General features: G+C 37.9%; 3 protein-coding genes across 16 annotated transcripts; all 3 read left to right on the forward strand.

The window, feature by feature from the left end:
• Positions 1 to 7700: 7700 nt before the first annotated feature.
• tuft1b (tuftelin 1b) lies at positions 7701 to 41161 on the forward strand. 4 transcript variants are annotated; one of them, XM_066674607.1, is made up of 10 exons: positions 7701 to 7788; positions 19388 to 19460; positions 25703 to 25768; positions 27733 to 27822; positions 32325 to 32536; positions 33401 to 33506; positions 35387 to 35470; positions 35844 to 35897; positions 37168 to 37259; positions 38600 to 41161. In XM_066674607.1, the coding sequence occupies exons 2-10, from the start codon at positions 19428 to 19430 to the stop codon at positions 38670 to 38672; spliced, it is 810 nt and encodes a 269-aa protein (XP_066530704.1). In that variant the 5' UTR covers positions 7701 to 7788; positions 19388 to 19427; the 3' UTR covers positions 38673 to 41161. The 4 variants fall into 4 exon arrangements, with proteins under 4 accessions (XP_066530704.1, XP_066530705.1, XP_066530703.1 ...); XM_066674608.1 differs by lacking the exon at positions 7701 to 7788 and adding an exon at positions 18266 to 18370; XM_066674606.1 differs by lacking the exon at positions 7701 to 7788 and adding an exon at positions 18710 to 18803.
• A 3732-nt stretch (positions 41162 to 44893) lies between these two features.
• Positions 44894 to 87520, forward strand: ubap2l (ubiquitin associated protein 2-like). Of its 11 annotated transcripts, none has more exons than XM_066675674.1 (30): positions 44894 to 44998; positions 47491 to 47628; positions 52844 to 52921; positions 53356 to 53466; positions 56242 to 56413; positions 60009 to 60104; positions 60303 to 60348; positions 62065 to 62109; positions 62461 to 62567; positions 65024 to 65083; positions 65299 to 65351; positions 65451 to 65536; positions 70224 to 70404; positions 70529 to 70730; positions 71858 to 72180; positions 72412 to 72587; positions 72696 to 72816; positions 72948 to 72987; positions 73276 to 73459; positions 73544 to 73610; positions 73825 to 74167; positions 74767 to 74855; positions 75235 to 75288; positions 75383 to 75464; positions 75715 to 75935; positions 77973 to 78078; positions 79585 to 79730; positions 81422 to 81505; positions 81637 to 81831; positions 84574 to 87520. In XM_066675674.1, exons 2-30 carry the CDS (start codon positions 47533 to 47535, stop codon positions 84667 to 84669), a joined length of 3660 nt encoding a protein of 1219 aa, XP_066531771.1. In that variant the 5' UTR covers positions 44894 to 44998; positions 47491 to 47532; the 3' UTR covers positions 84670 to 87520. The 11 variants fall into 11 exon arrangements, with proteins under 11 accessions (XP_066531771.1, XP_066531775.1, XP_066531770.1 ...); XM_066675678.1 differs by lacking the exon at positions 44894 to 44998 and adding an exon at positions 45009 to 45382 and having other exon boundaries at positions 79585 to 79734; positions 81438 to 81505; XM_066675673.1 differs by lacking the exon at positions 44894 to 44998 and adding an exon at positions 45009 to 45382.
• A 6767-nt stretch (positions 87521 to 94287) lies between these two features.
• hax1 (HCLS1 associated protein X-1) lies at positions 94288 to 111074 on the forward strand. The gene is made up of 7 exons (XM_066675060.1): positions 94288 to 94421; positions 105958 to 106196; positions 109142 to 109362; positions 109568 to 109625; positions 109727 to 109848; positions 110164 to 110284; positions 110813 to 111074. Exons 1-7 carry the CDS (start codon positions 94351 to 94353, stop codon positions 110887 to 110889), a joined length of 909 nt encoding a protein of 302 aa, XP_066531157.1. The 5' UTR covers positions 94288 to 94350; the 3' UTR covers positions 110890 to 111074.
• The last annotated feature ends 13394 nt before the right edge of the window (positions 111075 to 124468 follow it).

A 124468-nucleotide genomic window follows, 5' to 3' on the forward strand; every position in this document is an offset into this window, starting at 1 on the left:
AATAAATCATGTCATCTGATCCTCACACCTACGGACACTTTTGAGTCGCCAATCCACCTACCAATGTGTGTTTTTGGACCGTGGGAGGAAACCGGAGCACCCGGAGGAAAGTGGAGCACCTGGAGGAAACCCACACGGACACGGGGAGAACACACCAAACTCCTCACAGACAGTCACCCGGAGCGGGAATCAACCCCACAACCTCCAGGTCCCTGGAGCTGTGTGACTGCGACACTACCTGCTGCACCACCGTGCCGCCCTCATTCAAATATATGTGTGTTTACATTTCTAAGCAGAATGCCTATAACTTGTGGTCATATTAAATATTAGGTTTGATGTGAGTAGTAAGGATGGTGGATAGCAGATGGTGTTACAACATTAATTATTATTTTATATAGAAGATTATGGTTGATCTCTTACTAGCCCTTCAGGCATCATTTTGGCATGCTCATGAAAATGTTACATTTTGAAAAATATAATATTCCAGTTTATTTAAATTACACAGACCAAAGAAATAAGGTCTAGAAATGAAAGTTAGTCAGCTGTTGGTACATTCTACTGTTACTAAGCCCAATGGGCCTCAACTTAGTGAAGGCTAATGTTGCTGAACTGATCCTGTGACATGTCAAATAGACTATGTATGTGGATATGTGAAAACAATTTGAGATAAAACTCAAGCAAATTATATCATATTAATATTTATATATATATATATATATATATATATATATATATATATATTAGTACTCGGAAGGAGCCTGTCCAATTTTAAGACCACTTCTCACACATTACTAACATCACACACAGACCCTCTGACATTACACACATCACACAAAAACTGACACACCTGTCAGACAAACATCACAACCACTGCACAGACCTACTCGGCTACATTGCAGTTTATTTTACCAATATTTTGCCGCCATAAAATAAATTAAACAGACCAAATAAGTAAGGTCTTAAGAAATGAAAAATTGTCAACTATTGGTACTTTCTACTGTTGGTACTTTCTACTGTTACTAAGCCCAATGGGCTTCAAGTGATGCTCCAGTAAAGGCCAATGTTGCTGAATTGTTCCTGCTATCAGTCTACATAAGTGGACCTGTATAAACTATAGGTACTAAAACTCAAGCAAATTAAGTTGCATATAGATCATATATTACTACTCTGAATAAGCCTGTCCAATTTTTAGAGCACTGCTCAGACATTATACACCTCACACACAGACCCTCTGACATAACAAACGTCACACAGAAACTGACACACCTCATAGACTGTCAGGCACATCACATAGAATTTGACATTGCACAGACCTGCTCGGCTCAGTATCTAATAGTTTTGCCATAGCAACTACTGTCAGTACATCCCACAGGAGTTCACTTTGTTGCCATAATAAGCCAGTTCATGCTTGAAACCTCAGAGAGCCACTAGAGATAGCATCTAATTAATTTCCCTTGTTCTTTAATTGTAACAATACATAGTTTGGTCAGCAGGGGTTGCAGTGTACTTACCTGAAACTCTGCGCACAGTCAAAGACACAGGTTTCCACTTTTCATTGACTCACTGTCTAAATATCTACAAGAATCAAGGTGTGCACTAAGCAAATGAGACACTGCTGGGCTGGAGGATAATTTCATACACATGATTCATTAGCTGCATTTCTGCTTGTTTCTACATGAAACAAAAGTTTCCTGAATCAGACAATGAATAGTTTGTATGTCATGCAGCACAGTCAAATCTGTACTCATTTTATGCCACTTTGATGAATAAGGGCCAGTATGTCTATGTCCAGTATGTTGGCTTTACTAGACACATAAATGCAGAGGAGTCACCATGCTTGACTGAAAAGTAATGGATGCTACCGATATTCATTTTATGGCACTATGCACTATACAATTTTCAAAGATAACTGATTCATTGTACAGACATGTTTACCTATTTTTTAATCTCAGATGAATAGCAAGTCTCACACAGACCTTTGGATACAGTGTTATCCCCAAGAACAGAACAAATTGATGCACAAGCTTTTGCATTTTCCTTGATGGAGCTAATATCAAATGCATTAACGAAAAAAATTCTCACTTGCCATTTTCAAACAAGTTAATTTTTCAGTTATTTTGAATAACAGCTCCAGGGACCTGGAGGTTGTGGGTTCAATTCCCGCTCCGGGTGACTGTCTGTGGAGGGTGGTGTGCTCTGGTTTCCTCCCATGGTCCAAAAACACACATTGTTAGGTTAACTGGCTACTCAAAAGTGTCCATTGGTGAGTGTTGAGTGTATGTGAGTGAGTGACACCCTGTGAACGACTACAGTGTGTGCTCCCACCTTGCACCCAGTGATTCTGTTTAGGCACCCGACCCACCCTGACCCTGAACTGGATAAGCAGTTACAGACGAATTAATTAATTAATTAATTAATTAATGTGTTGATTAAAATGACAGTTGTCATTTTCAGTACTACCCAACAATTACTATAAATGTCAAAATATCGGAAGAATGTTCGAATTTCGGATTACCATTATGTGCTACACTAAAACGCTTTAGAAACGTATTTGTACATCTAATGGTAAACTGCAATGAGGAGCATTCTCATAAGACAAGGAAACTTCATCAGAATTGTCCCCATTTGTTTATTGTCTCACAGCCATAACAAAATGCCCACCTCTCTTTTTTATTGTTTCACAATAAGACAGGTGTGCCTAATGAATTCACTTCTATTAGTGGTGCACTCATTTCTTGCATAGTATTTAGTGGAGTAACATTCAATTTGGGGTGCAACCTCTGTCTACACTTTGGTGGTCAAGCTCTGAAACAAAATAGATGTCAAAATTTTGGATATCACCTGGCCGAATGAAAAGCCAATAGTAAACATACTTAAGATGCATTGTGATCAGGTATTCAACCACATTTGGAGCTTGTCTATGTATACAAGCTCCAACTGTAATTCATAAGTTGTATGCAAAATGTTGAGGTATTATTCATTTGTGAAACTACCCACTTCAGCCCTGATTTCTCTCTCATGTCTTAAGATTCTACTGTCTAAGAGAATATTTATTTCATGATGGTTTCTACCCATACTTGATAGAGCCTACACCACTAATAGTGTGTTGGATACCATTTTACAGTAGGTTTAAGGACAAAAAACAAAATGTGTATGTTTGTATGCTTTTTATGCAGGAAACTAAGATCTTGTCTGGGAAATCCAGGTACACATTTTAAAGAAAAACCTAAATATAATCTGGCTTATATGTATGCCAGATATTTATAAGTATATACAGTATAAGTATGCTGAAGTGCAATCCAGATATTAAACGCATGTTAACACATTATATTAACAGGCTGCTATTTACCCATTAAGTTTCATGTTGCCACAGTGATCTTTGTTCTGTTGTCATGAATCTGAATAAAAACCTGGAGGCTGTGAGTTTGAAACTGGGGTTTCAATAAGTGCACTTATCAAAAAGCTTGGAAAAAATTTGGAACGTGAATGGAGTTGATAGCTCGTAAATTGTGGGAATTATTAATCAAGGTTTGGCAGAAAAATAAAATGAATAATAATAATATAAGTCGGATAACAATATAATTGCGCATTGCATAAACAAGTATAACTCTTGCATGTTTCCTTTACCACTACACAAATCCTGTCCAAGCATCTGTTAGAACACAATTCTGCTGCCAAACTGTGATATACCAAGGCTTGAGATTAAAATAGTCTCATAAAAACATTAATCACAATTTAGTGTGTGATGGACCTTTTTCTGTTGCCATAAAAACGAATTAATTAACAGCTCTAAAATCACTAAACTTAAAAAAATAAAAAGTGAGGGCTTTGTATATATGCAACTTGAGTTGCCTTGATGACGGTGTTAAAAATAGGTTCGAGAAAAATAAAAAGATGGACCATTTTTCTGTTTCTTATTCTTTATGAATTAATGTTTTGATTTCAATGAAAAAAAATAAAAGAAATATTCATTCATTCGTTCATTATCTGTCCTTCATAGGCCAGTCCTTCATAGGGCAACACAGACACACACACATTCTAAAAGAAATATTGTTCGTTTTAAATTATATGGATTTGGAGTATGAAATAGAATATCAAATAATCATCCATTTTTCATTTTTTAATATCTGTTTTGTAATATGAAATAGAATGACCAAAAGTACACAGACCAGTGTCCCATTTAAATTAGTAACCATGCACAACCCTATTCTAGCATTTTTTCCTTTTCTGTACTTCCATTCATCCATCATCTGTAACTGCTTATCCAATTCAGGGTCACGGTGGGTCCAGAGCCTACCTAGAATCATTGGGTGCAAGGCAGGAATACACCCTGGAGGGGGTGCCAGTCCTTCACAGGGCAACACAGACACACTCACACCTACGGACACTTTTGAGTCGCCAATCCACCTACCAACGTGTTTTTTGGACTGTCGGAGGAAACTGCAGCACCCAGAAAAAACCCACGCAGGCATGGGGAGAACACATCAACTCCTCACAGGAAACTGCAGCACCCAGAGAAAACCCACGCAGGCATGGGGAGAACACATCAACTCCTCACAGACAGTCACCCGGAGTGGGAATCAAACCCACAACCTCCTGGTCCCTGGAGCTGTGTGACGCTACCTGCTGCGCCACCGTGCTGCCCCTTTTCTGTACTTTTGTTTTTATTTTAAAATTACCTCAAAGTTGCTTATAAGACTTTGGAGTGTTAAACAAGTTTGTGTGGATTGTAAATTTAGAATAAGTGTGTGTTTATAATTGTCTTTGATTCACTTAGTCTGGACTAAATATTTTTACATGTTCTAATCCTTATATATCTATATATATCTAATTCATATATATTTATTTGTCATTAAAATTGAAAAATGTAAATAAAAGCCATTGGTTATAACATCATGTCATTTTTTTAATTTGCTTGATATATTATAATAAGTCTGTAAAAAAATATATAACTCATATTCAGTTCAATTCAAGCGAGCTTTTAATAATTGGTGTCACAAAGCACGATATAGAATACTGTGATCGAGCCCCAAGTGAGCAAGCTGAGGCAATAGTGGTAAGTAAATGACTTCCTCAGAATAAGATGAAGAAATCCTGAGATTCTCAAAATGGGCACCTCTTGCTTTTGCGCTGGAGCAAAACAAGAAACAAAGAGCAGATGAAATTATAAAGGATAAACAGACATATATCCTGCACCCAATCATTGGGGTTGTGCTAAGTCTAGTTTGGCTTGCCTAGTGACTAAAGCACCTAGGCCCAATGGCACAGTTAATGCATTCTCAGTTAACTACATGCATCAACAATTGAAAATCCACATTGGTGTCCTTTTATGATGTATTTGCACCTATCTATTCTATTTTATATCCTCTATTTTAGAAAAAGATTTTTTTCTGTTTTCATGTGTAGTTAAGGGGCGGCATGGTGGTGCAGCAGGTAGCGTCGCAGTCACACAGCTCTAGGGACCTGGAGGTTGTGTGTTCAGTTCCTGCTCCGGGTGACTGTCTGTGAGGAGTTGGTGTGTTCTCCCCGTGGGTTTCCTCCGGGTGCTCCAGTTTCCTCCCACAGTCCAAAAACACATGTAGGTAGGTGGATTGGCGACTCAAAAGTGTGTGTGTGAGTGAATGTGTGTCTTTGTTGCCCTGTGAAGGACTGGCGCCCCCTCCAGGGTGTATTCCCGCCTTGCGCCCAATGATTCCAGGTAGGCTCTTGACCCACCGCGACCCTGAATTGGATAAGCGGTTACAGATAATGAATGAATTAATGTGTAGTTAAATATTGTACAAATACACCTGCCAAACTGTTTTTCTCAAATTGGCTCCATATAGCTAACATACACTCAATGATTACTGGGTTTGTATTGTGTTCATTGTTCATTTTATCAGCTCCACTGACCATACAGGAACACTTTGTATATTTCTACAATTGCAGAATTTAGTCCATCTGTTTCTCTGCACACTTTCTTATTCCCAAGATCTGCTCTTGTTCTTTCACAGGACAAACACAGAGCAGGTATGATTTGGGTGGTTGATCAGTCTCAGATCTGCAGTGGCACTGATATGTTGGTGGTGTGTTCATGTGTGTTATGCTGGTTGGATTGGACCAGACGAAGCAGTGCTGCTCGACTTTTGGGCATAAGAAAGTTTGCAGAGAAACAGGTGCACCACAGTCTGTAATTGTAGCACTACAAAGTGCTCCTGTATGGTCAGTGGAACTGATAAAATGGACAATGAATGTAGATACAAGATATGTGTTCCTAGTCTAGTCACCGTTCAGTGTAATACATCAAGGTAAACAAATAGAGAAATGATTTTTTACATGGACTTGATGCTTTCTTCCTAGCAACACAGGTCAGCATCTATAAACAATCCACTCATCATGGATTTCTAGGGCTGGATAATGGTGTTTGTCTTTAACTGCAAGAGGTTTCAGATTTTAAGTGTAACAGACTGCTGCTTACTGACGTGGGCATATCCAAATGGTGTACATCCAAAGTGTGCAACCATTTGTTTTATGCCTTGTGATTATATTTTCCAAAACAAAAGACATTCTCAAGAATATCCTGTGTTTGGTTTGGGTCTTCAGGGACCTTAATGTCTTTTATAATTAATAAATATAATTAATATAAATATCTTGTTAATATCTACTACCATGTTGTTGCTAACCACCCTCTACTCCCTGTAGTTTATTTTCAGTATTGTGAAGAAGATGCTGAAATAGACTTCTACGCCAACACCATCCTTTCGTTGCAAATAATCAGGTTTATTACAATGAAAAGAACAGCATCTTAACAAGCCCCAATGGACTGCTTGTTGAGAAGTTAGCCAATGCCTTCTGACTTCAGTCCAAAGCACCTTTGTTTATATAGGTTGGTTGTTTTTGTGAAACTAAGGTAAACATGTTTACTAAGGTAAGCATCTTATTCGCTTAATCTTATCTGTCTTGGACTGAGAGAGACCTATCTCTAGTGAGTCCTGGACCTTTAGACCAGGAAACCCTCATCTAATTATTACAATCCATTAAAGAAATCATGTGGGATTTTAGACACATTTGCACATGTGGCAAATCTCTATGTACAATAAATTATATTATTAATAACTTATGCATATCTGGACATTAAATTATATGTCATTTGTAAAATATGCATCACCCCATTTTACCCAAACAAAGCAGGTGTCCAAAACAGGTGTGCTTGAGTTTGATTATCTGAGTTTTGACTGAGAGGTCTGTGTGTGTGGCCCAGATTTGGTTTGAAAAATGTTGCCATCAAAGATTTTATTTTAGAAAATTAAGATAAATTCTACATTTAAGCACTAATCCTCTTGTGATTTAGAAGTGGTTAGTTAATAGTGTGATGCTGATGAATATTTGAAATTATCCTAATGCTGATGTTATTTGTAATTTTATGTATTTTATTTATCCTGATTTTATGACAAAGATTGTAAAGATTATGCATTGTTCAGTTAAATAAATTTTAACAACAACAACAACAACAACAACAAAAGAACCCTCGGTTGGCTCAGTTTCTAGTAAGAATATCCTAAAATGCTTAATGTTATCCACAGTCTGATTTTAAATATGTGATCATGGAGGTCTTTAGTTTCTCTTTGGATTTGCTGGTGTTCTTACTCTTTGAGTCCTGTAGGTGGGGCAGTGGAGGGAACAGAGGGAGGGACTGATATTGGACCGCACTTGCCATGTAAGGCATTTCAGCATTCCTTTCTCATTCTGACTCAAACGAAAACACGCAGCACATGATTTGTAAGCAGTGTTTTGTGTGTCTACTCTAAGGTAAGGAGGAATTTCTCGGTGTGTGTGTATATGAGACGTGTTATTTTATTTGTATTTATTTTATTTTATTTCATACTGGCTTGTTTTTGCATCACTAAATAGGCATGTGTTGTATATTTGGCAAAGACGTTTTGTCTAGAAGCTTTGGAACAGTGGGAACATCAGTGAAAGAGACTAACATTATTGTTGCAAATCAAAATATATTATTGCCACATATTCCAAATGGTGTAACTTAAAAAGCTTACGGGTTTTGCTTTTTCGTTGATATTTAATCATGATATGCCCATCAGAGAAATAAAAAGTATTAACGATTATGATTCATTGGCTGTATGTTTTGTTGCGTTATTATCTGCATTAAATATTCTTGCTTTGCTTTGAGGTTATTTTAAAACAAATGTTGCTAGATGCTTTGCTAAAATGTATATATGGCCTTAAGTTGTTTAATGTGTTCATTACAATAGCAAAATGAACTCAGTAATCACACAGATTACAGAATAATTGTTTTATTAAAATACCACCACCAAGGAACAGGAAATGGATTCTGTATTGACATGTTTTGTCTCTGCTTTTTCAAGTTGCTGACTCACTTGATGCTTTTAGTTGTATTAATCTATTGATCCTTTACTGGTGAGAAACATTTGCAGAGATGACTAGGGTAAAATGCAATTAAAGGTTGTGATGTCAGCGCTGGGATATCCACAGAGGAAAATGGTATGGAATGTTTGCGCATTTGCATCTAGTGTCTACAGGGCTTGAGAAGCAGTAGTTTTGCTGCTTAGAATGGAGTTAAATTTTTTAGTAATTCCAAACCGAATTCCGCTGATTTATTATAACTCCTTTATCATTTTCATGGTACCTATGGGTCTGGAGCCTACCCAAAATCATTGGGTTCTATGCAGGAAGACACCCTGAACCTGGAGCGAAAATTTAAATTTTTATTCTACGTTCAAATGTGGAATATGGAATAAACAAAGAGGTTTGTTGTGAAATGTGCAGTTACAGAGACATAACAAGAGTTTATAGCTGTTGTGGTAGGCAGAAAGTGTCCAGGCAATTTTATGCTACATCACAAAATGTTATTATACAAAAATGATTGCACATGTGTTGCCTGATGCATGAGGCAGTGTTTTAGAATAGTTTTGAGATAACCAATTTGTCTAAATGTATGGAGGTGGAGAAGAAGTCACAGAGCATTCTACGGCACAGTTTGTTTTTCAGATTTAACATTGTTTACCATAAGACACATTACATTTAAATCTGAATATGTTTGGGCTTATTGGCAATGTTGTATAATAATTTAAATATATTTAATCACAAATTGAACTTCTTTTTGCTCTTTTTGTCTATATGCATATGTGTACGCAATTAACTCAAGTCATTCGTTGCCTTTTTTTTTAAATGGAAATTTACTCACCGTAAATATATCAGATATTTGGAGTAAAATGTAGCATTAACTTATATATCTGGCTTGTCAGTTGCATTCGTTTCAGGATCTCTTCATTGGGGATTTTTTTTGTTTTGCCTAACATTGTTGAAACATCCAAATTGTTTTTCTTCACTTGTTAGAACAAGTCTTCTTTTTTTTTATGAATAAGATGTGCTGAATGAATGGGCTAACCACATGGCATGATGGCTGCTTTGCAGGTATTAAGGTGCCAGTAGATTTTCCATAACTAGTGAGCATTAAGCGCGTCTATAATGTCTAATTAATGATTGATAACTGCTGTTTGAGGATAGAATTGAATTAAATACGTGCTCTACTGTGACACTATGTTTGCAGATCAAAGACTTCAACATTCAGTGTGTGTTCTGAAATGTTCTGTAAATTGTTATACATTGGTAAAGCGTAATATAAAAACTATTAGTAAAAAAAGTAACTAATAAATAACTAGTTAACTATAAATAACTATGTGTTATTATTATTATTATTATTATTATTATTATTATTATTATTATTATTATTAATTAACTAATAATTTTGTTTTTGTACTTTTGCTTATGCTGGTGATTATTGTGCTAATCAACCTAAATGTCAACAAATGTTATGTTTTGTCATTTTTCAAGCATTTTGGCCAGTTGGAGGGAAACGTGTAGTCTGTGAGGGACACAATCTGAGCTGAATTTCAGACCAGTCAGTGTATATCAAATATGACTTTGGATTACTAGATTACGTCCATATTTGTGTATAAATAAATGTCTAGTGATTACTGGTCACTGACTCATGTTTGAATAGGTATTGTCAACAGCAAATGAATATTGAAAAACCTTGCTAGATTATGCATGTTATGTTCACTTTAGCAGCAGGTTGAAGTTGTGCAGTGTTCTATCCCCAAGCGTTTAGTATGTGATAGACCATTTTCTGTTGCCATAAAACATAGCAATAATAATTTACAAAGTGTGAGACACCCAGGCTATTTGTAATCTGCTGCAAGTTTAAAAGCCATTTTGTGTAACCAAGACTTTGGTAAAGAGAAACCACCAGGTCATAAATTCAGAGAATAAAACAGGAAAAATTTTTACTTATTACAATTACAATTTACTTATTACAGTCGCATTTAAATTGGCATACTGTACTGTTTTTCTGATTCCATTATAAGGATTTTGTGTGATACTGGCACCTAGTGTCTGGCACTGTGTAAAGCTTCAGTAACCATGCACTGAGCATAACTGTGTCCTAGCCCCAAGTGAGCAAGCTGAGGCAACAGTTGTAATTAAAACACTTCCTCAGAATAAGATGAAGAAATTTTGAGATTATCAAAAGGGGCATCTCTCACTCTTGCACTGGAGCAAAACAAGAAACAAAGAGCAGATGAAACTACATTGGAGTTACAATAAAAGCATACTCTGCTTTTATTTCTGAATTGCTTTCCATTGCTATTTTGTCAATGTTTTCAATGCTATTTTGTCAGTGTGCTGACAATCTTTGATAAACAAAAGGTTTCATAGTGCTAATACATCATCATCATCATCATCATCATCTTTGCCGCTTAATCCATTTCAGGGTCGCAGTGAGTGCTAATACATGCCAATTTAATGTCATAAACCTCATGATGTTCAGACAACTCATTCAGTACAATAATAAAGCCTCTAGTATAGATTTTTCTAACATAATATTCCAGGCCTTAACATGACCCTTGGCCCTGAGGGGGCTTATGGGAGTGCTGGCTGAAGTTTCTTTGCTCTGAAGTGACTAGTGCTCTGAAGTGACTAGTTGAAGTAGGTTATGTTTCTCCCAGGCCTGGAGATATAGTAAAAGGAGGCTATTGTACAGACAGGTAGAGAAATGAAGCCAGAAGTATATTCTCTCTGCTAACCCCTTTTAAACATATATTATATTTTTGTGTACTGTGTGACTGTACATGTTCTTGGCTGTTTCAGTGAGTTCTATTAATCATATAGACTGTTGTCATTAGGGTTGTTGACCTTAAATTACAAACCAAAAATCTAAACCAAGGAAATTCCTTAGAAGAAGAAATACTTTTAAAATGTACATCTATACACTTCTTATATAATAATTTAATTATGTTTTAAGGTTTGTCACCTCTGCCACCTTATCCTCCAATCATTTTTGGAGTAATGTCCTGACCCCAGTTTTCCTTGAAAGCCTATCAGCATTTAAAATTGTGGTAGGTTCAGTATTAAACATGATACTGTTTATACAAATATAAATATAAATTTAATGGTATCCATCCCTCTCTGTAACTAAACTAAGATTTATGCCAATGTAAACACATTATTCCGAGTCATTTTGTATTTCAATTCACACTTGGATCATCTTCAAGCATTTCTGAGTAACCAAAGCAGTTCGTCCTCAAGCAAGATTTGATTGCATCACTGTTGAAAGGGAATAATGACAAGTGCATGAGAGCTAGAAAAAGCAGGAGGCGAAAAGGGTGTGTCATGCAGTGGAATGGAACATTGTGTCTGTGTGAAGGCTTTGGGTGTGGCCACACTATTATTGAGGGTTTATGTGTGAATGTGTTCACTCGCATGCTCACTCATTTTTAACAAAATTATTCATAAGGGGTTCTCTGCAGTGCTTTTTTTGTACACTTTTTTATTTTTGTATTAAACATTTACACGAAATGATCACTGGATTAGGAACAACTCCTTAGTATCTACAATCATTGTCCATTTTATGGATAATGACACATGTCAAACTCAAATAAACACACGGAATTAACTACTGCCCTCCAGTGTGATGTAGCACAAGTCAGAAGTTATATATTTTCTTTGAATAAGTCAGCAAAAGCTGATAGTTAGTCAGTACTACACACAACATTAATTCATACCACCAAATAAAAAATTTATTTTACTTGACTAACCTTTAATTATCCAATATCTTGTTTGTGTGAGAGAGAGTGCGGATGTGTGAAAACATCCCAGGGCTGTTATTTTTTTTTACTTTAGATCTGAGAGAACTAAAGTAAATCTACATTCTAATTGTCACATGATAGCTTTGATGTTTTTTCTTGACCTCATAATATACCAGCAATTACACACACATGCACCCACATGTCCTGATATGGCGGCATATCTGAATAAAGGTACGTGCAAGCATATGCTTGCGCAGCAAATAATTATGTGTCTTTGTACAGTATCAATGCTTTGTAATCAAGAAAATAACCAACTGAAATTCCAAACACTATTTCCTATAATCTTAAATGCATTTATCATATATATTTGAATAATGTGGTAAGAGTGTTTCCAGGATGGTGGATTCTCTAGTGATTAATTTGTTGTACCAACATTCTGCTACACTTACACGTCAGTACACACCTGTTTAGCTTGGTTACTCATGCCACAGCCTGCTTCTTTATTGGTTTTCTGTGTCTGGATTATTCATTGGATTCAACTGGATGTTTCATTCATGACCCTTTCTGGATATGACAAATGATTGAATAGAGATATGTACACTATAACTCTTTACAAAGTTGAATTGCATATATTTGACATTGCATATGTTTTTTCTATTGATAATTTTTGATAATTGTATTTATATATGTTGTCTTTACGTAATGCGAATGATTGCTGTTGCATATGTGTAGACCTATAAGAAGAGTCACAACACATTTAAGATATTTATGATTTATTTATTGGGAGGATGGTTTGGCATTCCAAAGATTATATGTCTGTCATTTACATATGCAGCTTAAAGGTTGACATACATATTTGAATCTGTACAATGGTGGGCACTGGAATGTTACAATATACATATACTACATAATTAAGTATTTAAAAAGAACATTTATGATTGTGGGGAAATACTGTTCTGTGGTTTGTTTATGTTCAAAAGCTCTACATCATCTAAAGTGGAAACATATGTTTGAGGGAAAAAATGACTGTTGTTGTATATGGCTGAAATTTAAGTTTTTATTCACTGTTTGAAATACCACAGAAACTCATTTGTAACTTGAGTGGTTTAGTTTTGCAGCACTTTGTGTCTGTGTTTACTTTCATGCAGTTAGCACTGCACTGAATTTAGAGTCAGCTCCATTTACAGCAAATATAAGTCAATATTACCCACCTATGGAGCAGTAATAGAGCAATATCCTCATCTTAGTTCATGCTTTTCAACATTTGGAGGTCTAGTCATTGTCTAAAATCTTACAAAGCCATTTTCTGTTGTGGGTACAGAGGGTAAGCCTAACATAGAGGTTATATGTACAGTAAGAAATTGTGCAAAGTATGAGTGGTGCAAATCACATGTTCAGGTTAAAATATGGTATACAGTGCATTAATGTGTGAAATGGTACTAATAGGATGGAGGTTTGGAGTTCAGTTGTTGCAGAATCTCAGGGAAGAAACTCTTCCTGAGCCTACTGTTGCAGAAACGCATGTGAATTATTAGGATAGGAAACAATTCATTATGTTTTTGCACTGTCAAAGTGTTTGTGAAAAATGCTCTCAGTGGAGCTTAGCTGGGTATCGTGATTTCTGTCGATGTGGGTGTGTGGATGGCTCATATTTTCCCTGAATTCCACAAAGATTTCCTTGGTTTTCTGGGTGGTAAGCACTGGTGCTGAACTCAATCTCTGTATGCCATTTCTTTGTCATCTCTGGCCAGGCCCTGACTGTATGGAATGACATGAACTAAACTGAGTCAGTGAACAGCATTCTGACATATGAGTTGTGATTGTTTAGGTGGGTCAAGACAAAATGAATCGTGGTAGAATTGGCACACACTGCTGAACTATGGTGCCAGTAGGCACATTGATATGGGTCCAATGTAGTAGGCAGAATTTAATTTTTATGAACGAACCTTGATATTAAATCACTTAGCAGTGAGCACTTGGTGAGTGCAACAGGACAAAAGATTCAGGGCTGTTGTGGTAGAATGTTTCTCAAGGGCACAGTAGTTGTTTGCAAATATCTGTGAAAACATATATCAGCTGCTTTTTGAGAGTTGACCTTGCTCAAGTTGGAGCAAACACCTGTGGTGAAAAGTGTCAGTGGCTTCTCTTCCAGTGGTAGTTCTGCCTTAAGTATGGCCATATTATTTTCCCAGTCAAAGAGAGCATAGGTGTAGCTAAATTCACTGAGCTTTTAAGCCTCCCAGTGTCTTGACCTGAAGGCTGTATTAATTGCCTTGTGCATCCAGGGCTTCTTATTAGATTTTTTTTATTAGTTTGTATGTTGTCACTTTATTATACACATGTTGATGTGATCCAAATGAGAGATTATATAAATGTAAATTTTAAATCGAGAGTCAGGGCAGCAAATACACTCTAGTTTGTGAGCTGAAACTGGTTGTGTCGGTGGCATCCAACCAGATTTTAACAATCCTTGTTTTTGGTTTCACACATCTGATGACAGAAGTTGGAAACAATGGGAGATGGCCAGACTGTCCTACTAAAGACATTTATCTCACATCTTACAGCTACAAAAACGGTTTGGTGTGCAAGATATCTGTTATAGATAACATCCATCCATCCATCCATCTATTATCTGTAACCGCTTATCCAATTTAGGGTCGCGGGGGGTCCAGAGCCTACCTGGAATCATCGGGCGCAAGGCAGGAATACACCCTGAAGGGGACGCCAGTCCTTCTATAGATAACATGCTTAAATTAAAAATAAATCACCAAAACAACCACAATCATACAATCAGTGTGTAACAGCATTAACTGTGGTTTTTCACATGTTGGTAAGTGTGGGCGTTGGACAGAGGTAAGCCTTATCTCTACTTGTGTTTGAGACATTCATGGATGTGGTGTCAAGACATACATTGGTAAAAGAAGGCTTCTGTAAGGTGACTCAGGAGGTGGCATCTGTGCTTTTTGTGGATGATGCTGTCATTCTATCTTCTTTGTACATATTCCTCTAGCATGCAGTTGAGTGGTTTGCAGCTCAGTGTGATGCATTTGAATATGTACTGGCATGTTTATCTCCTGGAAAAAGAAGGCATCCTCAGGGTGTGAGAACCTACCCTATAGTGGAGCCGGTCAAGTATTTTGCAGTCTTGTTTACAATGCCTGGACCTCTTCTACTTTTGCTGCAACCCTGAAAAATACAAAGTGGAATAAAAGTTGAGATGCAGTGCGATAAAATAAGTGACCATAATTTAAATTATTCAAACATTTGTGCCAGCTTTGAAGGCATCAGGCATGCCCCAATATAAAAATAGAATATTGCAAGTATACATTTATATGAATATGTGTTAAAAAAAGAAAATAATACATTTATAAGATATTATGTTTACATATGTAGTATTCTAAGCATCAATTCTTTAAAAAAAGCTATTATGTATTTTCCATCTATATAGATGGACCTTTCTTTGAAACCATAGTTGTCTACATATTTAATTTTCTTAACCAACCTATGCTGCATCATAGCTTGGGCTTCCCCTGGATTAATTTAAAAGTTGTTTAAAAGTTGTAGATGTTTGGTATTCAAATAGCACATCAAATACAGTGTTTAGTGAAGGTGCTCAGACAAAACCCACACTTAAACAAAATAATGTCATTGTGACAAATAGTACTGGGTTATATGACTACAAATTAATATCATGATTGATTAAACATTTCCTCAGTTATAATTAATGAACAATTATTTTATGGTGTCATATTTTACTTACAAGGCTTGTAGATAGATAGATAGATAGATAGATAGATAGATAGATCTTTATTGTCACATACAAAGTTATACAAGTACAACATTGCAGCGAAATTAGCTTCCCTCCAGCAGGAGCTGTAGCCGAGATGTTACTGTGCTGTACCCTTTTGTCCCGTCACAGTAATACCGGAAGTATGTCACAGCGGCTACTGTGCCGGTACACACAGCAGAACAGCGGCTCCTGTGCCGGTACACAGTGTTTGTGTGTTAAAGTGTTGTGATTTTTCTTGTACATGGCGTGACCAATTACCACGAAAATCATCCATGGTCCAAATTATCCAATGTTCAACACTTTATATTCCTGTAGACATGAAAAGTGCATTTTCTATAAAAAATGTACTAGGTAACATTTTTCTATTTTATAATTTCAATATTTTGTCTTCTCTTTTTTACTTATTGGAATAGCCTACACATCAGAGAAAATATTTTGGCAGGTAAATTTCAAAATATTGATTACAGCAAAAATAGCAAGCCTAGACACAAAAAAAAAAAAAAACTTCCAGTCTCCTCTCAGTCCTGAAAGAGAAGGGTTTGAGAGGCTTAATCAGTGATGAAGAAATCCAGGTAATTCTTCTGTTTTCTAATAAATAAAATTTATTTTTCTTCTTTTTAATTTACTGCTGTGCCTTTTATGTACAGTTCTGTTCAGTTATGCTTGAGGAATATCTGAGTGCATAAAGAGCAAAAGTCCAGGAGCAAAAATACCTAATCATACCCAGTGTTCCTTTAATTCAGTTAATTAAACATGCACCCAGGTGTTCAGTTGTGTGCAGACAGTTTGTAAAATCTCCATAGAAGAGTGGATAGTATAGATTCAAGAAATGCATGCACATCAGTCTTTTGCTAATCATACAATTATACTTTCAATAGGAGTTACACAGACAACTATTCAGTGGCAAAAAGAAGTCAGGGCGAATGTTCCTGTGGAGCCATCCCAACAAATGTATGAAGCTCCGGACCATACTTAGACCTAGACTATCTAAATTTAGTACAGAACGGGTGAGACATTTTAGGTTTTCTTACTTTTGCTCTTCTCCATATTTCCACAATAAATCTTGTACAATTTAAAGTACTGTTTGTACATATTTATTTGTATATTTTTTCCAGATTGATGAGATGTATAAAATAATCCACACTGCTTTAGGCTTGGACAAGAAGGACCTTAGAAGTGTTGACTTTATTCTAGATGTTATGCTGCCAGAGGTAGGGAATTCAATAAGACTACAGTATGATTCATTACAATAGAATTGGTAGATTAACAACAATGGGATAAAATACTGCTAAATTTTATTATTAACCGCTATTAATTTTATATTTACTACCACTGCAGGTGACTCTTGAAATATTGAACAAGCATGAAGGCTTCCATCAATACCAAGGAGAGGTGTCTCTTGCTACTCCAGGTGTCATTATTTGAATAAGAATGACAAAGGCTGCTTGATACATAAGCTTTATTGTAAAAGGTTATTCAAGTTTTGTTACTTTTTGTAATATGTATATTTATTCCTTATTTCTTAGATTGGCTTATAAATATGTTATATAAACAATTTAACAATGTTAAATAAATAGCTTGTAGTTCTAAAATTTTCTGATGTTTTATTATGTTTTAATCTGATGATTATTAACACACATTAATCATAAGTCAGAATTACATTTTAACAGCCAAAATTAATGTCACTAATTTTACATAACTCCAAGCCCTGTGGGTATTTAACAAAACAGGATTACTCATTTAGCCAGATAACTTTAACATTGTCCATGAGGAATATTCAGCTGTTCTTCAACTGTATAATCTTAATTTTAGGCTTAAATTATATGTTTAAACAGAGAAATCCATACTGCTCTAGTTTGGTTTTCCCACCTGAGCTAAATGTATATTGTTAGTTAATAATCTTGAGATAAAAAGTGAGTAGAGCAGGAAAACACAAGGATACAGTGCAGAAAGTCAGCTGCATGGTAGTGTCTGTCTATTATAAATGTCACCATAAACAACTCCAATTTACATTGCATAAAAAAATATAATTTGTATAATATTGACATTCGCCGTGCAAAGGACTGGCGCCCCTCCAGGGTGTGCTCCTGCCTTGGGCCCATTGATTACGAGTAGACTCCGGACCAACCACGACCCTGAACTGGACAAGCGGTTACAGACAACAAATGAATGAATAAACATAAGACGCTATATGCACAGCAGTTTCTGTTCTGCCGTGTGTACCAGGACAGGAGACGCTGTTCTGCAGTGTGTACAGGCACAGGAGCAGCTGTGCCGCTGGGTGTACCGGAACAGTAGCCGCTGTTCTGCTGGGTGTACCGGAACAATAGCCGCTGTGCCGCTGGGTGTACCGGCACAGTAGCCGCTGTGACATACTTCCGGTATTACTGTGACGGGACAAAAGGGGACAGCACAGTAACATCTCGGCTACAGCTGGCTCTCCTTCCGTCTGTACACTCACATAAACAGGGGTTAGGTGAGTGCAACAGACGCGACCGCAGCAGGTTACCCGCGCCATCGTACAGTTAGAAGAAACAGCTAGATTAACATTGGGGAAGTGGTGGTAAAAAAATGAAGGTCCCAGACTGTGCCTAAGAAGCACAGTGTGTGATCTTGAAAAAAACAACACCTTTAGCACACAAAGCAGTACACACAAATAGTTTCAGTGACGTAGACAAAAAGCAGTAGGAGGCGTGTTCAACGGGGAAAGGGGGGGACCAGGTTCAGTTCGTGAAAATGTCCAGATGTAGTAGTGGTCACGTGTCCTTGAGCCCCAGCTCAGACAGGGGAGGTGCAGCAGATCTCCATGACGACCGTTCCTTCTGGAGGAGTTGAGACTATCAGCAGCCAAGGCCACTGATAGCAGGGGCAGCCAAACAGATAAAGTTCAGCTTGTTAGAATCAGAGATGTGAGCTGAATTTTTTGCTATAGTCCCTCTGATTCAAAGTTCCAATTTTTCATTTTTCATTTGTACTGTAAATATGCTCAAGTACTTTTTTCTAATGTTGGTGAGATATGCCCTGTTCATATTTGGTGATGTGATTGTGCTTCAAGTGTTGAAATATACTGGTGGTGTTAATTTTGGCTGGTGAAACAATTTTTGGTTTACGTTTGACATTTATTTTCAGTGTCATGTTCACAAGGTAGGCCTGCAATATAGCCAGTCAAATATGGTGAAACTAATCTTACAGTAATGTAATATATGAAAAATACATTCCAGTAAATTCTGTTAGCGGTATTTTGGTTTTGCAATATATTCAGTATGGTCAAAGTACAATATACACTATTGTGTATTGTATATTCTCCATCTTTGCTCTTCTTAGCTAATTATAATGGGGGGTGCCCTGCAAAATTATTGGCACATTTTGTATTATAAGGAAAAAGTCTATGAAATAGATTGGTGAACAAAATCAGTTTTAACAGGAACTTATTTGTTTGTTTGAAGTTGAATCATGTACATATGTGTGATTTACTTTGTTTTCTTTGCTGTAGGTGTGTCAAGGCAGGCTATCAGGAGCAACAAAGTGTGGAAATGTTGACAGATGAGGTGTCACAAATACAGGAGGTCAATATGACTTACATTTATTTTCATAAGGGAGATTATGGACCTGCTTGAATGTTTTAACAAGCCCTTACCAGTTCTGGAAATGCGTCACATCTACTAAGCTAGTTGCAGTAACCGAGTCCTGTTATTGGCGTAAACATGTGAGATAACCGCAGTAAAGAGTTAAATCAATACAGTATGGTTTCAGGACCCATACATCATTCATTATCTGTAACCGCTTATCCAGTTCTGGGTCGCGGTGGGTCCAGAGCCTACCTGGAATCATTGGGCGCAAGGCGGGAATACACCCTGGAGGGGGCAACACAGACACACACATACATTCACTCACACACACGGACACTTTTGAGTCGCCAATCCACCCAGCAACGTGTGTTTTTGGACCATGGGAGGAAACCGGAGGACCCGGAGGAAAACCCACGCGGACAACACACCAACTCCTTACAGACAGTCACCCGGAGCGAGAATCGAACCAACAACCTCCAGGCCCCTGGAGCTGTGTGACACTACCTGCTGCGCCACCATGCCGCCCAGGAACCACACAAAAATACATCAGAAGGCAATCTACAGAAATGGGAAAAATAGGACTAAATCAAAATAACTAGGCCAAGGCAGGAAAAGAGCATGAACAGAGACAGAGACTAACCAAAGACATAAATGTTAAAACTAAAACAAAGATTAACCAAGAGACAAACACTGGACTCTAACCAAATAAGCCCTAGAGACAAACAGACAGACCAATGCAGAAACAGTTACAGATAAAGACCAAGAAACTCTGGAACAAAGGCTAAAACAAACATAGACTTTGAGAAGACAGGAGCATAAAGTCACAAATCCTGAAAAACTAACAAACAAGGACATTTAGCAATAACTGGATAAACAAACAGACTAAAAAAGGAAAATCAAAAGCTAACAAAAGGAATCAATAAACCTGAATATGACAGTCATACAAACTGGAGACAAGACACTGGACTGGAATAGGGACTGGAAAGGACTAGACAGGATGGGAGCAAAGACATGAGACAAAACAAAAGTCGCAGCAGGAGAGGAAACGGGATCAGATACGGGACTGGAATGGAGCTGGGACTGGACTGGGCAAAGCCACAGGGACCATAACATTAACTGGGATAGCAGGGGCTGGTGTTGCAATCACTGGAGCAGTAGCTGTGGGCTTTGTTGCCGGCACAGGAACAGAAGCACCAAGGGTCACCGCCAGCACTATAACAGGAGCAGTGGAGGTCCCTGCCGGCACAGGAACAGAAGTGGACGAAAGCGCTGCGATCACTGGAGTGAGAGGAGCGGGAGCCGTTGGCATGGGAACAGGGGGATTTATGGCAACAGCCTCAGAATCAGGGGGCCCTGCGATGACATCCACAGGAAGAGAGGGATCTGAGGCGACTTTCTGAGGACCAGAGGAATCAGAGGTGACGTCCATTAAAGCAGGAACTAAGGGCAGAGCTGCTCAACGCAGTGATTCTTGGGACAAGCTTGGCTTGGAGGTGATGTTTGGAATGCTGAGGGTACTGCAGGTAGTGATGTGCAGATTGATTCTGAAATATTGATACCTCCAATATCAGATGTTTATGCCCTGAAATTGATTCTGAAATCAAAATACTTTTTCTTCCGCCTGGGTAAGTGCCCAATGCGCTGCTCAGTCAGTCAGTCAATCAGTCTGTAGACAGATATGAAGCGCCGTTTATACAAAAGCTGTGTGAAGACGCGAGAGAATGAAACAAAATAAAAAACAAAGTAACACTAAATCTTTGGAAATGTATGGTATACGTTGAACACATTGTTTCATATGAGGTGTATCATTAGATTTACAATATTTAAATATTGCTTAGTACTGCATTTAATCTTTTCCACTCAAATCACAAACAAGCAGGCATATTTCTTAACTCTTTGTTAGCATGTCATGTAGGTGATGGATTTTTTCATTCTGCATGGCCAGCTCTTTCACTAGTTTCTCATTCCTAGAAAACACACAAACATAAACACACACACACACACACAGAGAGGGGGGGGGTTCAGAATGTGTTTACCAGCTGTAGCATTGCTAGTATACGCATAAACGTTTGAGCACCATATAATTTAGTAATTTATCAAGCCTCTGTCCAAGTATCATCATCTGGACAAAAACAAAGGCCATGTCATCATAAAACTTTGAAGGATGCATATATGCATCATAGACATGCATATTCTAGTAATGGGACTGGTGCTCTTGTGCTTAATCAAGTAGCTTAGATCTGTATTTAATTTTTAAGTAATATTTCCAGAATATTTAAAATACTCCAAACGAATCACAGGGTGACGCTACCCGGCTCATTGTTCCTTTCCAAGTGGCCCATTGTTCCTCGTCGCGCCACACTTGTTCACTGGGATGCGCTGCGTTGTCCAGCTGGTGGCGTGTCTGGTTGATCCACACTGCACAGTTAAACTGAGTACGTCGATTTTGACCAACTTTTGAGGTGTTCAGCTGCCCGTACCTTCGGAGCTGCAGGCAGGCACTATCCAGGTACAGAGGGAGAAAACATGGAGCTTAAAACGGAGCTAAACACTGTTGCTGTTGTTCAAATGAATAAATAAGGTTATGATACAGTTAACAAAAAATACACATGCTTTAACAAATAGCTACATGATAACAAGTTGGAGTAATATATATCACTGAGATAATCTCACATAGGCAAAAAAGCCTACCCAGAATCATTGGGCACAAGGCAGGACAACACCCTGGAGGGGGCACCAGTTCCCTCACACCTATACTTTGAGTCGCCAATCCACCTACCAACATGGTTTTGGACCTTGGGAGGAATCCCACGTGGACACAGAGAACACACCAAGCTCCACACAGACATGTCCCTGGAGCTGTGACTGCGACACCATGCCCCACTTATTTACAATCAGTGTAATTTGCTTTAACTGTCAAATGAATATTTTAAAATGTACGTATTGACAAACCTGTGCAATTATTGTGACAATTTGAGCATTATACCAGCATTATAACAGCAAATGTTTGTATTCCCTTATTGTAGGTTATTTGGAGAGACTACATACAAACTGGATTCCAAAAAAGTTGGGACACTAAACAAATTGTGAATAAAAACTTAATGCAATGTGGAGGTGCCAACATCTAATATTTTATTCGGAATAGAACAAATCACAGAAGTTTTAAAAGTTTAAACTGAGAGAATGTATCATTTTAAGGGAAAAATATGTTGTTTCAAAATTTCATAGAATCAACAAATCCCCAAAAAGTTGGGACAAGGCCATTTTTTACCACTGTGTGGCATCCCCCCTTCTTCTTACAACAATCAACAGACGTCTGGGGACAGAGGAGATCAGTTTCTCAAGTTTAGAAATAGGAATGCTCTCCCATTCATGTCTAATACCAGCCTCTAACTGTTCAATAGTCTTGGGCCTTCTTTGTCGCACCTTTCTCTTTATGATGCCCCAAATGTTCTCTATAGGTGAAAGATCTGGACTTCAGGCTGGCCATTTCAGTACCCGGATCCTTCTCTTACATAGCCATGATGTTGTGATTGCTGGAGAATATGGTCTGGCATTATCTTGTTGAAAAATGCAGGGTCTTCCTTGAAAGAGATGACGTCTAGATGGGAGCATATGTTGTTCTAGAGCCTGTGATGGTAATTTCGGCTCTTTTTGGGGAGCCGGCTCTGGCTCTTTCGGCTCCTCAATGACTCTTTGTTTTACCACTTATTTCCACTGGTACAGAACAATATTATCTACATTTTACATGACTATATGGACAAAATATTTTTGTTCAATATTAAAAATAATAAATAGTGTTGCAATGGCCAATTGTTTTTGTGTCTTGTAATAACTCACTGATTGCGCTCACACATTCAATTGTATAAATAACTGGATTTTTATTTAAACACCTTAATAAAAAATCACTTGTAAATTCTGAAATATAGCCAATGGAACCCAAAAGTTAGGTATTACAATAGCTTATTAAATTAAATAATCATCCATTTATGGGTAATAAAATAAACAAATACTCTGCAAAGTGCAAAACAGCAGCATTCAACGGTAGTGATTAAAACAACCACAACTATCAACAAACATTTAACTGATTTAACATTTTCTTCAACTATTTTTTGGAAGGCAGATTGGCATTCAGGAAAACCAAATGTCTCAGCTTGGAGGGTTGGAGCTTGCTAGTTGTTCTCTGATTGGTTGAATGACAAGCCTTAGAAAAAAATGGCTCGGTCTTAGACTGGAACCGGCTCTCATCGTTCACTTACAAGAGCCGGCCCTTTGAACCGGTTCGTTCGCGACCGACACATCACTAGAACATAGTTCTCTGCATTAATGGTGCCTTTCCAGACATGCAAGCTGCCCATGCCACAAGCACTCATGCAACCCCATCCCATCAGTGATGCAGGCTTCTGAACGGAGTGTTGATAACAACTTGGGTTATCCCTGTCCTCTCTGGTCCGGATGACATGGCATCCCAGTGTTCCATAAATAACTTCAAATCGTGCCTCATCTGACCACAGAAGAGTCTTCTATTTTGCCACACTCCATTTTAAAAGACCCCTGGCCCAGTGCAAACATCTGAGCTTGTGGAGATCGCTTAGAAATGGCTTCCTCTTTGCACTACAGAGTTTCAGCTGGCAACGGCGGATGGCACAGTGGATTGTGTTCACTGACAATGCTTTCTGGAAGTATTCCTGAGCCCATTCTGTTATTTCCTTGACAGTGGCATTCCTGTTTGAGGTTCAGTGACGTTTAAGGGCCCGGAGATCATGAGCATCCAGTAGAGTTTTACGGCCTTGACCCTTACGCACAGCAATTGTTCCAGATTCTCTGAATCTTTTGATGATGTTATGCATGGTTGATGATGATAACTTAAAAGTCTTTTTTTATTTTACGCTGGGTAACACCATTCTGGTATTGCTGCACTATCTTTCTGCACAACAATGGTGGAATTGGTGATCTTCTTACCATCTCGGCTTCAGAGAGACACTGACACTCTGAGAAGCTCTTTTTATACCCAATCATTTTGTCAGTTGACCTGATTAGTTTTAATTGGTCTTCCAGCTGTTTGTTATATGCTCAATTTCCTTTTTCCAGCCACTTATTGCTACTTGTCCCAACTTTTTTCCCCAACATATTTTTCCTTTAAAATGTTACATTTACTCAGATTAAACTTTTGATCTGTCATCTATGTTCTATTACGAATAAAATATTGACATTTACCATCTCCACATCATTGCATTCAGTTTTTATTCACAATTTGTTTAGTGTCCCAACTTTTTTGGAATCCGGTTTGTACATAGTTGAATCTAAATAAGATTAAGCACTCCGAATGCAGAATAGCTCCATCATTTGTATTGCCATGTGATTTTATATCATTTGAAGATAATTCCCCAAAGAGCAACAATATAATGAGATGCTATCTCAATATACTTCAGAGTAAAAATAAATAAAAAATACTTTGATGTCTTGTATTTTTATGAAGCTATGATATGAAATACAATACTTTTTAGATTTACCAGAGACATTCGTTGTATTTGCACAATGTATTGGTATTGGATCAGTATTGCAGATACCAGACTGAATTTTACTCCATATCCGATTGAAAAGGAAATCAGTGGTATCAAACATCACTAGCTGCAGGAACCAGCGTGGGACACCTGGTGGAGTTCAACACTGTGGCACACAGGGCGGAGCTGCACGTTGTCTCATCACTCGGGGCAGAGATTCTCAGCGCTTGGGGACCTTGGCATTCACAGGACTGGGGACCCAGGGATTTGCAAGACAGGGGTCCTGGGACAACCAGCACTTCTTCAAACAAGCTGACATTACGGTCTATTTAAAAATAAAAGTTATTTGATTCTCTTCTTGGCAGGCATGCCCAGAGCAAGAATACAAGTGTGTTATGTGAGAGGAAGGGGCATGGCTAGGGAGACATGATCATGAGGAAAGGGTAATTCCTCATGGGTAAGAGAAAAACATGACATGACGAGACAAAGGATCAAAAACAGAGTAGGAACACACAAAATGGAAACAGCGTGACAACACCCATGCCTGTTTTGGAGTTAGGGACCATTTCAAAATGATCAGAAGTAAAAATTGTTTTAATATCTCTGTCCGTACACCTGATTTAAGAGAACATTGCTGATAATTTGTAAAGAAGCATTAAAAATAGGTATTTACAGAGTCAGAAAAAGTGGCAGCTAAGCTGATGAGAGAAAATTTTAATTGTTTTTGTCTTTTAGGTGAGGTATTGTCTGAAGACTCTCAGGGAACAAATGGCAGCCAGAAATAACAACAACAATAATAAGGTACAATATTTATTCTGATTATTTTGCAATTAAAATGTTTTTTTTTCTGCAAATTCTCCATTCCCAGAAATCAAGTATTAAAATATTCATTAAATGTTAATTCCCCCGAACGTTTATTGAACTGACAAAATAAAAGAAAAAAGATTTCCAGTGTTTTCACTGACACTTTTTTTTATACATTTATACATATTGGTGCCAGCAAAAACATTTAGATACATTTGGGACAGACACGTTTACCACAGTTATATCACAAGGAACTGAGGATAAATTATCTTTGCAATCATTTGCAAGTTACTATATTGCTACTGTCTGACTTTCCTTTTCATAATTTACCATACATCTTCACTGGCAGATAGATGTGTATTGTAGGCATTGTTGTTTCTACAAAGCCATACAGTTGACGTACATGCATCATGAGGCCTTGAATGGTTTTGCTGAAATAACAGTGGACTTGATGGCAGCATAATCTCCAGAATCCAATTATAATACTCTGCATCAATGTTACCCTCATAAACATACAATTCATTTATGCTGTGGGCACTGATGAACCCACACACCATGACAGATATGGCTTTGCACCTGTCACTGATTTTGTATTTGGTACAGAGGACTACTATATGTCCATTTGTCCAGAGAACAAGGTGAAACATGGACTGAGCCACATGACCAAGACCCATTTCTCCTGTCTTTTTGGCCTTTGAGCTCAAGCTCAAAGAAAGCAGCAATATTTCTGCATAGTACCAGTGAATGTTTATCTCCTTTTATAATTATGTTTCAGGTTGTATTTCTTGATGCAACTGAGGGTTATGTTAATAACACTGGTTTTCCGAATTACTCTGAAGCCCAAAAGGCTACATTTATTGTGGTAACATGATGGTTTCTCATTCAGTGCCATCTGAGGATTCAAAGGACACATGTATTCAACTTAGTCTGAGATATTTTTGGATTCCCACAATTTGTTCAAAGTAGCATGCATGATAAATTGTGAAAAAAACTAAAATGCATTGCAATTTTGCATTGAGAAATTTTCTTTTGAGAGTTTTACAATATTTTGTGTGATGTTGTGCAAAGTGCTGAGATTGATGTTTGATACAAAAACTGATCCACTGGTACATGCTTCTTTAAAATGCAATTATGAAACAGTCACTTGTTAACAATTTGCCTGTTTATTATGGAATGTTCAATGAAACGTTAATACTAAATGAACATTTACTCTAATTTTGCCGGCAACACAATCTAAATTTGCTAATCTAAAATCTAAAAGAAGAGTCAAGTTGGTCAACTGAAATTAGAAATATTTATTTGTAATATACATATTCCTGACACTTGGTTCTGAGGCAGCCATATCAGATATTATGTAAGCCAACTATAATACAAAAGAAGATCACTGCTGAAAAATGTATTCAAAAATATCTCTCAAAAAACAAAATACGTTCTCTCTGTGCCAATTCAGATCATATTTCTCATGTACAGTTAGCATGTATACAGTGGACAGATAGTGATGCTTTTCCGTTTGGAATTGGTCAATATTCGGTTGTAGCTTGATTTTTTAATTAATGCAAATGGTGCAAGCTATAATACATGTATATTATATGTAAATTTTAGTGGGCATTCTGGGTATGTCTTAATATTTATTTTTTTTTTGCTATTTTTCCCACAACCCTGAAATGTATAAGCAGTTACATACATAATACAAATAATTTATGAATTAAATAGTTTGTAATTTTATTTAACTGAAATCAGAATTGCCCAAAAATCAATAAAAGAGCTCCGTTACAGTCCCTTGAAATAGTACACTCTAAATGCCAAGACGTTTGTTGACACTTGAAGTCTAAAGTGCATTCCAAATTCAAGGGTATTTAATTGTGTCAGCAGTTTGTGAAATTTTAAGTAGCTGAAGTCACTAATCACCTAGGCTCTTTACAAATGTTAAATGATTACTTCAAGCAAATGTGTTTCTGTAGTTTCCAGGCAATGGCATCAACATCAGCGTACCCATTAGTGAATTACCTGTCTCTAACACCAATGTGGATGTGTCTGTCTCTGAAAACCAGGTAAAGTATATGTTACTTTCAGCATCCTTATTCTAAACCTTGCAGCTGAAACAACGAAAACATGTTAGATGTTAAATGTGGCACAAAATACTATGAATACGTTTAGGTACTTTAAAATTTAATTCCATTATAATGTTTACATTTAGTATTTAATAATGTCCTTCTCAGCAAAACACTTGCAGCACAGAAAATGTATTTGGCCACACCTCTCCTGTCCACAGAAAATATTTAACCCAAAATATCATGTGTCATCAATGTTAGAGTGGAACGAATGCTTCAGAGAGGTCTCACCTCTCCATTATAATCCAGTTGTTTCTCAGCCACAGCTTACCTGAGTCAGGGTAAAAGTTTGGATTTGTTTCACATTATTTTCCATGTGACAGGCCACTAGAGTAATATCCAGTGATTGTAATGGGCAATATATGCTCCTTTTGTCTTGTTTTTTTTCAGGGTCCACATTTGACAATTGCTTTGGTTTATGCAAATAAAGATTTTACATGGTGGTTTTTACTTGGCACATTTTCAGCTGGTCTTTTTCCCTTAAACAAGCAATTTTATTTGTATTTTTTAAAAGTCAAATTCGGTAAAATAGTTATATCTCAGTCCCTGATTACATGGCCATAGTGATCTGCCATTTCAAAAGGTTCAAAAGTTTATATCTTGTGTTACTGATGCCCTCACAGATTGCAAGCTACCTATTTTATGTCCACAAATACATTCCCTACTCTGGCTTTGGAACTATATGCTGGTCACAGTCTGGATAGGTTATTTTCTCCTTTGGTTTAGAGAACCTGTAGCCCCTTAAATCCATATATCAATTTTAGAGAAGCCCAAACCCAGAGAATTTCACTGTGTTTCTGGATAGTTGTGACAAAAGATTTCTATTGCGCATAGCACAATATTGCTTTTGACAATAGAGTAACAAGCTGTTTTCATTGACCAGTGTTCTATAATGTGCTATTTGGACAGGATTACTTTACATGAGGTGCTGAGGGAATGTTATTTTACCACAGGACAGCAGTAGTGATTTTGGTGGATTCGGAATGGATAAGAAATCTTTTTACTTGTAAATTTTGTAAATAATAGAGATGCTATTGGCTATGTGATTTACGAATTGACATCACAGCAAATAACTGGACTACTACTGGAATTTTTAAACAGTAGTTCTGACAGTAGTTCTAAACAACTGTTCTGAGAACTCAGACCAAGCAGAAATATTCAGACCTTATCTTCTTGTTCTTCATAACAAATTATGGGCAAGATGTTCACAAAAAAACTTCACTCACTCATTTTTATTCACACAATAATATATTGTGATATACATATAATATTATATCTATTATACATTTTTTAATGTCTGTGAGGAGTTGGTGTGTTCTCCCCGTGTCCGCGTGGGTTTCCTCCGGATGCTCCGGTTTCCTCCCACAGTCCAAAAACACACGTTGGTAGGTGGATTGGCGACTCAAAAGTGTCCGTAGGTGTGAGTGTGTGAGTGAATGTGTGACTGTCTGTGTTGCCCTGTGAAGGACTGGCGCCCCCTCCAGTGTGTATTCCCGCCTTACGCCCAATGATTCCAGGTAGGCTCTGGACCCACCGTGACCCTGGACTGGATAAGCGGTTACAGATAATGAATGAATGAATGTATTTTTTAATGTGTAGGATACAGGTTCATATGACATTTCACTCTTCTTGTGGTCTTAAGTGGTCTTGTGGGTATGTGTGGGATATCATTCAACACCTGATGTTCACACATACTTGAATAACTTATCTAATTTGTGCTTTATGTTACGCCACAAATTGCTTCCTCCATTGCCTCCATCCTTGAAACTGTGAAAAACTCCTTGACCAGCCTTGACCACCTACTTACCTTCTTTATACTGATTTCATTTACCTTAATGTCACAGTGCTTTTACAATTTATGATTTTCTGTTTTTTATTTGTATTTTGTGGGCTGCACAGTGGTGCAGCAGGAAGTGTTGCTGTCACACAGCTCCAGAGTCTTGGAGTTTTGTGTTTGAGCCCCTCTTTGGGTAACTGTCAGTGAGGAGTTTGGTGGGTTCTCCATGTGTCTGTGTGGGTTTCCTCTGAGTGTCGGGTCCGGAGCCTACCCGGAATCACTGGGCGCAAGGCAGGAACACACCCTAGACATTCACTCACACACTTACACCTAGGGACATTTTGAGTCGCCAATCCACCTACCAATGTGTGTTTTTGGACCCAGATGGACACGGGGAGAACACACCAAACTCCTCACAGACATTCACCTTGAGTGGGACTTGAACCCACGACCTCCACCTGGCTGTGTGACAGTGACACTACCTGCTGCGCCACCGGGCCGCCCTTGGGCATATTCAAACAAAGGATATTTTTTAACCAACAAGGAAATTCTCTTTTTGAAAAACAAAAGCACACAATTGGTTACACTTTCCTGAACGGCAATGTTCATAAGCCTCTGTGACATCTACCTAAAGTTTTGACAACTGATATAAACTGATGTTGTTATTTATATGGACACTGTTCACACAAAATCCAGGTGTCAGTTGTCAACACTTGCTGGAGTCATGTGACATCAAAATCAACAAAACCAGCCTTTCTGACAATATACTATGAATATTTTATGAACGATATTCTCTCTGTGCTTGTCTTTCTTACACATAAACTTCTGTACAAATCAGCGTGTGAGTGAAGAGACATAACGACATAACCTCACTCACATACTTCTTGCTCTTCTGTGAAAAGTCACACCCATTATATTTCTGTGAAACAGCTCTGGTCAAAGTTGTATTTAGCTCAGCACACAAAATGCAGTCTGCTCCACAACTTGTTTTCTCATTTTATCTCTTAAAATTACTAATGGTGTCAATCAATTAAAAAAAGTTGTGTTAATCAAAACAAAATTGTGATTAATCATGATTTATCACAAGTTAAAATGCTAAGATTCTTTTTTTAGGGGATAAAACAAACAATTTATTTAAAATAACATTTCAGAGTAGTTTTTAGATATTTGAATTAGAATCTCAAAATTTGCTGTGTAAAAGTTTCATGGAGAGAGTTAACACCAAACACAACAGAGCTCTGACATAAACTTTAATTGAGAAAATTACAGCATGCAGCTCACAGCTTAGACATGAAAATATCTTTATATTCCAGCTTCAACAATGTTATAAGAGAAACACAAAAAAAAAAAAAAAAGTATGCCAAATTTCACTCAGCAGTTGTTGTGTGTGTGTGTGTGTGTGTGTGTGTGAGAGAGAGAGAGAGAGAGAGAGAGAGAGAGAGAGACAGTAAGAGTGAGGTTTAGTTATGAGATTTAATCCAGATTTCAGCATAAATATAATGCAATGTACCTTCTGAACTTAACAGTAGCATCCCCTATTAGGCTCTGTAAAAATTAGTGAATTATATGGGAGGAAGTTGGGGCTAAATTTGGTCAAATGATTCATTTGTGTTACAAAACAAACAAACAAAATAATCTCTTAAAGTTTCCAGATTATTCACATGCATTTATGAATTAACATTGACAACACTAAAAAATACCCAAACACATAACCTGTGCCCTGTGCACTTATTACCTATATGCCCTGCACTGCCTGGAATGTTTATAGACATTTGTATCACTTTTCCATACTGTCTAAGTGACGAGTCATAATTCCATTGAGGCTGCAGGCACATGGTGATGTTACCAGTTCACATAAGCAGGTAAAGCCAGTTTTATTATATGTAATCTAATGATTGGTGGTTAAAGTGGACAAAGAGCTGAATGGTATCTGTGGCAGCTCTGCGAAATATTCCCATGATGATCAGTGCCCATTCATTCATTCATTTATTCATTATCTGTAACCACTTATGCAGTTCAGGGTCGCGGTGGGTCTGGACCCTTTCCAAAATCATTGGGCACAAGGCAGGAACACAACCTGGAGGGGGCACCAGTCCTTCACAGGGCGACACACACACACACATTCACTCACTCACACAATCATTTACCAACGTGTGTTTTGGGACTGTGGGAGGAAACACGAGCACCCGAAGGAAACCCACGTGGACATGGGGTGAACACACCAAACTCCTCACAGACAGTCACCTGGAGCGGGACTTGAACCCACAACCTCCAGGTCCCTGGAGCTGTGTGAATGTGACAATACCTGCTGCGCCACCGTACCTCACCAGTGCCCATTCAGTACAGTAAAAATATATTGGTATGAGATGTGGAAATATAGATATTGTTATTACAGTAATAAAATATGAAAAATATGAAATATGCTTGATTCTATCATTATTAACTTATAGTACCTATAGTATGTATATTCTCCGTGTCTGGTAGGAACAGGAGTGTGCTCGACTGAGTGAATTAAAAAAATGAATATATCTGTATATTCTATGATAGAATTCAAAATGTAGGGATAAAAGGAAAATAAACATGAAAAAAGAATTTTAAGAAATTATAACAATGCATAGCATTTACCAGACTTGACCTAATTCTAAGTCCTGTTTATACTCTGCAGGCAGAGAACAGAGTGTGTCAGCAGTGTTTCCATGGGCAAAGGGAGCATATGCAGAGTACAAAGAAGGAACTGGAAAGGCAGGGCCAGCAAATTGAGGTGCTACAAAGACTTCTAGGAGATTTGGAGTTGGAGAACACTACCCTTCGTGACAAAATGGCCACTGGCGAAGCTGAACTTCAGGAACTGAGAACACTAAAGAATGTGGAAAAGGAGTGAGAGCACTGAATTGATTAATTGATTACTTTGCCAGGAACTGGAAATTGAGTGCTTACAAGGCACTTAATCTCAAAGAGTACTATACATACAATCATTAAATTATTTAGGAGACAGTTTGGCCTCCACAGGCAAAGAAGCAGTTCAGAAGGAGCTGTTGTTACTTGCCTTCACTTAATATGTTTAGAAACAAATTCCAATCAATAATCACTGTAGCACAGTGGAAATGCTACTTTAGACTTTAAAAATAAAACCTCTAACCATCCTAACTATTGTAGGTGTAGGTGACGAAATGAGCCATAATATAATAATCTCTGGATATATGTGTTAGTAAACAGCTGTGCAGGCACTGTAGTATATTTACCATGGCAAGATTTTAAGTTTAGGAGTTGAGTTGAATTGAGTTGAGTATGAAAAAATATTAGTACAGTGTGAGACCAGGCTGGTGCAGTAATGTAGATAGAAGTTATTATCTTAACTACAGTCAGGTTGGACACTAGAAATATTGAAGCATATTTTTTAAATTGATTGCAAAGGTTTCTCATTGTTCCCAGGGAATGCCTGTGAAACATATCAGATCTAAGCTACTTGATTAAGCATAAGAGCACCAGTCCCATTACTAGAATATGCATGTCTATGATGCATATATGCATCCTTCAAAGTTTTATGATTACATGGCTTTTGTTTTAGTCCAGATGATGATACTTGGACAGAGGCTTGATAAATTACTAAATTATATGGTGCTTAACCGTTTATGCGTATACTAGCAATGCTACAGCTGGTAAACACATTCTGAATTTCTTCCACCCCCCCCCTCTCTCTCTGTGTGTGTGTGTGTGTGTTTATGTTTGTGTGTTTTCTAGGAATGAGAAACTGGTGAAACAGCTGGCCATGCAGAATGAAAAAATCCATCACCTACATGACATGCTTAACAGCCATCAGAGGAAAGTCAGGCACATGATTGAACAGGTAACATACAGTGTTTTACAAAATTACACAATCAATTACAATCAAAACAATTTAAAATAATCTGATTTGTTATAGTGCTCCTAATTCCTTTTTCAAAGTACATTTTTAACTGAAAATAATAGAATATACTGACGTAGCCTGAAGTGCTATGGCAAGCTGTTTTAACAATAAATTGCTTTCGTCTGACTATTTTTAATTAAATACTGGATATCTACAACAGAGTTTTAACTAGTAACAATTATTTTTTGACTACTCAAAATGTCTTTTAAGATATCTAACAATGTCAGCAAATCCGTCATCTAATGAGTCATACATTCTGAATTAGTGTTAAAGATATCTCAAATTAGAATTTGACTTGTCAAAATGACATTTTCTGATATCTGAACTCCAGTCATTGCGTGTGTGCCAACCACGATTGCCAGGTGTGCTCATTTGAACAGATTTTTTTGAACAGGCTTATTTTATGTTTACAAATATTAATTGCAGGTTGCGTTTTCCCTCCTACCCTTCCCCACATACATCAAAACTTATCGTAATAAAAGCGACCAGCCGATGCTCCATCAATGAGAAATGTTCATAAGTTTATTTACATGTCAGGGACTGGGGGAACAACTGAAAAATCTACAACGCTGAAGTTGGCTTCTTATTCACCAGCTTCTAATTCGGCTTTTCTGTTCCACCTTAAATGTTGCAGTTATTGTATTCTGTCACAAGTATATGGCAACATATGAACATCCATGACGGAAATATTGGAACATATCAAAATTCTTAAGGGCCAGTCTCTTGCTGATCCAGAGTTATGAAGGGGGTCCGTTAACCGTTGTCCAATGTCCTCTATCCAAAATCCTCTATAATATGCAGACCTGGCAACACTGTACATGGCACACAAATGTGCTATGTAAGTCAGGTACGTTTTGACTAGTCAGAATAGTAATTCAAGATAACTACAATCACATTCTGACTAGTTAGAATTATCATTTAAGATATCAGAAATACAAAAGGCAAATTAGTTCAAGATATCTGTAATTTATTTGAAGATATCTTAAAAGGAATTCGGACTAGTCAAAAATACAATTTGGATATCTCTAACTTAGTTTTGACTAGTCATTCTAACAGAGAAAATCTCTCTGTGCTCCATGTGTGAAAGGACCACTCCAGGAAAATCTCCAGACCTGATTTTCTGGAGTTTCTCTGGAGATTATACATGAAATCAGCTTATGATTGACAGTGAATTTGTATAATAACTTTCACATAGAATAGACAGACAGGTTAATCAAGCAAAAAGTAAATACATGATCAATGGCGACAAAAATATTTCAGTTTTATTTATAGAGAACTGGTTTTGTCATGAAGCAGTTTAACTGAATTTGAGGTCCCAGACCAGAGAGAGCAAGACGATGCAATCGTGGTAAAGAAAACTCTCAAAACCCTCAGAAGATGTAGAAGAAACCTAGTGAGGAACCAAGATTTAAAAGGGGAACACCATGTTATGAGTGTGTTAATATATAGTATGTGATATGTTAGTATATAGTAATGTATATTGAGAGGGAAATTAATGGTTCAAATTAAAGGCCAGTCTCACCAGTCAGTCGGTTGTCCTGAAGATGAGACATTCTGGCACATGAAGGGCTTCATGACAGATAAGCAGGAAAGGGTTCTAAATGGCAGCAAAATTATTTTTGTAATGTTATGAGGTTGACATAGTAAAAATACAAGAATCCCTTTTTAAAAGGTGCTATATGAGAACCCTTGTAGACGCATCACTTTTAGTAGTGTATATAAAGACAATTTTAGCCACATTGTTGAAAAACTAGTTTTTAATTATGTGGTGCTAAAGTTTTTATTAATTATTTTCATTATTTATTTTTTTGCACTAACAGCTGCAGAACTCAAGGACCATGATTGCAGAGAGGGATCGTGTGATTGGTGACCTGGAGGAAAAGGTGGCTTTTCTGGAGGCAGAGGTCTGTGTCAATATTGATTATGGTTGAAAATCACAGTGCTGATTCTATCATCAGCATATGTGTTTATCATCGCAGATTGGATCCTCTGTGGCGCTTCTGTTTCTTGCATGTGTCAGTTACCTGAAGTAACAGAATGGGCTGTTAGTGTTTTCCTCCAAGTGTGCTGAGCAGTTTGAAAAAATGTGGTAGCTAGCTTCATAAATTCCGGGAGGACATGTTTACCTTGGTGTTGGATTAATTTTCCTTTTAAGTAAACTATTTAATCAATTTGGGAACTGAGGAGACTAATTACTAAAGTTTGCATGTGGAATTTATGCTCATTTTGACACGTGTATTCAGTGTCAATGAAGCCATGTCGTTTTTGCACATACAGAATGAAACCAGGAATAGTCTTGCCGAAATAATCGATGTTATTCAGGTATCCAAGGTAAATGAAGGTTCAAGAGAATTTTTAAAAATCACAGATTCTTGTTTTTAATGCATTTTACAAAATGTCCCAACTTTTCTGGAAATGGGATTTGTATATACACTGTATTGTCAAAAGTATTCACTCCGCTATCCAAATAATTTAATATCGGTGTTACACTCACTTCCATGGCCACAGCTGCATAAAACCAAGCCCCTGGGCATGCAGACTGCTTCTACAAATATATGTGAAAGAATGGGTCATTCTCAGGGCCTCAGTGAATTCCAATTTGGTACAGTGATAGGATGTCACCTGTGCAATAATTCCAGTCGTGAAATGTCCTCGCTTCTAAATATTCCACAGTCAACTGTCAATGGTATTATAACAAAGTGGAAATTATTGGAAATGACAGCAACTCAGCCACAAAGTGTTAGGCCATGTAAAATGACAGAGCAGGGTCAGCAGATGTTGAGAGGCATAATGTGCAGAGGTCACCAATTTTCTGGAGACATGACTGTGCACCAGTGCACAAAGCAAGGTCCGTAAATATATGTATGAGTGAGTTTGATGTGGAAAATCTTGACTGGCCTGCACAGAACCCTGACCTCCACCCGATAGAACACCTGTGGTATGAAATAGAATGGAGACAAGCAAGGCCTTCTCATCCAACATCAGTGTCGGACCTCACAAATGCGCTTCTGGAAGAATAGCCAGAAGTTCCCATAAACATACACCTAGACCTTGTGGAAAAAATTCCCAGAATAGCTGCAAAGTGTGGGTTGATATTATATTCAATCATATGGATTTTTTAACAGTGGGATATGCATGCAGAGGCAGTCGAGTGAATACTAAAGGCAATATAGTTTACAATAGAGATGCACTATGTAGTTGTACACTTACAGGCTCTTGCTCTACATACTTTGTTAGCCCACTTTCCACAATTTTCTTTTATTTGTCAGGACCCCACAGAGCAGGTAATATTTGGGTGGATTATTGCCAGCAAAGCAGTGCTACTATAGCTTTAAACATTGTGCCCACTCACTGGCCACTGTATTAAACATACCTACATTGCTGACCACCTTGTAGGTCAGAGAAATTAGCTTATCTATTCATGAATGACCTGTGCAAACCAGTGTTTGGTTAGAGGTTTGTTTGTTTATTGCACAGTTTTATGATATCAGCATTGCAAAAAGTAATGTCGCAATAAGAGTGAAGAAGAAGAATATTTTTCAGCCCTAGTATAAATCTGTGCTCCTTTCCACTACTAACGTGCCTCTTTTCTCTTCTGTAGAACAGAGAAATGCGTGATCAGGTGGAGTTCTGTCTGGGCAGTCAGACCACCAGCTCTTGCAAGTCAGAGCCTGGACCTCAGATTGTATACAGGTAATATTACAACATACAGAACAATTATAAAATGTCTCTAAAAGATGCCAAAACATATATATATATATATATATATATATATATATATATATATATATATATATATATAAAATAAAAAAAGAACATTTGTTCACACAAACATATACATTCACTGTTCATTTTATCAGCTCTGTATACTGTATACAGTACCAGTCAGATGTTTGGACACACCCATTCAAGGAGGGTTTCCTTTGTTTTGGGCCATTTTCCACATGTGAATGTACAGCAGTACATCTTCTCATTCAATGTTTTTTCTTTGTTTTTTTTTATTATTATTATTTTCTACATTGTAAATGAATATAGAAGACCTTAAAACTATGAAGAAACACAAAAAGGTTAAACAAATCAGAATATGTTGTATATACTTTAGATTCTTCAAAGTAGCCACCTTTTTGATGACAGCTTTGAGCACTTGGCGTTCTCTCAACCAGCCTCATGAGGTCATCACCTGGAATTGTTTTCAGTGAACAGCTGTGGCCTCATCAAGAGTTAATTTGTAGAACTGTTCACCGTTTTTAAAGTGTCTGAGAACATAACTTAGGCTGTGCAGAGGTAGGGGCTGGTACACAGTTCTATACAGTGAATATCCCTATTCCACCAATGACTAATGAGAAAGTGTGTCCAAACTTTTGACTGGTACAGTAGGTGCACATGGTGATTCTCCTATCACAGGTTATAATCCAAGTTTGTTCTATTTGTTAAATTATTGAAACACAGAATTAATTTCTGTTTCTTAGGCTTTTTTGTAGCTGTTAGCCATCTAATATTAGCCTAAACACCAAAAAAAATTAAAGGCTGTTTATTATTAGGTACTTATAAGGGCTACTTTTAGGATGTTAGGATGTGTTTCTCTTTATCATTAATATATCACTGAAGGTAAAGGTAAATCTCTCTCTCTGAAAGTATGTTCTTCAGCTTTTTAATGGAGTTCCTACAGTGACAGCCAAGTGCCTGCTTTATTTCAATTAATTTTTCTCAGTGTTCTGTTATACCTTATATAAAGTAACTCAGAACCAACAAGCTTTGATTATTCTCATTATAGGAAATGATTTGTGTCATATCAGAATTTTGTATTTCTTTGAATTTTGAATTTTGTATTTGTATATCTGAATTTTGTCATTTCTGTTGCACAATGGTTTCTCATTTCAAAGTATTCTGAACTTAGCTTACTATGGTTCTAAGGGCTTTGTGTAGTAAACAGCATATATGTGCATTTGTTCATTTCCCACGTTCTTCAGATGTTGTTCTTTCAGTGTAGCTTACTAATGTAGATACTAATGAAATGCTGTTCTCTTTTACAGCAAACCTCTGACACCAACAAGTCCTGGAAACAAGTCTCTGCCCTTCATCAAAGTGATAGAGATCAAGTCATGAGAGGAATGTCATGGAGAAAAATTAAGATGCAATATGCATTTCTGTAGATATACGCATATATACCATATAAGATACCATTCGGTATGGCACGGCTATTTGTTTATACTTAATATACATTTCCTCCTGTTCATCTCTTAAAAAGGTTTACAAAATGGTTTCCTTCATGAAAAGAAGATACTGGAAACATTTCTCATAACACTTTTTTTAACATTATTTCTTGAACATAAATTTGTGACAACAGAATTGTTTTAATCATTTTTTTGAGCGGTTTTGTCTGTGTCCACTGTGTACGCTCACAATGCAAACTCCACAACTTGCGAAGGGGCCATAGCCCCTGGTTTATACTACCTGATAATATTACAATATCCAGTTTTGTTCATGTATGATATGCAAGCTAGATAGTAGCTTCAGTGCAAAGGTACAAACTGACCACATTTAAAGTTGTTGAAGCCTTAAGATCCTAATATTATTTCATATCCTTTTAGTACCTGAATTGAGTGTCATATTTTAGATGGCCTTTATTAGGCTTCAAATTTGACAGTTTTGTTTCAGAATGAATACCTTATATTTCAACATTAATCTGTGCAAACTGACAAATGCCATCCACCCTAACTGACACAGTGCTCATTTAAGCCACATATGTGATTTACCAAAGTTTGCTATGAAATGTCTTCTGAATAAGTAATTACTCACCGGCTTGGGGTATAATCTCTGGCTATCTATTTATTATTTACAAACTCATACTCCAAAAATTTGGGATGCTGTGCAAATAAAAACAAATAAAAACAAACTGCATGTGCAAATCATTTCAACCCTGTAGTTAATTAAACAAACTTCAAAGATTTATAGGCTGAAACTGAGACAGGTTGTTGTTTTTTGGAAAATATTTGTAAATGTCATGCCAGCAACACTTTCCAAAAAGCTGGGACTGAGTTTTGTGTACTACTGTGTTGCATCATCTCTATTTTTAACACTGTGTACATGTTTCAAAACTGAGAACAGTTGCTGTAGTTTTGAAAATTAAATGTTTTCCAATTTTTGTTACAAGATTTCAGCTTCTCAATGTTTTGGGTCTCCATTAGAGTTATTTTTTATATTTTATAATACACCAGGAGGGTGGCACGGTGGCACATCAGGTAGTGTCGCTATCACACAGTTCCAGGGTCCTGGGGTTGTGGGTTCGAGCCCCATTCTATCTGTGAGGAGTTTGGTGTGTTCTCCCCGTGTTCGTGTGGGTTTCCTCCAGGTGCTCTGGTTTCCTCCCTCTGTCCAAAAACACACTGGTGGGTGGGTTGGCTACTCAAAAGTATCCATAGGTGTGAGTGAATGTGTGAGTGCGTGTTGCCCAGTGAAGGACTGGTGCCCTCTCCAGGGTGTGTTCCTGACCTGCACTCAATGATTCCGGGTAGGCTCTGGACCCACAGTGACCCTGAACTGGATAAACTGTTACAGGCAAGTCACCTATGCCATTATGGTTGAACTCTGTGCTTATAAAAAGCCAAATAGTCCCTCTTTTCTTTAGCCCGAAGGATGCAGCATCCATGATTTCCAATAAGAATGGCAAATTTTGATTTGTCATAACACAGCACAGTTTTCCACTTCATCTCTGTTCATCTTAATTTGCGTGTTCACACAAAAAATTGTTTTGGGATGTGTTTCTGAGCCCATGCTATTCCATAACAGAAAATAATTTGTTTTAATACAGTGCCACCTGAGTGTCTGAAGATCACAGCCAGCTGATACTGGTTTTGGGCCTGGTCCCTTTCACATAGTTTCCTGAGGGTGCGCCAGTGTTCTCCCAAAGTCCAAAAACACACGTTGGTAGGTGGACTGGCTACTCGAAAGTATCGATGGGTGTGTGTGTGTGTGTGTGTGTGTCATTACAGACAATGAATTAATGAATTTTCCTGCGTAGCCTTTCACAGACTGTTGAACCTCTCCCCATCTTTATTTCTGAAAGACTCTTAGAAAGATACTTAGTCCAATTAACCTAATTAGAATTTTACAATAAGTCTTTTGTTGACCCTGTCGAAATTTTGTGGAATGTGTTGCTAGCATCAAATTAAAAATTAGCAAATATTTTTCAAAATAGCAATAAACCTCCATTTCAACGTTTCAAAACTTTTCTTTGTACTATTTTCAATTAAATGTAGGGTATAAATAATTTGCAAATCATTGCATTCTGTATTAATTTCCATTTTGTACAGCATCCTAAACCTTTTGGAAATGGATATGTGTGTGTGTGTGTGTGTGTGTGTGTGTGTGTGTGTGGTTAGTGTAGTTGCTCAGTTGTACACTTGAATATGCAGTACTTTTCCAGAACTGACCTCCTCCTGGCTTTTAAAAACTAAACATCTGTAAACATGGGATCATGCTGTTGCTCTAACTGTTAATATCCTATATGAAATGTGTATCATGTTCTTTTGTTCACATAAACTGTAAATATGTAGTGTTAAAGTTTTTATCAGTTTATCAGTTTTTATGTTGTGAGTCGGGTGATACAAATAAAATAAAAATAATAATAATAAAAAAAGACTACTCAGGCGCTTCTACAAACACATGCCTTGGAAAGGTGCAATTTATTCATTTAAATACATGTCCTGTGGCATCCACCTATTTTTCCAAAGCCTTTTACAAGTTACAAATTTTGTTTATGTTTTTATTCTAGTTTGGAGATTATGGAGACTCATTCCAGTGAGGAAGAAGCACAATTATTTAAAAAATGATTAGCATTATTTTTAAATTCCACTTTAGTGTTAACAGTTAATGTTTAAGTTAGTTCCTGTAAATCAGTGTTTTCCAGAGTGGGGGATCTACTGGGGCGTGGGGATCACTGCTCTGAATAAATATAATTTTCTCAAAATGTTAACTTATATAAAAATTTTGAATTAAGACAAATTCTACATTACAGTGCAAAAAAAAAAATAAATTTTGATGCCAGCAACATACTTAAACAAGTTGGGACAGGACAAAATCAAAGTATATGATCTATAGAATTTAAGTTACATTGTTCTGAAACATTTCACTAAAAGCTAGTGAATTTAAAATATATAAAAACAGCATCCAGTTAGACTTTGCAAGCAGATGTGTCCAACAGTTAAAAAACAACATTTCTCAGAGCAAGATTGCAAAGTATTTAGGTGTTTGACCATCTACCGTACTTAATATTGTGAAAATATTCAGGAAATTCAGAGAACACTTAGGGTAGCGATATATTCTGTTTTGCCATGGGGTCGCGTAGACAACCGTCTGTGTATGGAGTCAAAAAAGGGTCAAAAAGATTTTGTGTTTGTAAAACAATACTCACAAATGTAACGGACTTTGTAACTGCATTTGAGCAACTACATACATGTAACACGAAATCTGTAACTGCGAGCAACTACAAACACGTAAAAATAAAATCTACAAATGTACTGGAATGCACAAATTTAAAACAACAATTACAATAATAATAATTTAAATTCACAAATGTGTAAAAAAGATTTGCATTTGTAAATCAAGTGTTGTGAATGTGTGAATCAGTACCATCTCAAAAGGCTTAAAATGTGCAAGAGCAGACCTTTTTAAGGTTCCAAATGTGACTGTGGGAGTTTTTGAATGAGGTGGAAAAAATCGACACTTTCACCTTCTCTGCTGCATATGCGAATCTCTTTTAGCAGTTGAGGATTTATGACCTTGTTTTGACGGCCAATTGATGGACCAATAGGAAAGCTTTAGCTGGACCAATCACATCGTGACGTTTGTTTAACCAATCGGAACATTGATTTGTTGCTGTCCTCCATAGTGCTTTCCCACCAAATGAACTTCGGTTCTTGAACCAATTACGTTGTTTGCGTGCTTAAAACTTATCTAATACGTTTACAAATCCCCATGTAAATGAATGAAAAAACATACGATATGCTATAGTCTCTTTCTTTCTTTCTTTCTTTCTTTCTTTCTTTCTCTCGCTCTCTCTTAAACCCTAAGTTCTCGCATAAACCCTATGTTCTCTGGGCTAGAGCTCATCTCAGATGGACAATTTAAATGTGTGCTGTGGTGAGATTAATCTGCATTTTAGCTTGTTTCAAGGAAAACAAACAGAAATGAAAAGAAAACTCCAGATTTGTTATCAGCAAGTGGTTGTAACAGTGCCCACAGCATGGTTGACTTGTATATTTGTGAAATGACCATTGATATAGAGGTTCATATTGGGATTTTAGTGAAAAATATTCATTCATTGTTCATTCATTGTCTGCAACCATTTATTCAATTCACGGTTGTGATGGGTCCTTATTGGGCGCAAGGCAGGAACACACCCTGCAGGGGGGCAACAGTCCTTCACAGGTTGACACTCACTCACACATTCACACCTGTGGACATTTTTGAGTCACCAATCCACCTGCCAATGTGTTTTTGGACTGAGGAAGGAAACCGGAGCACCCGGAGGAAGAGAGGGAGAACGCACCAAACACCTCAAAGACAGTCACCTGGACCATATTTCAAAGTTCCTCTAGCTGTGTGACTGCAACACTACCTGCTTGTGCCACCCCAATGGAAAACATGCATAACTTTACAGGAGAAGAAACAAGCTTCTTAAGTTTCAATGGATGTCATTTTTATTTTCCATGAATTTTGAAGAATTTCTATTGGTCCATTCATGATGAAACTTTTACACAATGTGAAGGAAAGCTGTTGTGTTCAAATTATGTAGTAAACTAAAAAGTGACAAAAATGGAGATACATGCTTTTCATTGGAATGCAATGATATGTTTATTCTTTCTTTCGTTCATTGTCTGTAACTGCTGATGGCTCTGGAGTCCATCCGGAATCACTAGCTGCAAGGCAGGAACACACCCTGGATGGGACGCCAGTCCATCAAAAGGCATCACACACTCTCACATACTAAATATATTTGAAATTAACTACAAATACCTGAAAACATTGGAAATGTACACACTCCATCAGCCAATTAGAGCCTGAGAATTGCATATTGTGAACGACGGTATGACACACAATCACCATAGTCCCTAGCATTTACAGTCTTCTCCTTAACTTCTTGGCATGTCTGGAATGTCTCAAATTCATGCCCAGTTAATGACTGATGAGGCATTAATTAGAATTCTCATTCAGAATACCTCATTGTTCCCCTCCTTCTCACTTCTTCATACTATTCTGTTTATGCACTGCTCTTTGATTTATTTCCCTTGTCAACTAGAGGAGGATGGGCTTCTTTTCCTGAGCCGTGTTTTTCCTTGCCAATTTTGCATTGGCTTACTAACTTGGCTGAATTATAAGCCACTATGGTGAGCCAGAGGTGTTGATGCCCGTCATTGTGGGGCAGCATATAGGATATGTGTATCGTCATTACTGGCAGTAATTATTAAAAAAAAGAAAAACACAGTTACAGTCATTATTTTCACCACAGGAATCACCCATGAACAGGCACGTGCACAAAGAGACCCCTAGTGGTGCTCAAGCGCCTGCCCTTTTGCCCTGCATGAGAAAGTGCCCTTTTTGCCGGAGCCCACTTTTTTTCATTCATCAATATTTACAAATAAATATGACCCCCTCTGTCATCAATTCCCTCTAAACGTGTTTTGATATCTGACGGGCATTTATTTGAGTTCTTGTGAGAAATCTGCCCCGATCTGATCCGCGGAGCGTACAAGCTCCCGCCTTGCCCCTCCCTCCTCCTCCTCTGGTTAGCACTCATGCAGTGCTGAGCGCCAGGCCAAACCACTGCTGCACACTTCTCCTTTGACCCGCAGCACCAGACAGACTTGTAATGACAGTTTTTGTGCAATCCCTGACGTTGTTTTGTGCAATACTGACCACAACACGTAACATTATAGCGCCGCTGAAAACATTACATGGCTACTGGCAAAACGTTTCCTTTTTTTTTTTTTAAAGGGGGCATTTAGTCGTTACACCCGCTGAAAATACTTGCCTTTTCATACAAAATGCGTCCATGCATAACACATAGCCTATACTTTTGTACTCATGAGCCATGAAATATGGTGAAATATGTGATTCCAAAGCCTTGTCCAGCTGTTTACTGACTTTTGTCATGTTTAATGCAGTGGGAAGGGCACAAACTGCAGCAGACAGACAGGGAATTAAAGACCGTTTTAATGGTTTGCAAACTGTGCAATGTAACGAATAATTAATTATTGGTGGATGTATCCAGTTATATGGTTTGAATAAAGACGTCATTATTTTATGGTCGGTCTAGTGGCCTACGTGGGGCACAAGGAGCCGTTTGAGACGGAGCCGCTGACTCTGAAACTGTAGCGACTGTGACTGCAGTGCCTGAGCTCGCTTTGGGCGGCAGTGTGGAACACAAACAGGTAACGACATAAACTCTGGTTGCCGTTCTGGCTTTATTGTCTTCGCGAGAATCTCTGCCCTCGCTCTCGGCATTCTTTTTTCCACTCGGGGCTCGTTTAAGACCATTCATGGTCGATTTCGATGCCCATGTTAAGCAGCAGAGTTCGAGGCGCACAGACGGGTCGGTGGTCAGTGTCTCGCTTGTTTGTTTCTGGTTTTGCTGCTCGAGGCCTTCAGGGCCTCGGTGAAGAGTGTCGGCGGCGCACCGAGAGTGTTGACTGCTCCGTCAAGGCTCAACTGACAACGGCGGGGCTGAGAAACCGAACTGATATCAGTTCAAGTTAACAAAGCCGAAGTACACTTCAACGAATTTTGCCACTCACCTTAATTTTTTCAGCAGTTAGGTACTGTTTTTATTAATCAGATTCCTATTCAAATATTCAATTCCACCTTAAATGGTAAAGCAGTTAGGTTCCGGTTCGTTCTCCACGGGGAGCAAAGCTATCGGTGCGGCACCATTTAAGGTGGAAAGGGAAGTTCGGATAGGAGGCTAACTTTGGTCTCGATAAAACGTAGCTATTCGCGATCATGAAATACATCTAAAGGTTAATTGGTATTGGGGGCTTGTATCTGTCCACAATGACGATTCAGTGGAGAGTGTGCGGTGTTTACGCCTCTGGGCCATGAGGCTGAAGCGGCGGAGAAACAGGACTTAACCGTCAGGGTCTTCCTCGAGGGACTTTCCGCAGTTAACATAGTGCAGTGAGAACCACAAAGAAACAAAAAGAGGTGGATTAACTCAATGCATTAAAAAAACCGCTTTGGGAAGTAAGCAGCTAACTTTCAGGAGTTAAGAGTTAACGCTAGCTGGCGAAATATAAACATGTTTAACACCGCTTTGTGCTTAACAATAACTCGACAGTCCAATGTTATATGAGCTTTTAGTTAATCTCATTTGCAAATAATTAAAAATAACACTTGTATGATGTAAGTCTTAATCAGGTGCCCCGGTTTCTGATCCTCACCACTAACGTTAGCGAGTGAAGCGGCTAATGTAAGCCACCGTTAGCTCACAATTGGCTCGTGTTTTGCAGCTAACGTTAACCAGCTGCATGGGCACGGATTCGTAGTTTTGTCGCCAATTAAACGCAGGGCCGTGGTCAGCCAGGGATTTTCGAAGGAGAAACTATCCATCTGGCTTGAATAGTAGGAAAGAATTAGAGCCGAAGCTAAATGTAATGGTGGTCGGATTTAAATCCGGATTGCTAGCTCGATTAACCGTCCTTCCTGTTGTTGTGCATCTTTCAATATGTATAAAGTTGTTTGCGCGTGTTTGTGTAACCCGTTCTTTACACGCTTTAAACTGTATATCACGCATTTACAGTTGACCTACTGCTTTGAGCTCCGTCGGTTTGTTTTGATTCCGTCCCCGTTGCGTACCGTCACCTCATGTTACTTTTCGTAGTTGGGTTGCTCTTTGGTTTGCATCACTATTTACGTTTCTTCCTATGTTTCTCTCTGTTGTGTTTTAACTTTAGTTGACGGAAGGTTAACAACAACACCCTTCTTCAAACCTGGTTACGCTTTAATATCCCGGCGAGGAGCAACAGTTCTCCGACAATAAGCTGATGAACCGTACTAGCTACAGTTTTTGTAGATATGCATCACTAAAATATAATAGTGCGCAGTGTTAGCTCCTTGCTACCATACCATTTTCCTCGTGGTTTGTTGTTGTACACGGTCGAGCTCTGCAGCCTTTAACGGGACGTTACATAGATTAAAAACGCAGTCTCTAATAATGTTTTTACAGAGTTTTTCGAGTGGGTTGATAGGAATGATTAATTGCAGAAAATGTACGGATTTTTTCGAAAGTGTTGGTGATAAGGAGAAGGAAAATCCCCAACAGCCAAGTTTTAATTTGAGTACCAAAAAAAAAAAAAAAAAAACACTAGTCCAGTTCACATACATGTTACTTCTAAGTTATTTAATGTCTTGAATGAAGATGGGCATTAAAGCAGAACAGAACTTTTCCTTCTACTCTTTCGTCTTTCAGCTTCTTGCATGTAATGGATTTGAAAAACGTTGTGGAATAATATTTGCTGAGGTGGTTTATAGATGCATTAAGCAAATGTCTGCTTTCTGTTAACACCACTAAACTGTTCTGACCCTTACATTTCTTTAGAATGTTACGTTCCTAATCACTTGGAATTAATTTGCTGACATCTTAATTATTGATTTCTGGAGACATTTGAAAAATTAATGGATTTACCAGTTGAATTTTGTTGAAATATTTGCTTTTTAATGTTTTTGCTGTAGTGGTGACTTGAAGTAAAGTTTTCATGCATTTATGTTTTATTAAAGCACTAAGTATAAACCATGCTTTTTAAATTTATTTATTTTTTCTGCATTGAGCAAGTGGCTTCCTTAACATGTGTACTATAAAATATTTGCAAAATTTTTATAATTTCTGATTTCTATTTGCATGACTCAGTCTTTCTTTGTGTTTTAATAGGTATTATTGCTTTGTAAATACTGTTATTTGTATATACTGTAAATGATGACATCGGTGGGCGGCAGCCGAAACCGGGGAAACTGGGAGCAGACACAGGGTCAGACACAGAGCCAGTCACAGCACAAGCAGAGGCCTCAGGTAAGTGTACACACACAACAAAAATCTGGAAGCGTCTTTTGACATACTTTGACACGAGAACAGTGGCAGGTCTTCATATCAATATGATAGAGTTGTCCTAGATCAAGGGTTCCCGACATTTTGTAACTCACGACCCACATAATCCACCACATAATATTCCATTGCCCACACTAAATATGCAGTTATGGATAAAAAGTACCCCATGTATTTGAGTAAAAGTACAGATACTCAAGGTAAAATATTACTCCAATAAAAGTTAAAGTCCTCATTGTAGATCTCTACATGAGTAAAAGTACAAAAGTATTTACCTCCAAATGTACTAAAGTATTAAAGTAAAAGTACCATGACGTATTATGGCTCTAATATCTTGTCATTTTTGCAACAAGACTCATGTTTAACACATTGTAGGTGAAAGACTCGTGTCACTCTTGGTTCCTCAGTCTTTTAATAGAATATCATTAATAGATCTGACACTGAGCACGGCAGAAATGGCCAAAGATTAAATACAATGAATTATGTTATATCAGCTATTATATACACCCAAGGTCACTGTCACATGAACGTTAAATCCAATTTATGCTTCTGTGTTGAACCTATGCAGTAGGCAGCGTGGCCTGATGTGCGCCCCTCCAGAAAAGTAACTCACCAAGTCTGCGCAGACCACAACGACTGTGCTTCAAGTTGCTCAAATCAAGTCCAGAAATATTATCTCCTCTACACTACACTCCCTTACTAGTGCACTTTAAACATTTGTAAAATTAATACTGGGCAGCACCGTTGTGCAGCAGGTAGTGTTGCAGTCACACAGCTCCAGGGACCTGGAGGTTGTGGGTTTGATTCCTGCTCCGGGTGACTGTCCCACGGTCCAAAAACAAACATTGGTAGGTGGGTTGGCGACTCAAGTGTCTGTGTGTGTGTCCGTGTGTGTTGTCCTGTGAAGGACTGGCGACCCCTCCAGGGTGTATTCCTGCCTTGCCCCCAATGATTCCAGGTAGGCTCTGGACCCACCTCGACCCTGAACTGGATAAGCGGTTAGAGATAATGAATGAATGAAAACTAATACCACTACATAGGGTTGAACATGATGTTTGAAATTCAGCCTTAGTTGTTGGTGGTGTAATTGCAGTGACACAGATGCTAACACACAAGTATAAACTTTCACAATGACATGGGACACGTGTGTAACCGTTTTTTTTACTCATTTAGGAACACTAGGCAAGATTTTTATTGATTTTGTATTTATTTTTTCCTGTTCCTGGTGCTCCTCCTTGTGCAATTAACGTTTACAGCACTGTGCTGAAATTAGTATTGAAGGGAAGAAAAGGGGCGGTTTCCTACCCTCCTTCAAATGTTATTTAGTGCAGTTTCTGCAGTGCTGACCTGAGAGTAACAATGACAGAGGCTCTATTCTCCCTATTATAGCTCAGTGAAGCATCACAATAATTTTGAAGCTGTAATTTTAAGGTAAAAATATTAGTGTGTTCCTTTAAGCTTTTTGTTTTGACTACATAGTTGCAGAGTATAGTTTGAGTGATTTCTACAATACTGAAACATCTGTTTTTAAACAGGCTGTGGTTTTGTTTTCCTGACTTCTTGTCTGATACTCGTTTTTGTCTTTTGAACTGGTTTATTTTGTTAATTTATGACTGTTCTAAGAATAAGTGTAAGTGATTGCTTACAGTGTCAGATTAGCTCAACACTTGATAAAAACAATGTCTGCCTTTGGTATTATTGGTTTTATGTGGAGCAATATTTTCACTAGTTTTAGTGCAGTGACTGTGTTTGTTCATCTCCTAGCAACAATGCCGCTGTGTGTTCAGACACGTTACGGTTTTATTTACACATAAACCAAAAAGTAATGGCAGATTTTCATAATGTAGTGGAGTAAAAGTAAAAAATCACCAAAAATGGAAATACTTGAGTACAGATACACGAAAAAAGTACTTTAGTACAGTAACGTAATACATTTTACTTTTTTTATTGTCCACCACTAGAAATATGTAATCAACCATTTATATCTAAACAAGAATGGAACAACAGTCAACGTAGCCTACTGACTTTCTCTTTATTGCATAATAACACCACAAACTAAACACTAAAAATATATACTGTATGTCTCTCAGACTCCACTAAGTGATGGATATTAGGTTGAATTGTGGAAAGTTGCAAATGGAGATAAAGCTAATTCCTGTATTTAGTTTTGAGTGCCACCAACATAGAAAATCCAATTTTACAGAGATAAGTTGTGGGACATGACATCAGAAATTTTATTGCTTTGTCTGAAGCCAAAAATGTGGCAGATTTTGTGAAGAAATACATCTATTACAAGAAAGTACAGACTAAATACTCAGACATTCAGACTTGCGAAGATTTATTGGCACATGTCAATGGTATCAACAAAGGTATTTTTCTATCCAGCTGAAATAAACTTCTAGTACAGGGAAGTAATTGTGTAACTGATTTTTTTTACTTGTCAGGCAGGTGTTTTCTTTTGTCAGAAAATTTGACAGATTAACAAAGGTCTTAAACTGACTGCATGTTCTGTTCTGCATGGCTGGTCAACATGTCCAGATTCTTTGTTGTAGCTTTGATCTGATTTGCCTTGAAAATTAACGTAGAGTCCTTTCAAGTTCCAAAAAATGTTTGAGTGGTAGGCCAGTCTGGCCACTCTCATTCGATGATGCAGTCTGAAAGTCTAAAGTTTGAGTCAGATTAAAAAGAATGTAAAGAAAACACTTTACATCTTCCCTCTATTAAAAAACTCAACTGGGCACATTGCTGCAAGAAGGCCATCTTGTTTCAGTGTATAAAAGAAAAATATCAAGTTAAATTTCACACAGCAATTTTTAATGTTTGAGCGGCATGGTTGCACAGCAGGTAGTGCTGTCACCCGCCGTGACCCTGAACTGGATAAGCGGTTAGACAATGAATGAATGTTTAATGTAGTAAAATATAAATAATCTCACTGCATTCACTTAAGGCATTAAGTATATGGCTAGGTAGAAAAATTGTGAACAATTGAAAGTGTTGCTTTTTGAGCTCCTTTTTTGCCTGGTTCTTATGCACAGATCAGTTAGCCACTATGATCTCTATACATCTGCTGCAAAATCTGACATACTCTGCTTCCTCATGTAAAACTAATTCCATTCAGATCATTCTTTAGGTTGGCAGATTTCACAGATAGCACATTGTTACACACACTACATTTGATCATATTTGGTATTTTTATGGGGTCTCAGATTTTGATTGTGGAGAATGTGTGAATGATGATACTTTTACCCTTATATTTACTCAGCACTACTGTTGTGATAGTTTTATCTACTTATTAAATATTTAAATGTACTTTAATCGATCTACTACAGAGAAATCAGACTTCTTTAAAGAAATGGTCACCACCTTTGTCTTGGAATGCATTATCAGTGAAATGTTATCCTTTGTATTGTGAGTGGAAAAAGGCATACAAGTTTACAAAACAAAACTAGGGGATGCAATTGCTACCTGAATTTTGCTATTCTTGTAATCAGGCAATTTCTTAAATGTCATTTTCTCAGGTGCCTAAAAACATTTTCACAGTATTATGTAACTCAGCTTTTAGACGGCATAACCCATATAATGCCACGCTATACTTTCCCATAAGTGAGCAAAAAAAAATACAGAGAACAAATCTAAAAAAGTGTAGATTTGTATGAACTTCACTAAAGTTTATTTCGGCTAAGAACATTTGTTGCCTTTGCCCTTCTGTAGAGATTTTTAAGGCTTGTTGCTGTGGCTCCTCAGTTTGAGCACTTCCTTATATGTCGGTTATTTGGTATTGTGGTAATGGAATGTTAATAGCAAAGAAACGACCGTGCCCACCCAATTTGCGAACATGTGGTATTCACTAACATGCACACGTTCTGCTAAAATATCTGGTGTTTACACAGCGTTCATGAATCTGGTGTAAAGTTTTTGGGAGTGTACATTTCTTCGTACATTACACAGTTTGCTTGTGGGTTTTTTTTTTTTTTTCTTTTTTTTTCTTTTTTTTAATAAATGAAGGTTTCATGAGTGAGGCCCCAGATGGACACACAGTTTGCTTTACCACAGTGCCTGGGTAGCTTTTGTTGTAAACAAGCTTGTAAACCTTATTAATAAAGTTTATATAAAGTGATGCAGAGGGTGCAGAAGTCTAGTATATTCATTATACAACTTATACAATTATTCAACAAATATTCTGAGTTTTGCGTAAATGACATGTGACCTGGGTGACACTGTGATTTAACTGGGTATTGTTGACTGACACACAACCTGATGCTAGTGTTTGACATGTGATAACCACCTAATGCCTTGTGGGAGAAAAGTGTATCATAGCTACTGTTAATGTTTTAACTTTCAAGGGTGCTTAATTTTGTCTGTAGAGAATTTTATTTAGCAACATTTACAAAGTATTTCAAAGTATATTATCCCCTCCACAATCTACTCACATTTGTAATGAAATACCCATTCATTTTCTCTTATGAATATTCAAATACCAAAAATAAGCCAAATATAAGATAATGATCCTTCAAAGAATTGGAACAATTTTGTTTTTTGTATTTATCCCAGATGTCTTACTCTTGCATGGTAATTGGGTTTAATTCCTTCAGTTTATGGTTTGCTTTTTATTTTAATAATTGGTCTTGATGATTATTTTCTATTTTTGGCAATTGTGCATCTTGTGGTGTTTGTTTGCATTTTGAGTGGTTTTACACAGACATGTGGTGAGCTAATTGCTAAAATCTAATAGTTCAGTAACTCACTTGCAATATCACTCCAGTTATTTGAATGATTAATTGAGTCTGATAACCTGTCAGTTAAGGTCTAAGTTAAATCTAATGTCTTTGAGTATGAAGTCTGAAGCCCCTGTAGAACTTTCTTTTTGACTTTAAGCAATGTTGTAGCAGAGTTAGTTACTGTTTTTTCCATTATGGTTTCTGATTTAATCCTTTAAAAAATTCAGTATGAACTCAACATTAAACTGACATTGTGCCTAAACCCACTGCAGCCCCATAACACTGTCATTGAGAAACTGGGACATAAAATTGAACTTGTCCCAATAATATCTTACAAACAGTATCTGACCTTGTTATGTATGAATAGTCATGCTTAGGCAAGCCTTACTGAGCGGCACAAGTGTTCCTCTCTTGGATACGCTGACTCTTGGTTCAGGGTTAATTTTACTTTCTTTTCCATCCAGGCCACTGCTGAGCAGATCCGGCTCGCACAGATGATCTCGGACCACAACGATGCTGATTTTGAGGAGAAGGTCAAGCAAGTAAGGGATGATTCACACAATTGCACACAGCATTTAATTCCCAAATCTGAAATGCTGATTGTATAATTTACACCTCCTAACTTTATTAGCAATTTCAAATATTTTTGCCAGAAATTTAATCCTGCACAACTACTAATATCAATATGTTTGCTTTAAATTAGATTTACATGCCTGGTCGAACTGTTGTGCATAAGGTAGTGTCAATGACACGCAGCGCCAGGGTTCTGGGTTTGTGGGTTCAAACCCATCCTTTGGTTACAGACTGTGAATGTTTTTATGTAATAATTATAATAGCATAATATAACATTTAATTATTACAGCCCTAGAATAGATTAAGCCTTTTCTGAACTGTGGATTATTCTGATTGTACATATTTTTCTAACTCTACTAACAACCAATCCCCCCACCATTTTTTATTATTATTATTTTGGCAGCTGGTTGACATTACAGGTAAGGACCAAGATGAGTCTATGATTGCTCTGCATGATTGCAACGGAGATGTCAATAGAGCCATCAACGTCCTACTAGAAGGAAGCCCTGACACGGTGAGTTAGGTTTTTGGTGTTCTTAGTGCAATAGTTCTGGAAATTCTTTCCTAGTGTTTTCACTTTCAACCCTGAAACTGCACTCACTATTCATTTTTGAAGATATTAAATAGACCATGTGCAGTTAATTTAAAGTGAGTGTAAAATTTTGGGCAACAGTTTAAAGCAAACAATGTGGTATATGACTAATTATTACAAAATTGATTATATTAAAAAAAAAAAAAAACAAAGCCTTAGATTAAACATATGGACATGTATCAAACAGGATTAGTGTGTATACTGTTATTGATTCCTATTATTGATATTAATATTCAATTTATTGTACACCCATATTTGATATTGGGAATGATTCTAATGCCTCAGTAATGGTTTTTAAATCAACATTGATCAGATATAAAGATATGTAGAGAATAGTGTTGGATTGGAACACTGAAAAATTATCTTGTTCAGTGCATTTGTTCATTAATTTGGAGACCTGGAGTACTTACCAACGTGAAAACGGTTTCTTGTGGTCTAGCTATGGTCAAAAAACATGGGATAAAACAAGTTATCATAGGGATGGGGATGCGTTTAAGTAAGTGAAAGGATGTGTTTAGAGTCAAAACAAACATAAGCAAAGAGAAATAATTTCACTGAGCAAATATGGCAAAAAAATGTGAATAAAGGAGAGTGCATGCAAAACTGAATAAACCCAGTGCTTCAGCTCCTCTTGACTCATTCCTGTGTACCTAATGCTGAAATGAGTTGTAGCTTGTTCATATTTAAAGGAATAGGTGCTGAAACGGGCTGTTCTGAACGGGGCCCTTTTACAAAGGGCAAGGACAGTTCTCTATGGTTTGATTCTTGTGACGTTTTGACAAAATCATCAGGTTTCCTCTTGCAGTCTAAAAACACATGTTAATGTATTGACTAACACTGTGTTGGTATGTGTCAGTGTGTGCCTCATACTCAAACTTGCAACCCTAGTTTGCACATGCCTGCTTAAGTGTGCAAGGCTGTAGGGTGTCCTGTTTCCTTAATTTTACTCAGCAAGCGTGCTCACCCCTGTCGTGAGTCTTTATCAGACGACACTTTCTTGAAGGGAATTACCCATGTTCGACTGCGAGCCTGTGACATTCTTCTTGTAAACCAATAAAAATCAATGGAGAAACATTAAACCTTTAAGTGTAATTACAATATTTAGATTTGTTTTAACTTGCTATAGTTGTATAAATGTGTATAAACCGGGCAGTTCAGGACAGTTTATGATAATGGAAAAACTCTTTTCTGTACAAACAAGCCTGTAAATCTGAAGAACATTGAAATGACTTTCAAGCGACTCTGGTACCTTTTTGAAAACTTGATTGATCATGAGAGGAACTGACAATAATGCCTTACAACAGTTAGTTTCAAAATATTTATGATTTGTAGACCTGATGTTTAGAGTAATAAGGATTTGCTGGGAACCTGTCATTTATGTATAAATACTTGTGTATGATGAGGGCTGCCAGGTAATCCAAGTCCAGTCACAACCTTGTTTAATATACTGAGCACACCACTCGAGGAGGTCCAGGGAAATCACATCTAAACAGCAGTGCAGATGTACTCACCAGAAAGGCATTCACAAGCAGATTTTCCAGTGACCCCTGGTTGCTGCCTGGGAGCTGGGGATGATTGACTGCGTGTGCACACTGCCAGGGTTGAGTTAAATGCAGAAAACACAGAGAAATAATTGAACACACATTCAATTTTTATACAGTGTTTGAATAAGAGATTGGTTTGATTGTTATTCAACTTAAATCTTACTACTTTAAAGCAGCTGTCCAGTCATGTTCATAATCTTCGTCTGTCATTATCTCTGTTTTATGATGATTGTGCTCTGGAGTAGCGCACAGAGAATTATGCAAAATTTTATCTTCAGGTAATAAATCCAACATAGTTGTCTTTTGTTGAATTTGAGCTGGGTGAATGAAAATTTCCTGACATGATTTGGTCATGCCACAGAAAACCTAGCCAGGACTCTTAAACAGTGAGGTGCATCTGTGTAAATGGAGCCATACAGAAGCTCACTTTTAACACTGTTGTCTTCCTTCTCGCCTCAGTTGTCTCTTATCCACTGATTTTTGCCAGTTTTCTCATATTGTTCTTTTTTTTTTTTTATTGTGTTCCCCTGTCTTCGCTCTGTTCAGGTCTGTTTAACATGGTTTAACCCTACCTGTGCTCAAGGGTCTAGTGCTGTGATGTTCATATCCTGCAATCTATGTTTATTCAAAAAGTCTTGCTTTATCCCTTGTTTACCACCAAATAAAACCTGCCTGGGTTCTCTTATTTCAGTTTGTAAATTGGTAGGTGCTCCAGATCTTTGAATAAATCTGCACATACACTGAGAGAGTTTTTCTTATGTCCCATTTAACATGGTCAGAAGTTGTCAAAATAGAATGGACTGTTTGACACTCATAGCCTGGAGTGTTTGGAGCACACTATAAATCCCTCCATAGCTTCCTCTGTAGTGTTGGAGGGGAGAGTGTGTGCTAGAGCAAAGTCAGAGCTAATACCGGATGCTCTCTCTCGGTCTCTGTCTAAGAGAGCAACATAAAGCTCAGATAAATAAAGTAGATGCCTGAGGTTTATTTTATGCATGCTATAAAATTTCGATGAAATGAGTGTACTGCGCTTGCTTGTGTAATCCTAAGTAAGGTGTTTTCTGTGTAGCTCACGTCTGCATATTCTTCACGTATATTACAGATGTAATATTATAGTAAGATGATATTTTGAAGTTTCCCTTTTGGTATTCAGGATTCATGGGAGATGGTTGGAAAGAAGAAAGGTGTGTCAGGCCCAAAAGAAAGTGTACAGACAGATGGGGGAGAAGAAGGGAAGGAAAACCGAGAGAGAGGAGAGAGGGACATAGCACGTCGCAGGGGAGGGCCACCAAGAAGAGGTCGCGGAGCAAGTCGTGGTCGAGAGTGTGAGTGGGAAAACGTTTTTTTTTTCTCTATTTAGCAACATTTTATTTACTAATAAAAGCAGTAAGAGTTGCTCATTTCTGAAGTGTTTCTTATTTTAAAAAGGAATGTATTGAAGCATATACACCATGTCCAGAACATTGTGGTTCTGTTAGAAAATGCACCACATAGTTACAAATTTTCATCATTTAATTCTTTAGGTTGTACTGGCACAACTTAAAGAAATTGAGAAAATAAATATCAAATCTTGTACCATTCCACACAGAACTCTTTATCACATTCAGGGTTGCGTTGGCTCCTACCAGTAATCACTGGTTGCAGGACAGGTACACGCCCTAGACTGCGCATTAGTCTGTCATACCCACTCACACATTATGGATAACAGTTGAACATCTAACTATCAACATGTGCTTTTGAACTGTAACTGAAGCACCTGAAGGAAGTATTGAGACATGCATAGAACACACCAAACTCCTCACAGTGACCTGAGGCATGTTTCAAACACACAAACCCAGAACTCTGGGGCTGTGTGACAGTGACATTACATGTGTAGCACCCTATGAGGGATAACATCAGAAACAATTGCTTTCCTGTTTACATCTGAGATTTCCTCACATCATCAAATCAAATTTATTTATATAGCGCTTTTCACAACTGATGTTGTCACAAAGCAGCTTCACAGAATTCCAGTAAGACAAAGATTTGACATGAAATGTAAAAACAAATGTAAAACCCTCAAGTGAGCAAGCCAGGGGCAACAGTGGCAAGGAAAAACTCCCCCAGCTGAGGAAGAAACCTTGGGAGGAACCAAGGCTCACAAGGGGTGACCCATCCTCCTCTGGTCAATCTACTGGTGATGATAGTTAGTAGTCCATGAGAACTTCAGTGTAGGGACAGCTTCAAGGCACTTGGTGGTTGCTGGAGCGTGGGCAGCTGGTCTGAAGCGTGGAGGAGGGTCTCGACAGTCATCCATCAGTGTCCAGACAGACAGGTGGGCAGTTGTTTACTCGGAAAGATGTAAAGGGATGGAATTAGTTTTGAACTGTTTTGTGTTTGTAAAGTAGAAAATATGAAAATTTCCAGTGTGGCTAATGACTCCGGCAGATCTGACTATGACAGCTTTAACTAAAAGGAGAGAACCAGGAGGACACACAGACACGGGAGCATCCTGAAACACTGGCATCCCTCCGCTCCACCGTCAACAAACCTGAGTGATCGCGAGAAGCGGCGGGACGACAGCACCAGCGTCTCAGTTTACTATAATTCCCTGTGTCCATGGACCCCCCGGATCTGCCGCCTTTATCTATGGGGGAGTATTAGCTACCAAAAAATAAACTAAACAAGTGTGTTTTTAGCCTAGATTTGAAGATTGCGACTGTGTCCGAGTCCCGAACATTTTCTGGAAGATCATTCCAGAGTCTGGGGCCTTTATAAGAAAAGGCTCTTCCCCCAGCTGAGGCCTTCTGAATTCTGGGAACAATTAAAAATCCAGTATTCTGTGATCTGAGTGTACGTGGAGGCTCATAATAGGAAATTGTATCTTGAAGATATTCAGGAGCAAGCCCATGTAGAGCTTTATATGTTAATAACAAAATTTTGTAGTCAATGAAGTGATGATAAAACTGGGCTGATATGTTCAAATTTTCTAGTTTTAGTGAGGACCCTAGCTGCAGCATTTTGAACTAGTTGAAGTTTTCTTAAATTGCTGCTGGTGAATCCTGACAGTAGTGCGTTACAGTAGTCAAGCCTTGAAGTAATAAAGGCATGTACTAATGTTTCTGCGTCCTGGAGGGATAAGGCATTTCTAATCTTAGCAATATTGTTTAGATGTAAAAAAGCTGTCCTAGTGATACTACCTATGTGTTGATCAAATGATAAATCCGGGTCAATTATGACACCAAGATTTTTTGCTGCTGAACCAGGTTTAACTGGAAAGTCAGCTAGATTTAAAATTAAATCTGATCATTTATTTCTTGCCACTTTTGGACCCAAAAGCAGGACCTCTGTTTTGTTGCTGTTTAGAAGGAGGAAGTTACGCAACATCCAGCCTTTCACGTCTTTTACACAGTCCTCTATTTTCTTTAATCTGTGTTTGTCATCGGGCTTGGCTGAAATATACAATTGTGTGTCGTCTGCGTAACAGTGAAAGTTAATGTCATGGTTTCTTATAACTGTGCCTAGCGGTAACATGTATAATGTAAATAATAATGGTCCTAAAATAGAGCCTTGTGGAATTCCAAATCTTACTTTAGAATAATTTGAATTTAGATTGTTTACTTTTACGAATTGATAACGTTCCGTTAAGTAAGATTTGAACCATAATAGGGCTGTCCCTGTGATTCCAACCATGTTTTCTAACCTTTCTATGAGAATATTGTGGTCTATTGTATCGAAGGCTGCGCTTAGGTCAAGAAGCACCAACAGGGATACGTGGCCTTGATCAGAGGCAAGAAGAAGATCATTTGTTATCTTGACTAGAGCTGTCTCTGTACTATGATGTTGCCTGAATCCAGATTGGAATTTTTCATATATATGATTCTTATGTAGATATGAACTAAGTTGTTGGGCCACAGCTCTTTCTAAGATCTTGGACAGAAATGGCAGATTAGAAATAGGCCTGTAATTAGACAGTGTACTAGCATCAAGATTTGGTTTCTTGATCATAGGTTTAATAACTGCTAGTTTAAAAGCTTTGGGTACATGGCCCAGACTAAGCGATGAGTTTACTATAGTTAAAAGAGGATCAATAATAGCTGGTAGTATTTCTTTGAGCAACTTTGTGGGAATTGCATCAAGTGTGCAAGTTGTACAGTTACATCATGCTAGTAGTGCTGTTGGCATTAGCACTTATGCTACTTACATCAAGTGTGCATGAATGTGTTTTTTTTTTTTTTTTTTTTTTTTTTTTTTTTTTTTTTTTTTTTTTTTTTTTATTTTAAATGTTCCACAAACGAGGGATCCAAATCACTCGAGGTGAGTAGTCTGCAATAATCCGTTATCATGGCCAACTAACAGTCACCGCAACAGCCACAACAGATGGTTTTCCAGCGAACTGATGCTCAAAACACACATTTAGAGAATAAAGCCTCATACATGTGAGTGTAAAGTCTTCTGAGTATTTTATCTAATTTTAGCTTCCTTTCTCTGTTTTAAACCAATCTCTGAGCTAAACTCAGAACTGTGGTGTGCTACTGGGCTTGTGTTCTCTCCAGTTGTTTTCAGAGCATGACTAGTCAGTGAGCTCACACAGCGCCCTAATCCTGTGGCTCTCTTAAATTCAAATAAATTAATTCTGCTCTTGTAATGAGACACAGAACAGAGATTTGACACACCACAAACAAGATATCAACCTATGACCTCAGAGGCTGGTCTGCCCAATCATACCTCTGATTGTTGGAATTTCCTGTTTTAGTTTTCGTTTTTAATCCAGCATTAGGAAGATGGTAGTGTGACCAGCCTTACCGAAAGCCAGAAGAGATATTACTTTAAGAGTTCCTAAATGTTTTTATTTTTTGCCCTTTGTTGAAGCATACCCAGAACCACTGACCCCAAGATTTTTATTTTGTTTGTTTGTTTATTTTTGCCGTTTTTTTGCAGTTCGTGGGCAGGAGAATGGTTTGGATGGAGCAAAGGCAGGCGGAGTGTTGGGTAGAGGGTCGGAGCGTGCTCGACGAGGCAGAGGGAGAGGGAGAGGTGAGATCTTTGACAGCAGAAGGGGGTTTTGATTTCATTCATAATAATCAGATATTGTAGTGTGTAAGAATACAATTTTCTTAGTGCTGACTGTGACACAACTTGATTGTTGTGAAAGCACTAATGAGTTTTGACTGTGGGTATTGTAATTCAGAATCATGTTCATAAATCTAATAAGCATGCCTCTGAATCCTGCAGGTGGTGCGGGTAGAAGAGGTGGAAGGTTTTCAGCTCAGGGCATGGGGTAAGTATACACATCCATTTATTCGGTACCCTCTTCCATATGGCCAAAGACCATTACCAACCTCACCAAAGTAGACTGACACCTTAAAGGGAGGTTTTTATTTATTTATTTATTTTTTAAAGATTTTTCTAGGCTTTACAAGTTTGCCATTTTCCTTAGAAAGATGGATTGCGGTTAATACTTAATATTAACAATTGTTTGAAATTTAATTCCTTTACCGGAGTGTGTTGTGTGGGGTTTTTTTTTTTTTAATTGGAAATTTTAATTTTAATTTCAATGAATATTTCATAGTTTAGTAATGAACATAATGCTGTGGACACACATTGGCTGTTTGTGAACATCTGTGCTCAAAAAATATAGTTGTTCCCCCATTTAAAATTTGGAGAGTCTCCATATTAAATTTTTACATTTTGGTATCACAGTGAGATAGTAATTGTCAAACAACTAGGGGTTTGTTTCCATGTTGATCTGTGATCTGCTGAGGTTTATGGTCTGAGGTGGATTCTCTTTCTAGCATGTTCAAATATTTGACCAGTTTATTTCTGAAATGAAGGGGATTTTGCTCCTTGTTGAAACAAGAATCATCCCCCCCCCCCCCCCCCCCCTAAAATCTCTTTATATTTGAGCTTGAAACATTGCTCTGAGGATGTGGTTGCATTCACTCATGAGCATTTATCATGTCAGGTACTAATGTTGGATGATTCGTTTTGGATCACAGGAAAGGCAAAATTGACTAAAAAAAAATTGAAATAGTGCAAACGACTTTAGTTCACCACAAAATTTTTAGAATGAGCACTGCACAGCCATGTGCTGGTGGGGTTAATATTCAAGTTGATATTTTACATTGAGTTTGATGACCTAAATCATCAGGTGTGGTTGCTTGAGAACATCACATTCTATTGAAAACGTATTCTATTTTCTTTGAAGGTTATATGAACTGTGTGCGGATAAATATTTTTTGTCAGCACTGAGTGTCTGACTACTTTTGGAAATGGTGTCTTTTTAACACCATTTGAAAGGGGTGAGTGAATGGTTAAGAAACTGTGAGGGCCTCTGTACCTTTTTAGCGTATTATGGGCCAAGGTCTTATGGTCTTGACATGTTTGAAAAGGAAAATTGTCTGTTGTTTGAAGGAAACAACAGAAAAGGAAAAGGAAAATTGTTTGATAATGTTTATACCTACAAGATTTAGTTTGAGGGTTTTTCATGGAACAAAATCTAATATCCATTTTCCACCATTTGCCTGATGTTGAGAAGCAGGAATCGTATGTTATATTTTGAAAACCAGTAATCATGATATTTCTAGATTGTAATATACTTTGATCGGGTTATAATCCCTTGCGTGCTTTGTCTGCTTGCTTATTTTACTGCTGATGTCTGGCTACTTAGAAATCTGAATATTAGCTTTTTGGAGTATGTGTTTGGGCTTTCTTTGCATGTTCTTTGTGGTTTGAAATGAAATCTCATTTTTGATGATTGCAGACTCTGGAACAAGTTATGACACATTTGTATTTGTTTTGAACTATTTAAGCTAAATTTGCAGTAGGTCATTACACATGATGTAGAATATAGGTGTCTCGCTAAGGAAAATTGGTATACGTATGCGTAAAATTACTTTGGCTTGACAGCACCCCGTTAACTGCCACTCACCCAGTCCCTTCAATTCAGTCCTGTGTTGTGCTGCTTGTAACTGTCCCATGTTGTTTCTTCCTAAAGCCAGATTGATAAGGCCCCCAGATTCGATATGTCAGGGGATGAGAGGTGAGTTAAATGTCATTGGTTTGTCAGTATGCCAGTTAAAATGTGTGGAACCAAAAGTAGCGTGCTTGGTGGGGGGAACAGATAAGGCAATAAAGATGGCAGTGCTTGACAAAGTTGTTGCCTCACCGTTTTCTTGGTCTTGCGTCTTATGCAGCAGTAATTAGCTGGTTGCCTGTGTTCAAAGTATTGAAGGAAGTTTTCTGTACTTTGTTTATATGTAGATCAGACTGTGTGTGTGTGTTTTTTGAGTGTACATGTATTTAAAGGGTTTTGCTTCCCTTCTGTGTATGTGTCAGTCATTATAAAATTTAATGTCTTTCTCTACCACCCCGTCTGTATTTCTCTTTGCAGTACGTTTAACCCAGCGGACTATGCTGAGCCAGCCCAGACTGAGGAAAATTATGCAGGGGGAAGCAGTTGGAGCAACACTGGCAACCTTGGACCAGAGGATGGTGCAAGTGTGTAACCCTTCTAATATATTCCCTGTTGTCTGCAGCTAAGATATTTAAAATATATTTGTATGGCATTTGATAAACTTAAAATTTAGGGGGTGAAATATTCAGATTTGAAAAATTCAGGTTGTAAACAATTCAGATTGCAAAAGTACGAATCTAGGCCAGAAGTCAACCAATGTGGTTCTGGGGAAATGTAAACTTCCACAGAAATGGATCGCAATATTTTAACCGGACAAATGTTGACTGAACTTCCTTCTAGCAAGTTTGTTGACACAGCGTCCCTGCTCTTTGCTTTTAGTTGCATTAAAAATATCGCAGGTTGTATTCATGAAATGTATTCATGATCATTTCTGTGCAGTGTATTTAAAAAAAAAAATTAAAATATGCTGAAGTTCAGGGAAAACTTTGTTTTACTTGCTGTAGTTGTGTAATGTAAACATGCAGTTCAGGACAGTGTAGGATCATGGAAAGCCTGTCTGTTCATAACAAACTACATAACTGAAGACATTGACACTCAATCCTTTTACACAAGCAAACTTGAGATCATAGCAGGTGCTGAAAAGAGAACATTTTAATGATGTGTCATTAAACACAAACACCTATGCATTTAATTAACCAGAATAATACTGGGTAATGGGACAGGGCATGTGTTTAGATTTCTATAAATGTCTTAATGACAGTGTTGTTTGTAATGGGGATCCACAGTTTCTGGTTTTATAATAGATCAAATTTGTATTGAAATAATGATCAAACAGCTTGCTCTCTGGTGGCTTTAATAATTTGGAGATCCCACCTGTTTTGTGTAAAGTTAAAGAGTAGTGAACTTGTCAGAAAGCAGTAACAGTCTGTTCAGTGTTGGTGTGTGTTATGGACAGAGTAAAAGTGAAATTCCTGTCACAGAAATGCCTCCACATATGAATAAGAGATTGATAAAATTTCAACCGCTTTCAACACATTTGTGTCTGAGTGTCCAGTAAAATATTAATGTTGAGCGGAGGTTGGCTAAACGTGGTTAATGTGTTTAAGCTGCAGTCATGGACACAAAGGGACAAGAAGTGTGGCCCAGTTCTATTCTCAAACCACTTGATCACTTGAACTTTTGCTCACGCTTACACTATCATTAAAGAGCCCACTTCAAGGAAGTACAGGGTTGGCCATTTATATGGATACACCTTAATAAAATGGGAATGGTTGGTGATATTAACTTCCTGTTTGTGGCACATTAGTATATGGGAGGGGTGGACTTTTCAAAATGGGTGGTGACCATTTTGAAGTCGACCATTTTGGATCCAACTTTTGTTTTTTTCAATGGGAAGAGGGTCATGTGACACATCAAACTAATTGGGAATTTCACAAGAAAAACAAAGGTGGTTTTAACGTAACTTTATTCTTTCATGAGTTATTTACAAGTTTCTGACCACTTATAAAAAGTGCTGCCCATTGTTTTGGATTGTCAATGCAACCCTCTTCTCCCACTTTTCACACACCGATAGCAACACCGCAGCAGAAATGCGGAGAAATGCTAGCACAGGCTTCCCGTATCCATAGTTTCAGGTGCTGCACTTCTTGATCTTATGGTGTGGTATATGGGGTACAAAGATAGTGGGGCCATTGTTCATCAGTGGAAACCTCAAAGCCACTGGATATGCGAAATTGCTACATGATGATGCGTTTCCCTCTTTATGCACTGAAGCTGGCACGTTTCCTGAGGTTTTTCCAGCAAGATGGGGCACCACCACATTATGGGTGTCAGGTCCGAGCATTCCTAGATGAACAGTTTCCTGGAAAGTGGATTGGTCATCGTGGGCCAGTTGAATGGCCCCCAAGGTCTCCCAGTCTGACCCCCTTAGTCAATTGCCTTCAGATGACCCCAAAGATAAAAGTCTATGTGAAGATAGGAGATGTGCAGCACCTGAAACTACGGATACTGTACTTAAGGCTCAGGGCAGGAATTAGGACTGTGTGAGTCTGCTCTGTGATTGGTGACTTTCAGAAGAGGGCACTGTGACTTGTTTAATGCTGTGTTCAATGTCTCTGTGTAAGTTTACTTCTGAAAAACCTGCTGGTTGACCTGGCCTAGATTTGTATTTTTGTGATCAGAATTTTTATAATCTAAATTGTATTTTAATTTGAATTTTGGAATATTTGAATATTTCAACACCTCAAAATTTCAAGTTAATAAAATGCCATACAAATTCAAATATGAAATATTCAGACAAAATAATACAAACATTCAAAATTCAGACAAGTAATTAAAATATTCAGAATTTAGGTTTAAAAAGCTCCTTTTGTGATTCAGTCTATTAAAAACCTACTTTAGATCACTGGAATAGACAATGTATCAAATGCATTAACAAATTGGTTTAGCTGATGTCCACTTGAAAACATGATTATTGACAATGTTCTTTTTCTATGAAACTTGGATGATCATATATAATATTTTTTTAATAAACCTGCAGGGCTTGAGTTTACTGCTGGTGAAGGAACAAATTACTCCCAAAAGTTTGACTCAGCTCCTGGTGAGTTTAAAATTAAATTTTATTTTGTCATACACATCACCATACACAGTATAGCGTGCAGTGAAATACTTAAACAAGTCCCTGTTATTGGCGCCATTTTATTCATTAAGTGTATGAATTATATATTTTGTGTGTCCTTTGAAAAGCATCCCCAGAAGTTTCTTCCTACTATAGTAATGTTGCAACTTTCCTTTACACTCGTTTGTCTTTCTCAGGTGCTTGGAGAACTGCTACAGAAGAGTGGGGGACTGAAGACTGGAATGAGGATGTAAGTGTAAAACCTTATTTAAAAAAAAAAAGTTATTGTTAAGGTAATATTTTATAATGCAATGGCAACAAATGTTTTTCTGTTCTGATTTAACTGAAGTTGTCAGAGACCAAGATATTCACTGCCTCCAGTGTGGCTTCCATGCCTATACCACAGGAGAATGTCACCATAACAGCTGGACAGAGGTATTTTATCTCCAACTGTTCAATGTGAAATCAGCTGTGTAAATGCCAAAACACATCTGCTGTGATATCAATATCATACTGTGGTTAAATGGCAAGTTATATTAATTATTCCGTAGTGAAAATATGGGCAATATATAGGAAAAATAGTATTTTAAGAGTGATTCTAGTTGCATTTAGTTGTGTGCTTAGCAGTTTTCACATTCACCAGATGCTTTTTATAGCTGTCAACAAACTGGCAGAATTCTGGTTGTATATTTGACTTATATTTCACATTGACATGCCAAAAGACATGCATACAGATAGCAGTATGTAAATTGTTTGATTCTGTGACACCTGATGGCTTGGCAATGTCCACATCAGTATAAGTTGTGATGTTGAACACTACACAGCATCTGAATGAGGCATGATAGTGGATGTCAGAAAGATAAATAATTTAATTTCCAAATGATGTGCATGCATTTAACATTTCTCTGTTTTTAGTGTCACATATATGGGAAATAGATCATAGAAAGTGTTACCACTTATAGCAGACATCAGTGTCCACCCAAGGGTGCTTAAGCACTGTGAGCAACAGTGTTTGGCTATTGTCTATGAGAAAAGGTAAGGGACTCTGGCAGAAATCCCATAGTAGTGGGATTGAGAAGGCTCAATAGTAGTGTTTCATAACACTATGGCACAGGACACAGCCTCTTACCTGGACTCATGAAGTGCCTAATTGGACTCTAGAGGAGTGACATGGGGTGTGGTCCTATGAGTCAAGTTTCCAGTTGATTTGCACTGATTTAAAGGTTTGTATATGGCTCAGCCTCCAAAAAACACGTCATGATCTTTATGTACCCCAGAATAATGGGATATTAAAGGCAGGATTATTCATCGTGCTATTGGGTCCATATGGTCCTGAATTACTTTGAGGAAGATTCTGGAGAGTTTCGAAGAATGGTGTGGCCTGAATATTTGCTTGACATGAACCCAAGTGAGCATTTATGGCATGTGGTGAAGGTCTTGCAAATACATATACCACTGAGCTGTGGGTGGCTATTCATGCATTATGGCTCAACATCCCTCCATATGTCTTCCATCTACTTGTGGAATCTAGGCCATGTTGCTGCACTTTACCAGGCTAGAGGGTGTCCTACACAATACTTGTTACTGTCCCATGAATTTTAGTAACTGTAGGTGGTAATACCTGATAAGGCATATTCCTAGTGCACATGTGACATTGTGGATAAATCAAATCAAATCAAATTTATTTATATAGCGCTTTTCACAACTAATGTTGTCACAAAGCAGCTTCACAGAATTCCAGTAAGACAAAGATTTGACATGAAATGTAAAAACAAATGTAAAACCCTCAAGTGAGCAAGCCAGGGGCGACAGTGGCAAGGAAAAACTCCCCCAGCTGAGGAAGAAACCTTGGGAGGAACCAAGGCTCACAAGGGGTGACCCATCCTCCTCTGGTCAATCTACTGGTGATGATAGTGAGTAGTCCATGAGAACTTCAGTGTAGGGACAGCTTCAAGGCACTTGATGGGTGCTGGAGTGTGGGCAGCTGGTCTGAAGCGTGGAGGAGGGTCTCGACAGTCATCCATCAGTGTCCAGACAGACAGGTGGGCAGTTGTTTACTCGGAAAGATGTAAAGGGATGGAATTAGTTTTGAACTGTTTTGTGTTTGTAAAGTAGAAAATATGAAAATTTCCAGAGTGTGGCTAATGACTCCGGGAGATCTGACTATGACAACTTTAACTAAAAGGAGAGAACCAGGAGGACACACAGACACGGGAGCATCCTGAAACACTGGCATCCCTCTGCTCCACCGTCAACAAACCTGAGTGATCGCGAGAAGCGTCTCAGTTTACTATAATTCCCTGTGTCCATGGACCCCCCGGATCTGCCGCCTTTATCTATGGGGGAGCATTAGCTACCAAAAGATAAACTAAACAAATGTGTTTTTAGCCTAGATTTGAAGATTGCGACTGTGTCTGAGTCCCGAACATTTTCTGGAAGATCATTCCAGAGCCTGGGGGCTTTATAAGAAAAGGCTCTTCCCCCAGCCGAGGCCTTCTGAATTCTGGGAACAATTAAAAATCCAGTATTCTGTGATCTGAGTGTACGTGGAGGCTCATAATAGGAAATTGTATCTTGAAGATATTCAGGAGCAAGCCCATGTAGAGCTTTATATGTTAATAACAAAATTTTGTAGTCAATGCAGAATTTAACAGGCAGCCAATGAAGTGATGATAAAACTGGGCTGATATGTTCAAATTTTCTAGTTTTAGTGAGGACCCTAGCTGCAGCATTTTGAATTAGTTGAAGTTTTCTTAAATTGCTGCTGGTGCATCCTGACAGTAGTGCGTTACAGTAGTCAAGCCTTGAAGTAATAAAGGCATGTACTAATGTTTCTGCGTCCTGGAGGGATAAGGCATTTCTAATCTTAGCAATATTGCGAAGATGTAAAAAAGCTGTCCTAGTGATACTACCTATGTGTTGATCAAATGATAAATCCGGGTCAATTATGACACCAAGATTTTTTGCTGCTGAACCAGGTTTAACTGGAAAGTCAGCTAGATTAAAATTAAATCTGATCATTTATTTCTTGCCACTTTTGGACCCAAAAGCAGGACCTCTGTTTTGTTGCTGTTTAGAAGGAGGAAGTTACGCAACATCCAGCCTTTCACGTCTTTTACACAGTCCTCTATTTTCTTTAATCTGTGTTTGTCATCGGGCTTGGCTGAAATATACAATTGTGTGTCGTCTGCGTAACAGTGAAAGTTAATGTCATGGTTTCTTATAACTGTGCCTAGCGGTAACATGTATAATGTAAATAATAATGGTCCTAAAATAGAGCCTTGTGGAATTCCAAATCTTACTTTAGAATAATTTGAATTTAGATTGTTTACTTTTACGAATTGATAACGTTCCGTTAAGTAAGATTTGAACCATAATAGGGCTGTCCCTGTGATTCCAACCATGTTTTCTAACCTTTCTATGAGAATATTGTGGTCTATTGTATCGAAGGCTGCGCTTAGGTCAAGAAGCACCAACAGGGATACGTGGCCTTGATCAGAGGCAAGAAGAAGATCATTTGTTATCTTGACTAGAGCTGTCTCTGTACTATGATGTTGCCTGAACCCAGATTGGAATTTTTCATATATATGATTCTTATGTAGATATGAACTAAGTTGTTGGGCCACAGCTCTTTCTAAGATCTTGGACAGAAATGGCAAATTAGAAATAGGCCTGTAATTAGACAGTGTACTAGCATCAAGATTTGGTTTCTTGATCATAGGTTTAATAACTGCTAGTTTAAAAGCTTTGGGTACATGGCCCAGACTAAGCGATGAGTTTACTATAGTTAAAAGAGGATCAATAATAGCTGGTAGTACTTCTTTGAGAAATTTTGTGGGAATTGCATCAAGTGTGCAAGTTGTACAATTTGCGGAGGTGATAATCTTCTCTACTTCTAATTGTGGGAGTGGGTAAAAGGTTTCAAGTCTTTCTTTTACAGTTACATTATGTTTTATATCATTCACATCGGGTGGCAGCCAGGATGGATTTGATCCTGTGGCTTGAGTTTGTTGTCTAATATTCTCAATTTTATTATTAAAAAAGTCCATAAAATCTTTACTGGTGAGAGTTGCTGGAATTAGTTGTTCAGAACCTGCTTGATTTTTTGTAATTCTAGAAAACACACTAAACAGTGCTCTCGGATTATTTTTATTATGGGAGATCAGCGAGGCCAGATATGCTGAGCGAGCTTTAGTGAGGGCATTTCTATACTCTATAAGGCTGTCCTTCCAGGCAGAATAGAACACTTCAAGCTTGGTTGATCGCCATTTCCGCTCTAGTTTTCGTAATGTTTGTTTTAAAGTACGGGTCTTATCATTATACCATGGTGCGAGCTTTTTCTGTCTTATACTTTTATGTTTAAGTGGTGCTACCTTTTCTAAAGTAGATCGACAGGTATTTTCTAGGTAATCAGTTAGTACATCTAGGTCCATTGGGTCTGATGGAGTTGGAACTGGGGTCGATAGTTCTGGTAGGTTTTCTATAAATTGTAGGGCGGTAGATGGTTTTATTATACGCTTTGTAGAATAGCGAGGGTTCTTACATATATTATGGCTAAAACGTAGCTCATATGAAATTAAGTAATGATCGGAGATTGCTGAGGATTGCGGTAAGATATTAATTTTATCAATGTTAAGACCTAGTGTCAGAACTAAGTCTAAAGTGTGGCTGCAGTAGTGTGTAGGCCCTGTTAAATTTTTTTTTTGTAATACCAATAGAGTCTAAGATTGAGGTAAAGGCCTTTTTTAGTGGGTCACTTTCCTTCTCAAAATGGATATTGAAAGGAATGTTAAATGCCCGCACAATTTCAGAAATTGAATGTTTCATCTGTCTGGCAACAACTACCATGCCTTGTTCATACTCATTTATGTCATCTTGCAATGAGCACGCTAGCCAGTGTTCATTATCACTCTCAACATAACATTTCAAAACTTATACGGGTGTGGGCATTCCCAAGCCATCCCCAGAGGCAAAGCCGCTTTATAATAAATTTACATACTGGTATGATTTATAAAAACTCATGAACTCGTCCTATAGTTGGCATGCCTGTACCACATGACATGAGTCATCTGAATGATTAACTTTGAAGTGTGTTAAGTTTGTTTTACCAACTCCAACATAGGATAGATTTGGCAGTGTTGCTGGGCAAGACACCCCCATCGTCCTCTTCCGAGATAGAAACAGCTCCTCTGGAGGCCCCACAGCCCCCATCGCTGTCCCAATCTCTGGTCTTCAGCAACTCCAAACAGCCTGTTTCACTCTCCCAACCTTCTTCTAACACCTCATACAGTCAGCACAGTATGGTGAGGGAATTATTAAACTGGAAAAAAAAAACTGTACCGGGTTTATTTCAATAAACTGAAATGTAAAATATATGTATATTCATATGTTTGAGTGTCTATATAATTTTTTTTTTTTTTTTCATAGGTGAGCATGCTCAGTAAGGGTTTTGGTGAGGTGGGAGACACAAAAGGCAACAGTGGAAGCACGACCAGTGGTTCCCAGTTTCTGGAACAGTTTAAGACTGCCCAGGCTTTGGCTCAGCTTGCTGCTCAGCATTCTCAAAGTGGACCCTCCAACACCGGTCCATCTACCTGGGACACCAGCCCTGCTACTCTAGGACAATATGGTAGGTTTGTATGTAAAAGAATATATTGTGGCCAAAACTATGTTATCAGTATTATTGTGGTATCTTTAATGTGCTGAAAGTAGTGATATACAAACTGAAATGATTTCACCAATTTTATTTTGAACACTGCAACTACATTAGCAGTGGCACGGTGGCGCAGCAGGCAGTGTCGCTGTCTCGTAGCTCCAAGGTCCTGGGGCTGGGGTTGTGGGTTCGAGCCCTACTCCGAGTGACTGTCTGCGAGGAGTTCAGTGTGTTCTCACTGTGTACATGTGGGTTTTCTCAGGGTGCTCCGGTTTCCTCTCATGGTCCAAAAACACATGTTGGTGAGAGTCTGCCCAGTGACTCTGGGTTGGCTTCAGACCCACTGCAACCCTGAACTGGTTAAGTGGTTACTGATAATCAATGAATGAACTACATTAGCAAGGGTAACCTGTTGGCTTACTTTTTAGTGAGTCTATAGAAGCTTCAATGTTGTGCTCATCTTGTCCCACCTCACCATACTGATTTCACTTCCCCTGGGTTTGAGGGTCTTTAGGGGGTAAAATAAGGAAAGGGAGGTGATATTGAGGTCCTGTAGTAAAGCAGCAGTGTCTCTTCAAAATGAAGAGAGGAGACCAGTCTGGATGAAATTTTTATTGACTAAGGTCCAGAATGTGATCTGTTCTGAAATATGGTCTGATCTGAGAGGCACACACCTCCTATACCCCATTTTGTAACCTTACACATAGGTTAATCATCATCCACTAGAACAGAAAACAGTATCTGAAACAGGTTGAGCTGTCGTAAACTGTCATAAACCTGAACACGTTTGTAGTTTATCATATGCAGTCAGGGAGTATGTGACCTTACAGATTGGTTTAAATATTAATGGGAGTGGCTGGAATCATCTTAAACTGAGAAATGGATGTAGTATTGGCCTATGATATTGTCTTAGAATGAGACAGTTAAGTAATAGATAATCTCTCTCTCTGTATTTCTGTTTCCAAGACTATAAGGGGAATAGTGTATAGCATTCAAGTTAGAGGTGCTTTTGATGAAACGTAATGTTTTTTGTGTCATCTTTTTAATATACTGGATTGTTTGGGTCTCCCCCTTGAATAAATTATTAATTCTTCTCTTTCCAGATATGAAACCTCAGACAGATACTATGGTGCACAGCCCCTTTACTAATCGGCAGCCCTACCAGCCAACCTCCACTGCTTCATCTATGATAGAAGCCTTCTTGCAGGACAAAGCCCCTCCTCCATCCACTTCCTCTTCCCTTCCCTCTCAGTCCACCCCCTCTGCTTCACTGGCACAGACTGTCTCCACCCCACTCCCAAAGTCTTCAGGCCCTTCCTCTAATCAAGTGTCTCCAGGACCATCTGAGACCCAGGCCTCTAGTCCCCTACCCCTACAGCAGCATAAGCTCAAACAGCAGAAGAAGAGAACCTCTATTGCCACAAAGGTTAGCATTTTGATTGGTGATGCTTAAGTGCTTACCCTTATACTATATTCTTAACCTTGAGTAAACTGTAAGCTGAGTACACTTAAATGTTTATATTTTTCTTGTGGTAAAACTTGATAATTGGTAACCCAATGAAAACGTCTTTGAAACATTGTTTTCTTGTGTGGGTGGTGAATGATTTAAGAAGCTATTTTGTTTGCATCATGCAAAAAAAAATTTTTGTAATTAAAGATTCCAGCTTTAGCTGTGGAGATGCCAGGTTCAGCAGATATATCTGGACTCAATCTGCAGTTTGGAGCATTACAATTTGGCTCAGAACCTGTCCTCCCTGACTATGACACCACAGCAACAGCTGCTGCCACTACCGTACCTGGAAACCCCGCTCAGAACACCCTCTGTTCTAGCAGGTCTCTCAATTTCTTGCAATTTCTACACGCATCCATTTTTAATTAATTATTGAGTTTAAAAATAATAATTTGTAATCTGCAGCACATACCAATCATATTCTCTCTTAGTGAGCAGGCCTCAGCCCTGTCAAACCCCACCCAGTTGGAGCTGTATGAACAGAGAACAAACCAGACACGGCGATACCCTCCCTCTGTCTCATCGTCCCCACAGAAAGACATGCAGCCCAAAGTATTGTATTAAGATACTGTTTAGTTTAAGTTAAATCTAGCAAAAGTAATTATAATTTAGTTTAATGGTGCTTATTATTTTGACCATTGGGTAGAAGCTCATTTACCAATTTTATTTGTTTTTATTTGCAGAATGGATTTAGTTCAATGCAAACAACACAGTCTCTGGAAGGTAAGTATCTATTAAACAGATTAAATTTAGGAATTTGGCCCCTTGTGCAACATTCTGGTTGAGGTAGACATACTATCCTTTTCACTTTGCAACCCCAGTAGAAAACATTTTTTTAACTTTTTCCATCCTTCCTCTTCCCTTCACTAAGCCACTGTGTAAATGAATTAAATGGAATTCTTATTAGGTTTTGTGAACCTGAAATCATACATAATATACAAACATACATACAATGAAACAGTCTGAAATCATGTCTAAGGTGAACTTGTCCCTGCACGCTTTCTTGTTCAGCTTCAGCAGGCACTACCAAACCGACATCTGACCCTGTCACACCTTCCACTGTGCCAAATATGGCCTCATTGTCAGACCAGTCATCAGGTCCTACTTCTCTGCTGACCACAACTCATCAGACACCTCTTGCTGCTCTTGGACATGAGGACCCCTCCTCTAATTCAGTTGCCTCTCCACAACACAAGTAAGAAATATATAACATTTGATTTTACTGTCTATTCAAGTGAAAGAAGAAATTTTAATTTTCTACTCTCTACCCATCTCCCAGTACCCTCCCTACACAGCAGAACAGCTTGGCTCCTCCTTCAGGCCGTACATCGAACACAAGTCTGCTGGCAAGTCTTTCTTTTTGCAGCGTTAATTTCCTGTGACAATAGGTCAGCTCAATTAATATTTCCATATTCAAACTTGAACAGTCTGGCTAAATTATGTTTCTCTTGTCTCCTCATCCTCTTTTATTTTTTTATTTTTCCCCCACTTTCATTTATATCCCCTTTTCCTCTTGTTATGTATTCTTCTAAAATGTACTCTTTCTAATACATTCTTTAGCATCCAAATGTGGATGGAGACTCCAGTCTGCACTCTTCTTCTTTCTCTTCTGTTTCCGTTGTGGCGCCTTCCTCTGTTGCTTCTTCCTCAGCTTCATCCTCTTCCTCCGCTGCCCCAGTTTCTCACAATGCACCTGTTGCTCCTTCCTCTTCCTCTGTCAGTGCTGCCTCTGTCCAGTCTAGTCTGGGTTCAGTCAGCAGTCTAACTATGGGCCTCAACAGCACTGGTGGAGTGACCTCCATCGTACCCCCCACAGCTGTTGCTGCTGTCTCCTCCTCATTAGCAGCTTCGGCTAGTGCTGCACCTTCTTCAGCATCCTCATCACGAAGCACGGCTGCTTCAGGTAGGAGTAGAGCTTTGTAGGATATTAAGTGAGAATGTTGTTGTGTAGAAGAATTTGTTTGTTATTTAAACAAAGATTATTTATTATTTGCATCATACAGAAGGGTAAACTTTTATCAGCCTGTTTAGAAGTCCAGTTTTATTTTTATAACCCATAAAATTGTACTCGTTAATGAGAGAGAACAGACTAAATAAGCAGAGTAGTGGAATGCAAACAAACAAAAACATTAAAAACGTTAAGTCATGTTTTAAACAACACCAGTGTGCACTTGTGAATATATGTTGGTCTTTTCACTGTCATGAGATGTAGAGTTTGAGAATTAAAACAGATCGAAAGATGTGTAAGCTTGTCACAAGGAGGTGAATACATGTGTTTTTTAAAATGTGTACATGTTACAAAGTACTTTTGTTTCCCCTCGGTCACCCCCATATGGGAATGTTGCAATGATTGAATATGCAAATTTTGCTTACATCTTAAGCCTACTTTTGGTTGTCAGTATGAAATAAAGATTACTGTGCACCCTGTAGATTGATTTCCAGTTGTATTTTCCTCACCTTCCACATAGCCACATTTAATAAGAATTATCTTGAATCCTGTAGGGAAAGCACCTCCAAATCTGCCACCTGGAGTGCCTCCCCTGTTGCCTAATCCATATATTATGGCTCCTGGCTTGCTTCACGCATACCCGGTGAGATTTACATTTTTCCTGAATTTGTGTAACTTATGAAGCTACGTTTGTGTTTGTATTGAAACCTGAGGGTTTATTGCTATCTAATTTTTGTGGTCAATGTCTGTCATCCAAATCACCTGGTGATATGATAGCCAGTGGTCAAAACTCTAATTATTGCAAACAGTACAATTTCATTAATTGTCTTTAACCGCTCGTCTGTTTACTAGAAATTGTCTAAGTACTAATATTTGCGCTCACACATAAAGCTTCTCCAGGTAAACTCCAGTACATTTCTGGGATACTGTGCAAGTGTGAAAGGGGGTTTGGAGAGAGAGAGAAAAAACACTTGAAATCCTGTTAAAATGCATCTTGTTTTAACATTCTTTCTTTGCTTTAGCCCCAGGTTTATGGCTATGATGACCTGCAAATGCTCCAGACCAGGATACCACTGGTAAGATTTCTGCTGTGATTATATATTCATTTTATTCAGATAATTGCAAGTGTACTTCCTGACTTCTAAATATCAAATGTGAATCTGTTTATAGGATTACTACAGTATCCCATTTGCAACCCCAACAACAGCACTGACAGGCAGAGAAGGAAGTTTAACCAGCAATCCATATTCTGGTAAGACACTTGCTACCTCTAATATGTAGAAGACTACTGGGGGTTTGGGCCAGGTGCCAGAGCACATGTGCTGTTCATGAAAACGAATCCGACTTGCAACATTATACTTGACTGGGGCTATTGATGCTTAATACACTGTGTACAAGCTGATTTTTCTCTTTCTCTCACACTTTTCTTTGCTGTGTTCATCTTATTCCATTTTTTTTTCTGCCAATCATTCAACCTCTTTATTCTCTGCTGAATCTTTTAGCTGGTGACCTGACAAAATTTGGCCGTGGAGATACGTCATCTCCAGCCCCAGCCACCACGCTAGCTCAGCCTCAACAGAGCCAGACCCAGACACACCATACAACACAGCAGCCCTTCCTCAACCCTGCGCTGCCCCCTGGCTACAGCTACACCAGTTTGCCCTACTATACTGGTGTGCCAGGTCTGCCCAACACCTTCCAGTATGGTCCAGCAATGTTCCCGGTGAGGCTTTTTGAATAACCTCATGTTGGAATGCTTAACTGAAATTGAGTTATACATCACTCTTTTTACTCTCATTATGACTCTTGTTTGCCTTTTTTTTTTACCCCCAGCTATTCAAATTTCTGTATTTGAGCATGTACCAAGATCATATCAAGCCCAGAAACTCTGGGTTTGTAGCCTTTGCTGTAAAGTCATTCATTTGCTGTCAATTTAATATCCATTGTTACTTCTCTGATTTTACACAGCTGAGGAATTAGTGCCTAGATGCTAATGACCTTATTTGAGTTGGCTAAAAAAAATGCTTCCACATTTTCAGGAAAAGCTGTTTATACCTCCTGTCTCAGGTCATCTGCATCATTATCTGATTTAGTGTTAATATGATTATTTTATTTATTTTTGTTGAATTAATTCTTTGCAGCCCTAGAACACACTCATATATCCATTTAAAAAAATTCAAATTGCTCGTTTTGTGTAGGCGAATGCTAGTAATTGCATAACTGTTATCGCATTTTGTCACAAGGCCTTTATTATATATAAAACACAAGCATTATACCAAATTTTTTTCAGCTGCAGTCCACTATGCAAACTTCTTGAAACTTCACTTAAAATGGGTGTGTATGCTGTTGGAGGACAGAGTGGCATGAAACATCAGAAACAGGACAACGAACAAAACCGCAGCCAGTATAGACAGCTGTATTGATTATTATGGAACTTTTTTTAACAATGTTGCTTGGTTGTGTTGCTCGCAGTTGCAAAGACACCCTTCCTCTAACTAAAACCATGTAGTTTTACTGGCATGATTTTTAGTCTTGTGCTAAATGAATACCCTGATATATCAAAATACAGAGCACAAACCTAAAGCAGAAACTTATTTTTGTCTCTGAAACACTTCCTCCTGATCCATCATAATCGTAGAGAATCTGACAGGCCACACACATTCAGGGGTGCATGTCATATGGAGATGGGTTAAAGGGGATGCATACGATACTGTACCCTCTGGTTTGTTTATGTTAAGAAGCTCCACATCTTTAAAGCTGGAATGAGATTTTTGAGGGAAATAAAAACTCAGTTTTTATGTGGCTTAACATATCTGTAAGCTTTTGTTCACTGTTTAAATTACCTCAGAAACTCATTTGTAATTCCAGGTCAGTTTTGTAGCACTTTTGCTAATGCTGCTGGCCGTCTCCTGAATTTGGAGACATTTCTGCCTTAAGTAACCCAAGACAGCAAAAATAAGCCATTCTTAACCACCTATGGAGCAGGACTAGATCAATATTCTTATCTTGGTTTTTGGTTGTCTAAACTCCAGATGACATGAGCCGATAGTGAGAAAGCCTAGCAAAGCGGACAGAGATGGGTGTTTTGGGTTTTTTTTTTTTTTTTCTCCAAGTACCTAGTAAATGGTGAGGAAACATCATCTGTGGAAATTTATAATAAAGTGTTTTTTGATTATAATGTGAACGTTGCCTGACTGTTGTATAATCAATAGATCACTGCTTCTTGTACTTGCAGCTTACAACTTGTTATCATTGGAATTCCAGTTGTACCTATTGTACCATTATTAATGACATAATTTTATTGACCCTTGCAGACTGGGTTCAATTTCACCAAATTATGTGCATAAAAAAGGCATTGATATAGACGTTCTTGTGTGAAATGCAAAAGGCAGATATTCCACATAAGGAGGAAAATCCTGGATTTGTTTTTTTTTTTTTTTTTTTTTTTTGGATTCATGCTCCAAAGACGTGCATGTAGCATATGTGATTTTAACCAGTTGTGAAATGGAGATTTGTGAAAGTTTACTGCCAGATTGTTTTTGTTACTTTTGCCTCTTTTGTTAACTTGTCACCTTTGTTGATCTTTATAAAGATTTTTCTTATATAAATTAAACATTTAAAAACTAGTAATTATTATTTTCATTTCTGTGAATTGCTTAAAGTTATTGAATCGGATAATTTTGACGGATTGTACTACATGGGGGGGGGGGGGGAGCATTTTATTTATGAGGTTTTTCACTCTGGCTTGGTATGTCTTCAGGTTGCTCCTACATCATCTAAACAACATGGCGTGAATGTTGGTGTCAGTGCTTCAGGCACACCTTTCCAACAGGCTAGTGGTTACGGATCACATGGATACAGCACTGGTAAGATAGTTGCACTTACTTAGGATTTCTTTGTTTTTAACTTATTTTAGAGGAGTTTATGGATGCTGAATCAAAGTATTTTTTTTTTGGATTTATGTTACTGTTGGGAAACAATGTGACTGTTTTCTGGTTTATTTACATTCATAGCTCTGCCTCCTTTTAAGGTGGAATAGTATGTTTTGGGGGATTGAATGTGACTAAAGTTTAACTTGTCTGTAAGTTTTTATTCACTGTTTGAATTACCACAGAAACTCATTTGTAACTCAAGATGTGTAGATTTGTAGTACTTTCAGTAATGCAGTTAGCAGTGTTCAGAATTTGAGACGTTCCACCCTACGTAATCAGAAAAAACTAAAATAAGTCAATATTACCCACCTACAGAGCAGGAATAAAGCAATGTCCTCATGAAAGTTCTCTCCATAGTCTAAAAAAATCTGTGACTTTGCTCTGCCATGAGCGGAAAGGGAACGAAGGCCTAGCATACCAGATGGAGACCTTTACATCTCAGTTCTTGAAAGATATTCAAAAAAAGATATTCACATTAATATTCATCTCTATTTATAGAAAAATAGATGTGATTAGAATAGACCACAAAATAGCGAAAGGCAAATGGAAGACTTACATCACTTGGAGTCCAAACCACGAATCAAATAAATATTTGCTTTCTGCGTATGGTGTGCTTCACTTGCCTTGTTGTGGCTGCTTCTGCCTAATTTTGTTGATTGGCAACAGTCATAGAGTTTGTTTAAATCTTCTTTTTAAGACAGAGGCACCTGCTGGAGTAATTTGAATTTTTCCCCCCATTGGACATTCCACACGAGCTTGATTAAGTCAGCTGAGGGTGTGTAATGGAAACCAAAGGACCAGAATCCAACTTCAAGAAGAGGGTGGACAGTCCTGTATTTTGTTTTGTAGCTATCTCTTATAGTGAGGTTAATAACAGGGATAGAGGTGGTTCAGGGGTGGACTTAGTTTCGGGTGGTGGGTCTAGAGATGCTTATCCACGCGCTGCCTGCTTTCACCCATTCAATCACGTTCACCATATATAGACAGTGTTAATTTCACTTCCTTCTCATGTTTCTTTCTCAATTCATATCATCACTGATTATAAAAGTCATTCTCACCTCATGTTCTATTTATTTACTTCAAAGTATTTATATATTTTTTTATCTATCCACAGTGGGCTTTTTTCCATACACTTTTTTTAATCAGTTTACTCTGTCTTTAACATTTCTCTTCTTGCTCTTTCCTATTTCCATATTTTTATTTCAATTTGTAACGTCCACTGGAACTAACCCCAAGACATGACCACCCAACCCCCCCCCCCCCACCACACACACACACACACACCCCTACACTTATGCTCATACATAAACAAGTACATTGCTTGCTGCTTTACTGCCTATCCTCCTCAGAACTTTCACCTTTCCCCCCTCCCTCCTCCTGGCCCTGCCTGGTGTGTGTCTAATGCTGTGGGGCTGTGGCTGTGTGTCTGACCGTTTGCAGGCTATGAGGATTTGGGACAGGCTTCAGCAGGGAGTGGGGATTTCTGTAAGGGTGGCTACAGCACTGCTGTGGCTGCTGCTGCTGCTGCCGCTGCCGCTGCTGCCTCTGCACAAAGCAAGCCCGCCAGCTCAGTCACCGCGCCGGGAGTTGGTGAGTGTAGCCTCATGCCAGACCCTTTTTTTTCCCTCCCCTGTGTTTTTGGATGGTTGGGGTTTTTCCCCCCTTTACCTTCTCCCCATACCCTTCGCTGCCTTTCCCTTCCACCTCCTTGTCACTGCCACTAACCTCACCAGGGGAGCTTGAAGAAGCCACAGCTTGTCACCCCAGCACTATAGATAGTCCATGGCTATGGTAGCAGCTAGCATTATAAAGAAATAAATGGAGTGATGCAGGTAAACATGAGGCTTTGGATCTGTTACAGTGAGGTAGAGAATGTCTTTGATGATCTGGATTTCTGTTTATAAGTTGCAGCACACCATATTGTACAAACTTAAAGTACAGTGATATTCAAATATATTTAATTCTTCAATATATTATTTTAACTCATTGTACTGCAAATATTTGTATGGTTACAAATTTTTTCACAAATTCTATAACACTTCTAGATTATAGTAATATTTTCAGGAGGTCTTTAAAAAGCCATTTGGGTGAGTGATGCTGGCGAAAGTACTTCTATGCAGATTCCTGATTATATAGTAAATTGAAGGACATGCCATTCATAATAATGATACACAACAGGTATTAGTATCTGTGGCATGATGCTCAAAGATTCTTTTTCCCTGGGGCATTTTAGTTGCCAGGAAATCTGCTCAGTTACACAAAATGATTGGGATATTTAAGAAGTATGATTGTCCCATAATTCTTCAGAATAACCCTAAATGATCAGCTAAAACACTGAAAATTGGACACAGTTGGGTGCTCCAACAGGACAGTCGGTAAATCAGGCTAAAATTAAGCATTAATTATTGCCTTAACCCTACCAAATGTTCATTAGATATCGGATATGTTGTTTTAGGGAAACCCATTGTAATTTCAAATAAATGTGTAAGAGGTGTCAATTATTCTGTCACAGTTAAAGAAAAGTTGCAGAAATCATTGAAAGAAGTGCAATGAGATGAATATATTTAAACAATATATACATTATTGGCCAAAAGTTTGTATGCAGTTAGAGGGGCAAAAATGCAGAAGTAATAAAGGTTATTGTGATTGTCTGTTGATTTAAGTGTATGTATTTAACATATCACTAGAAATTGTGATTAACAAATAAAAGAAAGAATACATATAGCATTCAACATTTCATCTGGTATGTGTTAGTGATAGTTACAATGGATGGAAGAGGTGGATATGGCTTTACTGCTTAGTAAAAACATTCTCAGTTTAAGCAAGAAATGGGTATATCCAACTGCACACTGTGTGATAACAGCGGCCCAAATTCTGATATGGTGAGAGATATGTTATAAGCTGACTTTGAACATGAAATACATCCTGTTCCATGACAGAAGATTGCAACCCAAACACCAAAAACCATCAGCCATAACTTTTAATCAAATCGTTTGCTAATGTTTGCATTTTCTGTCTGTGAGCATTGTCTTGACAATTACATAGTGTAAATTTGCAGTATGCTAAGCTCACAGTGACTAATTTTTTTTTCTTCATTCCCCAAGTTTTCTCTACATAATACTGATTTTTTTTCTGGTCATAGCTGTGGTTCTGAATGTTGAATTTCTCATGAAATGTTTGTATGACAAATACTTCTCAGCTGAACTGTTTCCATTTTCCACTTTTGTGTTTGGAATGTTTTTGTCTTTGATGAATAACACTTTGTATGTCTGTGTGTGTTGGCTTTCCATCAGGAGTCTCTGTGACATCCAGCAACACTGGAGTTCCTGACATTTCAGGGTCTGTTTACACAAAGACACAGGTGAATAATCTTGAGTTCTTAGTACATTTTAATTGTAAATATGTCTGTTGATTAATTCAATATCAATGTTCTTGATGTTTACATTTTTGTGTTGTTTTAACCCTTGGTCATCCTTTTATCCCCCCACCCAGTCATTTGATAAACAGGGTTTCCACACTGGGGCACCTGGTGCCTCTTTCAGCCTGCCATCAGCACTGGGAACTGGTGGGCCGATCAACCCTCCAGCTGCAGCTGGCTACGCCCCCGCCCCTTTCATGCACATTTTGGCTCCTCATCAGCAGCCACATTCCCAGATGCTGCACCATCACCTGCAGCAGGATGGACAGGTGAGGAAACAACTTTAATAAATTATTTAAAATTAGCATTTTGAGATAATGCTTAGTTAATTTCATTCACAAACAGGCCCTGTGATCACCCTGTGACCTATTATGTACAGTGGTTCATAATAAACTCACTCAAAGTTGTGAAGCTTGAGGCTATTTAGAGCTTTGTATGTTAGTAGTAGAATTTTGGTATCAAGATTTGAATGGCAGCCAGTATAGTGCTGATATAATTTGATTTGTGTGGTCATACTCCCTTGTACATGTAAGAAATCTGGTTGCTGCTTTCTGGACAAATTGAAGATAAATTGAGCTTTTACTGGAACACATGGAAAGAAGGACATTGCAGTAGTCCAACCTGAAAGTAATAATGACATAAACAAATTTTTCAGCATGTTGTATTGATAGTTCAATTCTTGGCAATATATTGAAGATTGGGGGGGGGAAAGCTGTTCTGTTTGCATTAAATCAAAGAAAAGATCAGAATCATGTCAACGTGACACCAGGGTTTTTCACAGATGTGCCTGATAAAACAGAAAATATTCTAATTTAGCATCCAATCAGACAGTTTACTAGCACCATCTTGTCCATCTCTAAAATGTCTTCTGAGTTTTGATGTACATTACTTTATATCAGTGAAGATTGGTAAGTAATATTAACCTATAATAGTTTAATTTAATTCTTTCATGTATAATTGAACATAATGATGCAAGCTGTGTTTTGCAAGTTATACGTTTAAAAATATAAAGTTTCCATTTCTTAAAGAAGTGGACAAATTTGTTGGTAATCATAGGAAGCAACGCAAGACCAAGTTTAAGGACCACTGATTTAAATGTATAATTGTAGTCAATCTGCTGTCTGAGAAGATAGAAATGTCTAGACAAGCATGTTAAATGTAAAGTCTATAAGACCATTACCAATCAGCATGATGATCCTGTAACTACAGTTGCAGATTATGCAGAGGATTTTTTGCCAAATTGAAAAGCAATCACTGCAGTAGGACAATGTGAAATGCAATCCACACACACCATTGCTTTCCCACGCTAAATTACAGAGTACATTACAGAAAGAAAAGCAAAACTGCCATTACGTTGTTTTCACATTGCTGGACCTCTTAACTAAAAAACAATACTCAGATATATGCATTTTAAAAATGAAATGCTGAGTTAGTGTCAGAATTGAATCCACCTAAAATGTAATCAGTGCACAACTGTGTTGCTTTACATTGTGAGGTACAAAAAAAAAAAAATCCTCATTGATATAAAGTTGAGCTGATTGAGCATTTTCTATGTGGTTTGTGTACAATTAAGACATAAATTCAGCATTTTATTATTGAAACGGAAATCGACACATTGTTCCTGTTAAGAAAGAGTGTGACATTAAATCAATGTAATGAATACTTGCTTTTGGTACGTTTTCCGCACGTCAGTGTTTAAAACGTGTATGGCATTCTCAATAAGATGTTTATTTTAGAAGTACCTCACAGTGTTAAGCAATACGGTGTAGTGATGTCCCATCCATAAATCAGTATCGATGCACCAACCCAAACAGCAAATGATCTGATGCATTGATGAGACGCATAAACATTTAGTCATCAGCATGACTCTTCTCTGTAAGCTGTGCTCCTCCTGAGCTGTAGGTGGCAGCATTTTTCAGTCTGCCAAATAAATGTGTTCAGTGAATAACAATGTAGGCACCGTTCAATGTAGTGGAAAATGAAGGCTTTTGAGAGCTACTGTACATACAGGAGCTGAAATACATCATTCCCTCTCAACATCACTTCAGTGAAACTTGCATACCTAAGCTGTATAAAGTGCAGGAGGGCATTAAGCGTGAGATCATGGGTGCATGGTGAGTTGCAGTTACAACAGATGGCTGGACATCATGTAAAACTGAAGCGTATGTAACCATGACGTGTAATTGCATCAACGTTGTTTCGCAAATGAAGAATTATGTTCTTCAAACACGTATTTTGAATGACACACAGAAGTAAATATTGGGGCAGTGTGGAGAGAAGCATGTAAGGAGTGGAATATACAACATAAATAAAATTTGAAAAATAATATTTTGTTTCTACTTGTGACTTCATATAAATGTAACATTGTCTGGAATTGAGTCTTATCAAAATAATACGGTATCCAACCTGTTTTGTGGGCATTTTTGGTGTACAGAAAATAATCGTATTGTCATGTATCTTGTGATTTTCTCCCCAATACTGGATAATGCCCCAAATGACACAGATAAATGCATTCAGGAAGGACAAAATAGAGGATTATTCTGAAGTGGCCTTCTCTGTGTCTTGATCTAAAACCCTACTGAACATCTATGGAAAGATCTAAATCATGCAGTCTGGAGAAGACACTCTTCAAACCTGAGAGCTGCAGTAGTTTGCTCAGGAAGAATAGGACAAACTATCTGTTGTCATTTACAGAAGTCTAATTCAGAGTTACAGAAATTTTCAGTGATTTCCTCTAAAAGATATGTTAGTTTTAAAAATATTTGCTTCAATGATCAATTATTTTGATCAATGGTATTTTTTATTTTTTGTATTATCGAAATTATTCTGTTGAATTATTAAAGTCAAATGTTTATTGACTACGGATAAAAGTTGCACAATTTAATTTTGAGAAAAAATTGTGGGTACTTTTTCAATGCCATTTATTTATTTATTTATTTATTTATTTATTTTAAACTTTACACTGAAATCTTGGCTGTAGACTTCTAACACTATCTCTTTGTTTATTTCAGAGTGGATCTGGACAACGCAGCCAGAATGCTTCCATTCAACAGAAGTCCCAGATCAATAAATCTGCTTACAACAGCTATAATTGGGGAGGCAATTAAGATGTTTAATTATGGCGTGGTGTGCAAATGGCTACAATTATGGGACACCTTTTTCCCCTCACAGAAAATCTCCTCCTCATGCCATTCTTTCACCACACCTCTTTCTTGCTGGTTTCCCTGTAGTATCACCTTGTACCAGTGGGGGTGCTGTACTAAGAGGTAGATCTGTGGGGGTTGGCTAGAGGAGGAGTCTTAAAGAGGAGGGAGTTTTGGAGGTTATGTGGTTCCTAGTAACTTAGGCCTTTGAGAGCCAAGTATTGAGTGTTTGGAGTTTGTATTGTGTTAAAATATCCCACAACCTTTTCTCTAATTCTGTCATATGTAACATAGAGCAGTTTTCTAAAGAATTTTTTTTTTTTGTGGGGTGAGTGAAAGACAGGTTTTTGTTTGAAAATTCCACTGTCTGCACCCCCCCCCCCCTTTTTTTTTTTTTTTTTGTCTACCCGCAGCCTGTTTGATCTCAGTTTTGAAACCCAAAAAAACCAAGCCTTGTGGATTTGCTTGGCGCTAACACCCCCAATCCCCCTTTCTTTTTCTTTTCTTTCCCCTCTTCTTCTCCTGGTGAATTTTTACCAAATTTGATTTTTGAGGGTAGAAAAAAGTTTCTTTGTAGATGAGGTAATGCAGTTGTGAAGTTTATTTTTTACCAAATATATAGATATATTAAACAAAATGTTTAAGAGGGCACAAGACGTGAGATGTTCCAAATGTGGCATGAGGAATTTTTGTTTGTTTGTTTTATTTCCTCCCCTCCCTCCTATCATTCCTGCATACATAGTCTGTCAAAGTTGGGCAATGGTGTGAATGTTGGACTCATTAAATAAACCATTCTATGAGCCCTTAATTATTGTACAGGTTTTGCAAAGGACTGAAGTCATATGCATATTTAAGCTCCTGGTGTAATTATTTTCCCGTTGCGTTTCTTAAAGCATTGTGCATTTTTGGAGATTTTTTCCCCCTCCTTCTTAATTGTAGGGAGAGTTTAGGGCAGGTTATGGTGACCTGGTATGATTTTAACCTCAGATGTTCCACTGTCTCTGCTGTTGGACAGATGCTGTGAAATGTTTTTTTTTTGTTTGTTTGTTTGTTTTTGTTTTTTTCCCCCTCCCCCAACGTTACTGCAATATTTTCTCCCCTCTCCTCTTTATGGAAAGATAACATCACCCTTTCCCCATTATTATTTTATTACTATTATGATTTTTAGGAAAGTACTGATGGACAGAATTGTACTATGGATTTTCTTTTTTGTCAGTGACTTTTCTTTTTGTACTGTGCGTATATATAAAAAAAAACAAACAAAAAAAAAAACTAATGGATAAACTTGTCGTGTGTGTGTGTGTGTGTGTGAGAGAGAGAGATACTAATATATATATATATATATATATATATATATATATCACACAAAAACATACAAGCACTGTAGTCCATGTATTTTCCATATTCCCCCTTTACACATTTTTCTTAAACACAGACATTTCTTTTTGTTTAAAAAAATGAAAAATACATTTTCATTATTTTGGATGTGAATTTTTTTTTTTCCCTCTATTTATTTTATTATTTTTTTAATTTTATATATATATTTTTAAGTCTGATTTCTGGATGTCACATGCTTCTTAAAATCTCCCTTGTGAGCTGGCTTACCTGAAAATATGTGCATCATTTTAAAGGTATTACTTAATAGAGGTGGGCAATATGAATTTATTTATCATTGATTCTAATAAATTACACCACAGTGTACTTTCCTGGACGTATCACGGGAGTCAATACTGACCAACTATTTATTTGCAGAGACCACTATGTCTTGTTTAATTGGCTCAAGTGTAGTGTGTAAAAATGTTAAAAATGGGTACTACTGGAAGCTTCTAAAGTATGTTGTTTTGTTTTTAAGTATGGCTCTGTTTGTACCATATCAGGACCTAAATACTGTGTTTTATATCGTATCATGAATCAGTCAAGAAATATGACTACATTTTGGCATATTGCCACTCCTACTTCCAATCTAGAATGTATTTTATTTCATAAACAGGCCTTTCATATAGCTAATCATTTAATGGAAAACAATTTTAATTTAATTTTTACTATGGCTTTTTTTCTTCGCATAAAAACGATGCATGTAAATGCATCTAGATTTAGTTCTGCAGTGTCTGCATAATGCAACAGCTGCAAATAATAAACCAAACTTTGTATGAATTGTTTGGAGTCCCAACAGCATTTATTTACACTAAATGTGCAATCTGTAAATCTGTGGAGCCCAAAAGCCTTAAGGTGTAAAAATACTTAGTTTAATTAATTTGTTAATTTAGTCATTTGTTTCCTCAATTTCTTTCTGTTCCCTCAATTTAGTAATTTGTTCCCCCAATTTAATAATCTGTTGCTTCAATGTAAAAGTCCTTTTCAGGAAGACATGACAGAGGCTATGCTTTAGGACACGTGTTTGATCACTTGTGTTCGTTACACTCACGTTTTCATAGACCAAAACTTAGATGTCCAGGTAGAGGAGGGAATGGCATAAGTTTTTCAACATATCCAATGTAACTCCATGGGGTTTTTAGCTGAGCACGTTTGGCGCTGTGCACATTCAGTTGGAGGTGGGACAGTGGGCTCCTCTCATTCTCAAGCTAATTACTCAATAAAATCCAATTGATTTGCTATTGTTTTTTTTTTTTACATGAATGAATGTTTAATAAAATGAACAAGCCCATAAAATAATAAGCATGGTGATTAGGCCTGTACTGTAAGGCTGCTTCTTTGTTAGTAATTATCTGATTAATTTAGCATTGTGCCTGTTGGTGTATGTTCATACCTATTTGTTCTATGTTGTCTGCAGTAAAACCTCGCCTATGAAATAAAGGTACAGTATTTTAATGCTTATTATTTAAACCTTCACTCTTGGTGGGGGGGGACGAGATGAAACAGATTATTAACTTGTGGGAACAAATTACTTAAATATGGGAACAAATTAAGTACTTAAATATTTTTCCACCATAAGGCTTTAGGTGCTCTGAAGTAATGTGTTCAAATGACATATGGCCATTTGTATGCAGTGAAACCTTGGTACACAGGTTAATATCCTGTTGTCTAAAATTTGCCCCTGAATATTTTCTATAGATCTTTGAAAAAATGTTGGCATGTTTGGGAGCGTTTCATTTCAACAGTATGTTGGAATATAAGCTTGTTTACAGGTGAGGGTTTTACTTTGGAGTTTTCAAAAAAGGAGCAAATGGAAGATGGGCTAGTAATTAAAACTACTGCCATGAACATGGAAATGAAAAACCAAATGAAAAATGCTCCCATGTTAAAGCAATAGAAATAGGTGAGACATTTTGAATAGGTGAAAATAGAATTTGGAGTTAGTGACTCTGGTTATGTGCCTGGCAAAGTACACTGGACAACGAAGTAAACTCCACGAACATTTACAGTGAACCCATTTTATACACAGCTTGTTGGATTAGATTTGCAGTCATTTATCTCACCTCTGCCTCTGATATTTCAATTGTAGGACTATGTAGTCACGTCAAATGTATTTGAATAGTGCTTTTACAAACAGTTTAAAAGACATTGAGAATTAAAACAAAATGTAATTGTTATATCCCCAGGTGCTACCCAAGCCAAAGGCAACAGTGGCAATGGAAAACTCCCTCAAAGATGGAGGAAACTGCAGGAGTGGGACTCATACGCCTCTGGTCAAAAATGATAAACAATAGAGTTTTTATTTAAAGCTACATTGGAGTCTGATTGTGCTACACCACTCTTGCTTTGGTCCCATTTTCAGAATATACATTTAATTTCTCTGCTAATGATTTATCCACACCAGCCTAAAGTGACATGGTCACTTGCCCTTGCTTGTGAAGAACCCAAGACCCTGCCACAACTGCCTACAACCATGATTAAACTGCTTTTGTTGCTTTAGCTTTCTGCATTACAATTGGCTTTATCGGTACCACTTTAGAATAAGTCTACCCTTATAAATGTTTATAAATTATTTTAAATATATTTATTAACATTTATGTTCTTAATACATTAATAGTCATTAATAATCAGTTATATAGAAAGGGCAACGGTGACCTGTTTGCCAGATAGTGAACCCACATCCATCTACACTGTTAAATCTCAGATCTTGTTGGATGTTGACCATGCTACTTCTCCTTCAGTCTACTTTAATCCTGTCAGATTCAGCACATATTTAACCATTTAATGTATGAATTAAATGTAAATATATTACTTATTAATCTTTTCAAAATAGGTAAAAATTTCTAGGCCAGATAATAGTTACAAAGCTGGGTCTTATCAAGAGCTTAGAAGCAATCAGTGTATTTGACAATGTAGGTATTTTTTTTTTTTTAAATGATCCAGTGAAAAGAAAAGTTTCAAATGTCTTTCATTTGGAATCATTACAGCCCCAGAATAATTACAACAAAAGATGTATGAGCTGCAGTGTAGGCATGCCAGCAAATTGCCTATCTGGATAACATTTGATATTTGATGGAAAAGCAGCAAACGCATGTCAGTAATTAACAATGATGGTGGTGTTAATGATAATATAAATATAATAATAATATAAATATATATAATATTATAAATAGTGGTGTTAATTATAAATTATTAATACCACTAATTATTCTAGTGCAGGTAGTGAAGGAAGGCAATACAAATAATGGAACTGCTCAAGAAGATTAGTAATTGAGATCATTTCTAAGAATGGTGAATAATATTGGACAATACCAAAATTATTCTGTGTAAGGCAGCCCTTATTTTAATTTTTTTTTTTTGTTACTGCTGGAGCATACTCTGAATAATTGGGTGAAAGGCAGGCACACGTATCAACAAAGTAGTAACTTCATCATCATCTTTTCTGCTTAATCTGTTCAGCGTCAAGGTGGCAACAGGGCGAGTAAAGAAGCCCAGGCATCGCTGTCCCCTGCAAATTCCACCAACTCCTCCTGGGGGATCCCCAAGTGTTCTCAGGCCAACTGGTAGATACCCCTGCCTCTAATGTGTCCTAGATCTACCCCAGGTCCTCCTTACAGTTGGACGTGCCCGATACACCTCCAGTGGGAGGTGTCCATGAAGCATCTTCATCAGATGCTCACCTTAACTGACTCCTCATATTAAGGGTAATTTTATACATACAATTATAATTATATATCTGATTGTCTAACTGGAACTAAATTTTATAGCATTGAATCTTGTGAAACAGGAATTGATTCGATTCATCCATGAGAGTTGAGGAAATTTTGATTCTGTAGATTTAAGAGTCATTAATATGCATAAAAAATGAGGAATAGAATGATCAGTGACTGTCTCTCTCTATCTGGTGTGAGCAGAATTTCATTCTTGCCCACTGGAGACCTTGTGTCATTAACAGAGCCTGGAGTGGCCTGTAGTCTTCATTTTATAACTCTCTGGGTGCTATCTCAGACTATAGAGTCAGTGCATGGAATCCTCTTCAAAACTTCTTACTACCTGCAAGAAGTATTCCTATCTGTGAGCCAAAGCTGCATTGAGGCAACTCTCTCGTTTACTGGGACAAATTCCAACTGTACAGCCACCAGCCAGGGACTATCCCCACACCAGCACCGCCTCTCTCACCCTTTGCAACTACTGACAAGGAGAGAGACCAACCCCTATCAGGGAGTTTTGTTCCAGAGCACACTCTGGATCCTACAGGTGGTGGGCCTCATGATCTTCCCACACCGCCTTTTTGGGCTTAGCCCAGCCTGGTTAAGTGGTCTTAATCCTGGTCTGACTCCAGGGATAGGTTCTGGTAACATCCTTCTGGGCAGAGTACACTTTACTCCTTTTATGGTGTTCATAAGGGTGCTTGAATGGTGTTTGTCTGGATCTTCACTCCAGACCTGTTTGCCCTTCCGGGAGCTAAAAGCTCCTGACAACATAGCTATTAGATCATTAGGTCCCTATCCAGGAAGGGATTCTTAACTTTCAATGGGAGTCAATATAAAAAGATTTAATTGAAAGTAATTTTGGAAAATTTCTATTGGGTCATTCATTATGAAATTTTCATATAATATGAAGGTGTAGTGTTTGATGTTGTAAACTTAAAAATACACAAAAAAATGAGTCATGATTCATATTTATTGCTGAACAATGATTTACAAAATTGTACATGTAAGGAAACAATTAATTGAACACATCAAGAGAGAACAAAGTGGGTCTTAGTATAGACCCAGGACACTCTGGAGGGATTATATTTTCTGGCTGGCCTAAGAATGTGTGGGAATCATGCAGGAGTTGATGGAAGCAATATAAATATGCTGCACAAGTGAGGCAACCTAGCTGTAATCACAGAACATATATTATGGTAATATGGCTTAAAACGATTCATCCAGGGCAGATAAGGATACATAAAATACACAGCAGTACAGACATGCCCTGTTGTAAACAGGTTTTGGCAGGGATATCAAGGATCTTGTCATCAGTCAATAATTCAGGATTTACAGTCCAAGTCACATGAGACAGCCAATTGCTTACCACCCCACTTCTAGACTTGCCCTGGGAAAAGATAGCTGTTGACTTGTGTAAGTACAAAGGTTGATGCTGCCCAACATTGATTACATCACAAGAGCTTGCATTTACCACACATATTCTGAGATGGCTGTCCTTAGATAAAAAAAAAAAAGCATATTCAAACCCTTTACTAATTTTGAGGAGATCATGACAGACGAGAGCTCAGGTTTCAGCTTTCAAGAACTTGCCACATAATACTGACTTGAAAATGTTGGGTCTATGGAGAACATCCAAGATTGTGGGTAAACCCTGTTCTCTGGTTTATATTCAGAAGCTCCATACCTTTAAAGCTGAAAAGGTATTAAAAAAAAAAAAAAAAAAAAAAACACACAACGTTTAAGTGGCTAAAGATTTTTACACTCATTTATTACTTGAGTTGTTTAGTTTTGTAGAACGGTCACTGTTTACAAACCGGATTCCAAAAAAGTTGGGACACTAAACAAATTGTGACTAAAAACTGAATGCAATGATGTGGAGGTGCCAACATCTAATATTATATTCAAAATAGAACACAAATCACAGATCAAAAGTTTAAAACAGAATGCATCATTTTAAGGGAAAAATAAAAGTTTTCTAAATTTCATGGCATCAACAAATCCCAAAAAAGTTGGGACAAGGCCATTTACCACTGTGTGGCATCCCCCTTCTTACAACACTCAAACATCTGGGGACAGAGGAGACCAGTTTCTCAAGTTTAGAAATTGGAATGCTCTCCCATTCATGTCTAATACAGACCTCTAACTTTTCAATCGTCTTGGGCCTTCTTTGTCGCACCTTCCTCTTTATGATGAGCCAAATATTCTCTATAGGTGAAAGATCTGGACTGCAGGCTGGCCATTTCAGTACCTGGATCCTTCTCCTACGTAGCCATGATGTTGTGATTGCTGCAGAATGTGGTCTGGCATTATCTTGTTGAAAAATGCAGGGTCTTCCCTGAAAGAGATGACATCTAAATGGGAGCATATGTTGTTCTAGAACCTGAACATGCAACCCCATACCATCAGTGATGCAGGCTTCTGAACAGACTGTTGGTAACAACTTGGGTTATCCTTGTCCTCTCTGGTCCGGATGACATGGCATGGAAATCACGAGCATCCAGTAGAGTTTTACAGCCTTGACCCTTACGCACAGCAATTGTTCCAGATTCTCTGAATCTTTTGATGATGTCACGCACAGTTGATGATGATAACTTAAAAGTCTTTGCTATTTTACACTGGGTAACACCATTCTGGTATTGCTGCACTATCTTTCTGCGCAACAATGGTGGAATTGGTGATCCTCTTACCATCTTGGCTTCAGAGAGAGACTGACACTCTGAGAAGCCCTTTTTATACCCAATCATGTTGTCAATTGACCTAATTAGTGTTAATTGGTCTTCCAGCTGTTCGTTATATGCTCAGTTTCCTTTTTCCAGCCAACTATTGCTACTTGTCCCAACTTTTTTGTTGACACTGTGAAATTTTGAATCAACATATTTTTCCTTTAAAATGTTACATTTACTCAAATTAAACTTTTGATCTGTCATCTATGTTCTATTACGAATAAAATATTGACATTTGCCATCTCCACATCATTGCATTCAGTTTTTAATCACAATTTGTTTAGTGTCCCAACTTTTTTGGAATCCGGTTTGTAATTTGATGCAGTTAACACTCTCCTGAATTTAGTCTACAGCAAATATAAATTAAAATTTCGCACCTATGGAGCAGAAGCCCTTTCATTCTAAATCATGTGTCATAAATAACTACATAATTTTAGCAAATCATATAAAATCAAATAAGCAACTCAACCATGAAGTGCTAGGCCACATAAAATGACAGGTTGGGGTCAGCGAATGCTGAGGCACATAATGCGCAAGCGTTGCCAACTTTATGCAGAGTCAATTGCTACAGACCTCCAAACTTCACATGGCCTTCAGATTAGCTCAAGAACTGTGCGTACAGAGCTTCATGGAATGGGTTTCCATGGCCAAGCAGCTGCATCCAAACCTTACATCACCAAGCACAATGCAAACATTGGGTGCAGTGGTGTAAAGTATGACAGCACTGGACTCTAGAGCATTGGAGACCTGGAGTGACTACTCGCACTTCTCCATTTGGCAATCTGATGGATGAGTGTGGGTTTGGCAGTTGCAAGGAGAACTGTATTTGTTTGACTGTATTGTGCCAAGTGTAAAGTTTGGTGGAGGGGGTATTATGGTGTGGGGTTGTTTTTCCAGGAGTTGGGCTTGGCCCCTTAGGTCCAGTGAATGGAACTCTTAAACAATTGATCAATGATGAAAAATGTCATGCTCCCAACTTTTGTGGGAACAGCTTGGGAATGACCCTTCCTGTTCCAACATGACTGCACACCTGTGCACAAAGCAAAGTCTGTAAAGAAATGGATGAGTGAGTTTGATGTGGAAGACCTTGACTGGCTCAGAGTCCTGACCTCCACCCGATAGAACACCTTTGGGATGAAAGAGTCTGCGAACCAGGCCTCTTTGTCCAACATCAGCGTCTGACCTTACAAATGTGTTTCTGGGAGAATGGTCAAAAATTCCCATAACTACACTCCTAAACCTTGTGGAAATCCTTCCCAGAAAAGTTGAAGCTGTTATAGCTGCAAAGGATGGGCCGATATTATATGAAACGCTATGGATTAAGAATGGGATGTCACTCAAGTTCATATGTGTGTGAAGGCAGACTACTGTGAGAAAGTGTGAAAGCGTATACTTTTGGAACATTGAGGAGGAGGTATTTATGAGTTATTAATATCCAATGAAAAGATCATCCATTTTGTGACGTGTGTGTGTTTGGGAAGGGGGGTTGTGTTATGATTGAATTCGTGTGCGGATTTTCTTTTTTATTTTTATTTATTTATTTATATTTTGCTTACCACAAAGGTCTATTTTCCATTCCCAAGGTAATTTTTTCAGTATTCCTATTATGATTTTCTCTTGATTGTTTGAAATAATTTAATATAAATGTCATTTGACAGTTTTGTTAGTCAATACAAAGGTTCTTTAAATCTTTAAACTCATTCAATTTGACTTCATTGTAATTTATGACAGTTGAGCAATTTTACTTATTTTTAGGGATGACTTTTATTTTGACAGAATTGAGTTTCGTTCTAAGCTGTAATGGCTGTTCGTTCTCCGCGTTTTTTCTGCTGTAAATGAGTGTGTTTGATCTGTTCAGGGGTTTTTTTGGCCTGCCCGGGGGTCGACATAGTGGAGGAGGCCGGAGGTGAGTTGTCCCTTATGATTTGAGTGGTTAACATATGAAAAAGGCCTGTAATTGCTGATTAAATTCCGCATTAACACGTCGTCATCACGACAGAACGAGAAGAGACCAAGATACACTACGAGTCACTGCTCAGAATGACAAGGTTTTATGTCAGCAACAACCAGCATTATTTGCTTTTTTATTACCTGCCTTGCGAGCTTACGAGTTTTCATTGTGTTTCTCAAAATTCGTTTGAGAATTCGGGTTTTCCTCTTCAGTTAGAAAGCGTAGAGTCAGTTACAGTTTCTGTTTCGTGGTGAAAGGAAAGTGCAGCTGGCCCATTCCTGGCAAATTCCATTTGCATGTATGTATATATATATATATATCTTTTTTTATGAAACCTTTTCAATTTTCAGACAGTTTAAATTTAACGTCTGCAGTTTTTGCTAATCTTACACTTGTAACATTTAAAGCATTTATTCTGAAAAACAAGGTACTAACAGAAAAATCTGTCATCTCTATAACAGACAAATTGGGTGAAAAACACATAGTCAGCATATATTATACATTTTTAATTCCCTGTCTTTCCTAAGAGAACTATTGTCTCTATATTGATTTATTCAAAATTTGTTTTAATAAGATTACTTTTTTATATATATTTTGGATTAAAATTCCACATATTTCATGGAGAAGCCAAGAAGGTGTGTATTTTCTTTTAAAATAGCTTTAAAAATGAATTATATGCTTTAAAATTTCTTATAGTTAGAAAGGTAATTGTGACAAAACCTCTGATCAACTTGTTAACAATAATAATATTTCTAGTTATCATTTTTTAAAGCAAACCCTAAATTGGGGTTGACACTGATGGTAACAGAGCTGATGTGAATAACAGAGTTGACTAAAATGTTTTTTTTTTTTGAATGGGCAAAATTTTGTGGCAAATTCATGTGCTGCCCATTGGTTATGTTCTTTACTGACACAGGGATGGCCCAATCATATCATGAAACACCTCCTCCCTTCTGCTCTGTGTGCCAGTGTGCAGTGCAATGTATGCAATGAAGGATGAACATAATGTTATCTGTTAGGATCTGGAGAGAAAATGCTGCAAGGAAAAGAGGAACTTGTTCTTCAACAAGTTATATGCTTAATCTAAATATTTAATTCACACATAAGATGTAGGCAGAGAAGTAATTATAGACATTCTGCTTAGAAATGCAAACACACACATATTAGGATGTAAACTGCTCTCTGGATTTTTACCAAACATGGACATATGTTGTTTTAGCAGAATCTTAAGGACCTGAACTTTAATAATTATCAATAAAATGTTGGACTTTAATCACTGTGTGGCTTCCATGCCTCTCCCAATAATGTGTGTCCTGGGTTGTTTGCGTTACAGCTGAAAGAATGTATAAAGCTCCACCTACTTGGATTCATTGAAGCAAAAAGAAGCAAAAATATCTGCCAATGGAATAAGACACTTTGATGTAAATAAAATGATTTAAAACAGGTAAAAATAAGTTGAATACTCTTATTATATTCATACAAAAGTTTCCAAATGAGTAATACTATATATTTAGACTACATTTAAGTAAATTTTACTTGCTTAGATTTCGTTTTTTGCAGTGCAGAAGCAGCATGTAAGACGACATTCAGATGCTGAGAAACAGCTACCTAGCTATTATAGGGCTTTGTGTGCCATGTGTGTCATGCTACCTCAGAATCTCATAGTAAATGTCTGAGGTTTCGTTCAATTTCAGTAAAAATGCAAATCATGGGAGAGGTTCATTTGCAATATGGTGGCCATCATGTTAACATGTTTCAAGTTTTTTTGATAGTTATTCAATTTCAGGTTTCTGTGAACATTTTGACACCCAGAATCTTGGGTCAAAATCCAGGGACTAGTTCACAAATGTAGGTTTTGCATTTAATAAAAATTAGCAAATTAGATGGACATATATAGTCGGGCAAAGTTGTTTGTCTTCATGCAAGGAATTAGGGAAAATTAGAATCTTGTGTCTAGCATTTAGGAGTTATGAGGCAAAACATGTTTCGCTAAATTATAGAGCACCCGATTGACCAATCGGAGTAATTTTTGTTGTCCAAAGAGATGCACACACATTTTGGTGTCTGTAGATGTTACAGTTTCTTCTACAGGTTCATTTGTTTAGGAGAAAAAAAATAAAACAGTCAGAGTCTGGATTTCTATCTGTAATCACTGTGGACTGACATGAATGATGCCTTACATCTCCACCTTGACTTTAGGATATTTTTTTTTACCTGTGTGCATAGCTGCTCTGTGTACTATGTTGGAAGTTATTTTAAAGTATTAAATCCACTTGTGACAAGCTGACACAAGGTTGTCCTTACAATGTGAGATAAGAACTGTACTTGGGAAGTGTATTTGTGCTAGCCTAAAGTGATTAAGGACCTCGACAATCTCAGTTTCACATCAATTTTTTTGTGTACGATTGCTCAGTATGCCATTTTTCCAATTAAAATTAAAGTACAAGATAGACTTGTTTCAAGATACAGTAAAGAACATCATCAGCCTGGGCTTAACTAAATACAAGTTTTTTGTTTTGTTTGTTTGTTTTTTTTTTTTAATTATTTTATTTATTTATTTTTTTTAAGTGTGCCATTCTCTCTTTGCTTCTGCTTAATTTTATTTTGCATCAGAGTTCTGAGACAAATTTTACGTGTGGGAGGGTCTTAGAGGTAGGTGTTTACCTTGAATCTCCATTAGTTACTGATAGGTGCTCTGAAACCCAAGTATGTCTCGCTGCAGCCTGTAGGAAGGCGGAGTTGGACATCCAACTCCTCCCACATCCAACTCCGCCCATATCCAGCCACGCCTTCTAATACTGACGTGTTCAAGAAGCACTGTGTGGCACTTGAACGCAGACATGTTTAGCGACACTGAGAATCACATTAAATACGCATACGGTCTTTTATTCATTATTATACTGTTCAGGTGCTTTTATGTTTTTCCGCTGAGGGCATCTGTTAAAAAGATTACCTGATTTATACCTGATTTGATTTAACTTTTGTCATTGTTGTCAATGTTTGGCAGACTATTATTATGAATGGTAGGGTGAACGGAGGATATCGTTCAGGTTAATTTTGTTATTCATGATGGTTATTCTCAGCCACAACGAGTGGTAATGTTATGCCAACTATGACATGATGGATTGTTATGTAGTGTATGTAGTGCATAGCTGACTGCAAAACAATAATAAAATTGAGTGCTATTAAGTGTACAGTGCCTTGAAAGAATAAGCATCGCTGCCTGGACATGAACATCTTCTCATTTTAAGAACACACAGATTTCCATAGGTGATGCTGTTTGTCTGCATACCATTTATTAGAAGCTTATACCATTTTCATATGTATTTAAAAGTCTGTGTTTTGAGGTTCAGACAAATAAGTATTCACAAATATTAGAGGTACCACTTATTTCATAAAGACTAATAATGACTACCTGTGAGTGGTTAGAGATGTCTAAGGGTAATTAGCCAGGCTGTGAAATAAAAGTAAAGACTAAAGAGATAATGATGCTAATGAAAATATTCCAAATGTCCAAGTGAAGAAAACGCTGCAGTAAAATATATAACACATGTTCAAATGTCCAGTCGTGCAGGATTGGTTTCAATAAGAAGAAAGAGAAACACATTACACAACTTAGCACTCCATTCACAACTCCCTACAGTCGCGGTCGCTTGAAATAGAGTCAAATATAATATCCTTAATGATGTAGAACTCTAAAATGTGGTTAAGTCACGGGTGTGCAGTCTGTATTAAAGACAATGAAAAACTGGCACAGTATTTTTATTTTTTTATTTTCAAGCCTTTACAACATTTTATATCTCTATATATATACACACACACTCACACCCCACACAAACATTGGCTCACTCACACACCCAAATCTTTATAAACTTGTTGGCAGAATGGGCTGCAGAACCCAGGATGCATGTCCTCGCTGTAATACCCCACAAGTTCCCCCACGTCTCCCATTCCCAAAGCAGCCTGTGGACAACAAATAATAAACAGAAGCATACTTTTAATATTCATATATATAATATTCTTTATCTTGTTTGTCTTTTGAAGTTCTTTGCACTCTGTATCATAACGAATGCATATTGCTTTGAGTCCTTGAAAAATGCTGTATAATTAAAATATATTTATTATTATTATTATTGTCAAAGCCAGAAACACTGCTTTTGACTGCAAAATTCCATCAAAATCTGATCATAAAACATTTATTTGTCAACTTTTTTGCAACCACTGGCAAAAGAAATTATTCTCAAACTTCATACGCAGTTCACAAACCCAGTAAACAGTCTTTATACGTCTCTCTACAGCACAGGCAGCGCTCCAGTCCATACACTGTGTGAAACTGTTGTTTGTATTCAGTAGAGTTTCCAAGTCACAACAGCTGTATGTGTCGAATTTGAGAATTAAGAGATTACCACCTCTTCTTATAAGGAATACAAACATCTTAAAATAAAGTTTACTGAAATACAATAATGCACTTTATACTTACTGTCAAACTACTGAGAATGAGCTTGGGCCCGGAATGACTGTCTTCCAACAGTGTCCCGGAAGAGGCAACACACCAGTGAGAGCTTTAAAAAAGCTTGGTCACCCTCTTCCAGGACAACCTCTAATAGAATCTACTCCAGGACCGTGAGGGGCATCTGTTAAAGACGTTATAGAAGAGTGCAGACACTGTTTTACAGTTTATTTAAATTTAGTGAAACAAAAAAGCTAAATATAAATTTACCACAGAACCTACATTCCAATTAATTTCTTTAAAACAAACCACAGTTTTCTAATTTGTGAAGGCTATTGCACATTAAGCAAAATGAAAGTTGAAATGCCCAGTTCAGCTTCAAGAACAGACACAAACACCTGTTCAATGGAGACGGTAAACATTCAGTCGCCTTTACTGTTAACAGAAAAAAACAAGGTGAAATCCAGACTGAAATTAATATAAATACTATTTAACAATGGACCATGTCTAATTTGAGCTTATCAGATGCTGTAAATAACTGCTTTTAAGTCAGACTAGTTACACACTGACGTGCCCTTATAAATTCAAATAAACCATCAGACCCTGAACGCTCCTCAGTCTTTCCCTTCTTGTGTTTACTGGCCTTTCCTTGTACATTAGAGCTCACCATTCTAAAATACAGCTGGAATTTAAATGATGTAAGATAATTGAAAATTAGGTTTATCAGCTACATTTACAAACATTAAGTTGTTTGCAATACACCAATCAAACAAAAACAATTTAAATAACCCAATACAACGACTTTAACAACTGGTCTCTCCAAAATGCAAAACATCACAGTACAATGTACAATGTGTCTGAGAGAAAGCTGCATGTATGTGTAAATATTTTTGTTTGAGTAACAGATGTATATACCTTGCAGGTGACATGCTCCCTAAAATTAACCGGCACTACCACCTACGGAGCTGTGGGATGTCACTCTAACGGACAAATGACAAAGTTTAGAATGCAGTTTAAAGCCTTACTGGAAATGTATCCTCAAAAAAGTCATAATCAGTAAATAATCATAATCTGAAGTAATCACCTGACTGAAGTCAAAAGGCCAACCAAGGGCCATGTAGAGTGCATACTGAAACATACCATAGATACAGCTCAGAACATTGAACACTGAAGGGTCAAAAGTGGCCTGAACGTGGGCTGGATGAAACAATAAAACATAAAAGGAGATTACAGTTTATCTGTGATATGAATGTTCATTGTAACTACATTTGTGAGCTTTTCTTTAAGTCAAAAGTCTTGTTACTTACACGGAGGCAATATTATAGGCAAGTTTTTTCTGTGTGTCATTAAGTAACTCTGTTAATTATTTGGCAAAATCAACCACATATAACACGCGTGCCGCAGTTGAATATTCGTGTATTTATCTACGACACTACTAGTACATACTGAAATAACGTATTTATAACGTGTTCGTGTATGTAGCAAACACACTAACAACGAGCTTTGTAATTATTCTTACAAACTAAATGTTTTTACTCACCGACATAACGTGCGCTGTTATTTTCTCCGTTAAAAAATTCTGTTTGAGAGTTTTTTGGGCGCGAGCGTGAACTGTGTTCAAATTCACGAGGGTAGGGAACGATTTCGGACACTACCTTAAAATAGTGTACTATATAGTGACTAGAGCACTATTTGGGACACAGAAAAGTCACTGGGCACGGGCGTGGCTTCTGACGTGTGAGAGGGCGGGGTTGGATGTGGGCGGAGTTGGATGTCCAACTCCGCCTTCCTACAGGCTGCAGCGAGAGGCTTCTCCTGAAACCGCATTTGGGAAACCAGCCTTTGTCTGTAACCGCTTATCCAGTTCAGGGTCGATGTGGATCTAGAGCCTAGCCAGAATCATTGTTGCGCAAGGGAGGAACACACCCTCAAGGGGGTGCCAGTCCTTCACAGGGCCACACACACACATTCACTCACACCTATGGATACTTTTGAGTAGCCAATCCACCTACCAACGTGTGGTTTTGGACCGTGGGAGGAAACCCACACGGACACTGGGAGAACACACCAAACTCCTCACAGACAGTCACCCGGAGCAAGACTTGAACCCACAACCTTCAGGTCCCTGGAGCTGTGTGACTGTGAAACTACCTGCTGCACCACCGTGCCGCCAAATAAGCAATTAATTTAATTTAGAAAATACAGTTTAATATTTAAAAATATAAAGCAAAATCAATAAGTAGACAGATATATTAAATGTAATTCTAATAAATCTGCAAATGCTCTAAAAGTGATCCAGATCAGTAATTGTTATTTCGGTCAATAATAAGCAGCCATAATATGGCATGAAGATTTCTTCCTGTAGCATTGTCAAAAAAAGCAAGCAAAATATATGGTTCTCACATTGCCATGGTCATGTGTGTATTACAGTGCCTGTATGTGCAATTAATCTTCCACGGCTACTACAGCAATTATTGTTTTTTTTAGCAGTATACTTCAAACGATAGTTATATATTAAAGGCAGTAAAGAATTTTTTAATGCCTTTACGGTGTAAACCTGTCTCTGTGCCTACAAGCAAGCTGTGTGCGCCATGCAAACATTAAGACTTTTGAAATGTCAGAAAGAAAATAATAATAATAACAACGATACTACTAAGTTATATTTTTATTATGACATTCAAGAACTTATTGCTTTACACATACAGCATTAGAACAGATCAAGTTAAATCTAACAACTCTCAATGACTAAATAGTAAACATATGGCCATTCGATCTATGAAGGTGTATTCATTACAGGGTATATTTGGAATGAGTTTGTGGGCAAATGTCTTAAAATCACTTAAAATGGGAGTTTATTTATTGAGGAAAAATAATCTAATATTAATATTATCTGTGAATGGAAAAATATGTAAACCGCTAGGCTTATCAAATCAAATCAAATTTATTTACATAGTGCTTTTTACAACTGATGTTGTCACAAAGCAGCTTTACAGAAATCCAGTGAAGTTTTAATATGAAAGACAAAAAACCAAGAGAGGGGGACACACAAAAAAACTCTGAGCTGAGGAAGAAACCTTGTGACGAACTCTGGTCAGACTACCTACAAATTATTGACAAATGTCCCTGTACCATCACAAGTCTGCTGTTAGGATCATGTGTACAGATGGGGGTTGTTGGTATCCAGATTTTTCATGACGTCTCAAAGTATTATTGGGGTATACGAGTGAATTTAGCTAAACACAGCCCGACAGTGCACACCAACAACCCAAACTCGCCACTAAATTTACAACTGTGGTGGGCTACTGGGCTTGTGTTTTTTTTCCCACCCGTTTTCAGACCGCGACATCGGCAGTCACTGAGCTCCCATGGCAACCCCTCCCTTTGGCTCTCTTAAATGCACATGAATATTTTAGCTGACTTTCAAAGACACAGAACTGAAATTTGACATATCACACACACCCTCATTTTGAGATACAGTCCATATTTTTATATACCACGGTATACAGTATTATCGTTGTATCGTTGTATAATATATAATTATTTCAGTGACCATTTAGAGTTTTTCTTTCTTTAACAAATGAGTAGAGGCCCAGACTGGCCATTATGAGAACCAGAGAAAGGATTCCTGGTGGCTTGGCCTGTCATCTGATCTGGACCCTCATTATGAGTTCAACAGCACAGTACCGCTTGTGAAAGCACAATGGTTTGCATCCAAAAATTTCGCAAATATGATGCACTATAAAGAAATATTGGCAGACAAAAGAGAAATTAATTGTCTTTCCATCCACTTCACTTTTGTGAATAAACATCAGATGACAACTCTGATCAGGGGCGGCATCAACATGAGGGAGATGAAGATATTTGAGTGAGGTTTTGCTTTGATCAGAATTGTTTTTACAGATGTCTATATGAAAAACAGCCTTTATATCAAAAAGTCTGATTAATTGCTTATTTGCAGGCATATGCACAGAGGTTTCTGGGGGCAGGTGCTCAAACAAAAAAAGGGCACCCATTGCCAAAATGATTCATTAAAAAAAAAAACACACACAGGCTATTATTTAATTTGTATATATATATTTGTTAACACAATCAATACACATCTAATCAAATAACTCAAATGATAAAATTGCATAAATAAATGAAAAACAGGCAAAAACAAGGCCATATTGTATGCGTAAGTAATAAGTAAGATTTTAAATTAAACATAATTTGTGAACTTGTCTAATTTGCAAAACAGTAAAACTGTCTTTAAATTGTCTTTCTGTCTGCTGCAGTTTGTCCCCTCCCCATTAAACATGACAAAAGTCAGTAAACAGCTGGACAAGGCTTTGAAATTACGTATTTCATTAGTACAAAACGTGAAGACTATGCATTATATTTGGACGCACTTTGTATGAAAAGGCAAGTGCCCCCTTTTTTAAAAAGGAAACTTAGGGCCAGTAGCCATGAAATGTTTTCGGTGACGCTATAATTTTAAGTGTTGTGATTAATTTTGCACCAAACTACATCAGGGATTGCACAGACACTGTAATTACCTGGCTGTCTGATGCTGTGGTTCAGAGGAGAATTGTGTAGGAGTGGTTTGGCCTGACGTTCAGCACTGCATGAGTGCTAACCAGAGGAGGAGTAGGGAGGGGCAAGGCAGGAGTTTCTGCGCTCCGTGGATCAGATCGGAGCAGATTTCTCACAAGAACTCAAATAAATGTCAGATATCAAAACACTTTTGGGGGTGGGGTATTGAAGTCAGAGAGAGTAATTTTTATTTTTAAATATTGATGAATGAAGAAAAAAATTGGACTCCAGCAGAAAGGGAGATATGGCAGGTATTTTACTACTCCTAGTCCAACAAATGTTTTGCACAGCCCCAAATGTGTAATTTAGTCTCTTCAGATATTCCAAGTTCAGTGCGTACAACAGTTCAAAAAGCATCATGAGGGCAAAGACTCTGTTACCACTGTTCAATTGATAACAGTGGGCCCCATTCATGTCTGTGATGTTGCCTAAGCAAGGTCACCCTTCATCACTTTACCGATGATCATTTTTTTTCTCCTCTTGTGTACGGCTCCTCTTGATTGTTATCCTAAGATAACAAATGCTCACTTTATATCCAGCCTTTCGGAATTGGCCCAGTTTGAAAATGAATGTATTTTTTGGTGCCTTTGATACAAAGTATATATTCCAAATTTTTAATTGAAGTTTTTTGAAAGAATATTGGGTAATTTTGAATTTGATGGCAGCAACATGTTCCAAAAAATTAGGACAGGGGTGTTTTATCACTGTGTTGCATCATCTCTTATTTTAATCACACACTGTAAGCATCTGGGAAATGAAGAGACCAGTTGTGGTAGTTTTGAAGTTTTGTGGGAGTGGATTAGTTTAGCCCCCAGACTCTCTTACTAAGCAGTCGTGCTGTTGTAATGCATGCAGAATGTGGATTGGCCTTGTCTTACTGAAATAAACATGGCCTTTCCCAGAAATCAACATCTGAATGGCAGCATGTTGCTTCAAAACCTGTATATATCATTCAGCATTAACATGCCTTCACAGATGTGCAAGCCACCCATGCGACGTGCACTAATGCATCCTCATGCCATCTTTTCAACTGGATTTTGAATGTTTATAACAAGCCACTCCCCTTCTGCCCCTCTGAGATGCTTGTTGTAAAACCAGTTATGTCAATGACCTGTTACCAGTTAACATAATAATTTTTCCACTTTCAACTTTGAAATATAGTTTTTGTAATAATTATAATTAAATATATGGTTTAAATCATTTGGACATAACTGCATTATGTTTTTGTTTACATTACATTAACAAGCATCCTAACTTCTCTGAGAATGGGGTTGTAGTTATAGTATCAAAGTTAAAAAATAACAAATCCTTTTTTTTACTCAGCAAATTTTCTTAATGGTGTATATTCATCCAGTGGTATTTCAGCCCAAATATTTTAATCTGTCAAGGCCATTTATGGTATGACCACCACGATTCGAAACCAAAAATAATGTATGCATCTAAAAAAAGCAATAAATATGTAAATAAATAGTAGCTATGCATACATATATGAATATGAACGAGTGAATATTTATATATTTGCCCAAAATCTAGTACTGTGTTATTACACATGAAAATGTGAGTAGGTTTTTCACAAATTGAGCTCTTCTTAATCAAACATTTTTTGTATTTGTTGTTGTCATTGATATTAAGAAGCACCTGCCAAAAAAATTATATTTATTTATATGTGTGTATATATATATATATATATATAATAAAAAAAAAATAATAAACAAATATGTTTTTGTTTTGTTTTTTCTTTATTCAATTTTTTTTTTCTCGGTCTGCCCAGGCCTCATATGAAATAAGAACTGATTTCTTTCACAAATTGAACCTGGTTTCATTCATTTGAGAGCTCAACTTTTGAAATAATGCCTTTAAGAAAATAAACCTTGATGCGTGAAACTGGCGGATTTTGGAATGGGGACATTTTTTGGGCATTTTTTCTGCATTTTGGGAAAACATTCCTCAATGTTCTGGGAATGTTATATTTTGCTTAAAAAGTGCTGATCCTGGAACGTTCTGGAATCTAAAATTTGTTAGCTGGGTAATTATAGTAAAAAGAAAAAAAATCACTTACTGCATGCCAGATTTACAGTAAGTTGGAATGAATGTGGGACAATTTAGCTGCGCAACCATCTAATGTTTTCTCCCTTATATTATATTTTCTGTGTCATTTTTCTAACATTGGTTTGTATACATATAAGAAAATAATCTTTTAAACACTGTCTTATAATGTCAAACAAACATGCAAATATTTATAGCTTACATGCTACAAGGCTGATAAAATGGAAAGTGAGTGTAAAAACAAGGCGGTAATTTTAATGTTATAGTTGATATTATTCTTATATTATTTATAATGTATATTATTTTATGAAGCAATGTTTATCTGTATTGCCCCTGTCAAATAAACATAAACGGTGTTATGATTCTTTCCATTTAATATTATTACAGTCTCTTTTTGTTTAAGATAACAAACCTGTTTTACAGGGAGCCGTTTTTTGATGGAATAATACCAGACGAGGATGATGATGATGATGATGAAGACGAAGATGCTGGATTTAGATCTGAGCACTGGGGGGACTATGGTGAAGAGTTTCTAGACAAGCCGTTCAGGTTTGGGTTCAGGTTTGGACCAGGCGATATGCACTTTTATGAGCCACAAATGTTTGGACAGATGTTCAGGGAGATGGAGGAAATCTTGGAAAATCTGGGCCATTTTGACCGAGGTATGTTAATATTGCAATGACTGTCTCATTGGAAGGTATGGCTGGGAATTGATCCCAAAAAGACTGATGCTTTGAATCCAGGCATTCAGGAATCACAAGTTCATGCCAAAGCTTTGAATTTGATTCCACAGCTAAACTTTCCAGTTTACCCATAGTTATGCACACAGATTCAAATATTAGGTTGTTACTTTAAATTCATCCTTCTATATATCAATAAACACCAGAAAACAAGTAAATGTGTATACATTTTAACAAGTCAAAACACTTGTTTTCAAGAGTAAAAGTGATTTATTTGTACCAAACAATTACACTTGCATTGAAACAACACTGCCATTGTAGAGGTATCTTATGGATGTATATTTGGTGCAAAACCCCTGGGCACATGTGATAGTGAAATTTGTAGTTGTAGAAAAAAAGTCACACATGTATCAATAAATTTGAATTCACAGAGAAAATCTCTTCAGGAGTTGCAAAAGATTATTTTTTTTTATCCTCACACAGATACAACTTAACTGTTACACCTTTACATGTTCTTCATTGCAGGTGCACAAATCCAATTCTACACACACATGTAAAAAATATCACATGCTCATATTTGCATATTTGCTCATATAATTTTTGCTACAGTTGCTGCTGTGAATATTGTGCAAAACACATTCACACATTCGTATAAAACGTGCAAAAGTTGTACATTCGCAAACAAATATGTGAATATGTGCAAGACGAGTTACACACTTGTATTTTTTGCACAAACACAAGTCTATATTATACTTCCTCGAATCTGCTGCTACAAGTCACAAATAATGTCTTTTTTGCTCACCCTTGACAGCTTCTGCACGCTCTCACTTTTACACCAAATTACTCCGTCAGTGTGGTGCAAAACTAATTTGTGCATCTGTAGAGCCAGGGGCAGGCACTGTTCAGAGATCAGCGAAGCATTCTGACCAATCAGAGGACTCGTTAGGCATGTGTTGAATACTACTGGCTGAGGCTGAGGTAGCATGATTATGGGAGGAAATTTTTTTTTCCTTTAGAAATTTGAGGAGATTTTCATTTGGTTTCTTTCTTCCTCACATTCTTGCAACATATAGAAGATGTGTAAAATATCCCATATTAAGAGTATGGGTACAAAGCTCTAAATAGCTGTAAACAGTGAACAAGTCATTACTCTGCCCTGACTCGATCAGTTTATCCCTGGCTATGCCCTGTTTAAAACAGACAGTAGCTATATGTACAGCACAGTAGTCGCGGCTTGAGTCCCCCAGAGCACAGCCCTAGAATCACACAGAACTTTCCTGGTTTTATTTCTATGCCACTTTAAGTTTTCCCATTTTGCATTCCATTTTCTACATGGACCCTTCATTTTGTTTTCTGGAGAGGGCCTTTTGTAGGAGGTGCTCAGTCACAGAAACAGGAGACCTCAGCTAATAGCATTCCATACGTGCCTAACGAGTCTTCTGATTGGTCGGAACGGTTCACTGATTTCTGAACAGTGCCCGCCCCTGGCTCTACAGATGCACAAATTAGTATTGCACCACACTGACTGAGAGTTTTAGTGCAAAAAGGATGTCATGTGAGAGCAAAAAAGACAGCATTTGTGACTCGTAGCAGCAGATTCGTGGAGGTATAATCATTGACTTGTGTTTGTGCAAAATACAGGTGTGAAACTTGCAATGCACAGAATGACATATTGGTTTGCGAGTGTGCAACATTTGCGCATGTTTTATAAGTGTGTGTGAATGTGTTTTGCCCCATATTCACTGCTGCAACTAGCAAAACTCTGAGCATTTGATATTTTTGTGTTTGTGTGTTTAGAATTGGACTTGTGCACGTGCAATGAAGAATTTGTAACTGTTAAGTTGTATTTGTGGGAGGGTAAAAAACATCTACCGGTTTGCAACTCCTGAAGAGATTTTCTCTGTGACTTCAAATTTATTGATACACGTGTGTGACTATTTTTTTGGGTTTTACACCAAAGAAAGCTCCATAGTACCTACCCACCTGAACAATTTGACACACAATCAGATACAAATAATCAGATACTATTAACTTATAAACATAGGTTTATATCTTTTTATATTTGCCAATTTTTTGGTTTGTGTTATCAATATTATTGTGGGGAATTGATTCAGTTGCTCAATTCCAAAATTTCAGGTATCATGGTTTCTGGTTTAATTTGCAACTGGAACATTTAAAACTTGAAAATTACTTAGAATGAGCATAGTGTGTTGGTGTGTCCAGGTGACAGGATGAGCAGTAGTGTTCTGGAAAATCAGTACATTCTGAAAGGAGGAAGACCTAACGCCAACAAGAAGATAGAAATGAAAGCATATATAAAAGATCTGGCAGCAGATGCGGAATGGGCAAATTTTGTATTGAATGGGCCAATACAATACAGTATTGTATTGGTAGTAAAAAAAGGTTTTAACAACTGAGCAGACTTTGGCATCAAATGACAGCCTGATTGAGGATGACACTATGTTTATCATCCTGAGGTCAAGATAAAACATCAGAATTATGCATGTACAGCATTACAGACCTCTTTAATTGAGTGTTTAATTTTCACTATTTGGTTTGAGAAATTAGATGCAGGTGTGCTTGGTGTGGAATGGTCAAAATTGAATGAAACCTGATTTTAGATCCTACTGAGTTTGACCTGCTGGTGTAGATGTAATGTTGGAAGATATTTTACATATTTAATGTTCAGAGAAGCTGCAAAACAAATGTGTGCATCATCTAGGCTTTCTAAATGTAGAAGTCCTCAAATTTTTTATTTCTTTGTTTGACATGCCTTTAACATAATTGAATCCCATAGATCCATATTTTCTGAACTGTAAACACCTACTTGGGGGATTTCAAAATGATATCCTTTGTTGTAATGTAGAACATCCCACTTGATGCTAACATATTTCTTTCTGAGTGCCCCCTTTGATTATTATTTTCAGGTTTCCCAAGTATTGAGGCTCCACCCCAAAAAGTACCAGATGGAAATAATCGAAGAGGAGGAGGAGGACGACGTGGGAACTCTCTCAGAGATATCATGCTGAAGACACCAGATGATTCCCCACATCGTCCCCCATTCATGGCACCAAAAGATGAGAATTCATTACCTGAGTCTTCAGGCATTCCAGATAGCCCTTTCCGTCACTTTCCCCCCTTTTCCAGGGTAAATGAAAATGACCATTACAATAAATAGCATTATTTTTCCTTCCTAATTATGATAGATGGCTACATTATGATTACTATTGGAAAGCACTTTTTATATAAAACTATTTTAGATTATTAAAAATCTCTTTTTTTCTCAGCTGAGTGCAGCTCTACCCTATAAACTTGTAACTATGTGTTTGAATTTTTTATTATTATCATTTCAGTTTAAGGATATTTGGAGCAATGGACCACAACAGAGGGATGAAGAAAAAAAAGATGGTGGTGTGTGATTTGTTTGTTTATTTATTTTCTTTCCTTTCCCCAATATGATTAGCCCTGTCTTTTTCTCCAGAGTAACTAATGTTTTATGAACCTGTTTGCAGATCTGGACTCACAGGTCTCTGCACGCGGGCTGGACCCTATCTTAACTCCAGCTCCCTCAGAGCCACATGCAAGATCATTCTTTAAGTCTGTCACAGTTACCAAAGTGGTGAAACCAGATGGGGTAATTTTTCCCATAGCTTATATTCCTTTTTATAGCTGTTCCACATCAAGGCATAGTTATCATCAAGATAGTAGTAGAATATACATGCTATATATGTACAATATACAAGAGACATGCCCCACTCAATCGGGTGGAAATGCTTATGTGCATGGAATATTGTCAGAAACATTGAGCATTTCTGCATGACCAAATAAATAATTAATTCATAGTTTGAACAAAAATTGAAAAAACAACATTTCTACAATCACACCTTGGAAATGTGATTAAATTAATGTTCACACTTTTTTTTATTTATTTTTTTTTTTGGGTGTTTAGACTGTTGAAGAGAGACGTACAGTCAGGGATGGCCAGGGGTATGAGAAGACAACAGTGACACGCTCAGAAGGACCAGGTGTCTTGGAGGGCCAACGGGATCAGTCTGGTCCACTCGTACCAGGTTAGGTGTTCCACATTCATGTTCTGAATTGGGTTTTTTTTTCCTTCATTTACTTTATTTAGATTTTTTTCCTTCATTTACCGCTTCATTTCATTTTCTCTATAAGTAAAACGGATGGTTAAAATGACTCATAGCAGCAACTAACGACATATCCAACACTGCAGATTCTTACAGGCCTCCCTGTTTACTGATGGCACTAGCATGATTAATGTATACTTGGTGCCACTGGTGCTATCTGGATCTACCACATAAAACAGTGACATGACACAACACCCCACTCTCATACCCAGTCCTCCATGTACCTAAAACACTGAAAACTTCAGCCATTTCGCCTTTACTGTGCACTTCTGATAACAGACTTAGCTACAAATCACCTATTTCTGCCGCTCTTATATGTGCCTGCCACTCATGATATAAGAGCGTTGTGGGTTTTTTTGTGTAAATGCCTGAAGATCATCTTCTGTTTCTTCAGAATCAATTAGTGGTTGTTTGTTAGTCGTGCCATTTTTATGTTGTCTGTTTTTACAGGTGAGCCTCAGCATTCCTCGGACATGCAGGATGAGTTTTCCTTATTCAGAAAGTTTTTTGGTGGCTTCAAAGGCTAAAGGGACTCAAGGATAGTTCTTACAAATGATATATGCCACAAACTTATCTGTTCATCTTTGTGGACATAGTTTCTCTTTGAAAAGGCTATACCATAATTGGTAGGTCATTTGTGTTGATTTTCTAATCTTTTATGTTTAAATTAGAGGCTTGATTGTATAAAGACTGCATTTTGAGAAAAATAAATAAATATTATAGTATATAAAATATTTGCCTTGTCACGTGTTTCTCTTAAGCAACCGAACCCAAAAGCTAGTGCTTTACTGTGAAGTAATTACAGCTGTGTTTTCCTCTCATACACAAGACTAAGGAGGTAGGTCATCTCAGCTGGGATATAATCCATTGCTTTAATGTAAAAAGTCTACAAAGTATTTTAAAACAACGGCAATAAGAGACAAGAACCATTTCAAATGTGTGTTAATTTTGCCATATCTTTCAGATAGAAAGTACTTCTACCAAATCAAGCACACTCAGCACAGAGCCAAACACCCTCACCCAAATGTTAAATGTAATGGGTTAAAAGAGCAGCACAGAATTCCAGGTTGTTTTAACATAACTGATCTTTTCATTTCATTTCATCTTTTAATATTACTGCAGCTATGTTATGATAAAGCATTGGATTATAACTGACACTGCAGTTAAGGTGGACTGGGGTCACTACAGTGTAACTACCAATTGTTTAAAGTATAATGGACAATGTTAATTAAGAAGTTGATGTATAAGGTGAATTTGAGGTTTATTTTAGTCTGTCACAGCTCTAATTTAACCATTTTGCCTGATTTATCTATTTTGTACATTTGTATGTTTGCATGCACTGAAAGTACATCTTTGCAGTATTCCATTTACATTTATGCATTTGGCAGACGCTTTTATCCAAAGCGACTTATAAAAGAGGATCTAACATTCAAACTACAGCAAACCAGTAACGATTAGTAACTATTCAGTAATCAGTAACTATTAGTAAACCAGTTTTTAATTATCAGTGCTTGGTGGAATAATAGTTATTATGAAGAAAATAATTATTATATAAACACGTGGGTAACAGTCCAAGGACATATTACTTCCAGGTTATTTTAATGTGTTGTTGTCAGGATGTTCCAGCAAAAAGACTTCAGCTAGTTCAGAAAAACATTTTCATATAAAAGAACCTTAAGTCTGGAATAATCTTCCAGTTAATTTCATTAATTCAGTTTGGGATTGAGACAGCCTCAGTTGGTCCATGTATCGTTTATCAGTTTCATTTCCTGATTGTTTGAGGCTATACAAATATAGGAAATTGGGTTTAAAACTTTATTTTTCCCTTTCATTTGGTATATTAAGAAAATAATGGGTTTTTCTTGGTTTTTCCCATTTTTTAATTTTTACATTTCTGTTCCTCAAAATCCGAATTTCTGAAAAACTTAAAAAATTACTCTTTATTCAATTTTCTCATTTTCTCCTTTACTGTATCTTGTAATGAAAGTTATAGGACTGTACCATAACAGCGGCAGAGATATGGTCTCAGAGTAACCCATACCATCGGCTTTCCACTAAAAAGCAGATAACGTCTTCATAATTGTTAAGGGCTGACATTATACAGAGACGTAAAGAACAGAAGGGTCAGCATTTACTCGTCAAACCGTCTACACTTCAAGAAAAGGCAGTCATGCCATGTAGGCTTCTCTGGATGCATTTATAGTGGTGTTTCTTGTGTACAAGCAGAAATACTGGACTCTAAATTTTTTACACATTTACTGAGTTTTAATCACAAAAGCAATCCTTATTTGTCGAAAAATAATTATAACCCTTAAACCAGAGAGCAAACCTCATTACCTGAATTTGGGAAAATTTACTATACCAAATTTAAAAAAATATATATATATATGAATGATCAGAAACTTTAACTGATAAACGTTACACAGACCCTCAGTCTTTATGTCTAGACCAAAACTTGTTTAATGTAGCTTTTAGTAATTATAATCATACATAACACAAGATGTAAAATGTCCTATGCCAATCCATTAGAGCTTCACATAGGGCCCACTCCACTCTTCCAACCAGCAGCCACAATTTCTAGTTTGAATCCTACAGTTACACCCTAAGGTTGCTGTGGCTGTTTATAATCCAATCAGCAACCAGCTTCCCTTAACATCTACAATTACTCAGTGAGCCCATCACATGGCTACCCAAACCCCCGTGGCACAGTTAATGCATGCTCAGCGCCACCAGTTCCATGTGATCTTTACGTGCTACATCTCCAACCACCACAAGAGCACGTCTACAGTGCATTTCCCCAACTAGTCTGTTCTCCTTATCCACAACCACTGAATAGACCTTTCAGTTGTTTCTGATAACTCCTTCACAGCTGCCCTTAGTTTCTGGCCCCTGATGCCAAACTGCACAAGCAGGGATGTGGCAGACCTTGCTACGAATCCTCTTCATCAGTCAAACGTGCCTACCACACACATTCCCTCACCTCAGCCGCTAAGTCAGCGTACTTCAGCTTATTCCTTTTGAATACTTCATCTACTGCATCCTCACATGGAACTGTTAAGTCTATGAAATAATCTATCCATTTACTTTACCGTGTCTCCTCTTATCGCGAATAAATCTAGCATCATTTGCCTTCTTTCTGGTGATGTGGCCTTACTAAACATTGTCCACGAAACACCTGACCCAAGGTCCACTCTTTCGCATTGCACTTGGCCCTTAGTTCTAATGAGCTCCTGGCTACCTGCACTGCCACTTGTGGGTTCCACTCCCGTCCTGCTTTTGTGCCTGGCACAGCTGTTTAACCACTGCATCCTTCAATCCTGCCAAAATTATCTTGCTACTCACCTTTGCACCTTTCCTCAACTAAACTTGGGTGGAAGCTCCTGTACCCCTCTCCTATATCATGCCACACTTTTTTAAACACTGTTGCACCCCTAGCCACTTCCTTATGGCCTTGTTCATAGCCCTTTCCATCCTCTCTACTTCTATGATCAAAGTGTCATAAACTGTCAACAGTCATCTAATACGAGGCAGAAAACCAAACTGCAGACATCACAATTTCAACTTCCCTGGCAGACATGATCTATCAATGCTATTAATAGCCTTCACCAATTCAGCCTTATATCCCACAACTTGGTCGGTATCGTTTAGCGCTTCACTATACCATCTACTTAAACTTTTCACTGGTCTCTCCAGTACTGTAGGAAGCATTTCTCTTTCCATCCAAAAGTTTTTCAAGTACAAGTTCTCCTCAACAGACTTCTAGACTTGCTCGGTTTAACTTTCAGCTTAGCCAACCTTAGATTATCATTTAACTTCCCCAGCAACCGCCATGTGCAAGGCACAGTAGTCGTCAAGGTCATGTGGTCCATATAAGCCCTGATTGAGGGAAGTCAAGTACCATCATGCAACCTCTCCCCACCTACAACCTACATAGAGGCCCTGATTACTATCTACATCACCATCATAAATGCTAATAGTGAAATCATACATCCAGCTATTATACCTATTTGTAACCACTGCCATGACATAAATTCCCCTGAACAAAAGCAAAACTGAATGTCCTCATATGCTTTAACAAGCCTAATAACCTTATCAATAGAGGAGACAATGGAGGAGCAGCTAAACAACCCTCGTCAGGTTTGGCAGAGCATCCAGTCAATCACCAATTACAAAGGCTGTGCTACGACATCCGGTGACTCAGATGTGGCACTGTAGTGTATGTTGATATACACCGTGATATATATATAAATATATATAGTATATATATTTATATATTGTGTTTATAGCGTTGACCTTATTCAAACTCTTATTTGACTAATGATAGTAATTAAAGTTATAATTGGCTTAAGCAATTAAAACGTTAATAATTAGTTTGAGAATGAATAATAGTCAAGCTAAGTGAGATCTTCAGGATTTTCAGACCCTTAACGAAAAGACTGTACACTGAAATTTCAAATAATGAAAGTTTTTATTAACAAAAGAAGAAGGATATTTAATTAACATAGCATAATCTTGCAATCTCACAGCATCAACGCAGGGGAAGCCGATTCGACTTTAAAGATAAGCTAGACACTATGGCTTGTGACTAAAATGTTGCTAACTGAGGTTTGATTACGTATAAATTTATAAAGGGACTTAATTAGGAACAGCTTCTGGAGAATGTGAAAATTTAGCTGGCTTACTCTTTCGCCGTTTTCTGCCGAGCCGTCGGGTCCCACGGTTTGATCTCCGTGCTCCGGGTTTCGCCTCTCGTCCTCTCAGCGCCGTTGAAAGCAGGCCAGATGAAAGGGAGTTCCTCCCAGGGTGAGTCAAAAGCTCTCGGCCTCAGGCGCAGTGGCGTTGGACGGGACTAATTTTTTTCACGGAGGACCGCGGGCCTGGCTGGTTTCCCCTGAGAAAGGGGAGGCGTCTTCAGAGTAGCTGCCTCGTCGCTCGATTCTCCAGAAGTAGTGCCCTCAGAAGTCGGCTTATAACGCTAATATATCCGCTATCAACTAATCTAAAAGGGTGATATCTTATTCTGGCCACGAATACGTTTCACCTGCTTTGATCACTCGTGACATCAAACTTCGATGGGCGATAAAACCAAAACACAATTAAAAGAAAAGAAGGTATTCAAATCACTCGACGTATTCGTAGACTTTCTCACACTAGCTAACTCAAGACGTCTCCTGGGAGCTTAGTGAGGTTTCTTCAAAAGTCTTTGTTCGTCGTCGTGAAGAGGAGAAAACGTCTCGCTTGGAGAGGTTGGAGCTTGAAGAGATAAAACAAAGAGAACGCGTAAAGGCGTTCAGAGCGGAAACGAAGTTAAGAGTTGTAAGAGAGAGCTAAAAGGTTAGAGTTGAAAATACAAGAGCTAAGAGTTAAGAACTAAGAGAGTTTGAGCGGAGAAGAGCTGAAGTTCAGAGAAGTAGTGAGAGAGAAAATGAGCCGGCATCCTCTTCTCAAAGGTAGCGCGGTCACGCCCTATTGGGAGGTGTCCTTCCTTTGATTGGATCCGGGTCCGAGGCTCATGTGACTTGTTTCCCGAAAGAGAAGAAGGGGGAAGGTTGGATCAGAGATTCAAACAGTAATAAGATAGAAATTTCAAGTATCGAAATTTCCTATACATGTTAGTAACAATCACAATGTGTGTCCTGGATTATTAATATCAAACATTTACATAAGATTTTATCTTGGATACGTGGTGTTTACGTCCCATTTACAATGTTATGTTAGAAAAATACTAATTAGTTTCCTTTAGTTTAGACAGAAATTTCTTTCATGATTGACAACAGTAATACACATCACTTCATTGGTTGATAGATGTCCATCTGAAGACAATAGAATGACATTTGTACATATTGTGTATGCATATTAATCAGAGTTTGATTTATTTTCATTATTGTTTAGGCAACCTCGGGTGAGGCGTATTTTCGCCAATGTCCACTTGGGGTCGCTGTTGATCCATGTTGTTCGTCCGGTGCGGATGAGTTAACGGGCGTTCAAACCGAGGTCACCCCTTCTAGCCATCTGCTGATTCCCGCAGGAGATAACGAGAGACACTTAGGTGCCACTTGTCATAAACGGATTATAACTTTCCCCCTTTGTTTGAGGTTCCTGTTTCTTAAAAGCATTATAAAAGTTATCTTTCATCCTAAGGGGGTGAGGGGTAGTGTCACTGGAAAGTGTCCTGGTCAGTCCTTTGATGTAGACCTTATGTGTGTGCGTGAGTGTTTATCAAAGCGGGTTTGCACACACACTTACAATCCTGTGGAATATTGGGTTCTGTTGTAAAACGAAAATCCTTGTTAGAGTGGAAAAGTTTTTTTTTTTTTTTTTTTTTATGAAGAACTCTGATTTCTTTATTATACTTGGCCCATACTCCACTACAGCACTGACGGAGGAACTGAACTGCTTCTATGCCCGCTTTGAGACCCAGGCACAGCTCTTAACTACAACACCACCCACCCTCCCACTACAACTCACTTCTGTCTCTGGCTCCCCCGCACTCATTCTTGCAGCTGAGGATGTGAGACGGGCGCTTCGTGCTGTGAACCCCAGGAAGACTACAGGCCCGGATGGTGTACCAGAGAATGTACTTAAGGCATGTGCTGACCAGCTACCACAGGCCTTCACCAATATCTTCAACCTGTCACTAAAGCAATCCGTCTAAACCGTCATCCCAGACTGCTTGAAATCAGCCACCATTATCTCAGTCCCCAAAAAATCACCCACGACCAGTCTCAATGACTTTCGCCTGGTAGCACTCATCCCAGTCATCACCAAGTGCTTTGAGAAACTGGTTCTAAAACACATCAGAGCCTGTCTCTCCCCTATTGTAGACCTGCATCAGTTTGCATACTGGACTAACAGATCTACAGAAGATGCAATAGCCATCACTCTCCATTCAGCGCTGAGTCACCTGGAGAAACGGGGGAGCTACATCAGGATGCTCTTCATTGACTACAGCTCTGCCTTTAATACAATAATTCCGGACTTTTTGATTCCCAAGTTAGTCAATCTGGGGCTCCCACCATTAACCTGCTACTGGATCAAATACTTTCTGACCAACTGACCCCAGCAGGTGAAACTGGGTTATCATTTCTCTTCCATCCGTACCATCAGCACCGGCTCCCCCCATGTGTGTTGAGCCCACTTCTCTACTCACTATACACATCCGACTGCAGTCCCGTCCACCCAGAGAACATCATAGTGAAATTTGCTGATGACACAACAGTGCTGGGATTGATAACGGGGAGACGAGACGGCCTACAGAGATGAGGTCCTGAAACTTGGTGAGTGGAGTGCAGCTAACAACCTGGCACTAAATATCACTAAGACTAAAGAACTCATCCTGGATTTTCGGCGGAACAGGACTGCTTCCCCACCCTTACACATGAACGGTGAACGTGTGGAGCAAGTGGAATCTTTCAAATTCCTTGGAGTTCACATCTCCGCAGACCTCTCTTGGACAGTCAGCACCTCTGCACTGGTTAAGAAGGCCCAGCAGTGGCTTCATTTCCTGAGGGTGCTCAGGAAGGAGCAACTACACACGTGCCTGCTGGTAACCTTCTACAGCTCCACCATAGAGAGCCTACTGACCTATGCTGTGTCAGTGTGGCACTCCAGCTGCACAGAGGCTGATAGAAAGAGGCTGCAGAGGGTGAACAATACTGCAGGAAAAATCATTGGCTGCTCTCTGCCTTCCATAAACTTCATCTACAATTCCGGCTGTCCCAGTAGGGCCAGGAACATTCTGAAGGATAACACCCATCCTGGCTTCCACCTCCTTAACCTGTTGCCTTCTGGTAGGCGCTACAGGTCCATACCGGCCAAAACAAACACACTCAGGGACAGCTTCTTTCCCAAAGCCATCACATTGCTAAATGGGAATCTGCACTAACTGACATTTACATCTGTTCTGTCTGTCCTATTTGTCTATAGGGTACTTATATGTTTCTATAGTTTTTATTAGATAGTTCTAACTTTTCTATTTAAATATTGCACTGTGGGCACTTTTTTAAGGAGCAGCTTCCAATTTCATTGTACTATGTATACTGTGTATGCTGTGTATAATGACACTAAAGGCTTTCTATTCTATTCTATTCTATGAATTTGCTAAATCTAAGAAAACAACATATAGATCTCTATCCTCTTTCTTTGCTGTCTGAGTCTGATGCCAGATCATGCTGCTTTGTTCCAAACATCCTGCAAGCCCAGAAACCCCTGCCTTTTGTACTGACTTATCAATTAATTTGTTTGCTTTCAAATAAGCAGCAAGTCTCCGCTCAATCACACTAAAGAAAATCTTACCTTACACATTAAGAAGATTTATAGGCCTATAGGTTCTATACCCACAGCATTTTTCCCTTAGGGATTAGGATATTTTAAACTCCCAGTTTTCTCCTTACCAAATATATAAAGACTGTAGAACCAGTTTTAGAGTGAGCTCACCCAAGTGGCACAGAGGCGGAAATGAGGTTCGTTGTGGAGGTCCCCCCGCCACCCTCTCCTCACAGTTTGAGTGAGCTCAAAAAGCGGGAGTGAGTCGAGGTGGAGGTTTTTCTCCTAAGACATGGATGTCATCAGACCTGTTTAAGGGGGCTGTAGCCCCGTAAAATACGGAATCATCTCGTATTTGGGCACTAAAAGATGTGTTCCGTTTTGAATTTATACGGGACATGTTTTGTTTCATATGTTTGAGGTTACATCGTTATAGCGATGGTTTGAGACAGAAACACACAGCTCTCTCTCAGCCAAAACGAGGGGTGGAATATCCATGGTTCCTAAATAGAACGTGCTTTTCAGGAATTGCCACCTTTATGTTCAAGTGCTGCAGCCATTGGAATCACAGTCCATCGTACAGGGGTTTGTTTTGCAATGTTGCTCATGTCAGTGCTGAAACAACCGGAAACACACAGAATGCATAAGGAATAGAATATACTGTAGATGTGACATTTACAAAGACACAAACACCAGTGATGGCCTTATGCCAACAAAAATAACAAAAACACCCCACCTAACAGAAATGGCAAAAGTCAAAACCAAGAAAAGAATTCCAAATACACAACAAGGTCACAAAAGCACGTAGCACAAACTCGGCTGGCTAGCAAGGTACACATAGGCGTCTTTATGATTCCCGCTGAGATGACATACAGGAAACGGTGACAGACAGAACACATAGACTGGATTGTGGAACGAACTCTGGACAGATGAACAAATACAAGGACTGGAACAGACAGCAGAACCTAGAATATGACAGAAACACACAGAGAGAGATAATTAAGAAAATAGTAATAATAATTAACATGATTACACAAAGATTTTTCACGAGTCTCAAATTTCGAGTCCAAGTCATTTGAAAGTGAGTCTCAAGTCAAGACTGAAGTCACTGTTTGAGCTTAAGTGCGACATGAGTCTCCATCTCTGCTCTGAACACACCTGATGCAGCAAATGAGCTAATTAACCACCATTTCTGAAGTTAAAGTGGGTGTCATAGAGTACGAACAAAACTACAATATGCAGAGCAGTGCCCCCCACAGGACCAGTACAGAGAACTGTAGAGGATCAGAAGTAACTGAGAGAAAAAAAAAACACACACATCAAAATATTGTTTTGTTATTTACCTATCTTCCTTTCAGTATAAATATTCAATTGGTTTCAGTTAACTCGAAAGGAGTAAAGGCTATTACCTATGTCTGCCAAAGGGGGGCGTATGATACGCAATTGATAGAGAATAGAACTGAGCACCACGGAGGAAGAATAAATCGTCTTGTTGTGAAGGAAGTAGTTCGAAAGGAAGTAGTTCGACAGTTGCTCTATGAAGAGTCTGATGTGTTTGCTCGTGAGGAAGGAGATATTGGATGTACCCCAGGGTTGCAGCTAAAAATAAACACAACTGATAACATACCGGTGCAGAAAAGTTACAATTCCATACCAAGACTGTTGTACAAAAAGGTTAAGGAGTATGTTCAAAATCTCTTAGACAGAGGCTGGATTAGAATGTCAGCATCAGACTATTCATCCCCAGTAGTGTGTATTGACTTCCGCAAACTTAACCAAAAGACTGTACCTGACCGACATCCGTTACCACGGATACAAGATCTGTTGGATAGCCTGGGTGGAAATCTGTGGTTTTCCATTCTGGACCAGGGCAGTGCATATCATCAAGGATTTGTAAGTGAGGAGTCTAGACACTTGACAGCTTTTAGTACACCTTGGGGACTTTACGAGTGGGTGCGGATACCATTCGGTTTAACACATGCACCAGCTGCATTCCAAAGATGTATGGAGGGGGTGTTAGAGGGCATTAGAGATGAATATTGCGTACCTTACTTAGATGACGTACTCTGTTATTCCAAATCTTTTGATAAACACGTAGAACACCTTAGACAACTCCTCTGTAGAATGCGACAACATGGTATCAAACTCCGTCCAGCCAAATGTGAGCTATTCAAAAAAGAAATACGTTACTTGGGGAGATAAGTCTCAGGAGAAGGTATCCGGATGGATCCAAAAGATCTGGAAGCAGTAATGTCACTGAAAGACAAGAAACCCAGCACAGTCGGAGAGCTCAGAACATTATTGGGATTTCTCAGTTACTACCAGTTACTACTCATTCATTCAAGATTTCTCTCGACTTGCAAGACCCTTGTTTGAACTCCTTCAGACCCCTACTGAGACAAACAGTGCCACTACAACAGGCACAAAACCGAGCAAAGTAAGACAAACCAAAAGAAGGGACAAAAATCAACTCTCTTCTCGTACACCCATAACATGGACCAGTGAACATCAGGATGTTGTGTCAATGTTTGTGAACATTCTGACAAACCCTCCCATTCTAGCCTACCCAGATATTGACCTTCCATTTGTACTGCATACAGACGCGTCAAACAAAGGTTGTGATGCGATGGGCTACAGGTGGATAGGGGAGTTAGCAGATTTCCATTTTGATATTAAGTATAGACCCGGAAAGAAAAACGCAGATGCAGACATGTTGTCCAGACAACCATTAGACTTGCAACAAAGCATGGATGAGTATACAGAAACAGTGTTACCAGACGTAGTGTCTGCAGTATGGCAGGGGAGTAAGGCAGCTCAAATCAATGACGTGCCTTGGATAGCTGCACTACAACTGGTCTGCAATGATAAAATTGTCCCAGTAGACAATGTGTCAAGTATGACAGCAAACGACATTAGAGACGCTCAACAGAAAGACCAATCTATCAAAGAAGTGATGTCATTGAAACAAAAGGCTTGGACACCAAATGAAAAAGAGAAAAGGACAATGACTAAAGCAACTAGGACGTTACTGTGCGAGTGGAATAAGTTGGAAGTTGAGAATGGACTACTATATAGAAAAACTAAATACAACAAACAGCTGGTCCTCCCTGAGCAATTGAGGCCCATGGTGCTAAAGTGTTTACATGATGATGTAGGCCATGTAGGTTGTGACAAAGTGACGCATCTGGCCTGTGAGCGTTTTTATTGGCCATACATTGAAAATTATGTAATGAAGAAATGTCCGTGCATCAAACAAAAACGCCCAAATGTTCTTCAGAGAGCACCAATGGGATCTATTACAACCACTGCTCCCTTTGAGTTAGTCTCAATTGATTATCTACATCTGGAGCCAAGCAAAGGAGGATATGAATATATCCTAGTTGTCATTGACCATTTCACACGCTTTGCGCAGGCATATCCAACGAAAAACAAGGGGTAGGACAGCTGCAGAAAAGATATTTCATGACTTCATTCCTCGTTTTGGGTATCCGGAGAAGTTGCACCACGATCAGGGACGTGAGTTTGAGAATCAGCTGTTTCAAAGATTGCAACAATTGTCGGGAATTTCTCACTCACGCACCACACCGTATCACCCACAGTGTAATCCTGTGGAACGGCTGAATCGTACATTACTCCAGATGCTTCGTACCCTACAAGAGGAGAGAAAGAGTGAATGGAAAGATCACTTACCTCAACTGGTGCATGCTTACAATTGCACGAATCAACGAGATACTCCCCTTTCTTTCTCTTGTATGGCAGAGCTCCATGGTTGCCAATTGACCTAATCTTTAACCATCAGACTGAAACAGAAGCACACGACCATCAGACCTATGCTAAAAAGATGCGTGTTGCTTACAAAATTGCAGCTGATAACAGTCAAAAATCTTCAGATAAGGGAAAACAACAGTACAACAGACGTGTAAAAGGAGTCGCACTTCAACCAAGTGACCGAGTGTTGGTTAGAAACCTTTTGGAAAGAGGCGGTCCAGGCAAATTGCGTGCCTACTGGGAGTTAACAGTGCATCATGTAGTGGAAAAATTTGGAGATGGGCCGGTTTATAAAGTACAAGCAGAGAGAGGTAACAAAACCATGCGAGTACTACACAGAGACCTGTTGCTGCCAGTAAACGACTTACCTATTGAAGAACTGCCTGTTGCAGAAAAGACAAAACGGACAAGACATCAAACAGTAGAAAAAAACCAAGCAATGACAAATAATGAAAGAACAAATGCAGACAGCTCATCAGAGAAAGAGGATTATATTTATCGTTATAAATATATAACGAGTGAGACCAGCAGAGAGACTTGCATATGACATTCTCGGACAACCGTCTTATCACCAGGTGAATGCTGAAGTAAAGCCTCTCTTATGCCCCACACCTGTACCTGTAACTCAGACCTTTATGCCGTATTTTTACCCCATCCAACCCCAACCCTACTGTTATAACTGGTATACTTTCGGGCATTAAATCATTTTAGTACGTAAAACGTCAGGAGACATTTTTTGTAAGTGGGGGAGAGTGTAGAGGATCAGAAGTAACTGAGGAAAAAAAACACACATCAAAATATTGTTTTGTTGTTTACATTTCTTCCTTTCAGTATAAATATTCAATTGGTTTCAGTTAACTCGAAAGGAGTAAAGGCTATTACCTATGTCTGCCAAAGGGGGGGCGTATGATACGCAATTGATAGAGAATAGAACTGCGCACCACGGAGGAAGAATAAATCCTCTTGTTGTGAAGTTTACATCAGCTCAACACGTGTGCTCTCTTTATTCTTTATCTCAGGTTGGTAAAAACATGAAAATCAAATGTACATGATGTTTTTTTTTTTAATACAATATGTCACTAATTAGGTAGTGTCATGGGAAACAATTTTATTACTTTGTGTTTGTTGACAAATATCCTTAAATGATGATTAGTTAAATTAGCATACTCATTGTGTGAAATCCTGTACCCTATATGCATTTATATGAATGACTAACCAGCATTTCAATATGTATTACTTACACATGTAGTTAAACATTTTTGCTTGATTCTGCACTACTAACTCATATGATAATTACTCCTAAAGACATATTATAAGCTAACTTCACTATATGGCATGATAACTTGATATTTACACATTTTTAATTCTTAACGTCTAACCTTGAACAGATGTGCACTCCAGGATTGTAACACACTGACATCATAGTGTTGGTCACGGAGGCGCTGATCTGTAGCTTCTGTTTGTGGCCTTGAAGTGGCCATGAAGACTCCCTAAATTTTAGTTTCTCGGGAAAAGAGGGCTGGGAAGAGAGACCCATTGTCAGCCTGGCCAGATAATGAATGTCTTCAGGGTCACAACAGGCACCTGAATATTGCACGTGAAGAGCTGAGTACTAACACGTGAAATTATGCATATTAATATATTTTAATCAGCCAGAAACGCCTCACCACCAGGCTATACGTCATCTGGGGTATAACTGTTGGAGTCAGATCATGTGAGGTCAGAGCTTTACTTGGGAGGGGTATCACACTGTTCTCAATGTGTTAGTTCTCCTGGATCCAGTATTGTTAAATAAATACTTTGGTTTGATTTGAACTTCACTCGACTGGTGTCTGCAACTCTCTCGTGACGGACACGCCTCCCCCGAAGAGGGAGGGTGTATTTTGGACCTTTTTGTTATTTTCTCATGAGTTGGTAAATTTTAAATACTTTGAGAACGGTCCAAAGAACATTTTTTAACTTCGGTAGTTGCAGGTGGTGAAAGGTGAAAAGGATTTGTGATAAATATCGTGTATGTAGTAAGTAAGTGTGAGCTAACCTGCTAATGCTAGTGGCAGTGCATAGGAATACATG

Source organism: Hoplias malabaricus, chromosome 6 (assembly GCF_029633855.1).
Source record: "Hoplias malabaricus isolate fHopMal1 chromosome 6, fHopMal1.hap1, whole genome shotgun sequence".
NCBI classification, from domain to species: domain Eukaryota; kingdom Metazoa; phylum Chordata; class Actinopteri; order Characiformes; family Erythrinidae; genus Hoplias; species Hoplias malabaricus.

What these genes read in the sequence shown, in the direction of transcription:
- ubap2l (XM_066675674.1), top strand. Translation starts at nt 47,533, where the DNA reads ATGATGACATCGGTGGGCGGCAGCCGAAACCGGGGAAACTGGGAGCAG. An exon ending in GATATGTCAGGGGATGAGAG is followed by an intron (nt 62,110 to 62,460) that starts GTGAGTTAAATG and finishes TTCTCTTTGCAG; the next exon opens with TACGTTTAACCCAGCGGACT. An exon ending in ACCTGCAGCAGGATGGACAG is followed by an intron (nt 81,832 to 84,573) that starts GTGAGGAAACAA and finishes TGTTTATTTCAG; the next exon opens with AGTGGATCTGGACAACGCAG.
- tuft1b (XM_066674606.1), top strand. An exon ending in CTAAAGAATGTGGAAAAGGA is followed by an intron (nt 32,537 to 33,400) that starts GTGAGAGCACTG and finishes TGTGTTTTCTAG; the next exon opens with GAATGAGAAACTGGTGAAAC. An exon ending in TGGCTTTTCTGGAGGCAGAG is followed by an intron (nt 35,471 to 35,843) that starts GTCTGTGTCAAT and finishes TTGCACATACAG; the next exon opens with AATGAAACCAGGAATAGTCT.
- hax1 (XM_066675060.1), top strand. Translation starts at nt 94,351, where the DNA reads ATGAGTGTGTTTGATCTGTTCAGGGGTTTTTTTGGCCTGCCCGGGGGT. An exon ending in ACTTTCCCCCCTTTTCCAGG is followed by an intron (nt 109,363 to 109,567) that starts GTAAATGAAAAT and finishes TTATCATTTCAG; the next exon opens with TTTAAGGATATTTGGAGCAA. An exon ending in TGAAGAAAAAAAAGATGGTG is followed by an intron (nt 109,626 to 109,726) that starts GTGTGTGATTTG and finishes ACCTGTTTGCAG; the next exon opens with ATCTGGACTCACAGGTCTCT.